Raw genomic sequence first — 144,179 nt, 5'->3', positions numbered from 1 at the left:
GGTAGTGACGGAAGTAGGTAGGTAGGCAGTAATGAAGGAAGATGAGAGTGGATCGGTGATGAGAGTATGGTGAACTGATAGATAAAAATAAGTGAAGAAAGAATTACTTGATAGATACGAGGAACAGGGAGAGGAGGAGAATTGAATAAAGGAAGAGAGATGAGAAGAGGAAAAGAGAGAAATGGAAGGAAAGCAGAAATTGTAATCAGTAAATTGGGGGGGGGGGGGTTCGAGGAAGAGGGAAGGTGGTTGATGGGAAGTGATGTGTGAAGGAGTTTAGGGGGGGGGAGAGAGAGAGAGGAAAGGGAGGGGGGGTGCTAAGTAGTAGAGGAAAATGATGAAGAAAGATTAAAGAGATGGAGAGAGGAAAAGAGGAAAGGTGCAAAGAAAAGTTAGATGAGTAGAATAGAGAAAGACAGGGAGAGAGACGATAGCGAGAAGAGACATCAAAATAAAGAAGAATTAAAATGAATAGTTGTTCTGATTGTAAAGAATGGATCTGACAGCAATCCCTTTCATACGCTTGTCCATCCGCCTGTCTGTTAACCTGTCTGTCTGTCTGTATGAGGATGTGTATTGATGTAGTCCTTCTGTTTGTTGTTGTGTTTGTATTCTCTCTCTCTCTCTCTCTCTCTCTCTCTCTCTCATTCCAAACCGTACTAGCAAAAGTCATTGCTTCTTTCCTGTGTGTGTGTGTGTGTGTGTGCGTGTGTGTGTGTGTGTGTGTTTGTGTTTGTGTGTGTGTGTTTGTGTTTGTGTGTGTGTGTGTGTGTGTATTTTTCTTTACCTTACGGTCCATCTTTCTTCCATGCTTTCCTATTTCTCTCCTCATCTACTTCTTCCCTTCTCTCCTGTCCGTCCACCATAATATTTCTTCTTCATTTTCTTCATAACATCAGTTTTTCTTTCTTTCAACTTTCTTCCTTCCCAACTTCTGCCTTCTACCCTTCATAACCTCTCACCTTTTCCTTTTCCTTCGTCTCTTCTATTCTTCTGGCCCATCCTCCATTTCTTCTGTCATTTATTCGTCCATCCTTCCTTACTTCCATCCATCCATCCATCCATCCATAAATACCGGTACATACATCCTTCCTTTCTTCCCTCCCTCCATCCATCCTCCCTCCCTCCCTCCCTCCCTCCCTTCCTTCCTTCCTTCTTCCTTCTTCCTTCTCCCTCTCCCTCCAATCTTTCTTCCCACCTTCTTGTTTCTCTCCCTCTCACCTTTCTTCCTTATGTTGCTTCTTCCCTCCCTTTTCTACCTTCCTTCACGTTCCTATCCTCCCTTACTCTCCTCTCTCCTTCACTTCCTCCCTTCTTCTCTTCTCTTTTACTTCCTCCCTTCTTCTCTTCTCTTTTACTTCCTCCCTTCCTGTCCTCTCTTTCACTTCCTCCCTCTCTGTCTTCTCTCTTCCACTTTCTCCCTCTCTGTCTTCTCTCTTCCACTTTCTCCCTCTCTGTCTTCTCTCTTCCACTTTCTCCCTCTCTGTCTTCTCTCTTCCACTTCCTCCCCTCTCTCCTTCTCTTTCACTTCAGTCTCTCCTCTCCCGTCCCACCGCCTGTGTGTCTGACCAGTGGCATGAAGAGAGTTGAATGAGGTCGTATGTTTTAAGTGAAGTGACTAACATGTTAATTTTAGGGCCGCCTGGGCTAACTCACTTACACGAGAGAGAGAGAGTGAGAGAGAGAGAGGTCAGGAAGATGAGTGAGTGAATTTAGGGAGAAGAGGAGAGAGAGGGGGGGAGGCCAGGAAGATGAGTGAGTAAATTTGTGTGTGTGTATCGAGAGAGAGAGGGGAGGTCAGGAAGATGAGTGAGTGAATTTGTGTGTGTGTAGGGAGAAGAGGAGAGAGAGGGGGTGAGGCCAGGAAGATAAGTGAGTAAATTTGTGTGTGTATGTATCGAGAGAGAGAGTGTACGCAGCCCTTACGGTTCTCAGTAGGTGTCTGGCTATAATGAAATTGCTTTTCTAATTACGCTACCGTTTGCTTATTAATTACGGGAGAGAGAGAGAAGAAAAATGATAGTGGAGAAAGATCAGAACAGAGTGAGAATCAAAATTAGAATAAGATTAATTGAAAAAGAAAAGAAAAAAAATGGAAGGAGGCCGAAGGAAAAAAAACTGAAAAAAGGCTGTGGAAAAATAAGACAAGGATAGTTTAAAAAATGCCTATTGGAACTTAATATTTAAAAGTAAGAATTATTGGCATTTTGGCGATAATTTTGTACATGTTGAAGTTAGAATTATTGGCTTCTGGTGATAGTTTAACATTTATATAAAGAATAGTTAGAATTATTGGAATATGGGTGATAATTTTATGTATTTTAGAAGCTTGAATTATTGGCCTTTTGGTGATAGTTTTACCTTTGGTGATGATTTTATATACAGTATTTAGAAGTTTGAATTATTGGCATGTTCGTGGGTTTTACATTTTCACTTTTCTGAGACCTACCCGGACCATTTATAGTATTAATAGTAGATTATATTGAGGGTGGTAAATTTGATATGGATTTGAAGTTAACCCTTTCACCTCCAGGGGTTGGTTTTAAGCTGAGTAAAATCGTCTGGCGTTATACCGTCAACCAGTGTATAATTAACAGTAGAAGGATTGATTGAGAAGGGAATTAAAGGAAATATTGTGGGATTTAAGGAGATAAGATAGAAATTAATGAAAAGTTAATAACGGATGAGAGGCAGTAAGAGATAGGAAGGATGAGGGTGAGAGATGGAATGAGAGAGAAGAGAAGAGAAGAGGGGAAGTAAGAGATAGGAAGGATGAGAGGGAGAGATGGAATGAGAGAGAGGAGAATAAAGGAAGGGAAGAGGGGAAATAAGAGATAGGAAGAAGGATGAGAGAGAGATGGAATGAGAGAGAGGAGAAGAGGGGAAGTAAGAGATAAGAAGGATGAAAGGGAGAGATGGAATGAGAGAGAGGAGAATAAGAGACGGGAAGAGGGGAAATAAGAGATAGGAAGGATGAAAGAGAGAGAGAGAATGAAAGAGAGGAGAATAAGAGAAGGGAATAGGGGAAGTAAGAGAGAGGGGGAGATGGAATGAGAGAGAGAAAAGAATAAGGGAAGGGAATAAGGGAAATAAGAGATAGGAAGAATGGTGAGAAATGGAATGAGAGAGAGGAGAATAAGGGAGGGGAAGACTCGAAAGGAAAGAGAAGGAATATAGAAATAAGAATAAGGAAAATGAATAGGGTAAAACTGAGGTGAAGGGAGAGGAAAGGATAGAGAGAGAATTGGAGGAGGGAGGAGGATGAGTAGGGAGGTAATGCAACTTTATGAGGCTGTGGAGGTGGAGTTATATGTGGGTAATAACGGAGGTGAGAGAGAGAGAGAGAAAGGAAGGGAGAGAAGTGTGTGAAAAGGGTAAGAAAAATGCAGAGAAAAATAATGCTATCAAAACCAGGAGACGCGAAGTGTTGAAGAGAGAGAGAGAGAGAGAGAGAGAAGCTTTTAGAATTAGAGAGGGGGAAGGGAGAGAATATGAAGGATGTAAAAAAAAATGAAGAAGGGAAGGAGAGGAGAATAAATGAGAGAGAGAGAGAGCGCCAATTTCCTAGGTATACAGATCACACTCACCTTACGATCCAAGGAAGGTGGTTGGGGCCTAATTTAATGGAGCACTGCAATTTTATGGTGTAATTTCATCGGAGAGAGAGAGAGAATTTGCTTTAATGTATGAGGTGGGGAGAGAGAAGAAGAGAGTGGTAAACGGCGAAGAGAGGGAAGAAGGTAAGGAAGGAATAAAGAAGAGAGAGAGACCCACTCTTACCAATTCATGTATCATCATAACCTAATTTACGCCCTCGTATTTGTTCAGGCAGTTTCCCGCAACATCTCTTTCCCACAAATTCTCAATAGCTGTAAAGAAGTGGAATTTGGTCCATTGAATTACTGGTTATTTTTATTTATCGTTTACTTCGCCGTTTTATTTTTGGTTTTGGATTGTACTCGTGTCGTTTATTTTATTTATTAATCCTATAGGTTTGCGCGGCTTCGTCAGTCCGTTCGCAGTTTCGTGTTCGCTCTGTAACTTCCACATGCATGGACAGATTTTGATATAACTTCACGCAACTGTTCCCTATACCATGACGGTGCATCGCGTGGAACAACCAGTCATGTACTCGCAAGGTTAAGTACATATGTATGGTTATCATCCGGTAGGGGACTTTGTAGTGCATGGTAGTACTTCATTCATTTGTTTTAATTTCTTGTGGGATATACCTGTAGAGTTAGAATGATGGTGATGTTGATAATGATTGATGATGATGGTGGTGATGTTGGTAATGATTGATGATGGTGGTGATGTTGATTGATGATGATGGTGGTGATGTTGGTAATGATTGATGATAGTGGTGGTGATGTTGATAATGATTGATGATGGTGGTGATGTTGATAATGATTGATGATAATGGTGGTGATGTTGATAATGGTGGTGATGTTGAAATGATTGATGATAATGGTGGTGATGTTGAGAATGATTGATGATGGTGATGTTGATAATGATTGATGATGGTGTTGTTGAGAATGATTGATGATGGTGATGTTGAGAATGATTGATGATGGTGATGTTGATAATGATTGATGATAGTGGTGGTGATGCTGATAATGATCGATGATAATGGTGGTGATGTTGATAATGATTGATGATAATGGTGGTGATGTTGATGATGATTGATGATAATGGTGATGATAATGATTGATGATGGTGGTGGTGATGCTGATAGTGATTGATAATGGTGGTGATGTTGATAATGATTGATGATGGTAGCAGCTCTTCCTGTTGCTAGATATACTCACCATATTTTTTGGGGGGGTTTGTGTGTTATGTCTTACCCCCTCCTTGGCCAGTATGATTAAGATGATGATGATGATGGGTATGATGGTAATTAAACTTTTGCTATTTGTGATGATGGTGATGATGATGGGTATGATGGTAATGAAACTTTTGGTGGTGATGGTGATGATGATGATTTATGGTGATAGTGATTTGTGGTGATGCTGACGATGGTGATGATGATTTGATGGTGATGCTGATGCTGATGATGATGATTAATGGTGATGCTGCTGATGATGATGATTTATGGTGCTGTTGCTCATGATGATTTGTGATGGTGGTGGTGATGATTTGTGATGGTGGTGGTGATGATTTATGGTGATGGTGATGATGATTTATGGTGATGGTGATGATTTATGGTGAAGGTGGTGATGATGTTACAAATGATGAGCCTTAGGAGTTGAGTGGGAGGGAAAAAAAATGTATTGGAGGGAGATGTGGAGGGACGAGGAGAAAAAGGAGAGATAGAGAGGGGGAGGGAAGCTGGAAGAGTGACACTTTAATGAGGTTTGGAGATTGAGGACGAGAGAGAGAGAGAGAGAGAGAAGGGAGAGGAGGGGGGGGGGAGGAGTGGAGGTGTTAAGGAGAGGAATGTAAAAGTTTTCCATTCTCATTCTTTATTTACAAAGGTTTGCGGCGTGCTGAGGGGGGGGGGGGAGAAACTAAAAACATTGAGGTGGAGGAAGAGAGCAAAGATGATTAGGAGAGAGAGAGAGAGAGAGAGCAGGAAGGAAGCAGGGGAGTGTCTTGGGAGAGTGAGGGGGCAGCGTGGGAAGGTATGCGCCACCTTGGGAAAATACGACTGTGATCCTTCCCCTGTGGCGGTGGATCCTCAAGTGGCCGTCAGTCCCTCCCCAACGTACACTTTACTCCACTTTTCTCATCCACTATTTTACTATCTTAATTATCTTCCTTTATTGCTGTCTCATTCCACTTCCATCAGCCCTTACTTTATTGCCATCTTATTCCACCTTCATCAGTCCTCCACCTACACTGTTTTGAGTAAATCGTATCAGCTTGTGAAAGTCTGGTACAGTATGAGGGTGGGTTTCGTTGCGTGAGAGAGAGAGAGAGGGGGGTAGGATTTTTAGGCTTGTAATGCCTGAGTTAGAGAGAGAGAGAGAGTATAGTTGTGGGATGTATGCTGTATTTAACCATTTTGTCTTAGGTTTTCTGCTCCTTGTCATATTCATCTTTACTCCCCTTCTTCCTCACTTCCCTTTGCTTGCCTACTTCCCTTTTTTTTTTTTTTCCATCTCTACTTTCTCTTCCACTTTCTTTCCCTCCTCTCATCTCTGTTTTCCCTTGACTTCTTTCTTTCTTTCTTTCTTCCTTTTCATAACCTCTTTCCTTAGCTTTCCTCATTTCTATTTCGTCCTTTCATTTTCCTCTTTTCGCTTCTTCCTTCACGTTTCTTTCCTCATCATTTCTTCTCATCAGTTTCTTTTTCTCTCCTCCCTTGCTTTGTCGTCCTTCACTGTTTCATTCTTCCTCCTTCCCTCCTCCTCTCATATTCTTCCTTCTTTGTCTCTGTTTCCATGCCATGTCTTCCTTTCCTGTTCCTCTTTTTCTCTACTCCCTTGTCTTGTCATCCTTTCCTGTTTCATTCATCCATCTTTCCTTTCTTATTCATTCTTTACCATCCTTTTCTCTCTCCTCCATTGCCTTGCTTTCCTTCCCTACTTCCTTCCGATTTCTCTCCCTCTTCTTCCATTCCTTTGTATTCTTATTTCGTCATTCTTTCTCTTCCCATCCTCTGCCTCTGTGGCTTCATTTTCCGTTCTTTGTCTTTCCTCCCTCGCTTTCTTCCTTTTTTCATTCACCTGTTTCCTGTTATACTCTCTCTCTCTCTCTCTCTCTCTGTTTTAAGCGAATGGAATAAACTCCCTGGGAATGTGATTGAGAGTGGTACCATAAATATGTTTAAAAAGAGACTGGACATGTATCTTGACGCAATTGGTATCGTTTAGTTAGGATGGAGCAATTTGCATATTCGCGTCTGCATTCATGTGTCTATTAGACACAGACAATATTTTAGAATATATATAATAGATAAACATTCTGTTCATCTTCTGATTAAAAAAAAAAAAAAAAAAAAAAAAAAAATGCATGCATAGAGTAAGTATGTGGCTGTATGCCCAAATTTTCCTTTTCCATATTATTCTACTTTCTGCCGATCCTATAAAATTCCTTCAGGTTTTTCATTCCTGCGAGGTATTACTTCCTCTCTTGTTTCCTGTACGGCTAATGCCGGAGGGTCTGGAGGGTGGGGGAGAGAGCCTTCTGCTGTGCTATCCTTTTCTCCTGCTCCTATGCACTATATTAGGATTAAGGCCGGACCACCTCGTAGGGACCGTAAGGTCTGTGTGGTCTGTGTATCTATGTAACTCTATGTAACTCTCCATGTGTTGTTCCTTGATTTCATTTTCAGGTTTTCCACTTTCCCCCATCCTTCTTTTTTTCCCCCTTTGTGATTGTATCGGAGTAAGATGGATGAGAGAGAGAGAGAGAGAGAGAGAGAGAGAGAGACGAGGGGGGGAGGTAAAGTGAGTGTAGAAGGAGAGGGGAGGGAAAGATTTGAAAAGAGAAAGGGGTGGGAAATCTGAGCTGAGCGAGAGAGAGAGTGGGAGGGAGGGAGAAAGAGAGAGAGGGAGGAGGGAGAGAGAGAGAGTATTTTTGTCGTCTGTATGTTGTTTTTTTCCCTCTGTCTCACGCTCTTCTTGTTTCCCTTGTCATTCTCTTCTTTCCTGTCCCTTCAGCCTCACGCCCTTTTGCTTCCTAACCTTTCTTCCTTTCTTGGCCTCTCTTCACTTCCTTCTGTCTTCTTCTTCTTTCCTCTCTGTCGTTTCCCTTGTCCATCCATCCTTTCCTCCTTCCTAATAGGGTGGTTGACACACTCTCTCTCTCTCTCTCTCTCTCTCTCTCTCTCTCTCCATTCTTACCCCCTTTACCCTCCAGAATTCCATCAGTGAACAAGATGGATGAGAGAGAGAGAGAGAGAATGGTGAAGGGAAGTGCTTGTGAATTAGATTAACGGAAAATCAAGCTACGTGTTGAGAAAGAGAGAGAGAGAGAGAGAGAGAGAGCAGAGTAAAGGTGAGGAAAGAGAAAAACAGAGAAAGAGGAAGGTGAGAAAGGTAAAGCGATGGTCAAAAGAGGGGAGGGTGGTGAGAAAGGAGAGAGAGAGAGCAACTGGGTAAATAAAGGGAGATGGAAATGGGAAGAATGTAAACCACAGATGATTTATGACCTTCAAACGTGTGTGTGTGTGTGTGTGAGAGAGAGAGAGAGAGAGAGGGAGATATTCTAGGACGGAAAATTACGAGTGAGAAAAGTGAGAGAGGAGTTAGAGAGAGTGAGAGAGAGAACGGCTGACTTGGCTCTATAAACCCCGTAAATCTTCACTCCGAATGGTTAGGAGGGAGGGAGGAAAGAAGGAGAGTAGGAGACTAAACGATGGATGTGATGAAGGAAAGAAGAAGGAAGGAAGAAAGAAGGACGGATGGAGTGTGTGAGGTAATTAAAAGAAAACCAGAGAAAGAGAGAGAGATGGAAATGTAGTCGGAAGGAAGGAAGGAGGATGGAAGAAAATATGAAGGGAAAGAAGGGAGTTAGGACAGAGGGAAGGAGAGAGGGAGGGAGATAAAAAGGATGGAGGCTGGAAGGGAAGAAGGGACGGAAGGGCGTGAAGGTGAGAGGGAAGAAAGAAAAGGAGGAGGAAGGAGGGAGGGAGAGAAAAGGATGGAGGATGGGAGGGAAGGAATGCAGGGAGGGAGTAATGGGAAGGATGTTGAGGGATAATGAATGAAAGTGGGAAGAAGGAAGGAAGGAAGGGGAGGTAGTGATGAGCCAGAAGAGAATGGAGGAGAGGGATAAGTAACTCTCTCTCTCTCTCTCTCTCTCTCTCTCTCTCCACTAACAAAGCCTCCTACGTGACACCGAATATCCAGACACCTTACACCTTATCTTGCCTCAACCTGCATTTCTTTACCATACCTTACTTCCCCTTATCATGCCTTGCCAATATATTATCTTCCCTTTCTTAATCTTGGCACTGAATTTACCCACACCTTACACTATATTAGTCCTGCATTTCCTAACTTTTCTTTATCTTCCTTTCCCTAACATTATTTTCCCTTGCCCTACCTTAAATTACCTTCCCTTATACTGCCTCATCTTGAATATCATAACACTTTACATCGTATCTTGCCTCATCTTGCTATTCTTTATTTTAGCGTAGTTTATCCTTGGTTTACCTTATTGTTCATTGCCTTCCCTTGCTCTTCCGTATCTTTACTAATATATATAAATAATCTTGAAATGGTTTTTATCCCAGTACATACCCTTATCATAGCCCAGTAAGCCTCCAATGTTCTTAATTATTTATCCTAATCATACGTTATCTTAATTGACTATGCATTATTTTGCCTTACTGTATTTTACCATACTATTCCTTGCTAAACCCAACCTAACCTAGTCTTTCTTAACCTAATCACATCTACTCTTTTTCACCACACCCTTCTTTAGCTTAACCTGACCTGAGATTAATATGTCCTGACCTCACCAAATCTATCCCAGCCTCACCAAATCTATCCCAGCCTCACCAAATCTATCCCAGCCTCACCAAATCTATCCCAGCCTCACCAAATATATCCCAGCCTCACCACATATTTCCTAACTTAACCAGTCTCTTCCTAACCCCATCAAATGTACTCTTTCCCATCGTTAGCCACTTCGACCCAACCTGATGCAATCTAACGTGCGTATTTCTTTGCCCACACAGGCTGGAGTGGGCGGGGATAGTGCCAGTATAGAGTCAGCAGCACCACCAGCACGGGGAGGCCTCAGCAGCTATGACGCACTGAGCCCATCTGTCTGTCTGGCACCAGGTCAGTTGGTATCAGTGTCGGATTTACGTTGTTACTGCTTTTATGGTGTGTGTTATCAGGGTTTTGTATTAGCTCACCGCACGCACACACACACACACACACACACACACACACACACACACACACACACACACACACACACACACACACACACACACACACACACACAACCTCTGTACCTCGAGTTTTCTGTTTTGTTATTATACTAAACTCTGTCTCCCCACTGACCATTGCAGAGTTCCACCAGTTTTGTATTTTATTATCATATGACATTCTTTCCCTCACATGTACTCACTACCCTGTACACCTAGCGTTTTGTACTACATCATATTACACTCTCAGTTCTGTACTCTATGCTCTACATTACCAGTTTTATATTTTATCATTACACTCTTCCACTCATGTACCCATTTTTTGTGTGTGTGTTCTTGAATGAATTATGTTCCTTCATACTTCTCGTAGCATACATATTTTTTCATGTTCTAATTATTATTATTTTGTGTGATGGAATAGGTGCTCTGATTCACCTCTTATAAACAGATGTGTGTTTTTTTCCTTATATATTGTCTGATGGATGAAGTAATCTTAGTGTTTGACAGGATGTTTTTTATTGGTAGTGTATTTTTAATCATGTATCATGACACGATAGGGTAGTATAGATTTAATGTGTATTCATTGTAACAAAGATAATTTTTTTTTAAATCGTGACTGCTTTTCACGTCTTGGATATATATATATATTTTTTTAATAAGGTGGTTTGCGAGTATGATAGCCCAAGGGAAACAATTTTTTATATATATATATATTGTACCGGTAGGTGGAGTAGTGGCCCCACCCCCCTTTTTTTTTTCTTACGATGCTTTGCGAGTATGATGAGCTCAGGGGACGCAGTTTTATATCTTGTAAGTGGAGTAGTGACCCGACTTCACCCAAACCTCCTGCAGTGGGTCCCTTAGACCGTGAATTTGATAGACTGGGCTGGTAATTCTGGCATCTCGTGTTGGAATCCCAGTTTATTCAGAGTGGATCATAGTTCAGGTTTATTTCCCGTTGTAAAAAAAAGATTATTAATTAGTCTTCCCTAAGCCATTTTAATCCAAGACATATTTTCTTATATTTTCTTCCTCTTTCACTTCCGTAGTCTTCTCTAAACCATTTTAAATCAAGACATTTTCTCATCTTTCCTTCCTGTTTTACCTCCGCAGTTTTCCTGAGCCATTTTAATCCAAGATGCATTTCGTTATTTCTTCCTTTTCACTTTCGTAGTCGTCCGTTACCTGTTCAATTCACCGTACTGCATGAGTTTCCATAGTCCCGATAAATTTGTCGAGAGGGGAGAAAAATATTATAAGGGGGGAAAATGAAACAAATCGGACAAATGAAGAGGAAAAAGAAGAAATCTGATACGTGGAAAGGGGTGAAATAAGAGAGAGAGAGAGAGAGAGAGAGAGAGAGAGAGAGAGAGAGAGAGAGAGAGAGAGAGAGAGGTGAAGAAAGAGAAAAGAAAGCATCGAAAAAATCCCCCTGCCCCTTTTTACCGTGTGTGAGGTGTAGTGTTCCGCGGCTGGGTTACCTTTTGTTCCGGTTAATTAAAAGGTAGGTGAACGCCCTGCACCTGATGGCATTAATTCCACGTGGGTTTACGGAAGTGTTATAGGAAGCTGTGTGTGTGTGTGTGTGTGTGTTTCAGGCGAGTATAATCTAGAATTGGCCAGGTAAAATACGTAGGTCGACAGTATTTAAGAAGTTAAGTGAAATTTGATATACAGAAGTACAAATTAAAACTCATCTTACAACATTACCATTTTTTTTTTCATCTGAGGGAGCTGGGTCACTCCATCTTGAATATTGAGTTATACGAAGGAGTACAAAGGAAAGCATGCAGCAAGAAACGTGTTGCTCCATTCGAGGCTGATGCTTGTAGGGAAGATTATACTCACAAAACTATAAACTAAAAACAAGTATCGAAAAGCAGGAAGTTATGATGGTATGTAACGCCTTGATCCTTAGCCATGAGGTAGGAATGAACTTGGTTACTAGCCAGATCTATCTATCTATCTGTCTTTCTGTTGCCAGACGCCTTAATCCCGTAAGGGATGGCCACAGACGAATCGCCTCCATGTCACCCTGTCCCCCGCCATTTCACTGCCGTGCTCCCAACTTACACCCCCCACCCCCTCTCTCATATACCTCTCCATTCCCTCCCTCCATCTCATCCTTGGCCTCCCCATCCTTCTCCCCCCCCCCCTCCATCTCACTCACATACATTCTCCTCGTCTGTCTTTCGCTCTCCGTCCTCTCCAAATGTCCCCCACCCCCCAATCTAATTACATGTAACCGCAAGTTGAAAGGTGTTAGGAATCTACCAGGTTAGAACAATCGTACTTTAGTTCAACCCCATCCTGTGTTACTCAGGTTGCGTAAATCGTACAAAAAAATATGGTAGTGTGTATTTTCGCGAATCCCTCCGCATAAATCGCTGAGGAGGAGGTGTTAACAACGTCTGAAAAAGCCACTTGTAATACGACATTGCGGGTTATTCAAATTCCGCTTCATTGTGGCCCCCCCCCAAAAAAAAAAAAAAAAAAGTTATAGTAATGATATCCAGCGTGAAGCAACTGGTGTGTGTGTGTGTGTGTGTGTGTGTGTGACGCAATGGTCTTGTAAACAACACTGATTTCCGGGCGGGGGATCAGGTGTGTAAGGCTTCGCTCTGATTGGCCGGGCTTAATAGTGAGAGCCCCTCTGATTGGTGGGCTCTGATGTAAGCGCGCCTCTCATTGGGTAAGAGCAAGGGGGTGGAAGAGGGTGTGGGGATGGGGGGGTTCATTAAGGAATTCAAAGGTTGATGGAGGGGGTCTTGGGTAATAAGGAATTGGAGTGGTTAGGGTGATAGTAGTTGTGATAAGGAGCGATAGGGAGTGCGATAGTGGAGTAATAGGGCAAGTTATGGAATTTGTAGTATTTGGTGTGGGTTACGTAGTGTTCAGCATCGTCATCATTCATTGTTATCATCATCTCACTCATCTGTATCTATTGACGGCTCTGATAGATAATTATAGTGAAATAATGTGTGTTGCATTATTATACATCTTTACTCCTTCCCAAAAACGATTGAAACTTTTATTACAGTAATAATAATAATAGTAATAATAATAACAGTCGTTGTAGTAGTAATAATAATAATACGGTAATATCACCACCACCAACAACAATAATAGTGATAATTAATAATAATAGTAGTAGTAGTAATAATAATAATGATAATAATAATAATAATAATAATAATAATACCTTTTTAATACCATAATGTACACCATTTTCACCCGCTCACTAGCAGGGGTCTCAGCCCCTTCAGTACGACGATCTTTATTGCAACGATCAGGCTTTTTTTTTTTTTTTTTTTTTTAAGACGATTTTTGAGCTGGGGGGATTTAGATATTAACCAAAACAATCAGCACGAGAGGCCTTTACAAAATTGAATAAAACAGTCTTGTAGGAGGAAGAAAATAGTTTGGTAGGAGGAAGAGTAAGCTGAAAAGGAATTTATTAGGGATGTAGAAAGGTAAGTTGATGGTTGTGATTTGTGTTGTTATATTTTTTGCAATACGTAATGACAGAAATTTCCCGGTAGATAGTAATAACATATTTCTCCAGCTTATTTCCCATAGCTCTTGATATACCGTACTTATTATTATTATTATGATCATTATTACCGGTATTATTATTATTATTATTATTATTGTGGGAGGGTCTACAGAACGGCAATATTTGTAGTGCTTACCGTTTATATTAAAGGTGTTATGTTATTACCTCAGCTTTCCCCAGCCCTCCTTGTCTCACCTGTTTGATCTCTTCCACAGCCTTACCATCAAATCAGACTCTACATTCAGGCCTTTATCTCCTTTCAGTTCTCCTCTGTACTCTTCTCAGCTTTCCTTTTCTTTCTTCTCCCCTCTCATCTCTTTTGCATTCCCTTCCTTTTTTCTCATGTATTTTTCTCTTCCTTCCCTTCTCCCATTCCCTCCCATCTCTGCCCCCCTCTCCCATCCCTTCTCCCCTCCCCCCATTCCCCTTCTCATCAGCGTTGCAAATCCGGCGTACCAGTGCTGGTGTGATTGTCCTTTGTTATTAAAGTGGTGCTGAGAGAGAGAGAGAGAGAGAGAGAGAGGAGCATGTGAGGGACTGATTGTGTGATTGAGAAAATGTTGTGTGTGTGAGAGAGAGAGAGAGAGAGAGAGAGAGAGAGAGAGAGAGAGAGAGAGAGGAGCACAAAGTAATTGAAAGTAAGGGAAACGAGGTATAAAGAGAATCAATGAAGCAGGGAGAAGGGAAAGAAACTGAGTGAGGAAGGGAGGAGGAGGAGAAGAAGGAAGAGATGAGGAGGAGGATGGAGAGGGAAGGAAGAGGGAAATGCAGGAGAGGGAGAGGGTGCTGGGAAGGGAAATGGAAAAGGAAAATGAAGGAAAATAAGACACTGAAAGGAAGGAAGAGGAATAGGAGGGGATGGCTGTGTATGGGGAAGGAAAGGAGAAAGTGAAGGAAGACTATAAGAGAGGATAAAATCAGAGATAGGAGGGAAGGAATGGGAGAAGAAGAGGATGGCAGTGTAGGGGGAAAGGAGAGGAAGGAAGGGCAGGAAGAGAATTGATTGAAGGAGAGGATGAAGGAAGAATAAAGGAAAGAAGGAAGTGATTGAAACGAAGGAAAGGTGGAGGGAAGTGATAGACACGAAGGAAGGAGGGAAGGAAGTGACAGACAAACGAAGGAAGGAAGAAGTAAGAAAGCGATTGAAATGGAGGGAAGTAAATGATAAAAACAAAATAAGGAAAGAAGGAAGTGATAGAAATAAAATGAGGAAGGAAATGATAGAAACGAAGGAAGGAGGGAAGTGAAGGAAGGAAGAAAGTGATAGAAATGAAGGAAGGAAGGAAGTGATGGAGGAAGGATGTGTGGGTGTGGTGTGCAGTGTGATGCAGGGATGGTGGCGAGGCGCTTGCTCCACTCTCTCTCTTCTCTCTCTCCCTCCCTCCCTCTCTCTCACTCTCTCTACCAGCTGTCTGTGTTGCTGGGTGTGGCTCTTTCTCCCTCCCTCCCTGTCTCTCTCTCTCTCTCACCCACCCACCCAGCCTCCCTCACTCCCCCCCCCCTCTCTCTCTCTCTCTCTCTCTCTCCATTTGATCTGTCTTTGTGTCTTTCTCTCGGAATTATTACTATGGCGTTAGCAACTAGACTACCTCTCAGGACAGAAGGTCACACACACACACACACACACACACACACACACACACACACACACACACACACACACACAAATGCAATATTTAGTCCTCTTCCCCTGTCCCTCGTACTGGCAATCTCTCTCGGTCCAACCCTTCTTCTCCCCTCACCTCTCCCTCTGACATTTTCCATTTCCCCTTGCCTTGTCGCGTCATCTCCCCTTATCCTTTCTCTCCTAACCTCCCTCCCTCTCCCCTCTCTCCCTTTTCCTATTCCTCGTCTCCCCTCCCCCTCCCCCCCGTCTTCCTTCTCTCTCCCCTTTCCATTGTCATCTTCCCTTATCCTTTCTTCTCTGGTTTCCCTTCCTGTCTTCTGCCTTTCTTCGCTTCTTCATTCCCTTCGCCCTCTCCTCCCTTCTTCTTTCCCTTCGCGCTATCCTCCCTTCTTTCATTTCTCCCTCTCTCTTCCTCTTTCCCTTCACTCTCTCCTCTCTTTCACTTTCTCATCTCCCTCTCCTAGCTTCCTCATTCTCTTCTCCCTCTCCTCTCTTCTTCTCCCTTCTTCTTTTTCTGTCTTCTTCCTTCTCTGTTGATGGTCGTTTAACTATTCTAATCCTTTTTTTCCTTCATCTCAATTCTCTTTTCTAGTTTCGATTCTTCCATGCCATTTCATGTTGTCCCATTCCCTTCTCTCACCCTCTGCTTCATTTCCCATCCCTTTCCTTTACCTCCCCTCTCCTTCCCTTTCCCTTCTCGTCCCTTCCCTTCCCTCCCCTCCCCTAACCTTACCTTACTCTCCCTTCTATCACCTCACCTTCCTTTCCCATCCCTCCCACCTCAGTCATATCCCTTCTCACTCTTTCTGTTTACTTGTGTTGTCTTTTTAATTTCTCTGATATTCCCTCCCTTTTTTCTTTCCTCCCTCTTCACCCTCTCCCCCTCACTTTCATTTCCCTTCTCTTCCCATTCTTTTTTTTCCTGACCCCACCCGTCCCTCCCCTTCCCTCCCTTCTCTGACTCACACTGTCTCTCTTTCCTCCCTTCATCCCTCCCTCGTTTCCCCTCTATAACCAATGCAAATCTCAACCCGCTCTCTCTCTCTCTCTCTCTCTCTCTCGTTTGTTTTGATCAGTTATTTTTTCCTGTCATTTCTCTCTCACCCTTTTTGGCCCTTTCATTCTTCTTTTTTGATTCGTAACTCTACATATCTATCAGTGTCTCTGTTTGTATCTATCTCCATCTATCTTTTTCTCTACCTATCTATCCATCCTTCTATGTGTCACTTCCTCTTTATCCATCCTCCCCTCCTTCTCTTCCCTCTTCCCCTCCTTCATTTTCAGTTGTTCATTCGTTTCATCCTTCGTTTCTTTGCTACCTCTCCCCCCGCGTTCTCTCATTCCTCCTGTTCCTTCCTTCCTTCCCTCCCATTCACTTTCTCCCTCCCTCTCCCTTTCCTTCCATTCATCCTTTATTAATTCACCCTCCCTATCCATCTTACGCTTTCCTTTAATTTCATTCCCTTCGCTCCTCGTCTGTTTGCATCTCTCTCTCTCTCTCTCTCTCTCTCTCTCTCTCTCTCTCATTTACTTTTTTTTCTTCCTCTTTTCTCTATGCCTCCATCCCCTTCCACCTCTTCCTCTTTTCTCTTCTTCATTTATTCTTTTCCCCATCTTCCTCCCTCATTTCCTCTCCCGTTCCCTCCTCTCCTCCCTACCTCCCTCCGCCTCTCCCCTTTCCCCCCATCCCTCCCTTCCACACCTGTGTCTTTTTCTTAGTTTTTTTCCTCTCTTCTTTCCTCCATTCGCCTCCTGCCTCTCCCTTTACCTCATACCTCCCCCTTCTCTCTTCCTTCCTGCCCAACATCCTTCCTCCTTACCTCCCTACCTACCTTCCTCCCTCCCTACCTACCTACCTGCCTACCTACCTACCTACCTACCTACCTTCCTCCCTACCTACCTACCTACCTGCCTGCCTGCCTGCCTGCCTGCCTGCCTGCCTGCCTCCCTCCCTACCTACCTACCTTCCACCCTACCTACCTGCCTGCCTGCCTGCCTGCCTACCAACCTACCTACCTACCTACCTTGCAACCTACTTACCTACCTACTATCCTCCCAGCATACCTTCATATCTTCCTACCTACATACTCCCTACCTACATACCTACCTTCCCCTCTTCCTACCTACGTACCTGTGAGTGACGTGTGTATTTTCCGTTGCCTTTGATCAGTGGTGAGTGGCAAGTAGATGTCTGCCCTACCTACGTACCTACCTACCCTTATACCTACTTACCCCTATCTATCTGTCAACCTACCTACCTACCTCGTTTTCTCTGAGTGACATTGATATTTTTTTCTTCTCTTTGATCAGCATTAAGTGGAAGGAAGGTGCCCTGTCTACCTTCCTGTTTATCTATTTCTTCCTGTTTATCTATCTCTACCTATCTACCAGCCTGTCTACCCTCATAACGACCCGCCATTCTACCTGCTTTCCCCCTGCCTACCTACCTACCTACCTACTTACCTGTCCGTGAGTGACGTCTGTACATCCTTCGTGCTGTTGATTAGTAGTGAGATGTAGGTGTCTCCCATCCTACATACATACATATATACCTACACACATAAATACGCACATAGAGACATACACGCGTGCTCACCTGCTTGCTTTCCTACATCCAGTTTCTTCTGACCCAAATTCCTCCCCTTCCTTCTTCCATCCACACACACACACACACACACACACACACACACACACACACACACACACACACACACACACACACACACACACACACACACACACACACACACACTTTTGCTTACTTACATATATTTTACTACTTGCCTGCCTACCCATCTACGTATCCGTCTACCTAATGTCTTGTCAACTAATTTCTCTAGTTAATCAGATTTATACGACTTCAGAAATACCTGCTTGCTTTCTTACCTGTTGCCATTCTCTCTCTCTCTCTCTCTCTCTCTCTCTCTCTCTCACCAGCTGTGTCCAATTGCATGTGTACCCATTCTGATTTCCTATTTATTTTTAAGCGTTCAAATTTAAAGCCGTTTTGTTTTCATTTGTTTATCTTCCTGGCCTAATGTGAACTTTCCAACCTCCTCACCCTTCTTTTTTTCTCCCTGATCTCTCTCCCTTACACACTCCCCCCCCCCCTCCCTTATCCGTCATCGTCCTCTCTCCTATAACCTTCCTTCTCTCTCCCTAGCATCTCTCATCCTCCCTTTCTCCTCCCCACAACTTCATCTTTCCTCCTTCCCTTCCTCTCCACCCTCCCTCACTTCTCATTCCTCATTTTCTTTCACTCCCATCTACCCCTTCTTTTCACTCTTCTTAATTTCTTCCTCACTTGTTCCTCACCTTCCATCCCTGTGATTTCCTCCTCACTTCTTCTTCCTCACCTTCGATTCCTCCTTCCGCCCTTCACATTCCCTCATAATCTTCGCCATCCTCACTTTCATCCTTACCATCCTTCTCCCTCGTACCTCACTCCACACCTTCCCTCCTTTCCTCTTTCACACTCCTCCACTTTTTATTCCTCACCCTCCTTCACCCTCTCACCTTTACATCCTCCCTCCCTCCTCACCTCTCACCCCCCTCACCCTTGACCAAAATTAAGATATGTTTCCTCCCAGATGCCCAGACACATTGTATTGAAAGACTGGAGATCGTAGACTGAGGGAAAGACTGAGGCAAGATCTAGAGAGACTTTTGAAAGAATGGAGGTCGTAGGTAAAGACTGAGGAATTATTTAGAGATACTTTTGAAAGAATGGAGGTCGTAGGTAGTGGGAGACTGAGGGATGATTTAGAGAGATTTATTGATATTGGACTGAGGAAGACTTACGGAGTCCGACTATATTCTGCTCACTTTAACCAGGCGTCCTGAATACTGAGCTGTAACACCTGTGTGTATCAAGTACACACACACACACACACACACACACACACACACACACACACACACACACACACACACACACACACACACACACGGGGCGAATTAGGCAGCTATGCGGAGACAGCAGCTGAGTGGGTTGAAAAACGCACGTAATCAGCGCATCCTCAGCCTCAGCTCACCTCCCCACCCTCTCCCTCACCCCCTTCCCCCTGACCTCTTACTCTCCCTAACCTCCCTCACTCCTCACCCTGCCTCACTTCACACCCCTCTACTCTTTCCCCTCCCATACTTTGCATCCCTTATCTCCTCTCCGTTTGTATCCTTCCCATTTCCTTAACTCACTCCTTACCTTCCTTCACCCTTTCCTTTTCTCCCTCTTCCTCTCCTCCTTTCACCCCTTCCCTCACTCGTCCACCGGCCCCCTCCCCCTTCCCTCACTCCTCCATCGGCCCCCTCCCCCTTCCCTCTCCTCCACCGGCCCCCTCCCCCCTCCCCCCTCCTTCACCCGCCTCCTTCCCCTCCCACACTCCTTCACCCTCCCCTTCCCCTCCCTCACCTCTCACCCCTCACCGTTCCTCATCACCTCTCCTTGACTCCTCTCTCGTCTCCCGTTTCCACTTGCCTCGTCGACCTCTTTTCATCTCTCCCCTCCCCCACCCCTTTTCCCCCCTTACCCTACCCCCATCTCCCCCTCCTCGTACATCCTTCTCCCCACCCTCACATTCCCCACCCCCCTCCTCGTACACTACATTTCTCTCGTCAGTCCTCCCACTCCCACCCATGTTTGTCACCCCCTCTGTCTTCCCTCCCCACTTCTCCTCTCCTCCCTCTCCCTGTTTCTCCCTTTCCCTCTCCCCCTCTCCTAGTTTTCATTCCCCTACCTCTCTTCTCCCCCTCATTCATCTTACCCCCTCCCACTCCTTCATCAACCCCCTATCCCCGTCTGCGCTCTCTCTCTCTCTCTCTCTCTCTCTCTCTCTCTCTCTCTCTCTCTCTCTCTCATTTCCTTCCCCACTTTTCCATCTTTCCCATTTTATTTTTTTTTTTGTCCACCCATTTTTGTTCCCCATTATAGTTTCCTTTAAGCATTATCTCCCTGTTTTGTGTGTGTCGGTCTGTCTGCCATCTGTCTATCATGTATTCTGTGTGTGTGTGTGAGAGAGAGAGAAAGAGAGAGAGAGAGCTAGGCCTGTATCACCTGTTTAAAAAATATAGAGAAATTAGATCCCATTGCTAAGCTATAGTGGTCTGATAAAAAATAAATAGATAAATAAAACTTAGGGTAGTGTAGTGGCCTTGGTCCGTAGTGCCATTGCGTCACCTGTGGCGTCTCAGGTATGCCATGTGCCTACCACGTGACCTTCACCTGGATTGGCGCACTAAACCCACTACACCACCTGTTCTATACACCTCGGTAATGTCCCCTAAGTCCTACCTGTTTATATTACCTTTTGTTATTCTTACCTGTGTCTAATTAAGGTGTGATGATGATGATGGTGTTTATTACTACTACTACTACTACTGCTACTACTACTGCTACTACTACTACTACTACTACTACTACTACTACTACTACCACCTTTTTTATTTGGTATCTCCAGACGATTTTGCTCAGGCTTTGAACTGGAGGGGTTAGATTTACTAGTAAGGAAGAAGTGCAATAAAGCCTTCTTACTCGAGGAAATACGGCATGCTATCTTGATTCTTCACACACACACACACACACACACACACACACACACACACACACACACACAGGCTCTATCTACCTTATATCACTATCTCTCAGTGCAGTCAGATTCTTACATCAGTCATTGAAACGCACATTTTCTCTCTCTCTCTCTCTCTCTCTCTCTCTCTCTCAGCTGTGTGAGGAGGAAAGCTGTACACGACCTGTTGCTCAATGTGTGTGTGTGTGTGCACATTGGAACCTAGTCATAAACATGTGTTTGTGTACGTGTGTAAGTACTGAGGACCAGCCATAAAGGTGTGTATGTTTGAAGGAGTGTAGTGTGTGTGTGTATGTGTACATTTTAGCTTCGTTATAAGAATGTGTTTTTGTGTGTACGTGTGCGTGCATTTGGACCACGCCATAAAGGTGTGTGTGCGTGCGTGCGTGGGCGGGCATCAGAAGTGTGTGTGTGTGTGTGTGTGTGTGTGTGTGTGTGTGTGTGTGTGTGTGTGTGTGTGTGTGTCCGGGTTTCATCATTAACCCGACATTTGTTTTGCTTGTTCTCACTTCAGTATGTACGTCATTCCATGTAGTCTTTGTACGTATTTACCTGTATGTATGTGTTTCCTGTGTACGTGTGCGGCGTCATGTCGTGTGTACATTCCACAGCCCTTATGCCACTTTTGACCCCTTCTCTCTTCTCTCCCTCCATCTCTCCATCTCTCTGTCTCTGCCTACTCTTTGCACATCGTCTCATGACTTTTTGTGCCCTCTCTCTCCCTTCTTACCTTCTTATCTCTTCTCCCTTTCCCTCCCTCTTTATCACCCTATTTCTTTCGTCTTTATACCATCTTCCTTCTCTCCCTCCCTCCAGTCGTATCGCCTCCCTCAGTGTCATCTCCCTGCCTCTCTCCCTCCTCTCCATTCCCTTCTTCCCCCCATCGCATTGTTCTTCCCTCCCTCCCTGTCCTTCCTCCCTCCCTCCCTCCGTCCTTCCTCGTCCTATCTTCCCCTTTCCTATCCACTTTCTTCCTCTCCCTCCATTCGTCCTCCTTTTTTCCCCTTCCCTCCCTGTCTCCTCTTCTCCCTCTCCCCTTAAACTTGTCTTCTCTCTATCCATCTCCTTACCTCTATATTTTCTTCCTCATCCTCTCTCCACATCTTCATCTTTCCCTCTCTCACTCATCCTTCTCCTCCGTACCTTCCTCCCCCTCCTCCTCCGTACCTCTCCTCCTCCTCCGTACCTCTCCTCCCTCCCTCCCTCCTCCTTTACCGCACCCTATCAGAGCAGCCCTTACTCCATATCTTATTTTCTCCATCTTTATTGCTGCTTGCACCGTTTCCTCCTCTTCGTGTCTCGTCAGTTTTACATTACATTTTTTTCTTCCTGTTTCCCCCCTTTCTTTATTCTCTCTTTATTTAATTACCTTGTCTTCATTATCAGTTTAGTTATGTATATTGGAAGTTAATATTTATTCCAATTGTGTCGATATTTAAAGAACTTATCTCCCCCCTCCTCGCCCACACTCTCTTATCATCCCCTTGCTTCCTTCCTTCTTCTCCCCTCCCTCTCCCATGCCTCTCTTCTTCCTGTTCGTCTTTTCTACTTCACCTCCATGCTCGCTCTTCCCTCATCTTTTCATTCCCTCCCCACCCCCCACTCCTCTTCTCTCTCCCCTCCCCTCCCCACTCCTCTTCCCTTCTCCTCTCCTCATTTTCATCCCTCTTTTTCTCTATCCTCCCTCCAATCTCTTTCCTCATTCTCGTATGTCTTCTCCCATCCCTCTTTCCCCTCCTCTTCCTTCCCCAACTCACCCCTCCCCTCCCGTAATGACATCACCTGGGCCAGGTGTATGACGCAGTATTACCTGTTTCTCTCTCTCTCTCTCTCTCTATCTCTCTCACACACACACACACACACACACACACACACACACACACACACACACACACACAGGCCAGGTAACAGCCTACCCTTATCTAATGGGATTCCGCTTTTCGTTGATAATGATTTGATAACTACGATTAGGTAGCGCTCTTGATCTGATTGCCTAGCGATGACTACGCCTGTACCTGATTCCGTGTTTGGAGAGAGAGAGAGAGAGAGAGAGGGAGGGAGGGAGGAATGAGAGAGAATTTTGGTTGATTTGTGTATAGAGATTAGCTATTTCTTTTTTTTTATTAACTTTGCCATGGTCGTCTTTATTATGTCTAGCCGCATTATCCAGTGTGTGTGTGTGTGTGTGTGTGTGTGTGTGTGTGTGTGTGTGTGTGTGTGTGTGTTTTAAATGCTGAATTAAATCGTCTTAATTTCGTCTAGCTTTGGAAAGAGAAAATACGAAGTAGCATTTCGAACTGATGGGATTAATGTTTCTTCCTTCCTAGACCCATCCTCTACTCTCCTTCCTCCTCCTTTCCTTCTCCCTTCTTTCCTTTTCTTCCTCATCTCCCTTCCTCCTGCCTCCTCCCTTCTTTCCTTCTCCATTGCGTCCCTCCTTCCTCTCTTTTTTCTGCCTTCCTTTCTCTTTCTGCATTGCGTCCATCTTTTCTGCATTGCGTCCATCCTGCCTTCCTCCTTGCCCTTCATTCTTCCTGCCTCATTCCTTTCACCCTCCCTCCCTTCCTCTCTCTTCCTTCCCCCTCTCCTCCTGGTCCTTATCACCAAGTCACTCTCTGGTTGATAAGAGATAGGAATAGTTTGTAGATACTGTTAAGATGATTTGACCACACTCAGGGCGATCGTCTCGTTGGCGGTCTTCACCTCTTTCCTACATTTTTTTGTTTTTTTTCCAGATTCCCCACCCTCTCTCACTTTTCCTACTTTCCTTTCTGAGTTCTTGTCCATTGCATAAAAACTCTTCTTTTCTTCCTTTATTTTCGTTATTGTTCCTTTCATCCATCCTGGCCCTCCCCCCTTTTTTTTTTCCTTCCTTCCTTCCTTCCTTCCTCCTCTTCATCCCTCTTCCTCTCTTCCTGGTCCTTGTCCAAAAGCTACTCCTTCGATGATAAGAAGTAAGACATAGTGTGTAGATACTAATCAGGTGACATTCCCACACTCCCTGGCCGGCCCTCCCATTGGCTCTCCCCTCAGCCACTCACAGCCTAGCGATAAGAGATAATGGTGAGAGATAAGAGATAGTGCCTTGAGATAAGAAGATAGTGTCTCGCGGGAAGAATGCGCTGCCTCCTCACTCGATGTATGACCCTCTTATCAGTTAGGTCCTCCCCTTCACTACGATGACATGATTTTGGTCCTGTCTTTTGACTACTGATGAGGATATACTTCTGACTGTGAGAAGGTTGGATATAAACGTAATTCGTGCCTTTAGTGTAATTGGTATATCCTAACATAATTGAAAATCGTGTCAGAATGAATTAATATAGTTCTTGGGTTGAATGAGGCTTATCTACTGCATATTATTGTTGTTGTTATTATTATTATTATTTTTTTTTTTTATTATTTGTTGGTGGTGGTGGTGATCTGACCTACTTCTTTTTCTTCTTCTTCTTCTTCTTCATCATCATCATCATCATCATCATCACCACCACCACCATCATCATCATCTTATTATCATCAATCATCATTATTGTTATTATTATTATTATTTCCTTTGATTTATGCTACCTACCAACTGAGGATGCAATTTCCCGTGATCTTCCCACCTCCATATAATTTTCTTAAGTAATTAAATGAAAGCACATGATGAAGAAGTAGCGAAGTGAAAAAAATTGATGGAAAAATGAAAGAAAATGAATGAAGGTCTTAGTCACATTGGAATATCAGAATAAACATTGGCGCATCCACATCTTTATCACTTTTATCTGAGAGAAAGAGGGAGGGAGAGAGTGAGAGACGAAGTGTGAATCAGTCCTTGCTACTCTTTCTCTCTCACACACACACACACACACACACACACACACACACACACACACACACACACACACACACACACACACACACACACACACACACACACACACACACACGCACGCACACCATTTGTCACTCAAAATTCACACACAGACACAATCTCCATTCATCAGTCACTCCTCCTCTCCCGTTCCTTCACTTCCTCCTCTTCCTCTTCCTCCATTAGTTATTCAGATCACTTCCTTGCTTCTTGCCTCCCTTCATTACTCTTTCTTCACTCGTGTCTTCCCTCTCTTCCTTGTTAGTTTTCCTATTTTCCTTTTATTTTTTACGTTTTACTTTGCTTATTTCAGGATTTTTTTTTATTCGGTCATTGTTTAGGTTACGTTATATTCTTCTTACTGTTTTCTTCCTTGTTTATTATTGTCTTCTTTCCTGCTTCCATATTTCACCTCTGTCTCTGTCTCTCTCTCTCTCTCTCTCTCTCTCTCTCTCTCTCTTACCTGTAATCCATCCATCTCACGTGTATTCCAATCACCCCTTAGCTCCGCCGTCAGTGTTTGTAAACATTGGGTCCCTTAATGTGTGTGTGAGGGAGCTGAGGGGAAGGGAAGAGGGGATGAGATGATTTGGGGAAAGATGAGAGGGAAGGGGAGAGGGTAGGTTGAGTAACGATGAGGGGGAGGAGGGGAAGGGGAATATAGAGTGGTGGAAGGATGAGAGAGGGGGTAGGGATAAGGGAAGGGGGGATAGGTTGATTTGGGAAAAGATGAGAGGAAAAAAGAGTGTGATGGATGAAGGATGGGAAAGGAAAAGTGGATAGGGTAGGGGAAGGATGAGATATAGAGAGAGAAGGTAGGGAAGGGGTAAAAGGGAATATGGAAAGGAAGTTAGGGAGAGGATGAAAATAAGTTAACATTGAATGAAAGGGAAGAGGAAGAAAAGATAAGGTCAAGGGAAAGGGAAATTGGAATGAATGAACACGGGGAGTAAGGAAAGATGGAAGAGAAGGAAGGAAGCGGAGGAATGGAAGAGAAAAGAAGTGGAAGAATGGAGGAAAGAAACGGGGTCGGATGGTGAGAGTGGGAAAGAAAAATTTAGAGGAGGCAGGAGAGGTATGAGAATTAATGGTGATTCCCACTAATACTGACACTTTGATGTTGTGTGTGTGTGGGGAGGGAGAGAGAGAGAGAGAGAATTACGGGAGTGGAAAGGAGGGAGGGAAGATAAAAATTAGGAATGAGGAAGGGAGAGAGGAAGGAAGTGGAAGGGAGAGAGGGGTGGGGAAAGGGCCGTAAAGAATTAAGGGAAAGGGGACGAAAGAAGAGATTGGGTGAAGCGAAAAAGGAAGATGAAAAGAAGGCCATTAGGGAGAAAGGACGTTCAGTAGAGAGATGGTGGGGGATGGGAGGAAGCTTACGTTTACCGCCTTGGTAACCGCGCCGATTGACTGAAGCTCTAACTGCTGCGTGTGTTTGTGTGTGTGTGTGTGTGCGCATTTTACCTATCCAAACCTGATTAACGTTGTGTGGAGCAAGACTTGAGTGCAGTGAAAAAAAAAACTTAGTGATCATTTTCCTTTCAGTATGTTGGGTAATTCTGAGTAACGAAATGGAGAGGAAACATTTTAGTAATTCAGAGTTACTAAATGGAGAGGAAACGTGTGTGAAACTGAGAGAGACTAGGAAATATGGATTCATTTTTTTATTTTATTTTTTCTGAATTGAAAGTAAGAATGTATTTAATGAACGAGTGTAATGGAGGGAGGGGAAATGAGTGAAACTGAGGAAGATTGGGAAATACAATTCTTTACTGCGTCGAAGGAAAAATTATGGTAAGAAATGGTTGAAGTAGAGAGAGGGGAAATTACTGAAGGGAGGAATATTATGCATTTTTAAAATATAACAGAGAAAAACATGAAAAGTAAAATGAAGGGAGGGGAAATAAATGGAACAGAGGGATAGTATTTTTTTTCCTTCTATATTGGGAGTTACAGAGAACGGAATTATAGTTGATTGGGATACATGTGGTATATATGGATTTTTTTTTTGTTCCCCCCCATATTGAGAGTTAAAAATTTGTCTTAATGTTAGATACCTGGCTGGGAGTTTGTGAAGTATTGGAAAGGAATATTGGAATACTAGATTGGATGGGACTGAGGCTGGATTAAGTACCCATCCAGTCCCTCTCCTTACCCCTCTCCTCCTGCTACTCATTCATCCTCCCCTCCTCCTCATCTTCCCCTTTCTCTTCTGTCGTTCCTCCTCCTCCTTTACGTCTCCAATATACCCATCTCCGTCTTTTCTTTACCTGCCTCTCATCCCATCTCCCTCACTCCTCCCCTCATTCTCTCATCACTCCATCCCCAGTGCCCTCAATTCCCCCTCCTCCCCACCCACCTTCTTCCCGCCCCCCTTCCGTCTTCCCCACCACACCCATTCCTCCCTCCCTTCCCCTCCCCTCGCACTCTCACTCTTTCTCACTGTCCCCACTTTGCGAGAGGCACGTGTAAGTAATGCGACCTCGTTCTGACCTCCCCGCTGCTGTGGGTGTGGCCGGGTCAAGGGTCAGGGCGGGGTCACAGGGTCATCAGGGACGGAGGGAAGGTGTGGGAGAGGTGAGGGGAGGGGGGGAGGGGGGTGTGCGTGGGTGGAGGTAGGTAGAAAGAGAGCGAGGAGGGGAAAAAGTGAGGAGAGAGAGAGAGGGGGGAGGGGAAAGGCAGGAGGCAGGTTGAAAGAGAGCGAGGAGGAGAAAGAGTGAGAGAGAGGGATGAAATGAGGGTACAAGAAGAGGATGCAAGGGGAAGTAGAGGGAGGTGTAAGGAGGGGATGGTTTTAGAGGGGAGAAAGAGGGGAAAGTGTGTGTGTGTGTGTGTGTGTGTAAGGGATAGTTTTTTTTTTTTTTTTTTTGGGGGGGGGAGGGGATGCCAGAAAGAGAGGAAGATGTTAAAAGAGAGTGGAGGTGGAGGAGAGTGAGCGAGAGGTGTGCCGGTGATGGGTGAGAGGGATGTGTGAGGGGGAAGAAGGGCAGACTGGGAGAGTGAGGAGGAGAGTGGAAACGCGTGAGGGTGGATGGAATGCCAGAACCAGGCTGAGGAGGTGTGACAGATGAAGATTGGAATGTAATAGCGAGGAAGAAGGGAAACAGGGAGGGGGGGGGAGGTTAGAGGAAGGTGAACGAGAGAGGTGTGAGGGAGGGAGAATTGAGAGAAGACGGATATAGGGAGTGTTGGAGGAATAGCACCATATTGGGAAGTAGGAGAGGAGGATCTTTGTGTTACAGTTTGAAGGAAGACATCTATGAGGAAATGTGAAAGGAAGAGTTAGGAATGTATGAAGGATTGGCTGGCTGGAGGGAGGGAGGAGGAGAGGAAAAGATGGGGGAAGAAAGGGGGAGGAGAAGGTAGAACTGCGAGGGGTGGGAAAGTGTGTACCAGTAAGAACCCCATCACAACGAGAAATACGCTGGAAATAACATCGTTCAAGGGTAGCCAGACTATGCACGGAAATCTCTGCATTGTATTGAAGGGAAAATTCTTTATTCCAATGATAACTTGGATGATATGGAAAATTCGTCCAACCTTTTAGTGAGAAACGTCTGTCCGGTGTTGAATATAATAGCCAGGTTTTAGTTCGAGAAGATTAAAAATATATATCAGGTATCACACCTTGCTTGGTAACTAAATACCCAACAGTTAAATACATTCGTTAGTTGATGGAATAATGATAATAATAATAATGTTGGTGATGTGATGCTGGTGATGATAATAGTAATTACTGTAGTAGTGTTAGTAGTATCAGCAGCAGCAGCAGCAATAATAATCTATCTATCTCTGTCTATCTATTGCCAGACGCCTCAGTCCCGTTTGGGGTGGCCACAAACAAATCGCCTCCAAGTCGCCCTGTCCCCCGCCATTTCACTCCCCTGCTCCCAACTCACACCCCCCTCTCTCATATACCTCTCCACCCCATCCCTCCATCTCATCCTCGGCCTCCCCCTCCCTCTTTCCCCCTCCACCTCACTCACATACACTCTCTTCGTCAGTCTGTCACCCTCCATCCTCTCCACATGGCCAAATAAGCCTAATAATAATAATAATAATAATAATATTTTTATCATTATTATTATTATTTTTATTATTATTATTATTGTTAATATTAAATAAGAGGAAGAGGTGCCGTAAGCAAAATACCTTACCTTCAATAATCCCCGCTATCTAAATACAATCGTCAAAAGCAGCCAGAAGAAAATAAAAGAAAATATGCCGACTGAGAGGGCAAGGTAAACAATAAAATAAAATAAAGAATAATATCCCGAGTGAGTAAGAGGTCGAGATACTGTAAACAATTAAAAAAAAAAAAAAAAAAAAACTGAGTGAGCGAGGAGGGGGAGGTAAACAAAATAAAATGATAAAAAATAATATCCCGAGTGAGTGAGAGGGCATGGTAAACAATGAAATAAAATAAAGAGTAATATCCCGTGTGAGTGAGAGGGCGAGGTAAACAAAACGAGGGCGTAAGAGCAACAAGCCGTCTCACACTGGAAGCCGCTCGTGAGGGGAATGGCACCTGGCGACACCGGAGCGCTTGTCGGTAATGCCCCTTCAGTTTTCACGGTAATACTCCTTTACTTCACCTCCCGGAACGACGCTTTTGCTCTCCCGGATGCTGTACCTGTTGTGTGTGTTGGAGAGAGAGAGAGGCTGTGTGAGTACTTTGAGTGTAATGAGAGTGGGTCGGGGAGTGTATTTCGTGTGGGATTGCGTGTATTTCGTGTGTATGTGTGGGTGTGGGTTTGAGTATTTCGTGTGTGTGTTTGATATTAGTTCGTATATATTTCTGTATTCTGTAGGAAAATCAGGCCACATGAGATTCGCTGCAGAACAAGACACTCTCTCAGAAGCAAGAGAATAATACAAAGCCTCAAGTTAATAGTCTGCCTCACATTAAAGGCAAAATTCAAACTTGGACCATACACGGATTAAGAGACGAACACGCAACCACCAAACCAACGCGGCTCCTTGTTGAATGTGGATATATTGTCGCATGTCGGTGTGCATAAAATTGAAGCACTTGTTGAATGTGGATATAAATGTACGTATAAATTACCTTGAAGCATTTTACCCAGTCTAATTTGTACCCAAGTGTGAAGACCATCCCACACCCCGACTAAGCTAGACAATCTCAGGTGGGGTTTAGGAGTTATTGAGGAAGCGAGGCTAGCATGTGGCCCTGTCCTAGATAGTGGTGGTGGTGGGGAGATGGAGGAGGGAAGGGGAGGGGTGTTGGGAGGGTAAAGACAGGGGTGTGCAGCGGGTTAGAAGGGGAGGGAAAGTTGGGGAGAAGGGGAGGATAGGGGTTTGGAGGGGCAAGAGAGGAAGAGGTACCTTGTGTGGAGGTGGGGAGATGGAGGAAGGAAGAAGAGGTGTGTTGGGAGAGAAAAGGCAGGAGTTTGCAGGGGGACAGAAAGGGGAGGACAGAGAGAGAGAGAGAGGGGGGGGGGAAGAAAATGGAGAAGGACTGGTAGAGGTAGGAGGGGAGGGGTGAGAGGAGGATGTCTCATGAGGAGGAGGGGAAGAGGGAAGGTGTGTGGGGGGAGAGAGAGATGTGGGAGGGAGAGATGGAAAGGGGAGAGAAAGAGGAGGGTGTAGGAAGGCTGAAGGAAAGAGGGTGAAGTGAAGACTGCATAAAGAAGAAAGATAGTGTGAAACGGAGGAAGGATAAGGGAGAGGGGAAGGAGGTGGGTGGAAGGGAAAGATGATAAAAGGTAAAGAAAGAAACGGGGAAGAGGAAGCTGGGGGGAAGGGGATGGAGCAGAGGTTGAGGGAAAGGGGATAGGGAGAGGGAATTATGGGGAAGGAGGAAGCGGAGAGAAGTATTTTAAAGGGAGATGTGAGGAGAGAAGAAGAGGGAGAAGTTATGTGGAGGAGGAGGAGGGGGAGGAAAGAGAGAAATAGAGTGGGGGAGAGAGAGGAGGAGCCTAGGTGAAAAGATAAGGTGTCAGGTATTTGGATGAGAGGATAAGGAGGGGGTCAGGGGGGAGCATTTTTTTTTCCTTACACCTGGAATATTTTTACACCTGATGATGCTCCCCCCCCCCTCTCTCTCTCTGTATGAAGTAGAATTGTGTGTGCGAATATGTAATTGTGGTTTGGCGAGCATGTGAATGTGACGAGAGAGAGAGAGAGAGAGAGGGAGGGAGAGAGAGAGAGAGGGAGAATTATCACTCAAACTTTATGATGCCAACGATGTGATGTGTTTCAGTCTTCATTAATTTCGTTCTATTCACAGGTGTAAAAAAAAAGAGGTTGGGCGTGGGAGTGAGAATGGAAGATTGTGTGTGTGTGTGTGTGTGTGTGTGTGTGTGTGTGTGAGAGAGAGAGAGAGAGAGAGAGAGAGAGAGAGAGAGAGAGAGAGAGAGAGAGAGAGAAAGGAAGTGAGAGACCTCCGCCTCTCACTGTTTTCTCAGACAACATGACCTCTCCCTCCCCCTCACCTCGTCCTCTCCCTCCCTCACACCTCGTCCTCTCCCTCCCTTACACCTTCTCCCTTCCCTCCCCCTCACCTCCTCCCTTCCCTCCCCCTCACCTCCTCCCTTCCCTCCCTCACACCTCCCCCCTTCCCTCCCTTCCCCTCACACCACACCCCTACCCACATTCCTCGCATCTCCCCTCTCTGCTATCACCCCACTTCCTCTCTCTCTCTCTCTCTCACACACACACACACACACACACACACACACACACACACTTCTACCCTTTGGTGGTCTCATCTCCTTGCCCTTTATATCTCCCCTCCCCTTCCCTCCCCTCCCTTGGCTCACATCTTCCCCTCCCTCATCTTCCAGTCCCTTTCATCTTTGCTCTCTTCCATATGCCTTCTCTCTTTCTTCCCCATCCTCCTCTCTTTTACTCTGCTCTCCTCTCTGTCTCAATTATGTATCCAACTCTTACCCTTCTCTTCCTATTCCTTTTCCATTTCCCACCTCTTCTCTCCCTCCCGTCCCTCCTTCGCTTCCCCCTCCCTTCCCCCTTCCCCTCCCCCTCTCTCCCTCCCTCCACCTCATATCTTTCCCTACCTTTTCCGTTTTCTCTCTGATTTTTTGCTGTCTTTTTTTTTTCTCTCATTTTCTCCCTGAATGGATGGATATATTACTTTTTAACGGTCTCTCTCTCTCTCTCTCTCTCTCTCTCTCTCTCTCTCACACACACACACACACACACACACACACACACACACACACACACACACACACACACACACACACACACACACACACACACACACACACACACACACCAAATTATCAGTCACTCAGTGTCACCATTTTCTCCTCCTCTCCCCCTCACCCATCCCTCCCCTCCTCTCCCATCCCTCCCCTTCTCTCCCCTCCTCACCCATCCCTCCCCTCCTCTCCCATCCTTCCCCTCTTTTTCTCTCATCTACGACTGTTTTTCTCTGCTTCTTTATTTCCTTACTGGCGTCAAGGGAGCTGTTGGTAGTTGTGGTTGGGATTGTTGGTAGTTGTGGTTGGGAGTGTTGGTAGTTGTGGTTGGGATTGTTGGTAGTTGTGGTTGGCTTTGTTGGTAGTTGTGGTTGGGAGTGTTGGTAGTTGTGGTTGGGAGTTGTGGTGGTAGGGATTTTGAGAGAATGAAAGAGGTTGGTAGGAAGGTAGGACGGGAGGGTTGGTGTAAGGAAGATAGGATTGTTGATAGGGAAATGGAGAGCATAAGAGGGTGGTAGGTAGGTAAATAGGTAGGTTGGTAGGTAAATAAGTAGGTAGGTAGGTTGGAGGCAGGTAGGTAGATAGGTGAGTGAGGTGGGAAGAATGGTTCAATAAGGAAGATAGACGTGTAAGGATAATCTCCACCTTTTCCGAGTGCATTTACTGCTTATTATATACATTCCCTATTTTGACTTTTAAGGCCAGCTGACATGTAAGGAAAATCACGAGGAAGATGTATCGTAGCTGGCAAGGAAAATAACCTGCAGAATGTATCGTAGGAAAAATTACTTACAAATTATATCGTAGCCAAAACTGCATACGAAGAAGGAAAATTATAAACTACATAGTGAGCACAGAATTTTCCTTACGTGACACCCAAATTATAAGAATGTATATCAGATTTATTGTTTTCATATTCAGCTTGGTTATACCTGACAGATTTGCGTCCCCTTTTTAATCGATTACCAGGTATTTAATGGTAAAATAATATAATACTACGTCTATACATCATTTATTATCATAGCCAGCAATATATTTTACTTAGGGTGTATGATGATGTAAGAATCAATATGGAGAGGTAGCAATTTTCTGTCAGGTGAGAGTACACGAGATAGAGTATTAATAGGAATGGAGGTGAAGGTAAACGAGGTGTAGTATTAATAGGAATGGAGGTGAAGGTAAACGAGGTGTAGTATTAATAGGAATGGAGGTGAAGGTAAACGAGGTGTAGTATTAATAGGAATGGAGGTGAAGGTAAACGAGGTGTAGTATTAATAGGAATGGAGGTGAAGGTAAACGAGGTGTAGTATTAATAGGAATGGAGGTGAAAGTAAACGAGGTGTAGTATTAATAGGAATGGAGGTGAAGGTAAACGAGGTGTAGTATTAATAGGAATGGAGGTGAAGGTAAATGAGGTGTACTATTAATAGGAATGGAGGTGAAGGTAAACGAGGTGTACTATTAATAGGAATGGAGGTGAAGGTAAACGAGGTGTAGTATTAATAGGAATGGTGTTGTATTGACTATTAATACCCCAGCGCCTGTGGTGGTGGTCCTGTCAGAGAAGATTGGCATGTAAGGATTCGGTGGTGGTTGGAGGGAGGGAAGAGGCAGGTAGGGAGAGGATGACAGATAGGGAGGTAGGGAGATTAAGAGGGAGAGGATAAGGAGGGAAGTATGGGGAGATGGGGGGGAGGGAGGAATGCAGGAAGAGGGCGCTGGGGAGAGGAGAGGGGGGGAGGTGGGAGAAAAGTAGGGAGAGGGAGGGAAGTAGGGGGGAATGGGGAGAGGGATGGAAGCAAGGGTATAGGGGTAGGAATGTAGGGAGAGGATGACAAATAGGGAGAAAGGTTGGGTGGCTAGAAGGGTGAAGGTGAGAGATGCCAGCTAGAGTGGGAAGAGGGAGGGTAGCAGGTAGGTAGGGAGGGAAGAGGGAGGGTAGCAGGTAGGTAGGGAGGGAAGAGGGAGGGTAGCAGGTAGGTAGGGAGGGAAGAAGAGAGGGAGGAAGCCAGGGGGAGGAGGAGAGATGAGTGGATTATAAGATGAAGACAGAGGCCTTGTGTAGGTTGGAAGGTAGGTGGAGAAAAAGTGGAGGCAGGATGGTAGATTTGAAGAAAGGTATATGGCAGGGAGGCAGGTAGATTAGGTAGGTAAAAAACGGATAAATGTAGATATGTGTAGGGAGGCAGAGTGGTACGGTAGAGAATGAAAGGGTGGGAAGTAGGTAGGTGGGGAGTGAGGAAGAGGAGTAGAGGTGGGTTGTTGGAAGGGGGGGTGGCAGGGAGGTACGTAGGGCGAGGCAGGGTGGCATGACAGAAGCTGATGGAAGGTGGAGAGAGAGAGAGAGAGAGAGGTGGGAAGATGATGTGGGAGAGGAGAAAGAAGTAGAGAACCTGAGAGAGGAAAAGAATGGTGAGTCAGGGTGAATGGAGAGAGAGAGAGGGGGGGGGGAGTTGAGGGAGGGAGGGAGAGGGAGAGAGGAATCAGAGGTAGGAGAGGGAGTTTAAGGGACAACAGGGGAGAAGGTAAGGGAGGTTAAGGGAGAGAGGAGGGAAGTTGGCAGGTAGGGGAGGAGGAGTACAAAGGAAAACAAACATTAAGAGACTTATTAATCCTTTGGCAGCTGTTTAGGAAAGATTATGGCTGACAAAAGTATTCAGTGAGCTAGGACAAGGATAGGAAACCAGGAAGAGAAGGAGGAAGAGGAAGTGGTTCAGGAAAATAATAATCAACTATACTAGGAAGAAGAGAGACAAGGAGATGGAAAGGATGGGGGTAGGGTTTTAGGGAGAGAGGAAAGTGAGAGAGATAGAGGAAGGTCAGGGCCTAAAGAGGATAGGGAATGGAGGAAGACAAAGAGGATAAATCAGAGGAGTAGACGGAGAGAGAGACAGGAAGAGAAGAGAGGTGGAAAATAGTGTAGGGAGGATTGGAGGAATGAAGAGGGAGTAGTACAAATGGAGAGAGAGAGAGAGAATGATAGTATTAAGGGACAGAAAGTGTAAGAACTGGAGGGAGGAATGTAGGGGTGCTGTGGTGGAGGGGATGAGGGAGCATTACTTACTATGCACGGCACGACCTTACTCCGGCGTGGGAGTGTCACCCTGCTGATCCCCCCCCCCTCTCTCTCTCTCACACACACACACACACACACACACACACACACACACACACACACACACCAGTAGAGCCCCCCTCCCCCCCAAAAAAAAAAAAAAAAAAAAAAAACTGGACGAAACGTTTGAAAACATCATCCTGTTTGTCCCGTATATTGCTGACTAGGCCCCTCTCTCTCTCTCTCTCTCTCTCTCTCTCTCTCTCTCTCTCTCTCTCTCTCTCTCTCTCTCTAAAACACCGAGTTTAAATGAAAGTGAGCAGTGTTTATATTTGTGTGTGTGTGGTCACGTAGTACCGTAGCCATTGTGTGCTAAACCAGTGTACACCTTAACCCTTTATACCTTGTTATAGTCCTTCCTTTTCGTGTGTGTGTGTGTGTGTGTGTGTGTGTGTGTGTGTGTGTGTGTGTGTGTGTGTGTGTGTTTACCACCTCCGTTGTTTTCGTCTCTTACCTTTAACTGTTAGACCCCCCCCCCTCTCTCTCTCTCTCGTGTTTATATCATATTACTAACGCCCATTTTTAACAGTAGGGGTGAAAAACGAGGAGAGTATAAGAACTGAGAAAAGTAAGGAAGTGTGTGTGTTTGAGAGAGAGAGAGAGAGAGAGAGAGAGAGAGAGAGGGGGGGGATAGAATAAGGGAAAATGAAAAAAAGAAAATGGGAATGCTTGGAAAGAAAAGGAAGGGAGGAAGAAGTGGAATGAGAGAAGAATGAAAAGTAGAATTGTGATGAAAAAAGAGGTGCAAGGGAAGATGAAGAAAGGGCAGTGAAAGACATGTAGAAAAGAACAAGAGAAGGCGAAAATCATAGAGGAGGAGGAGGAGGAGGAGAAGGAAAAGAAGAAGAATAGGGATGCATGAAAGGATGGAAAGAAAGGAAGGAAATGGAGAGGCGTATAATAGGGAAAAAAGGAAAGAGGAGAGGAATAGAATGGGTATATAAAGGAAAAATATATAAAAAAGGAAGAAGGAAGGAGATAGAAAGACGGAGGGCGGGGAGTAAGTCAAAAAGAGAAGGAAGAGGAAGAAAATGTTGAACAAGAACAGTAAATAGTGAAGAATATCGGTGATCGTTGAAAGAAGAACGATGAAAATAATAGAGGAAGGAAGAAGAATACGAGTAGATGGTAGGAGAGTGTGACAAATAGTGTTGATGACTTGTAACACCCTCATTAGCATCATTAACACATTTACCATTAATACAGTGCCATTCAGGGAGGTGGTTGTGACACAGTTGGTGGGCTGGTACTGGATTAAAGTCCTTGAGAGGCATGATAATGTGTTGAATAGACAGTGGTTACTATACGTTGTTTTATTGACACTCAGTGGTTTTCCTGTAGTGATGATACTCGTTCGACGACAAGGAAGAAGAAAAAATGGGTCTCAGTGTCGCATACATTCTTTGCCCCTCCCTTCAGTTGCATTTCCTCTGCGTCATATATATATTTTTCCTTGTGCAGGTACGCCATTTCCTGAATGGTTTTTTATTTTGCATGTTGTTGGGTATGTTGATGTACATCTAAACCTGCATTCCTCAGTTAGCTGCGTTGTTTTTATTCTCAGTGAGTAATATACACTATGTATATATATATATATATATATATATATATAATTTTGAGTTCAGTATTGTGATGTACAGTTTGCTTGCCATCCACACCGCCTGACCTTCCTGCTACCCGCATAGCCTGTCAGTTCCTGCTTGTGTAAGTGCCCTACACTATTTTCGCTGTGGTTTGTGGTGAAAATTATTTGTTGGGTCTTGACTCCCGTTTTATAAATATGTAAAATCGTACGGCGGTAGGAAGAGGTCTATCTTTATTGTAGTTAGCCCCTTCATTACGGTCTTGCAGTGATGAAAAGTCATTGTAATGAAATTTATTGTTGATAATGACAGAGTGTTTTTAACCCGACAGAGCCATCTTACGGTTGCAAGAATGAAACAAAGAAATGACATGGCATTTAGGTGTTGATGTAATTTGGCAGTCGCTTAATAGCGGCGCGTGTTGTGTAACCATGGTGACATAACGCTGTACCTTCTTACCAGCCCCGTCACTCGTATCATCTCGCTTCCCCTTACTCTTAGTATCTCGCCTCTCCCCTCACTTCCGTCAGGGTACAACAAGCATGGAATAGGAGGAAGAGGTGTGGTGACATGGGTGGGAGTGTGGAGTGATGGTGGTAATATCCGTAACGTAACACTAACGAAGATGATAACACTGTTCCACCCTTCACCATCGGCACCGTCAACCCAATCATCTCATCCCCCTCACTCACCTCACTTCCTCCTGCCTTCCCTCTCTCTCATTTCACTTACTTCACATTTTCCCCTCACTTCCTTTTCTTTCATTTCACTTTCCTCACATTCTCCCCTCACTTCCCTGTCTTTCATTTCACTTCTCACTTTACGCTCTATCCTCACTTCCCTGTCTCTCATTTCACACTCCCCTCTCTCCTTACTTTCCAGTTTTTCATTCACTTTCCTGTCTTTCATGTCACTTCCCTCACTTCCCCCTCTCTCCCCTCACTTTCATATCACTTCTCTTACTTTCCCCTCACTTCCCAGTCTTTCATTTCTCTTCGTTCACTTCACCCTCCTTCACCGGATTCCCCCCAAAACATACCTATCTCTCACATCCTCTTGTTATCTGTCTGGCGTCGCTGCTTCCACGTGTCTTACTACTTCTTCCTCCGTAGTGGCAACCTGACGAGAGAGAGAGAGATTCCTTGGTTATTATTGTTCTTGCTGTTATTGTTTTTGCTGCTATTGTTTGTTCTTCTTTATCTCAACGTTGAGCGCATTTGATTTTATTTTTATTATTATTACGATATTATTTTCTTGGTAATTGCACATATTCCTGGTTAATTGAGGCAAAGGAAACACTGGTGTCGCTTGAAGGGTTAATGTGAAAGGAAGGAAATTAGACCCATTGCATTATTATTATTATTATTATTATTCCTGCTACTGCTACTACTACTACTACTGCCATTATTATTATTATTATTATTATTATTATTATTTTCAACATTTGTGCTGGAGAAAATATAAAAGATGTGGTATAAAGCTGAATTCCATGTAATTTAAACTGTCATAATTTTAATCGAGCAGTTGTGAAGGTAGGCACTGGCATCATTGTTTGCTTCTAATGCTTTTTGTGTGTGTGTGTGTGTGTGTGTGTGTGTGTGTGTGTGTGTGTGTGTCAGAGCTCCCCAGTAGACTTAGAAGAGAGAGAAAGAAAGAGAGAAAAATAGGGTAAAATAGTCTTTCTGCTTAGATTATTTTTTCATAACCGATTTATATTGCATGTAGTGTTACTCCTGAGGTATTTTCATTTTATATATATACACTGTTATATATGGTACTATTGACATTATCTATCGACCTATCTATGTTCCATCCATCTACCAAGCTACCTACCTGCCTGTCTATCTATCTATCTATGTACAGTATCTATCTATCGAACAAGGGAATATAACATACCATAGACATACACTGTTAAGCGAGAGATGCAAGGTGTCTTAAAAACCCAGGATATGCTCTTTTCCAATCTAAGAAAGACGATTTTACTCTCTCTCTCTCTCTCCAGACGGTTTTTCTCAGCATACAAAAAAAAGTACTTATATTGAAAGGGGTTGAACTCCTTTAACACACTGTCGGGGCTTACCACAACACTCCTAATCCTCTTTGATGGTGGTAGCTGTGGTAGAAGGGATTGTGGTACGTGTGGTTGGTGAAAGAGTAGTGGTTAGGGAAGGTGTAGCTGTGGTGGTGGTGGTGGTGGTAGAAAGTAGTTCTTTGGAGGGGTAGGTACGTGTGGTGGTTGTCGTAGATGGTATATAATTGTAGTTGTGCCTGAGGAAGATATTGGTAGGGTAATAGTGGTAGATATGGTAGCATTTGTGATAGATATATTAGGTGGCATGTATGGTAGTTGTAGATTAGATTGGTAGAAGGGTAATTGTGGTAGTTACAGTAGTTGGTAATGATGGTACTTGTGTTAGAGGAAGATAGTGGTAGGGTAGTTGCGCTAGTAGTAGATGGTAATGGTGGAAGTTACAGTAGATGGTAGTGGTGGTAGTTGTGGAAGATGGGGTGGTGATGATGGTAGTGAGAATAATGTAATTTGCCACCTGGGGGGGGGGGGATGGGCTGTAACGTTGGCAATGCCCGGTAAGGATGTGGGGTTAATTTAGGTAATGGAACCCCTTCAGTACGAGGCGGTGTATTCCCCATCTGAGTAAAATCGTCTGCTAGCTATATTGATGCATCCTTTCTTTGCTTCCTTCCTTCCTTCCTTCCTTTCGTCCCAATCCACCCATCTTCCTTCCTGCCTGCTTGCCTTCCTTTCCTCCTAATCCATCCATCCTTCTTTCCTTCCTTCCTTCCTTACTTACGTATGTACATTTTCCTTCCTTCCTTATCCCATCCATCCTGCCTTCCTTTCCTCCTGATCCTTCCATCCTTCTTCTTTCCTTCTTTTTACTGTCTTGTCATTATTACCATTCTCTCTCTCTCTCTCTCTCTCTCTCTCTCTCTCTCCTGGACCTGTGCCAGGTGTCTCACTTTTGTCGTGAAAGACCGGAAAATGGAACAGGTCAGAGAGAGAGAGAGAGAGAGAGAGAGAAAGTGAAGGGGGGAGAGGAAGAAGAGAGGAGGTACGAAGGCGAAGGGAGGAAGAAAGCGAGAGAGAGAGAGAAAGCAAGAACAGCAGAGGAAAAGTATATGAACAAAGGGAAGGAGAGAGAGAGAGAGAGAGAGAGAGAGAGAAATGTTAGCGAAGGGTTGATCAGAATGAACGGAGGGGAAAGTGACGTCGATTGGACAGGGAAGGAGGAAAGATGAGAGAGAGAGAGAGACTTGAGATTAATAAAATTCGAGACAGAGCTACGGCAAAATGTGAAATTTACGAGAGAGAGAGAGATCGCAATTGCCTCTCTCTCTCTCTCTCTCTTACACACACACACACACACACACACACACACACACACACACACACACACACACACACACACTTTTATTTTAAAGGAGAACTGCGGAAAACAGAATCAGACATCCACCTTGCTTCCCTCACGGCCAGACCAGAAATCCATGAAGGAATAGTGGGTATGGTTAACAGGAGGACCCCACCCAGGAAGACACACACACACACACACACACACACACACACACACACACACACACACACACACACACACACACACACACACACACACACACACACACACACACACACACACACACACACACACACACACACACACACACACACACACACACACACACACACTAGTGCCTAACATTCACTGACTCGAGAATTTTCGTAAACTTTTTTGAAAATGTGATTGGGAAGTGTGTGTTGGGTTGAAGTTTTCGGCACTGTAGACAATTATTATTATTATTATTATTATTATTGTTATTGTTTTTATTATTATTATTATTATTATTATTATTTACTGGCTTAACGTGGACTTCTCGAGCTTCTGTAGAGGGGTTAGAGAATAGGCTAGTGTTCTTGTTGGAAAAGGGTTCCCTTGCGTCTCTTCCTTAGCGATTTACTCTCGGATATGGCTGCTTAATATCCTTTTGTACGTTATATATGCAGAGTATGGCAATGGCAGGGGGAATTACGTAACACAGAACAGGCCATTAGAGTGTAATAAAGTAAATTTCAGTGTAGAGTGTAATAAGTAAAATAAATCGCTTAGGAAAAGGTGCTAGGGAACTTCCTTAACCGAGGAGAATACAGGTCACAGTCTTCATTAACTCACTGCTAGACGTCAGTAGGGTTGAAGAAAGTTGTCTTTAATTAGCGAGAGTAAAGGAAGAAAATAAGTGAGGCGAAGGAACAAAAGTTTTATGTTTTGAGTTTAACAGAGATTGTGTAGCGGTAGTGAGAATGAAGTATATCGTTTGTAATGTTCGTAAATGTTAAATATACCGATAGTTACGGGGAAAGAGATTTATTATATTTACCAAACGCTTGCGTGTATTTACGTGTGTGTGTGTGTGTGCCGTGTCATATCTATCTGTATATATTTATCTATCTATCTATTCCCTGGTGTTGGTGGAGCTCAGAATACCAGCTAAATATGTCTGCCTTTCCCGCTAGTTCGAGGGTGTGTTGTGGGTGGGTCGGGTCCCGGGCGATGTTTAGGCTAACGGAGCTTTTGCCAGGTGTGGGCGTAAAGATAAGATAGGAGATAGGTTTGTTTTGACTTCAGTTTATTGTTGTTTTTTGCACTGTTTTCCGTCTGGAGTGTTTTCTTGAGGGTTGAATGAGGGAGAGACAGAGAGATTCCCTTTCCCATACCTTTCTCTTTATTCTTCATTCCATCTCCTTCCCGTCTCTCCCGCTCGTCTTCTTCATCTTTTCTTTCCATTTCAGCACCTTCATTCTCCTTTTCCCCACCATTCCTTTCCCATCTCTTCTCTGCCCACTTCTAAATTACCCGTTTCTTACTCTCCCTCTCTTGTCCCTCTCCCTTCATCTTCTCCTTGTTCCTCCATTCCTCGTCTTCTCTCCCTTCGTTGTCTCTTCATTCCTCTTCTTTTTCTCTCCATCTTACTCCCTTTATCCTCTTTTTCCTTCTTCTCTCCCCTTCCTTCAGTTTTTCTCTTACCCTTCTTTTGTTTCTCCTCAACTCTCTCCTCCTCCTGTTATCTTCCTCTCTCTCTCACTGTTTCCTCCTCTCCTTCTTCCATTCCTTACACCACTTCTTTTATCTTCCTCTATCCTTCTTTTTTCCTCCCCTCTCCTTCCATTCCCTACCCCTCTCATCTTCCCCTCTCCCTCTGTTTCTCCTCTCCTCCGTTCATTCCCCATCCCTCTTCTTTTATCTTCGTCCCTCCCCGTGTCTGTTCCCTTCCTCTCCTTTCTCCTCCTCTCCTCTCTTTGGGAATTCTTCTCTGGTTCCTTCCACATTCTCATCTTCCCCCCCTTCCTCTCAGCCTCCTCGGCGCAGACTGTTGATAAGAATGAGGACAATAGACAATTCTTAGCCGTTGTTAGGACCCCCCTCTCAATCAGCTCACTCTCTTCCGGGATGTTGATTGTTTATATATTGCTTTGCTGTTTACATGTTTACCTTTTTCTTTTTTACTGTTCATGTATGTGTTTGTGTCGTTTTTGCCTGTGTTTTTATCTCCTTATTCATTTTTGCTTTCTTTAGTTGCTTATATTTTTTTACCTGTTCTTGGTTACCTGTTTACATCTTAATTAAATTTTACCTTGTCCGCATTTGTTTACAGGTAGCCATATTTCGTCTTTTTTTTTTTTACCTTTGTGTGTGTGTGTGTGTGTGTGTGTGTTTTTATACTTACCTGTTTGCGCCTGCCTTTTTTCTCGTTTCTCCACACCTTGTTTATTTGTTTTTCTTTACGTGCCTTTTGAGTACCTTTTTCTGTTTTGCTTTTCCTGTTTGTCCGGACTTGTATTGTTTGTTTATTGGTTGCCTGTGTGTAGCTTGGTGTTCCTGGTTACATATATTCGCACTTTTTTTTCCCCTCTCTCTCTCTTTCTCTCTCTCTACCGTCCTGTTTGTTTTGTTATTTATTTATTTGTACACCTTTGTTTACCTCCAGATGTTTATTAATTTACATGTCTACCTGATAACCCGCAAAAAAATAATTATGTCGGCTAGCTGGGAAATGGGGATTGGATGATGATGATGATGATGGTGATACTTTGTTCTGCCTGTGTATGTCCGTTTATGGTTTCTTTGGTTTTGGATTGATATATAATTTTGTGTGTGTGTGTGTGTGTGTGTGAGAGAGAGAGAGAGAGGGGGGGATTTTGTGTGTGTGTGTGTGTGTGTGTGTGTGTGTGTGTGTGAGTGAGAAGGGGGGGATTTTGTGTGTGTGTGTGTGTGTGTGTGAGAGAGAGAGAGAAAGAGAGAGCGGGGGGATTTTGTGTGTGTGTGTGTGTGTGTGTGTGAGAGAGAGAGAGAGAGAGAGGGGGGGGGATTTGTGTGTGTGTGTGTGTACATTTCTCGTAGTCGTACGTCATTGCCATTATAGGTCCATTCCCAGGTGCTTGCAGGGTTCTAAATGGCTGATCATCAAAGCATGTTCATATATAATTTAAAATAAAATGAACGTTGCCAATAAAGCAATATAATTCAATACGTAAACACACACACACACACACACACACACACACACACACACACACACACACACACACACACACACACACACCAGGAAGAAAAACAGGTTCCACAGCTGCAAGAAGTGACAAATAACCACAGCATCAAACAGCACAGTCATCAGTAGTAACAAACACCAGAAAGCAGCATAATACAACCTTCATCTGTAGTAAATCTAAACAAGACAGCAGTACTAATAAAAACAACAGCAAAAACCCAGTACAGATAACAGCAAAACATTAGAGGGGGGGGGGGAGAAGCAGATAAAAACAATGCAGCAGTGATAAGACAACCATTAAGGAAAAATAAAACTAAGGAATGTAAATTACTTGGAGATAAAGAAATAAAAATAACAAACATTAAATACAACAGGAATAACAGCTACAGAATAACAGGATATAAACTGCAATAACAACAGATTGAGATGGAAATTAACAGGAACAGACAAGGGTAAGAAACAGTGTCAGCAGTAAAGTAGGCAAACAGGGATAGGAATGTGGGTCAGATTTCTCCTTTTTGCGTTATCTCTCAAGGACACACACACACACACACACACACACACACACACACACACACACACACACACACACACACACACACACACACACACACACACACACACACACACACACACACACACACACACACACACACACACACACACACTGCCTTCCTCCATCCCCACCCCCCACTCCCGCTCCTCTCACTCTACCTGGCCTTCCTTTCTTCGCTACCCCCTTCTCCGTTTCTCAGTTTTCTTATACCTCTTGTACTTCTTTTCACCTTTTTTTATTTAATCTCCCAAGGACACAAACACACTGCCTTCTTCCATCTCTCTCTCTCTCTCTCTCTCTCTCTCTCTCTCTCTCTCTCTCTCTCTCTCTCTCACATTCTTCGCCCTTCTTTTCTCCTTTTGTGGCTTGTGATCACATTGAGAACACAAACCTCTTCCTTTCCCTCTTTCCACCTTGACTCAATCCTCTTCTCTCCATTCATTTTCATTCCACTCCACTGCTCCCCCGTTTTGTTTTAATGTCATAATTTTTCTTCCCTCTCCTCTCTCTTCATTTCTATTTTCTCAATCCCTTCCTCTCTCCTCTCCACTCTTATATTTCTTACCACACGCTCACCATTCTGTTTGTCGTGTAATCAGCCGTCCATCATTCCCCCATCTTTATCCGTCTCATCACAGACTCACTCACTCTCTCTCTCTCTCTCTCTCTCTCTCTCAGCATTTTTTCTCCGGCTCATCTTTTTTTTTTTTTCCCCCTCTCTGTCACCTTAGCCTTGTCCCCCTCTTCATTTCACCCAGCGGCGTCCAAGTCCCCCCGCCCTACTTCATTGTACACCCTTCTGTATTCTTTTAAATATCTTCTCCCCACTCTTTCTTATATCCTGCCTTTTTCCAAGTCTAGCAAAGTCGCTTCTCTCTTCTGTCGGCGTCCTCTCCTCTCTTCTCATCTTCTCGTCTCTCCTCTCCTCTCCCCTCCCGTCTCTTCACTCCTCTCCTCTTTTAGCCTCCTTTTTTTTCTGTCATCACAAATCTCTTTCTTTTCTGTCACCGTCTTAGCCTTGTCCGCCTCTCCATTTCACCCAGTGTATTTGTGTCACCCGCCTCACTCCCATTTCATCACCTCACCTTGGATTTCTCTGGATATCCACTATTTAGCCACTTCATCATTTCTTCATCTTTTTATTTTATCTTTATCTCTCACCTCTTGAACTTATCTTTCTGACTAAGCTCATGTCATCTCGCCACTCGTCTCATCTTGTCTCTTTTCTCGTCTTCTCTCTTCTCCAGGCTTCTCTTCTCATCTCTTCTCTTCTCTCTTGTCTTTTCTTTTCGTCTTACCACACCTGTTTCTTTTTTGCATCACCATATTAGCCGTACCCGCCTCTTCCATTTCACTGTCTTCAAGTTACCTTCACTACATCACATTACCTGGCTCAACCCCCTCTCCACCTTTTTTTAGTTTCATAATTTCACTTTTTTAATACTTCCTCGCGTTTAATGTTTACCTGTGTTAATTTCTCATCTCGCCTCACTTCTCTTGTCTTCACTATTTTTTTTTTTTTTCATAGTAAAGTATTTTTTTTGCTCAGTTTCTTTTTCCTTTTCTTTCCATCAGTCACATATTTGGTGTCATTCCTTTAAGTCTGCACTAGTTCTTCAGGTCTGATAGATGTGTGTGTGTGTGTGTGTGTGTGTGTGTGTGTTTCAGGAATTTATGAGGTCAAAGGTCAAACACTACACGCATGCTCACGTTTTCTGAAAAGTTGCTACAGGAATCCATAGAGTTTACCAATCTTTGCGAGGAGGAATGGGAACAATATCGTCTTTAAGGGCTAGATATTTTATTATTATTATTATTAGTATTATTTATTTTTTGAGACCATCCTGCAGCCTTGGATTTTTTTTTTTTCATTCATCATTGCAACTTTCCTCTTCATTACCCCACCTCACTTCAAGTCACATCATTCACCCACCTTATCTCTGTCATCCTCCTCCTCCTGTTCATCATCATAACCACCTTACTCCAAAGCAGGGGTTTTGTTGTTTTCTGGAGAGAGAGAGAGTTGGGATATGTTAAGAAATAGGTGTGCGGCATTCCAGAGCATAATCCCGGGCATTATTGTTAAATCTTATCTATCGGTGACGTGAAAAAAGGATTTAAGGGCAAGTGATATCAGAGAGGGGGGCGGGGGGGGTAAAGGGAACTGGAAGATAAGAATGAATGGTTAAATGTAAGGAAGGAAGAGGAAATGGATTAAAAAAAAAAAGGGGGGGGGATATGATTAAGAAGCGAAAGTAAAAAGTTAAATGGGTGGAGGAAAAATAATAACTATGTAAATTAGACAAGTGATGAGAACGATATGTTAATAGACACGAAAACGAGTACAGAGTTGAAAGATAAAAAGAAGAATAAGGGAAAATGAATGAAGGAAAGTAGGATGAGAGGAAGGGGAATATGGATATTAGCGTACAGTATAGGTCTTTTGAAACATAAGTAAGATGTGTAGAGAGACGTTGAAAAATAAGGGAAAAGAGGAAGGGAAAAAAATGAATGGAGGAAGATAATAAAAGAAGAAGCGTAGGGCAGAGGGGATCATGTGGGTGTAAGGAGTTCTTGAGAGAAACATTTTATGGTGAGATAAGGTGGAGGAATGTGGAGTGTTGAAGAGGGACGGGGGTAAGTGGGGTCAGGGAGATAAGGGAGGGAGAGAGGAGGGTGGGTTAAGGGAGGGGGGAAGGGAAGAGGAAAATTTCAAGGAAGAAGAAAGCAGAGAGAGGAATATGTACAAAATTTATGGAGAACAAAAAAGAGGGAATGGAAAGGAAGGGAAGAGAGATTTAAATGGGAGACAGATGGAGAGGGATTTAAGTGGGAGACAGATGGAGAGGGATTTAAGTGGGAGACAGATGGAGAGGGATTTAAATGGGAGGCAGATGGAGAGGGATTTAAATGGGAGGCAAATGGAGAGGGATTTAAATGGGAGGCAGATGGAGAGGGATTTAAATGAGAGGCAGATGGAGAGGGATTTAAATAAGAGGCAGGTATAGAGGAACTTCAGGGGATGGTAAAGGGAGAGGGTAGGACTAGAGATGGACAGGAAGGCAATGGAATCCAGAGGGGAGGGAGGAGAATCCAGAGGTGAGTGCATGATAAGGGAGGGATGATAAGAGAGAGGTTCAGTGATAAGGTGCGCGTTTTGCGTTCCTCAGGTGTGGAAGCCAAGAAGTGGAATTGTGTGGAGATTAGGTGGAATGAATGTGTGTGTGGATATGAATGGTTATGAGAGAGAGAGAGTAGTGGTTGCATCCTGTCTCCCTCACTTTCCCTCTCATCTCCCCTTGTACTCTTAGCTCTCCTTCCCACACCTCCCATCCCCCCACCCTCATCCCCTCGCCTCTCCCCACCCTTTTAATCCCACTCCCCTCCCCACCCCCTACTTAGTCCCCCTCCCCTCCTCCACTCACATTTGAAGGGATTAAAGATTACAAGATTGATTGGCCTGTGTCTCCGTTAGATTTGGGTACATTTGGGTTGGAATTTTTTTTTTCCAACCTCTCCCTTCCTCCTTCCCACTTTTCTTGTCTTCCTTGCTTGCTTCTTTCTTATCCTTTCCTTAGCTCCTTCCTTCCCTTAATCTTTCTTTTCTTCCATCCATTCTCATTCTTTTCTTCCCTCCCTCCCTTCCTGGCTTTCATCCTTTCATTCTTTCCTTCCTCCCTCCCTCCCTGCTACTAGTCGTTTAGTTCAATTTTATAAAACGTTTCTTCTGCCATCTGAGCTGTTTGTCTGTCTATTTAATTATCTTTTTTCCTCAACGTGCCAATATTATTATTATTATTATTATTATTAATATTATTATTGTTGTTGTTGTTGTTGCTATGATTTTTTTTTTTTTGCTATTATATCTTCTTCTTCTTCTTCTTCTTCTTCTTCTTATTATTATTATTATTGGTATATTGTTGGGCTTATGGATATTTATTAAAAGTACACCATACTCACTGCAAACGTAAAATAGCCGTTTCTTCATCTTGAATGACTGGAAATTGACAAGGAGTATAGAGCTAGTCACGAAGAAGTGCCAAGGAAAGAACACAGGACCGCAGTATTGTATTATTTTGCCATTTAGATGTGGGGGAGAGAGAGAGAGAGAGAGAGAGAGAGAGAGAGAGAGAGAGATTGTCCCTAAGTAGCAAGAATGAAGTGGAAAATATATCACCTCACTGAATGGGTTAAATCTCAGTTATTACCCTCTATCGCCTATTGATAAACGGAAATCTACCTTACGTTATCAGAAATACCAGCTCAGTATTGTTACCACGGCGTCCACACTTCCGATATCAGTTGGCTCTGTCCTTACCGGTGTGTCTGTTCGCATTCTTTCATTCATTTTCTTAATCGTACATTCTTTCCTCTCACTTTCGATCGTGTAGCTTATTTTCCATATCCAATTCTCTCGATAGCAAGAAAATAGATTAATAGATTTGTGTTTCTGTGCAGTAGTATTTCGAACCATATACTCACCAAAATTTCTCACCCGTCTTGCTCCATAAATAATCCATTCACTCATTCATTTCCACTTTTCCTTCGTCGTTGGTGGCGGTGCTCTGCCTCCTTATCAGTGGGTGGATCCTTGATAAGATAATCTGGACTGCCTGCCAATGGTCCCGGGCTCGAACAGACACTAGTGCACACCTAACTCTCGGTGCTAATCGGTCGGAGTGGAGAAGGTTTTATGTGAGCCTTGTGGGTGTTCAGAGTGAAGGTTTTTGAGGGGTGGCTGGTGAAGGATTGTGTGTGTTTGTGTGTGTGTGTGTGTGTGTGTGTGTAGGAGGGGACTCGTTTACATGTGCGGAGACCTGTGTGTGTGTGTGTGTATGCATGCATGAGGGGAGTCGTTTGCATATATGTAGAGACGTCTGTGTGTGTGTGTAATTCACCGGGTCGGTCAGGATCACTTTGATGGTCGTGATCGTCAGCTTTTACCCTCCCGGAAGGGAGCTGAGAGCTCATATAGTCCGATCTAAGGGCAAGGCTGTGACCTTCACACACGCACACACCCGTCCCCTTGCTCAAGGGGGACAGTAACCACCCACTTCGTCAGTGAAACTTTTTGCAACCTGAGCGATGCGCGAACTTCCGTCCACCAGTTGGCAAGCGAGAGCGTTACCACTGCACCAGTGTGTGTGTGAGAGAGAGAGAGAGAGAGAGAGAGAGAGAGAGACCGCTGATACAGATTTACAGTACAGTACAGAAACCCTTGAAAGCTGTAATGCCTTTCCCATCACTGTACCAAGACTGAAAAATTGCAGAGTGTTGTGATTTAACTATTATAAAGAGCTGTGGTTGGTGGTGGTATTTTGAAGTTGCCGCCGTGAATATTTCTTAACACAATCGCGAAATTGCCAAAAAAAAAAAAAACGTGCCAGTCCCCATTGTTTTTTTTTTTTTTTTTTTTTTTTTTTTTTTTTTTTAATACAAAACCCGTCCACTGCCAGAAACTGAACACTGTACTCTGTTGACACTACTGTACCATGGCCTAAAATTGTCAATCCCTCCATCATGAAGGTTCAGTCATAACAATAGATTAACACTAGAAAATGATGCTGGTCTCAAATATGTGCAACAGAAAGGATTAGAGTCACAATATTGTCTTTTTCTCCCACAGAGCTATGTGAAATGAGCTGCAAAAGGATGAAAATTTGAACATCCTGTAACAATCACGTGGTTGGAAAGTCACGCTTCATTGTTTCAGAACCCACAGAAATTTAAAAGATACGAAAACCGTGAATTGCCGGTCAACATTATTCAAATTGGTTTCATTTTCACTTGTTTCAAAACCCAGGAATGCGTGGAAAGGAATTTATTGATTTTATCTGTTCATGCCCCCACAGAAAAATCCCATTAATGTGGTTGATTGCATGCCCCCTTATCCAGGAAGCCAATAGTGAAAGAATTTTATGAAAAGAATTTTATCCATTTTGCCCATTTTACTGAACATTGATCCCAAATACTGTATCGAAAACTCAAGTTGCCTTAAGCATCTCACCAACCATTTGCTTTCTCGATGTGCCCAGTATAACATACCTGATCCATTTTTTTTCTTTATTTCAGATGCAATTATATTACTTTTATATGCATTGATATTTAGTTTTCCTCCTGTGCATAGGCCTACCCTTTGAGGCTTACTCATAACCTCTTGCAGCCCAATAAAACTGCATCCTCAGCTTACAGACTGGTTAATGGTTTGTATATGTTACCTTCTACCTCATGTTCTGCACCTATAACAACTATCCTAACTTTTATCATCTTCATTACTCTCTCTTTATCTATCAGTCTGTCTTTTCGTTGATCAGTCCACTCATTTGTCTGTCTGTATGTCTACCTATCTCTATTGAACAACCAGGGTAACAGCACTTTTCTGCCCTGCACCTGTGTATATTGACTGTATAAGGTATCACTAAGTTCTTCCCCACCTTTACCCACACCTTTTTACCCTCATAAAAAGATGTTACCAAGCCCAACAAAGTCCTTGCATCACTAAATATGCCAGGCATCCTTCCCAAACCCTGTTAAACCACCCTGTCATAAGTGTTTACTAAATCCATGAATGCAACAGATTACCCTTTTTATAGCTCTTGAGCAAGATTATAAAGGAGCCATTGACCTTGACTTTTGAAGGTGTTCTTGCTTGCCATGGTACACACATGCATACAGACATACAGTACACACATACATTCTCACATATACACATACTGACACATACATATGTGCATACATACTGTACTTAATGATTGACAGAAATACAGTAAAAAGTAACATGCACAACAGCAGTGGTATTTGTTTTATCATTGCAGAATTAATTGAAATGGATTTTGTGATGTTATGTTTCTGGAGTGTCAGTGTTATATGACAAGGTACGGATAAGGAATTGCTTTCCAAGTTATGAGTATTGTGTGGAAAAAATATGTCACAAGTATTTAACAGGAAATCCTTCAAAATCTGCCATAGCTTAGTGAAAACCTTAACAGTTGTGAAGTATTTGGTTACTCTACAGGATGGTTTAGGTGAAAATATTATACTTTTTCAATACTGTTGTCCATACTAATGCATATAATTGAATACCGTACCAATTTTGTACACAGGCTGTGAATTTGCCGTCAGGATACCAACTACAGCTTAACACATTTATCTCAATAATTTATGTTTTATTCTTCCTATCGCTAGCTTTAGATATAGCCTTCATTAATCCTGTCACTGCAAGGGAACTCTTAGTATTCTCTTGTATGTTAATGATGGAAACTATGTTGATATTAAAACAATATAAATAACGTAGAATAGGAGTTTAGTGGGTTATGCTGTTTGTAAAATAAGTTCCTGAGCAAGAAGCTCTCTGAGAAATCCAGTGCCACATGCAGTGCAACTTCTAAGCTCTTCTGTGCTTTCCTCCCACCACCCACCAGATTCATCCTGTGTAGCCAGATGCCGTACTCTCCAATCATTATAAAGAAGTCACATAAAATTTTACCTTTGCTTTGTAGGAGCATGTGTATGTGTGAACAGCATTAGAAGGATGATGTATGAGTAGGAGATAAGCTCTTTCTTATGCTTCCCTCTAACCCCTAATGCAATTAGTCACATTGGATTATATTTTTATGTTGCAGGTGAGTGTTTATGTGATCATTACAAGGAGAAGTGTGTAAGTCTATGTAGCCCAAAACATTAGAAAAATGAAAACTCCTTCCTTTGTTTCCTATCAGTCATTTATTTAATTTTGTCATTATACGGTAAAACTATTGTTTACCAGTGTCTTTCCTTTACAGGAGAGTGCAGTAGTGTGATCAGCATAAGAAGGTGGTGCGTGGTGCGAGGGCGGAGTGAGGCAGGAGGCAGCCACCATGTCGCACCACAGCGATGAAAATGCCATCTACGCCTCCACAGACTCCTTCTGGGAGGTAGGTCACTTATGATACCTCAGTACAGAAACTCTTGACATGCCGCCCTTTTTTTCCCCATATCATTTTTATGCCGTAAAGTCATGTGTAATGTACAGAAAAAATGTCTGTTCCATTGCTGTCTGTAAACCTGATCTGACAGTTTCCCTTGATTACAGTACCAGTTGTGTGGAAAAAGTTTTATTTTGGAACACAGCACCTGCATTTAACCAGAACTTAATTGTATTTAATTCCGTTTGTACAGTCATTCCAACATAATTTATACATGCATTTCCTACCTTACATGCCAGAAGCCCTCCACACCTGTACCCTTGCAAAAAGCATTGGGTGGGAACATGACACTTCTCCAATGATCAAAATTTGTGTTTGTCCACTTTGCAGATCAGTAACCCCCTAGGCATGTGCAAGGCAGTCACTGCAGTATAATTATGTTCAGTAATGTAGTTGTTGAATCTGGATGACCACTACAGTACAGGTATAGCATTTAAAAGCTCCTGGCCAAGTGTTATAGAGTGTATTACGTAGCATGAGTCTGCAGGTTTAGAGTATTATTATCCCTAAGATCACGGAAGGCAAGCCCCCTAATATTTTACCATGGTATTGTAACACATTGTGGAAAATACAGTTGACCCCTGCTTTATGGTTGGTACCCTGCTAGACCAGATGACACATGTAATGAACACTTTGGGGGCCCCTGGAAAGACCATTGTACATATCGGGCATCATCTGGTATTGTAAATGGGATAAGCCTTGTGTTTTTACTAGACAACTCTGGGCCCACCAGACACTTTTTTTTTTTCTTTTTTCCCATATAGTGTGCTGTCCATGACATGGGGCATATTATACAGGCTTACCAGATTGCATCCCACGAGTGGGGGGACTCGGAACTCAGTTACCAATGCTGGTGGCAGTTTTTCCCACCCACTTGGGCTAGTCATGAAAAGTACTGTGGCAAAGTTGTGAAATTATGGGCCAAGTTAGTATAAAATGGATGAAGTTTTCATTTATAGTTCTAGAATATGCTATTTTATTTGTTTATTTTCCATTACTTGCTTGAAATCTCACTTCATGGCGGGAACATCAGTTGTACCAGACTATTGACTTCATCGGATCATGCTTCCCCCCAATTGATCTGGTGTAGAGAGGTTCTGCTGTACTGTTAAAGAGCTGGATCTGCGTCATTGCTAATTCTGTGTACAGTGGAATGCAATCTAACCATTTCCTCTTGGCACAGGTATATTTTAAATTGACCCATAAATAAAGGACTTCCTTACACCTCCCATGTTTGATAATACAAGCTTCTGTCTTTAGTATAATAGACTTCTTTTTATCTGTATAGTACATGCAACCCATGCAGTTGCATTATATACTTTAACTTACTGGAGTTGAGGAACTTTGACCTCTAGTTCTGTACAGTTTTGTATAAAATATCACCACTTGGTGGTTTAGTGTTTAGAATGCTCCATTGGGATTGATAGCCTTGCATAGGTTCAGTACTCAAGAGGTGAATGAAGTATTTTTTTTTGTGATGCCACCTGGGACAGTTTTATCCACTCATAAATGTGCAAGACTAAACTAGCTTAGCTTTAGGCCCCTACACTTTTAAGAGAGTAAAAAGATTAGCTGTTACCATATTCCTGCTTCTGCATCTGTGTGTGTAATAAATTAAATTAGTTCATTTGCTCAGTATAGGAAGCAACCCTGTGTACAGTATTAGGTGGGAAATAGGATGACAAAGGTGTGCTTAGTTGTTAGAAATGTTTCATGTACTGTAGTGCCATAACTATAATAACTAATTCCATAACTTAAAAGCATGTCACTGTGGTTCTAAGCACTAAGCACACCCTCCACAAACCCACACCATCCACTACACTACATGGCAGCACATCCATACACACCAAAGAACGTCAAAACAACACCCAGCACCCAATATCATACACTAATACTGTTATCTCTCCCCCCTCTCCCACCTCAGACCAGCTTCCAGAAGCATATCCATGCTCAGATCACTTGGTGCTCCATTCAGTCACTCAAAGACAACACACAGCTGCATGCACGGCCTCCTGATATCCACCCTTCTGAATCCCACCTCCCTCGTGAAGACAGGGTCCACCTGGCCAGGCTGAAATGTGGGCATCATCCAGCCCTCTTGAGTCATCTAAAGGGGGTGGATGACTCCAGTGCTGATATCTGTCCAGGATGCAACACAGCACCCCATTCTGTTAAGCACATCATGGAAGACTGCATTGCACACATTCACCTGTGCCAACAACACAACATACACTACTTGAGAGCTCTGTGGGAAAGCCCTGTCTCGGCCATGGTCTTCCTTAGGGACTCGGGGCTGTTCGGCCAGACTGCCTAGCGAACAACAACTGTACTACTACTATCCTTATTACTTTGTCCAACAGGTGGGGAATTACAAACGTACAACAAAGCGTGTGGAAGATGGGAACCGGCTGTGTGATGACCTGATGAAGCTTATCTCAGAGAGGGCGGAGATTGAAAAGATGTATGCCAAGAGCCTTAAGGAGTGGGCAAAGAAGTGGACCAATATCATTGAGAAAGGTTGGTTGAAGCTGCCACAATAAAAGAAAAACAATGTAGGTATTTGCAAAATTGTTCTGGTATAAATGGTAGTTAAGGTGCAGGTGGTGGTTTATCGTATTGGTGGTCCTCTGTCTGTCTGTCCATCTATTGCCAGATGCCTTAATCCTGTAAGGAGTGGCAAAAAACAAATTGCCTCCATGTCACCCAGTCCCCCGCAATTTCACTGCCCTGCTCCCAGCTCACACCTCCCTTTCTCATATACCTCTCCACACCATCCCTCCATCTCATCCTTGGCCTCCCTCTCCCTCTACCCCCCTCCACCTCACTTGCATACACTATCCTTGTCAGTCTCTCGCTCTCCATTGGTGGTCTTGATTGTACTAAATGCAGTACTGTATGTTTTAAAGTATTATATGATGATGATGTGGCTGTTATTGAGAAAAAAATTGATTAAGTATATTTCTAATCTGTACAGCATAATGCACTGAATGTATTTATATGATGAGAGAAGGAAGAGGTGAAACTAGTGTGATTCTGATCTAATTTATGTCTGTGAACTATGAAACCACCATATTTATGCATGGAATGAAAACCCATTATTGTCTGGGAAGACCTATTATTTTGCCCTTTAGATCTTGATGCTCTGTCTTATCTCAGTTATGATGTGTAACCTTTTCTTGCATCCAGTCTTCCTTTCCTCTGCTGTACCTTTCACATCACTTCCCCATTACCACTCCACCACCTTCCTCAGGTCCAGAATATGGTACAACAGAGGCAGCGTGGAAAGGAGTGCTAATAGAAGCAGAGCAACGATGTGAGCTGCATACACACGTCAAGGAAAACCTCATCAACAATGTACACTGCAGTATCAAACAGTGGCAGCGTGACAACTACCACAAGGTTAGCCATTAGGGTGATCTGTAGTGCAAATGCCATAACCTGATCCCAAATCCCTTTCAGCTCAGTTGATGGGTAAGTGTAGTCAGATTGAAGGGTCAGTTTTACTAGTAGCCAAGGTGACTCATTCCCGCTTCATAACTGTGGCACATAAAATTTCATGCAACTAAGATTTAATGTTCAAGTTGTGGGAATAATCAGTTCTCTCCAGTAGAAACAAGCTGGCAGGGATGTGAGCAGAGGGAGATGATGGAAGGGAGAAAGAATATTTTATATGAAAGGTAATGTATAAATACAGTAACGAAGAAAAGGATAATGTATTTGAGATGGTAAGAAGGAAAATGATAATGTATAGAGGGTATTGAGTGTGACTATACTCAGTTTTTTTAATGGGGCAAAGATTCACTTGGCAAGTTGATGATGATTGGCTGAATGCAACATGTCTGAATAACATTTACTAACCCAAGTTTCCCCCTCAGATATATGTTGTCAGTTAATAATGCTAACGAGTAAAGTGATTATGAGGTTATTTTGCATTCAGCTAATCATCATCATCATCATGCATCTTCGCATTTAAAAAAAAAAAAAAAGAGAGAGAGAGAGAGAGAGAGAGAGTATAGTATAATCATTGGAAAGAAATCCAGAAAAGTAAGAGTGGAATTCATAGAAAAGGGGCTAATGAAGAGTTTTAAAAATGAATGTAACTGGAAGACAGGAGAGAATTAAACAGAACAGCAGGGAAGCAAGAATGTAAAAAAAGAGAATTAACAAAACGAGGAGTAAGAAAAGGCAGTAGGGAGGGAGTGAAAAAGAATAAAATAGGAAAGCAGGGAAGCAAGAAGGAATCAACAATATGCAGAAAGAAAAGGTAAGCAGCAGAAGAGAAAGGGTAAGAGTAATGAAACAAGAACACCTGGTAATGGAGGCTGCAGATATGAAAGCAAGAAAGTAAAAAAAGAGGAATACAGTATACAGAATGAGCAAAAATGGAAGTAACTAGAGAAGGGGAATAATGAAAGATAGAAATGTAGAGTGATTTAAGTCAGTAAAAAAGGACACAGGAGAATGGTAGACATAGTAAATGTGTAAAATTCCTCATATTCTTTCAGCCATTAGTTTGCCAAATTTAACATATGTCTGACTTTAATTTGAGGCACAATAATCCATTCCATGCAATCTTATACATATATATATACATACATACAAATATACATATACCTTCTCATGTTATATTGTGTGCAGTCTTGTGTTTGTTATTCGTATGTGGTGAAACAAGTTCTAGTTTGCTGAAAAAGAAATTTTAAACTAAATGCGGATGGAGGAAGTCCCTGTCTTATGTCAGTTATGTGTTCCAAAATGTAACAACTTTTTCCTTACAATTGGTAATGTTAATTTAGGGAAATTGGAAAATCAGATTTTTATTGGTAGCATTATAAATATGCAATTTTTCTGTAAGTTGTCCTTGACAGAATAACATAGATGACCGGGGGGGGGGGGGGATTGCAGAAGTTAACTGTAAAGGATAGAAGGAGAAAAACAGGATAATATACTGTACAGATCCCCCCCCCCCAGAGTCCATGATGAGGCAGCTAAAAGATAGTAGAGGACATTTTCACAAAGGCACAGCAATAAGAGTGTAAAAGATAGTTGATTCATAGTGAGAATTTACTGTATAGGGTAGAGAGAGAAAGCAGGATGAACTACAGATTGCCTATATCTTTCCCAATAGTCCATGATGGGCCAACTAAAAGAGAAGAGAGACATAGAGGAGATGTTCAAGAAGGCACAGAAACCCTGGGCCAAGATGTTCGAGAGAGTCAACAAATGCCGCGCCGATTACCACAATGCTTGCAAGAGTGAACGATCGGCACAGAACCAGGAAAGGAATGCCGGAGGTGACTCGTCTCTTTCTCCCGACCAGGTGAGCAGATGAGGAATTATGGGGAAGGAAATTTGGGAAGTGGAAGTGGAATATTGGAAAATCTCAGTGGAATGGGAAAGAGCGGGGTGGGGGGATTACTGTAATGAGAAATCTTAGTGGAATGAGGAGGGAAATTGTGGGAATTCTGAGTGAAATTGTGGGAGATCTTAGTAGAATGAGAATAGGAGAATTAATGGGAAATCTTTAGGGAATGAGATGGAGATGAGTTTGTGAGAAAGCTTTAAAGAATGCAAAATAGGGGAATTGTGAGAACTAGTAATGGACTGAGATGGAGGGATACTGTGGTAAATCTTGGTGTAATGAGTGAAAGTAATTGTGAGAAATCTCACACTAATGAGAATGATGGTACTTGTGGAAAACCATGCAGTGAGAATGATGGGAAGAGTGGAAAATCTTAATGGATTGAAATGACTACAGTAGGAGTTGTGAGAAATCTTAGTGGAATGAAAATGAGAGGAGTTATGAGGAATGTTTGTGGGATGAAAATGAGGAGAGGTATGAGAAAGTGAGGAGAATTAAGAAATCTGTGTGGAAAGAAAATGAGGGAAGTAACGAAAGTCTTAAAGGAATTACGAGATTAATCCCTTCAGTATGATATCTTTTACTGGTATATTCTTGCTGCCATCAGATGATATTATTTGAGCCTAGGGAAGACTTCTTGTAGTGAAGAGCTTTAAAAGGCCAGTAACTAAGGTATAGGGGGTTGCTGCTGTTGTAGTAACTCCAAGCTCATCTGTAACTTGAACCCGGTGAACAGCCGACTTAAGTTATCCTCACCAGCAGTCCACCATTCTCCTTTTTGGGGGATAGGGAAGTGGTTGAGTGATGTTTGTATAATCGGGCACTAGATCCACTCAGTTATATCAGTGCCACCACTTGATGGCATCCCTCTCCAACACAGGGGGATAGTACAGATATGCAGAGATCACCTGCGTAAAGAAGGTTTAACGTACACTTTACATGATGAAATAGATGAGGAAGAAACTGCGAGAGGAGGAAGCAGAGAAATTGTATGGAGAGAGTGAGAGTGGTGTTTATTTGCCTGTTTTCTCTCTCATACCTATTCTCAGGTCTGCCAGCTGTAATGAGAGGGAGGGACGTATGGAGGTAGAAAAAAGGCATGAAGGGCAACTAACATTGAAGATGGGATAGGAAGAGATTATAAAGAAAATAGGACACAGGGAAAACAACAACAACAGCAACAACAAAAAAAGAATTGAAGGAGCTTAGTCCCTTCAACTACAGTACAGGATTTTTTTTTTTTTTTTTTTTTTTTTTTTTTTTTTCCCCACCAGAGTGGGCTAGTAACGATAGGGTTATGGAAGGCTTAATCTAATCCCTGCGGTGTATATAGTCTCCCCAGAAGTGAATAAAATTGCCCAGAGATAGCAAGAATAAAAATGCTGGCAACTCGTTATTAATGGAGAGCTTTCATAGGTCGAATAAAATCGACTGGCATTGGCAAGTGTAAAATCTAAGTATCGTATATTTTTGTGTTGAAGAGGGTAATGATTTAAAAATAACCCATAATTCAAGTGTGTGGATTGATTGTATGGCTGTTATTTATTTATTATTAGTATTATTACTATTTATTTTTAGACTGCTTTCTCACACATTATATACAGCCCCCCCCCCCCTCCCTTTGACACACACAAGGTAAAAGCAAATTAATTAACCCAACAAGATCCCCCCCCATTATTTTTACCTCTGAGCTCCAGAGTGACTTTTCAGACTGGAAAAGCTGGATGTAACCTTCATTTACTAGAGTGCTCTCTGAACCTCCTTAGTCCAGTGATGTATTTGTATTCTAATATTTGCTCAGCTTTAGGGACTTTTTATAGTGGAGAAGTAAGATAGAACATCCATTAATTCCATCAGTACTGAAGGTCTAAGTTGAATAAAATCACCTGGTAGCAGCAAGAATAAACAACAAAACTAGGTCATGGGAGTGGAGTGCAGTGGATCAAAATAATATGATGATAGTAAGAAACTAAGAATATTGTCCCCAGGCTGAAGGGATTATCTCAACAAGCACCTTTTCCTTTATGTTGTGGTTTTGCCTTCCTGTCTTATACTTTATTATAAGCTTGTGTCCACTGTGCAAGCCTGGCCATTTTTATAAAGTTTTCTGGAATACTTTTGAGTTTTTTCTCACTTTCAGAATTTTCTTTTGCATTTGAATAGGGTCATTAATAGTGCGTTCATCCAAAGATATTTCATTCTTCATTTGCTGTATTGTATTTTTAGATAGTAAGTTAGTGATTTCTGAATAATTAAGTCATTTGTAGACAGTAGTTGTTTGTATATTAATGTTTTCACTATGTTTGTCCATGGGCTGTGACACCTCTTTAAGAAGTGCAACTGGAGACCTGCAGTATCCTCTTACAAGTGAGATTTTCAACCTCATACCACAAAGTTTCTAGAGGGAGCAGTACCACACAGCTTTTATGGCATATTAGGTTAACTGTTATCTCTTATCCCCATCCTGAAGGTTGAGCCCAGAAACAAAGGAACAGTTGCTACTGGGAATGAAATTAATGCACATCCTGACCCATCGACCATGGCATTAGCATCCAAGGAAGGCTCATACAATACCTGTTGAGAAAAAACAGTTCATGATGCTAAAATCAAATGCAAGGCTGAAAGTCATTATGGGAATGGCATGAGGGATGAAATTAAATGATAAAAAGTAGCACATCATTCACAAATAAGGGCATATTGGACCAATTGGCAACTCACTCAGTCTTGTACAGTACTCAGTCATGCTTAGGTCATTGCCGGTGTCCCGCTACCTGGGAAACTTCTGACCACAGTACCTTACTCTTGTGTATGAGTAAATATTTCATAGCAAGATCTATTAGACCCTTTCCAAGATGTTGATGCACATTTGAAGGCATTTCATAAGGATCATTAAATTTGCCAGAAATTCCACAGCTGCCCTTTGCTGCAGTCTACTGGTTAATAATTACATCCAGAAGCATTTCTTCTGTTGGTACTGTATATTGTATGTTCATTGACACAGAGCTCAGTAGTAGCTGGATAATTTGATCATAATGGTAATCCTTTTCTTATTCATTCTTCATCATGTGTAATGTGGACAGTCTCCTGTGTATTCATTTTTTTCTCTGTAGGCCTATAATGTTTCTGTCATTGAGCTTTTTTTCTGACACTGCTGTTCCCCTCTCTTGATCTCTCACAGGAAGTTAAGAAGAGCAGCATAGTTGTCATGGTAGGCTCTTGCATTGCTTGATCTCACTCAGTCACCCTGGCTAATGCTTTATTTTGGTGCATACTCATTATCCTGTTTTCCCTCTCCTTATGTCTGTGTTAGTTTTTTTTTTTTTTCCCCCCCCCTAGTCATGATATGTGACATTTTCTAAAACTCAGCCTGTATATACTCACTACCTCTGACATCTCTCTCCTTACATATGTGTGATTTTGCTCTTTTACCTAATTTTTTTCTTCTAGTCAAAGAATCTCTCTCTCTCTCTCTCTTTCTCTCTCTAATATTCTTAATCATTCCCCATTATGCCTCCCCATATATCTGTGTTAGGTTTCTTTGCGTCCTTTCAGTTGTGTGGTTTTATTCTCTTATAATTTTTACTTCAAGTTATGGGTTGCAGTATCTGTTTAACGCAGCTCAGGCATTCCTTTCATATCCATATCCTTGTATGTGTGTGTGTGAGTTTTCTTTGTTTTTGTCTCATTTTGGAATTCATTTTAAGTGGGGTTTTAACTTCAAAAAATGTCTTTTAGTTGTAGAGTATCTCTTTTACCTCAATGAATCATTTCTTTGTTTCTCTGTCCTTAGTTCTGTGAGTTTTCTTTGCCCTTTCTTTGTTAAGTTTATATTTGCAGATGCTTTTTATCTTGCCTGATTTTTTCTTTAAGTATTGGAGGTCTTTTGTTCAGCTATTCAGTATTTTGACTCAAATCCTGGTTCCTTCTCTCATGTAGTATTCTGCATTCCAATGCAGTACAGTATGTCTTCCCTTTTTCCTCATCATTTGGTGGCATTGCTTTTTAAATCATAGTTTGCTATTTAAACATATCACGGCAGATTGTGAGGTCAGTGAGAGGTCATTCTATGGAGGAGGTGTACTTAGTGAATTTAATGGGATTTCCGGGTGGATGGTTGGTACTATAGAGACTCTCAGATCCGAAATGCTTGGTTTCAAAGGATTTATGAAAAAAGGAATATTTTGGAAGTAGGATCATTATGATAACATGAGAAAATAATGCAAAATGCAGCCTATAGTACCTTGAACAGTAAATGCAGTGCAGTAACTTATATTAGTAGTATTCCATGTTTGTATGCTTGACTCCAAATGAACTTTGTCTTCATGTGTGTGTCAATTCTGAGGGAACACATATCAACTTCCCTCTACTACATAAGAAAACTATTTTGGGAAGTGGAAGTTTTTGATGTTCAGATTTGGGAGATTGTACTGTATGGATATGAAGAAGACTCTACATGAATGTTTGCTGCTGCCGACACATACGTGGAAATGATTAGAGAAGTATGGACATTAATGAGAGAGGACTTTGTAGATTATAGGCTGTATATATGTGTGTGTGTGTGTGTGTGTGTATGTTTTCCTGAACATCTGCAAGCATAAACAGGATGGATGATGCCTGTAATAGAGAAATTTATAAGTATTTGGTAATAGTAGGTTGGAGCAAGATGAGGAATTACTGATTGAGTAAAATGAAATTCATTGAGATGGCATGGAGTGGATAAATATTGGGTGGAAAGGAAGGTCTGTTAAAAGCGAGACCATATGTGACATGGAAAAAGGAAAAATGTGCACTAAATTGGTGAAGGAGAAGTTTGTAAGAGATTGTGAGTGGTATGGAAAAAGGAAAAATGTGCACTGTATTGGTGAAGAAGTTTGTAAGAGATTATGAGTGGTATGTGTGGACAGATGATCCTGGAGGTGGTTCTGTCGTGGCTATTCAGTCGGTGGTTCCCAAGAAGGTAGGACAGTGTTGGAGACAATGATGGGGATTTTCAGGTTTCTCTCTCTCTTTTTTTCTCTCTTTCCATTTGTATATATTTCCTTTGATTCTGTTTACTTACCCACCTTTATTTCACATTGTTCATTCCCCTTTACTTGTCCTCTTACACCTGTTGTATATATAATGATCCCAGTGCCACTTATCTCTTACCCTATGCACTCCTCCATATCAAGTCCCTTCTGTCTCTCACTCCCACACCTCCCCTTCAGCACACAATCAACAGCAGTGATGCGTGTTCTGTCTATTGTCCGGGTGTGAATAATCAGTAATAGAAGATAACTTTGATTTTAACTCCTTCAGCTACAGGACGTTGTTTTTGTTTAATTCTTGCTGCCACTCAGCTGTTAAATTTGGCTTCTGAGATAAAGTTGGTTACTGAGGGAGGTGACTCCCAGTGTGACGTGAGAGACCTGAATTGGTGAAAGAATTTAAGTACCTGGAACAGTGATAGAAAAGGGGAAAATTTGCAAGAGAAGTGAACAGCAGCATGGCACAGGTAAAGTAAGTGGCTGGTGCCATGAAGGCCTTGATACTAAGCAGAGGTCATAAGTGTGGTTGCTGTAAGAGGATTGCATGGAGTTATAGTACAAGATGCCCACATTAACATATGGGTGTGAGATTGGTGTGGCTTGGCACTGAGGAGTCAGGAGTCAGAAGAGTGAATATGAAATTCTAGAGAAATGTGAATGGAGTTCAGAGAGTGGTTAGGATAAGAAATAATGGGATTTGTCAAAGATGTGAAGTAAGGAAGTCCATGAACAACAGAACTGAAAGGAGCGTGCCTGAGTGGTATGGTCATATGGAAAAATGATTGTAAATAGGGTGGTTAAGAGGATGTATGTGAGTAGAAGGTGGGAAGTGTGGTAGACCAAGAAGGTGGGATATATTTGTTGAATGAGTGTGTATGAGAAAGAGAGGTGTGGAGGCTGAAAAGGCTGGGGAACTGACAAAGGATTGGCCTGCTTGGAAGAATTTTGCTCAGAGGACTGAGTGATGGGTTTGACATCCCTTTTTAAGATGAAAATTGTTGGAGTGACTCAGTCTGATCGGTAATTATAAAGCTCAGTGGAACCAAGATTCCCGGGGCATGAATGGTACCGGTAAATGAATTGTCTATTTCATGGGGAAAAGTAGGTGAGATGATGATGATGATTCCTATCATAGTGAAGGAGTTTAATGGAGATTGTTTATAACCCTTTTATTATGAGGTTTCCTTAGACTTTCAAAATCATCTGGAGGTGACAAAGATAAAAATGTATAATATCTGTTTACTTTATTTGTGCTGTCTCCAGACAGTTTTACTTGGCATAGGTTGAAACTTCCTGAATTGGAGGGGTTAGATATCATTCATTCATTCATCATCTAATCCAGTGTTGCCTCATGAGGAGTGTAGCAGCCAGGGGCTAGGCAAGTTGGTCCTGACATTGAAGATGAAAGTGTCCAGCCTCACTCAAGTTGGTCCTGACATTGAAGATGAAAGTGTCCAGCCTCACTCATCCCTGAGCGGCATTACATGAGCAGTAAACTCTAACCACCCCTTGGATATGAACCTGCACTGGTGTCATCCGATTGGAGCGCCTTAGTTACCCACTAAACCTCTAGGTGCCAGAATTTGGTTATGTGGTTACCACCCAGCTTAGTAAATGGTTTCCTGGTGTATAGGAAACCATTTGGTTTGTCACTCAGTGTAGAGTCACCTGTAGACAGAAGGAAAATTAAAGAATGAAGGAAAGAAGAGAGGAAAGAGCAGACACCCTAGAGCAGCACTACATTCAGTGAGTGGATGGTGAGCTCCCCCACCAACCACCAGGGGTTCGATACAACTTTAGTAAATTCCTTCAGTACTAGAGGGCTCACTGACACTGAGTAAATCAGTTGGTAGCAATAAGAATGAAATAGAATGATGTTTGAGACTGGAAGAGGTTAAGAAAGGTTTGTATGTTCCACTACAACATGAGGGAATGATTAAGTGCGCACAACCCCCCCCCCCCCCCCCCTTTTTTTTTTTTTTTTTTTTTTTTTTTAAAGTGCAGATCAGTACATCATTTCAAATTACACTAGTTTAAAGAATATATTAGTGTGATTTAACAAAAAATTTTGCTAAGTCATCTGAAAATGCACTTTAAGCAAGTAGATTCTGATATCTGGTGATGCTTTGGAGCATTACGTGGGGTTTTTAGACACTTACATAGCCCGTGTATGGCTGTGGAGGCCCATTTGCATCGATTTTCATTACTTCCAAATTTTCGCTACCTGAGGTTGCATCTGTTCCCCAACACCTGCAAAAAACGAGGGATGACAGTACATGATGCTAGATATCAGTTTTTTATTTGGTTAAAAGAATTTGACAGCCTTCTTTACTTCTGAAGTACACAAAAACATTAACTACAAAATGCTGTGGAGGTTTCTCATTAAGTTGTTTTACTCTATTTCCTGAGATTCACCTTGGACATGAGACAGCCAGTTTGAAAAATGATAATTACATTTTAAGCATCTTTGTTTATCTCTGATCTTACAGTATTTTCCTTTTAATTTAACTCCTTCACTATGAGTTTGTGGTTTCTTACTTTATTCTTCCTGTTTTCAGAAGATCTGGCTACTCAGTTTAAGTGAGACTTGTTGAACTGAGATATTGGATAGTGCCTTCATTATTAGAGGTTTACCTCTAGATGGGTGCTGGAGAGGGACGCCCTCACTTGGTTGCACCAATATGTTGTAACTGAGTAGCTCCACTGCCTGGTTATACAAATGTCCACAGTTCCCTCCCTGTTCTTCAAAAGAAGGAAAATGGACTGCAGGATGAGGACAGATTCAGTCTGGAGTCCATTGGGCTCATGTTTGAGATGAACCTTTGGCTGCTACTGCTACTATCAGTAGTAACCATAGTCAAGTAAAATCATCTGGAGGTAGCAAGAATAAGTTAAACTAATATGTCATAGTGAAGGGATTCAGTATTTTGTGACGATTTTTAGATGAGTTGCCTGACCAGTATATTTATTTCTTAGTGTTTCTCACATCACAGATTACAGTGTTATGGTATATATTATCCTCCACTTTACCTTTATGCATTTTTTTTTTATTTTTTCACCATTTTTCCTTATTATTCTTTCTGTTGACATTGTGATTGCATGTGTTCAGTTTTAATAATTTTTCTTTTTTGGTTCGTGTCACAGAGATTCCAGATGGTAAGTGATGATTCAGATGTAAAGTAATATACATAATGGTAGCCAGTAACTAGGTACTGGTATATAAGCTTACACTATGATTGAGAACATTTATAGTTTTATTGAGTACAAATTATATCTTAATTTTATTGCTATAATACAGTAAGCAGTATAAAGAGAATTAGTTGCAGGATATATTAATTGCTTTAGATATCTGCTTTCCCCTTGTACTTTATTGATGTAAATATTTAGAGAAGTATTCACATGATTTACAAACTGCTTTTGATATCAGCTTAGCCTTGTACTATATTTACATAAAGATATCTGTAGCAAGTGTTGCACCAAGTGGGGTCAGTGTGCACACAGGTCTCATCAATAGTTAATGGGCCATATCTTTGTGGGCTTGTGAGGTTTTTTAATGTCTTTTCCTTTGCAGTATAGTTTGGATGCTGCACTGTAATATTCTTTTTCATGTTGTATATGAGCAGCTCCGTGGAGGAACCGAATGCTCCATTATTGAATCCATCCATCATCCAATCCCGTGTCACCCCATGAGGAGCGTAGGAAATCAAGGAAGTAAAGGATAGAATATGGAATTTTGGACATGCGGTGCCTTGGGAGTTTACTCTGGAGTGCCTAATTACTTTTTTGATGATTCAAAGTAGAGGAACTCTGAGGGGGTCATGGGAAAAAAAAAAAAAGTTGTCTAAGCTCCATTTTCTTTGTTTCTGAGTTTGTCGCATTCCCGGTTACTCCACGGAGTTCCCTTTGTCTTTGCAATACCAACATAAATAACAAAGAAAGAAATATTGACATCTTTATATGATACTTTGGCCAAGTGGTTTGATTGCACACTTTTGACTGACAGGCTGAGTGTACAGTTCCACCTAAATGCCATTGGTTGATGAGAGGAGTGGCAACCAGCCACAATTTCTTACACAGTTAAACAAAGTTTTCTGATTTTGGGTAATTCCAGAGCCTTTTAAAAGAGTTATAGTATAAATCTACATATCCCAGAAATAAATTGGTAAGGAGTAGATGCAGATAAATGTGAGCCAATGACTGGTGTAGCCCAGGTCAAGAGATCCACCCCACCCTACCCCACTTTCAGACAGTACTGTATTAGTAAGCATAGACACATGTCTTGCAATGAAAAGGTTACAAGCACTCTCCAGTCTAACAGAGTCAGTCTTTTGTCATGATAAAAGGAGGTGCCAAACCCTGATCTTACACTCCTCACGAATCTTGACCTGAGCAAAATTTTGGACCAGATTTAATCCAGTGTACCATACAATGTGGCTAGTTCACAGATGGCTGACCACACAGTTGAATATTGTTTGAAGTTTGAATGGGCATTTCAGGATGTTCACAGTTACTGTGTATTCCTGTTGCTGAACTTTCACTAAAGTTGTTTTATTAGGACCCACCTTACCAATTTATTTCTGCATAGGGGACATAAATGTTCTTTTGTCAGTTACTTGTACAGACTTCGTTGTGTTAGTCAAGACTTGAGTAGCTTACAGGAGAACATTTTAAAGTGCCATGATGCTGTACAACACAATGCATTCCCCTTTGTGAGAGGCTAAGGTTTTGCCCTTTTTCAGCGTTCTTTTAATGAAACATGTCACGCTTTGTGTCCGGTTCCCTTTCCTGACATTGACCAGTGGAGTGGCCATTGGGTGAGATCAAGCACTCAACCTCATAGTTAATAGTGTGTGCTCAAATCCACACTACAGCATCTTCATTATGCAAACTAAATTGCCATTGAAAAGTTGCTAAGGAACCTCTCAGGGTCCACAAAAGCATGGTTCTTGATTCTTGAAGTAGGTATGGTAAGAGCAGAATGCAATGGAGTACCTTTGGCGTGGATTGAGACTTCCCGAATTGGAGGGGTTAGATATATACAAGGGAGCTTTCAGTTAGAATTGTATAGTACAGCAGTCTGCCCATGTCAGGTGTGTGCAAGCCAGCTGCTGCGGTATTCAGAGTCAAGAGCAAGCAAAAGTTCTCCGATATTCCCCAACCATAATTTGTCTTGCATTCCAAATTTTTAATCATCTTCAGATGTTGGGAGTACCCTTCCATCATATAGTCTTCATATTATCACATAATTATTGTGTAACATCTTCCTTCTCCACAGCGAGTAGGGAAGTTTCTGCAACTTTAGATTGTGTCAGTACAGTACGTTCGTGTCCCCTGACTTTTCAGATTGATTTTGTATAATGTATGAGTATAAATGGATTTTCTATTACTCCTTCAATATCCAGCTCTATATTTCATCCAGAGTGGTCACAGCAGCAGAGGAAAACTACAGTAAAATTTTTGTGACCTCACTTCATCCTTAGGTGGGAAGAAAATGTCATGATGATGGTGATCCATTCTATACCCTGCTCTTACCATCCATGGGAAACTTGTAAAGATATATATATATATATCTATCAGCACATTAAAAAGAGGCTGTCACTCCTCGCTCTCACTGTTGCATTCCTTTCCTTCCTCAATTCACCATTATTTCTTTTTTTTTCCTTTGCCTCCCCCCTCCTCCCCCTGTGGTTCGTCAGCACAACAACATGAAGGTATGAGTGACCGTGAGTGGATGGCAATACACTTCACTTCCTGCCTGCACTGGTTTCTAACTATTGCCTCGTTTATCCTCAGTCGTTTCTTTAACCCCTTGAATCCGGGAACTTCTTTTAAAGTTTTGTTATGGCTACTTAGAGAGTATATATACAATTTAGGGGAGATTTCTGGTAGTGCAGGGGTTAATAGGGCTTTGTCTCTCCCCACTTGTTCAAAAAGTCAAACCCAAGCTGAAGATGATGATATTGCAAGAATAAAATGAAGACACTGTCACTGGGTTGTGGGTTAACCCATTAAGCCTGGGGATGCCTTTTTCATTTTCTTCATGCTGTCTCTTCATGATTTTATTGAACTTTGACTTTTTGAACATGGAGGGGTTTAACCCCTCTTCCATACAAGAGGCCTTTCCTAAGTTGAATAAAATTGTCTGGTAGCAGCAGCAGAAACTAAGAGGAATGTCACCCCGATTCAGAGGAGTAACTATCGGTTTTCTTTTATTTGTCTCACCCTGCCTGGATTGGTTCTAACTCCACAAATTCAGTTCCAGATTTGGTTCCATGTTCATTTGTTTAATCATTGGTTTAAATTCTCACCCACACTCACTTTCTAATCTTCTATTTGTGGGCAAAACTTGAGGCTGGGATGTTCTTTCCAAAGGAAAGATTATGATGTTTTATTTATTTATTTATTTTTTTAATGTAAATATCTTTTCTGTCTTTTATCATGAAATTTTCGTGTTGCATGAAAAAAAAAAAAAAAAAAAATGAGAAGCACTATATTGGTTGTTGCAAGACCAGATTATGACATCTGAGGAATGGCCATACATTGTGGTTTGTTTTTACTCCTCCCTAGCCTTGGGCTTTACTACTTTCTGAATTACAGGTGTATATTCTTCCTTTAAAATGACAATTTTTATAGTTGCATAATATCCAGTAATACTCTCTCTTCCCTGAATTGCCCCCCCCCCCTCTCCTTTGCTCTTTAATAGCATATGTTAAACTTTTGGGTGTATTTCACATTTGGTTGTATTTTAGTCATGTTTGTATGTGATAATGAAATTTACCCTGAAAGTATACATTTCAGGATTCTAAGAATGTATATCAAGTACGAAAAGCTAGCATTCCACGGTCAGAATAATATTACATGCTTCTTGTACTTTGGCTGTTCTTTGACCCACCAGCCCAAATAGGTATTACTGTCTAACCTGAAGGAAAAATATAAACCAAATTCACTAAAGAAAAATTCACTCTTGTTACAGAGGTAGTACACATTCCTTCCCAACTTTTGTGACGAGAGGATGAATCAATACTAAACACTTGTTTCCGCATATGTGCCTGACCCTCATCTTTGAACTACAGTTTAAACTAATACTGTTTTAAACCTTAACCCTTTCAGACCAAGAATGTATTTTCTGTTCTCTTGCTACCTTTAGATGATTTTATTCAACCAAGGAAGAGAAGTCAGAATGTGAAGGGTTGGCAAAGACCCAACCACTACACATGGTTTCTCCATTGGTAACAGAATCATCTGGGGGCAGGAAGAATAAACAAATAAATATGTCATTGAATAGAAGGGGTTAATATTATAAATGGTTCAAAGAATAAACCGACTTTTGAAACGGGATGCTGTGTTTCATGATGATTTTGCAGTATTACAGATGCAGTGGTGGACCATCATTTCATTTCATTTTGTGGATAGGAAAATCCCTTAAGACCAGCTGTTGAAATTACAGTAGCTGTCTTGTGGTTGAAACCAAGTCCTTGAAGGGTATGACTGCTGTATTGATTTGTTGTCAGTTGCAGAGAGCAGTTTTAAACAAATTTCTAGTGGTCCAGTGTCCTCTACTCCTGATACAGCAGTACAAGATTATATGATTGGATGATAGATGGGTTGATTGAAATTGTAGAGTGATACTACTTCTGTACTGTGTTATACTACATGAATTAATGTTATACCTTTCAGTGACTTGGGTGTTCTCTATTCTGTCATTTTCTTTCTTTTTTCTTTCTGCATGAAGGAGGACTGAGTGATTGTAAGGGATATATTGCATTTTTTTTTCTAATATGGGAAAAATATGGCTTTTGTACAACTAAAGCCCTTGCAAATCAGTTTAAATTACCCTTTTTAACTTGGTGGCAGCTTGGAAGCTTAAAACTTGTAGTGTAGACCAGATTATAGATCCCTGGGAGCATTATAGTTCTTGTGGAAACTGTAGGGGGTATGTCTTGGTGCAGATTCATAGCAGTCATACGGTGCTTTGAGATGAGAAATATACCTTGCATATTGTGATGAGAGAGAACTTAGAAGGTCTCATCTCATTGATGCCCAGGGATCTCCTCTAACATCAGTAGAAATTGTTAAACCAACATTGCTGAAGTATTGTTGTGTAGGTTGGTTACAATAACTTTTTTTTTTTTTAAGCCCTTTTTGTACCATTATTACTAGTTTTAGTCTTGTAATATTCAGATGTTATTAAGACCTTAAAGTGAAGAGAGTAATGGAGAATGTGTTTCGCTGAATTACAGGAAGAGGGTGCTATTAACATTTTTAGGATCATCCAGGGGTAATAAAAGCTTCTTTAAAAAAGTCCTTGTATTAAAAAGTTAAGACAGATATGAAAAAGTTATATACTGTATGTGGAAATAATATATTAGCTTAATATTTTGCATAGTATGCAGTCAGCCAACTACCATATATGACAGAGTCAAACGTTTAGTGTTCATTGTTTTTATAGCATTGAATGAATCAGGATGAACAACTTGTATCTCCAGTTATCTCCTATGTGTACTGCTTATAGTCTAAACTTGTCTGGTATTAACTTGGCTTAAGGTATTTTGTACCTCATCATGTTACATCACCTGCTTTTGGTTACTAGTTTTGATTGTAGGAGCTGATTGGAGGTAAGCCCACCAAGGTATAACTGGACTTTGTATTCTTTGAGTATGTCTTTAATTCTCTCTGTTTATTTTTTCTTGCTCTCTCTTCATTTTTAATCATTTCCAGCCCAAGTTCTTGTGCAGTCAAAGTTTTCTCATGACAGAACCTCTTGAGATCAGGCCCTAGCACCTCTTCTCTGTCAGCTTATTTATCAATATTGCATTTTATGATTGTATTTTATTCACTGCTACTTTTTCAACATATGTGGGGTGTAGAGTCAGGCGCAAGATTTCACCTGCTATTCCACACTGTCTGATTCATACTCTGGGCTTGTCCATCACTTTCCTCCCTAAGTGATCCATCATATCAGAGAGAATAATCTGTGAGCAGAGAATTATACCAAGCCACTCTTACTATAAGTATATTAGCCAGCAGAGGAAAGTGATAAGTAGAAGTGGAATATTAGGCAGATGTTTGTCCCTGACTGTACACTGAGTGTTGGAAGTGATACATCTCTTTGTTTAAGAAATGACATATTTATGCCATTTATCTGTTTTTGAGAAAGATTTGCTCCCCCCCCCCCTCCCAGTGAATTAAATGTTATTTGAATTTTATGGAGTGGCTTCACAGTTGTTGAAACTAGTATCTGTGGCAGTCAGGCTCCTACTGCACAAGAAGCTAATAATTAAGTGAAAAGTGGTTGATTAAAGTTTCCATTATCAGATCCATAGTTAATTTTGCAAATGTACAGGTAATTGAGAAGGTGTAGTTTGTGTTGAATTTTCATGGATTGCAGACATGCACTTGTCTGATATCGTGGACATTTTCATGAGATAATGCATAGGCGGTCTACAATTTTTTTCTCTTAGACACTTCCTGGTTCCTTAAATTGGTGGTGCCTGACATGTATTGAGATGCTGTACCAGAAGATGGCTTTCAATGGCATGCAGAGATAAATTTTCTTTAGACCCAAGTAACAGACGTAGTTTCACAAAAGCAGTCTTCTCACTGCAACTTTCTGTAGTGTTACTGTAACTGAAAGAGACACCTGGTGTGGTCTGCCTAAGCTTGACTGCTAGATTTAATGGCAACTAGGCAGCAGTGCAAAATTTTAATACTTTCAGTCTAAAACGTAAAAACCAGTACACGTTTTATTGAGGCTGCAACCTCTGGTACTGTGTATGTACACTCGTGCAGTATGTCAGTACTAGAAATATATGTTCTGTACTGTATAACAACTTTGCTTCAGTCAAACTGTATACATTTTATTCTTGCTGTTGCCTGGTAGTAATATTAATTTTAGGAGAGTTTCCAGACTGGAGGCCTTTGTTACAGCCTTCATCAGCTCCTCCAAAGGGAGCCCCCCCCAGCTAGTAGCCAGTGTAATATATGGATGATATTCTGCTGAAAGGGTGAATCTCTTCACTGTGATATCATATTTATTTTATTTCTGCTACTATTAAGTGATTTTATTATTAATCTTTGGAGAACCATCTACTAGTGAAGCCTATATTATTATCCCTTCAGTTTTAAATCCTCTTGTAGGCAGAATAAAATTGTTTGTTGCTGTATTAGCAAGGATAAAATGCAAAAGATATCACTGTACTGAAAGAGTTGAAAGAAAATGCTGAGGTGAAGGAAGAGGTGCTTAAAAAAAAAAAAAAAAAAAAAAAGTTTAGCACAGTGACACTAGTTTTTATTGTTTCCTCCACCGTACCATTTTACCCTGCCCAGCATGGAATCATTTTAGTGAAGAGACTGAAAACCTATACCATGTGCTTCTTTAGGTATTAGAGATGTCTCAAAATATGAATAATATGGTGGCAGTGAGAATAAAATACAAAAAGTTATCCACATATTGAAGAGATAACACAAACTACTGTACTTCTGCTGGTCACTCATTACATTCATCCCCTTCAGTATGATGTCAGTTTTATTTCATTCTTGCTATCTCCAGGTGACTTATTCAATTGAGGAGAGACTTTTCAAATTGGATGTACTATACTGTATATAAATACAGCTTTCAATACCCACATTCAGTATGAGAAGTCCATCCAAAATGAATGAGATTCCCAGGAAATAACAAGAATGAAATTATGTATATTGCTTGATAAGTTTTGTTGTTTCCAGCGTACTTGGTGTATAAAACATCAGTGTATATGGTTTAATTTTATTTATTTTTTTCTTTTTTTGTTAGGTAGCTTTGATAATACAGTACTGATGGATGGTTGTCTGTGGAGTGCTTGTAATTTAATTCTTATGCTTAAGTTCTTTTAAAGTGGGAGCTTGGTAATAAACGTGCTTTAGCTCAAAATGTAATAACCTAACCAATGATTGACCTGAGCAAGTACATTGATAAAATCTGGTACAAGGTTAATATGGTAGTATTATAGTTACATTTAAACAAGATTTAAAATTCTTGAAGTTTTGCATTTTTTGCAAGAGTTCAAGTTTTTTATTGTTATTTGGAGAGTGTAGTGTTATGCACTGTATATTTAAAATCAGAATGAGACACTGTGTGATTTGTTTTTTGCATATTTGTTTAATTTGTTTTGCAAAAACCATTAACCAGTTCATTCATACTTTTATGATTGTTTCCCAGTCATATGGGAATCATAGGGCCCAGGCCATTAGTTATCACAGTCACTCATTTTTAAAAATATTCTTTAGGCTTTTCCTTTGTCCTTATGTAAAGTGTGTACTGTTAACATATCTTTTGACAATGACAGTCAGACATCTACTGTATAGCCAGTCAGGAACCCTGGTCATAGCCATTAATAATAATACTTATACATTAATTTACTACTTCATAGTGGTTGTGGAATGAAAAATTTTCATGGGAAATTTATGCCAGCAAACTCTTGTTTCCATCCTGCAGGTGAAGAAATTGCAAGACAGAGTTACAAAAGCCAAGGAGGAGGTTGCAAAGGGGAAGGAAAAGTATGAACACAGCTTGCGGGAGATATCTGATTACAACCCTAAATATATCGAGGTGAGTAGTTTAGGATCTCTTCACGCAGTCTGTTTGCACGTAGAATGAACAGGAACCTGGATCTCTGAGGCAGAGCTTGTGTCGTAGTCTGAGAGAATGTTTGTTGGGTGCTTCCCTTGTCAGTTACACGTAGCTGATGTTATTTTGCAGTCTGATTTTGAAGCACGATATGTAAATACTACTTGGATGATGGATGGAAAAAATGGATGTGTTTTCCAGTTATTTGATAGTACTTTTGCTTTTTTAGTCTCCTCATATTTCAAGATCCCCCCCCCCCATTTTTTTATCTCTCGGTCTGTCAGATCCCTTACTTGTTTAAGGGGTGGCCACAAGCAACTCACCTCCATATCATATTGTTCCCTGCCATTTGGCTGCATTCCCTCCAAGTCATATCCTCCTCTCATATGTCTACTCCATCCCTCCATCTTCTCCTTGGCCTCCCCCTCCACCTCACATACACTACTCTAGTCAGTCTCATTATCCATGCTGTCCACATTGCCAAATCATCTCATATTGTATCTCTTAACACTTTCAGTTGCATCCACATCAAACACCACAACACTCCTGTACTTCCTCGTGTGTCTGTCTGTGTGTCTTTCCATGTAACTTGACATGCTTCTCTCAAATAGCTCTTTTCCATTGCTCTTTCTCTTTTGTCCTTCCAACAGGGTCCACGCTTCACTTCCATATGTTGGAGTAGGCCTCACAGTACTGTCATGCAGCAATTTTTTTCCACCCCCATGTTCACTTCCCTGTTCCTTACCACTGCTTTGAATGAACCAGCAACTTTTCTACCCTGCTGTACCCTTTCAAGCACTTCTTCCTGTAAATGTCCATCCTTACTTATCACACTGCATAAATACTTGAATACACTCTCATTCTCCATTTCCTCACCATCCAACCTCACGGTGCATGCTTTGACTTCATTTCTCTTGAAGACCATTACTGTTATATGCAGTTGCTTTCAGATTCTTTTTCCTACGACACGAAAACTCATCCACCAAGCCTTGCTGCTCACATTCATATTGACATAACAATACAGTATTGTGAGCAAACAATAGTACAGGAAGTGTCCACACCCTGCCCTTCCTCATTAGAAATACTCCAGCATCTGCTCCCCTACCTTGTATCTCAATAACTCCATCCCCATACAAATTTAACAACCACAGAGCCATGACACACCCATGCTTCAGTCCAACACATGAATCAGAGAACTCACCCCATTCATTATCCACATGCACTATTGCCCCAGCACCCTCACACATATTCTTCACTGTGTTCAACAATTTCCCGTCTACTGTATGCCACACATTTTCAGTACCTTCCACATTCCCTGTCTACCCATAGTGTCACATACTTACTTCAGATCCTTGAAGGCATTATACAATTTCTTTCCCTTCTCTAGTTATTTTTCCACTAATCATCTTAGAACATACATCTGATCTGGACAGCCTCTTCCCTTCCTAACACCACCTTATTTTTCTCCAACTAATTCCTTGAATATTACCCTAGCTCTATCAATAAGTATTGTACCATATATTTTCCTATTACATGAGAAGACAAATACACCCATGATTGGCACACACTTCTCTTCCCCATTTCCTCTGTTTAAAGGAATAATTATATCTGACTTTTAATCCTCCCTACCTTCCTCCCAGGCCAGTTTGCACAACTTGCATATCCATTCCATCACAAACTCTCCCCTGTACTTCAGCATTTTTGCCACACACTCCTTCATATCCTTGGGCTTTCCCCATTTTGATTTTCTTCATTGTGTCTGATACTCCCATCATATTGGTCCCTACTTCCCTTCTTACCACTCTTCTTCCAGCAAGTCCCCGGCCACTTAAACTTTCACTCATGTCAGCCATTCTTTAAGACGTTCCCTCCATCAGCTAACTTTTTTTTTCCCTTCTCCACCAACATTCTGCCATTCTTATCATTCACTCCTTTATTGCATCTCTTATCACCTGTCTCACCTTCATGACCTCCTTCCAAAACAGTCAAGTACATTCCTTCCACTTTACACTCAGATTTATTCCAAACTCCTCATCCATTCTTTACATAGTCTCTGATACTGGTCTTTTCACCTCTCTCCTCTTTTCTTCTTAGAGTATAACCAAACTCTCTTTTCTGTCTCCCCACATCGTCCATTCCAGACCTCCCCATCCAGCCATTAAATGATTTCTTCTCTGCCCTGGCTTATTTCACCACATCAGTTTACCATGGTGATTCATACACCTCCTTATGCCTCCTCTTCACCTCACATGCTGCCCAAATTTCTTCTGTGAATTTTTTACATATGCTTTCCACCTCCTTCATGTACTCAAAATATTTACCCAGTCTCTCTCTCTCTCTCTCTCTCTCTCTCTCTCTCTCTCTCTCTCTCTCTCTGCCCTTTTTCTGCAGCCTTTCTGCCCTTGTGGAGAAACTGCTTCCTCCTGTCTTTCTCTTCTTCTGTTCACCCAATCTTTTGCAGCTCTGTCTTGGACACTGCCGTGTAATGAGCAGATAGTCCACTCCTTCAATTTTTATGCACTGTTGTATCCAACACATATCTTCTCATTTGTTTATCTATACACACATAATCAGTCACTGCCTTTCTATCCAGCTTACCACCAATCCTCCATATCACATGCCAGTTATACCTGTGGATCATTTTGTGACTAGAGTAGGTACTGTATTGGTTATTGCTAAGCCTTTTCCCATACAAAGGTCCACCAGAACATCACCATTCCCATGCATTTTAACAGGTACATTGCACTCGCTCAGTCACCCTATCTACCCTGACATTCCTCACTCTTCCATTCACATCTCCAGTCAAAAACACTGTCTCACCATCCATATCATATCCCTTCCTCAGTCCTCACTCATTGACTGTACGTCCATCCGGGTCTGAAGCTTCTTTGTTGTATTATTTGTTAGCTAATATTACAGGGCAAAACACTAGCCCTTTGCCAACACACTTTATTGTCAGATAGGGAATATGCATGGTTTGATATTATGGTTACCACCCAGCGTAGTAAATGATTTTGCTGGCTTACATCACTTGACTGGTCACTCAGTGGAGTAATCTAAGGGTAGCCCTACATTGAGCGAGTGGATAATATGATACTGAATTTGTTATTCATGCCTGGAAGTCAATACTGTACCATCCTCCAGCTTATCTAGTTGTCAGATAACTGAGTGATGTGATGTAACTGAGCTTGACATATCTTTCCAGGAAATGACCTATGTCTTCGATAAAGCTCAGGAATCCGAGTCAAAACGGTTGGTGTTCTTCAAGGAGATGCTTTTTGCTACCCACAAATGCCTCAATATCTCTAATGACCCCAGGTAAGGCTACCCAAATAAGATATTGTTTCCTTTAGTATGCAGTAGTGTGTATATGTTACAGTTTTGATAGTGATGATGGTAATGGTGTTGTGCCTCTGGTTTAGCTTGATGTGAAGCTGGTGGACTGCAGCCAGAGTTGCCTATTTAGAGGAAGTTGAAGGAATTTGTTTGAATGAATAGTAGAGCTGCATGATTATATCAGTGCCAGCAGTCGAGGGCACCCCACTCCCACATTGATTTATTATTGTAATACGACTGTTTATCCTAGACATGTGCCCCTATACCTTGAATGAGGCAGTATGAGATTGGCTGTTACCATTATCATTTTACTGTTTTGCAGTACATTAGCCCTTCAATACAGTGATGCCACTTCAGTCAAATCTTGCACTTTTCAAAGATTTCGGTCTGCTTGGAATTTTTTGAACTAGAGATGTTAGATGCACAGGAGCCACTGTAAACTGTGTCACCACCGTACTAGGATACTCTTTTGAGCTGAAGAAAGTCATATGATAGCAGCAGGAAAACATTCTTTTGCTGGAGGGATTAAGAGTGTAATATTTTGTTAAGAAGTGAGCATAGTGATGGCATCATTTGATATGCTTCAGTTTATGCAGTTTGCCATCTTTTGAAAATTTTGTCATGTCATCCACATCTTGCTATTTCTGGGGAAAAGATTGTGATCATATTGCTTAGAATCTGTCTTTTTGTGTTGTGAATTTATTGAAGTCCTTCAGTTTCACTGGGCAAAGTGCTTGTGCTTTCACACTTGTTGTTTCTGGATCCTGTGTCACCTCAGCTGTAGGTAGGAATAAGAGTCTGAGTGATGTTGATGTTACAGGAAGAGTACTACCTACTTGTCAACACAGTTTCAGTAAAATCATCATCCTGACCTTTTTTACCACTTACCAATGGAGTGAGGTGGAATCCAGAAACTACGAAAGAGAGAACACAAAAGACAGAGCTAATCAACAGCATGCTTAGTGAAAGGGGTCACACTCCTTTACATTTACAAGCCCTTGAAATCTTACCTACATCCCCACCCCCCACCCCCCCACATGCATTTTGCCTGCTTGCCAGATAGAGAATTCATTCCACATATAAATGTCATTTTAGCAAGTGGATATAAAGCTTTTATGTAAACAATATATGGCACTGAATTGAGAACAAGGTATAGCATGTTAAGTTTGTTCATGGTGGTATTAATGATAATGTGCTTGACATTGGTAATCTGTTTTTCCCTGACAGTTTACCAAGAATCTACGAGGAATTCCATCACACAGTGGCCAATGCAGACTATGAGAAGGACTTAAAGTGGTGGAGCAACAACCATGGGGTTAACATGCCTATGAACTGGCCGGCCTTTGAGGTAGGTCCCCTAAGGTTGAGTTGGTTCAGGTTGGGTTGAGTTGCGTTATCAGGTTGGTCAGATTTCAGCTATTTTATAACTATTTTAGCTCCTTCTCTCCAAGGAGGCTTTTTATGATTAATCCTTGGTGCCTGCAGATGACTTTTGTTCAGTTTACGAAAGCCCTATTTGAAGGGATTGATGAAGGTAGTGTTCAACCCTTCAGATTCAGAAAATATTTCCTAAGCTCAATGAATTTGTCTGAAGGTAGCAAGAATTAGTTGGGGGGGGGGGAAGTAAAACATTATCTTATTGGAGTCAGAGTATTTGTTAATGTAGGTTTTCATGAAGGCAAGCCAGATTTGGTTAAGGCAGAGGTGCCACGGGCTGCAAGATGTTAGGGTATATTGAAGTAAGTGAGGTTGTGTTAAGTGTGTGGTGGTTGTAAAGTGATGATGATTAAAAAAACTGCATGAATGAAACAAGCATATGTTGTTGTTTTGTGATTTGAGATACTTTACAGTATCTTGTACCTAGCAGAATTAGCCCTGGACCCCAACACCTGTGATGGGGCAAAAAGGATTGGTTGATAGATGAAGTGGTTGAGTGAAGTAAAGGGATCTGATGCTGCTTCATAATGGGTAATATTTTTTTTTCATATAAAGACCTGCTTGAATGGAAACACAGGAGCTAATTTAATTTGGTAACTTATTTCCTGTTAAAAAAAAAAAAAAAAAAAAAAAAAGAGAAGAAGAAGAAGAAGCAGGAGTTAAATTTATTTGGTAACATTTCTTGTAAAAAAAAAAAAAAAAAAATTAAAAATTAAAAATTAAAACATGGTGTATTTTTCATTATACAATAGATTTTCATATTTACAAGAAAATCAGTTTACAGAGTACACAGTCTTAATGACCTGGTCAAGAATGTTTCTGGAATTTTAACATTAGTTGTATATTTTTGCCATTTTGGATCTGTTCAGTGATTCTTATTTATAATCTGTATTTTAAAAAATAAAATATTTTTATTTATCTTGATGATCCTACGCTCTTCATGGGGCAACATGGGACTGGATGATGGAAGGATGGATGGATAATCATCATCGCTTTAAGCCATCACACCCCAAATACAGTATATTCATTAACAAGTCGAGAATGGAACTGGAATCATTAATAGCAATGAAAAGTCTGTATGTCAAAATTAACATTAAATTTAGTTTACAGGATTTAAATTGAAAAAGATAATCTCTCTCTCTCTCTCTCTCTCTCTCTTTTCTTATGACTACATTTTTTTTCTTTTTCTTTAGTGCAAGATGTTTCTGAATTGCATAAGTATTTCCATTTCCATTCTGGACCATACCAAGTTGTAATTTGCTTTCATTAGGCATAGAAATACTCATTGTCTGCTTATTTTTTTTTCTTGCACTGCCCTCCACATCCCAACACCAGGCAGCGTCAGTTGCATGCATTCCTATGTGCTGTCACAAGCAAAAAGTTCTGCGACAATCCTCTGCCAGCATCTTGTCATGTCTTCCATATTTTTCATTCCTTCCAGAATAACACTGTATCCTTCCTTCCACTTTTATATATATATATATATATATTTATATATATTATATATATATATATATATTTATCTATATAGGTATTAATATATGGCCTAATATTGCATTTCATCATATATACTGTATAGCACTGATTTTTTTTTTTCCCCCCCTTCTTTCTCTCCATGCAACACATGCTATTGCCACAGTATGCAGGGAATTGTCGACAGACTTTTGATTGTGATAGTTCAGTCAGTCCTCACCTAAAGGCCAGGATATGTGCAGACAAAAGACTACTGTAAGAGAAACAGCTTTGAGGGAGACATGCTTTTAGTTCACCATTGAGGGATTAAGATAAAAGACATACATCAAACTTCAAATTCATGAGCAACTCAATACAAAAATGAATGTCTTTAATTGAGGATTGTAATTAATGCAGAAATCAGAACACAAGTACTTTATGTGGAATATTGCATGAGTAGCTGATGTAGTGGTCATGCATTGTTCGCAGTTTAGTTGTCAGATTGATTATCTGTAGTGTTGTCCCAAACTAACATCGTGTGGTAGGAAATTTGTGAGCTTGTCAAATCAGTTGTAATGGTTATCCAATGGTAGTTTTATGTATGATTATTTTTTAGTACTGTTTGTTCATTTGGCTGGTAATCAGTGCAGTAACAAATAACTGTAAACTTTTCTTTCTTTCAGAATGTAATTAATGACTTCATTCCAAATAATATTTTTGAAAATAAGTGAATTTTCTGTTTTAGTTAAATGTGTTTAAAAATTATTAAGAGAGATATCTTTTCTCTTTAATAAATGCAGATACAGTAGTTTTAAAGTACTCAACAATTTCCCACTGTACATAAACTGCTTTAAAGGGAGTACCCATTGGCTGTCTTAACTCCTGTGTTGTTTTTGTGTGTTAACTAACCCTGGAAATGCTTGTCAGAATTGTTACAGTCGTAGATACCACTGTAATTGCTTTTGCAGCTTTGCCCAAACACTTGCCTTGTTCAACATAGACACAGAAAGTTGGATTTGGTTTTTGTTGCCATATTTACTTCAGAGTTTAGGAATTTTTTAATGCCTTTGTACTGGCTTATTTTTTTTTTTTTTTTTTTTTTTTTTTTTTTTTTTTTTTTTAAATAGTGTATTATGATGTTTTTTCTTGTTTTCTATTTTGTTATTTTGTTTTTTCTCCTGCTGCGTGGCCACCCCCGTGCATGGTGTGTGTGTATGTTTGTGTGTGTGTGTCATGATGTGCATGGCTAATATTTCCTCATAACTGTGTATGTGGGCTGGTCTGATTGTATGATTGACTGGATGATGTGATAATGTATGTTTTGTATGTGACCTTCGTGACTTGTGTATACATTACTTCCACATATTTGTGTATATGTTTACATGATATTTGTGTGTGTGTGTGTGTGTGTGTGCATATTTGCACTGTATATGTGTTTGTATATTTGCATGTGTACCTTGTAAACTTGTCCTGCATGTGTGTGTGCGTGTGTGTATGTGCGGGGACAGGAGTACTCTGAAGAATTCCGGGACATCAGCAGCAAGGGTCGTCGGCTGGCAGGTGGACAGATCCCAGAGGGGGCCATCACACTCCTCAACCAGCGCACCGTCGGGGAGGACCTGCCTGTATGACCCCACACTACACTTAATACCTTAGGCTCACATCCTGCCTTTACAAACCTCTCAACTAACATGCTTTTGTTTCCTTTGGACTGTGGTTGAAATAGAGTCTCGTCTTTCCTTTACAGACCTCTCTCACTGACCTGCTTATTATTTCCTTTTATCTGGACAGTGGCCTGAATATTTTAGAAACATTCTTTACAAACTTCTCAATTGATTTGCCTTCCTTTCCTTTCCTCTGGAGTATGGTTGAAATAGAGCAGTCTTGCCTTTATAAACCACTCCGTATGCTTTTGTTTCCTGTACTGTGGATTGTGGTTGAAGTATCTTAGGATCACATATCTACTTTGCAGACCTCTCCACTAACATGCATTTATTTTCTTTACTGTGGATTGTGGTTGAAATCCTAAGGCTAGATCCTGCCATTACAAATCTCTTGAAAAATGTACCATTGCTGCCTTTCCCCTGGACCATGATTGAGATATTGTTGGCTCACATTCTGTCATTACAAATCCATTCATTAACTCTGCATTTCAGTAATGTTCCTGAATCTGTTCTTGCAATCCTCATTGAAGTTTATTTGGCTAACGAGAGACCTTTCAAACTGGAGGGATTAGATATAGCCTTCATTAACCCCATCACCATAAGATGTTTCCCATTCAGGTGAATAAAATGACTAGGAGGTAACAAGAATAGAATTAGAACTGCTGTAAGTCACTCTACTAAAAAGATCACTATGCTTCTTGTATATTTCCTTTACCTGGACTATTTTAGCCTTTACAGTACTCTCAACTAACATGTTTTATCCTTCCTACTCAGAACTTTGGTAGCATTATATCTCCTTTACAAACTTTTCCACTAACTTGCTTCTGCTTTCTTTGTTGGTGATAGTTCCCTCTGTCACTCTCATGCTTCCACTTTCCTTGTTTTCTGGACTCTTCCTATGGTGGATAAATTGGTCAGGGTGATGATGATGGTGACAGTAATGCTTTCTACCTAGCCTCAGAGCCCTACTCTTCATAGAGGGGAAATCTGGAATGTTCTGTTAGTGTTTTACTTTCTTTCCAACATTTCGGATCTTAGTTACGTTATGTCTATTTTCACACCCACGTTATGCTCTCGTCATTAATTTTCACTCGACAGGCACATATTTAAAACTTTTAGCATGAAGGTTTGAACAAAGGTCTAATTTATTTATGGCCATTTGTGGAACACCAGTAATTTATATGTGTGGTCAGTCAGCATTCCACAGTATGAAGTGTAGTCAGCAATGATACAGAATGGTTAGACATTATCATCACATGTGCATTAAATAAAAAGCACGCCATGCCTACTCATAAAGAATCCCTGTACTGAGGCCAGCCATGATACAGCTGATGTTGTCTGTGGCATGGAAGCTAAATCAGGTGCCAAAATCAACTAATTACTTACAACAGTTGCTGGAAGCTGTTTGGAAAAAAAAAAAAAAGGTAATTGTGATGTGTAAAAAGATCTGTAACACTGTGAGTCTTTGCTTGAACTACAGGGAGAGGGGTGGCTAAGTGGTAAAGTGTGTAACTCGAGATCACGAGGTAATTTGTGCCGTGCCCAGGTAGCTTCCTTTGCTGGGAGGAGTAGTGCTCTCCTGTAACCCTAGCAGGACTATATGATCTGTCTGAGTCTAGTACGGGGGAATAATCCCGCTGCTTGAACTTGGGCTCTATGTACAGTCACAGAAAAAGGATCACAAAATGACTGTACCTGTGGTTGAATGTTTCCTGCTTGAGAGTAATGATTATGTGTGTGATTACCAAGCTTGTAGTCACACTTCCTGCTCATGATGGTACCTCCCATGGTCAGTGATAGCCACTCATTTACTACCATCCATCCATTCATCCATCATCCAATCCTATGTTGCCCCATGAGGAGTGGAGGAGTCCGGGGTTAGTAAGTTGGTCCTGACATTTAAGATGAGAGTCACCAGCCTCACTCATCCCTGAGTGGCATTATGTGAGCAATAAACCCCAGCCATTCCTTGGATATAAACCTACACAGGCTCAATCCGATTGGACCGCCTTAATTACCCACTGAACCACCAGGCGCAATAATTTGGTTATATGGTTACGATCCAGCATAGTGAATGGTTTCCTGGCATATAGGAAACCATTTGGCTTGTCACTTAGTGTAGAGTCACCCATAGGCAGAAGGAAGGGGAAAGAATGAAGGAAAGAAATAGAGAAGAGGGAGTGTAAAGTCACCCTTTGGCAGAAGGAAGGGGAAAGAATGAAGGAAAGACAGAAGAGGAAGGAAGGATGAGAGGAAAGGGAAGACACCCAAAGCAGCACTACATCGAGTGAGTGGATGGTGAGCACTGCCAAAAAGAAACATCGTCATCAAATGCTTTGGAAATTATTGTAAAAAATTTGGGGTCTGTCCACACCTTAGTGCTTTCAGTCTGATAATACAACCAGAAAGTCATTACTGTACTTGGTTCTCTAAGGTACTGGTCTTTTAAAACTTTTAATATTTATAGCTAACTACTTCACTTATCTGTATGTATCTCCTACCTGTTATGCCTCATATTTTTAGTGAGACCTGCACACTTTTTTGTTCCCATCTCTTTTCCGCACACCTTTTCGTTTCCTTCTCTTTTATCATCATGCATAGTCAGGGACAAAAACACACCTACTTTTGCACTGTATCTATCTATCTATCTATTGCCAGACGCCATAATCCCGTAAGGGGTGGCCATTTGACTTTGAGTTATTTGTTTTATGAGAAGGGGCACTAACCCTCCACCAACCCACTTGCTGACACGTAGGGAGCACATATGGTTTGGTAATATGGTTACCACCCAGCGTTGTAAATGGTTTCTTGGCTTACAGGAAACCATTTGGCTTGTCACTCAGTGTAAAGCCACCTATAAAGGAAAGAAAAGCAATAAGAAGTGACAGGAAAGATGGGAGAAATAGGAAGAAAGGATGGCAGGCACAGAAAAAGAATGATAAAGGCTAAGGAAGAAGTAGACAGCACTACATCAAGTGAGTGGATGTTCTCGTTATTTAGCATGTACAGTAGCAGGTGCCACTGTTCTGACATGGTACTGTTAATGGATCAATAGCCATGTTGTTTTGAGGTTTTGGGTACTAGTTTTGGTTCATTTGAGAAACAAAAGAACAACCACTATTACTGTATTTATTATTATTATAATTTCATTATTATTATTATTATGTTCATATTGTACTTTTCTAAAGCCACACACTAAAGAGACTCATCTGTGGACAGAGAAACATACCAATCATCTCCCAGCCTAGGAATATTTGTCAGCAGATAAAGTGTGATGTAGAAGACGCGAAATATTAGGCACACTTGTGTTCCTAACTGTGCCCAACTATCACACTCCGAATACCTTGTTCTTTAACTCGTATATGCCGTTCACTGTAGAATAGCCATCATCATAACCTCTCTTCTGTTACTGTTTTGCCATCACTGTATATTTTTTATTATATATTCCTCTGCCTGTTTTTAAGTCCTGTACAATGTGATGTTGTGCAGTTTGTAGTCACAGCAGAATCCTATTTTGATCCCTGTACAGTACTACAGTATTTTGGGGTAGGTGGGGGGCACACACCATCCACTCACTCAGTGTAGTGCTGCTCTTGGGTGACTGCCCTTTCCTCTTGTCCTTCCTTTTTTCCATCCGTTCTTCTCTGTCTTTCTTTCCTCTTCCACATGCCTACGGGTGACTCTACACTCCCCCCCCCCTTCTGCCGATGGGTACCTCTGCACTGAGTGACAAGCTAAATGTTTTCCTGTACACTAGGAAACCATTCACTATGTTGGGTGGTAACCATATAACCAAATTATGGCGCCTGGTGGTTTAGTGAGTAATAAAGGCGTTCCAGTTGGATTGAGCTCGTACAGGTGTATATCCAAGGGATGGTTGGGGTTTATTGCTCACATAATGCCACTCAGGGATAAGTGAAGCTGGTCACTCTCATCTTAAATGTCAGGACCAACTTGCCCAACCCCGGGCTTCTATGCTCCTCATGGGGCAACGTAGGATTAGATGATGACGAAGGTGATGATATTACAGTATTGTTCGTATTGTTTATATATGCTCCAACATGCTTGCTTGCATCAGTCTTGATCACCTAATGGCAGCTTTCCATTCTGCTCGATTGTTGGCAGCCTCCCTATTCAGTCCCTTACTCCTGAGGTCACACACTATAACCTCATCCCACGTCTTTGGTCTGCCCCTCGCAACCCTACCCTTGGTGTTCACACCTCCCACCCTCCCTACCCAATTATCATGAATTTTGCCTCCTCCAGGCGATTGTATTAAACTGTTGAAAGTCTCCACATATTGAAGGAATTTATGAAGATGCAGCCCACACAGTTGAGAAATATATAGAGCTGTATAGATTTATCTGCAGTTAGCAAGAGTAAAATGTGGAAGCTAGCAATGTGTCAGCGGGGTTAATGAAAACCTCGTGTAAGCAAAAAGCATAGGAGAAAATAATTTTGAGAGCCACAATATACAGCATCTCATGTACAGAAAATCACAAAGTTGCATATCAGTATGATTAATAGGTGTGTGTTATGGATGTTTGTTCTTTTTATCCCTTCATCTTTCCGATGCCATATTCTTAATTTCCAGTGTTAATTTCTTCCTGTACAATTTCCCATCTTTATAGGCTGCCCCTTCCTATGATAATTTATCATGACTTGTAATCATTTCTATTATTTCTCCGCAGCAAAATAATTTTTTCTCACAGTAACAGGAGTAAGTGTCAGATTTGCCATAGTACTGGATTTTTAAAAATCATCAACACTTATATCCTTGATGATTCTTTGCTTTTCTAACTTTTCATCCAGGTTTTGTTAGTCATTTCATTCCTCTTGTAAGTGTATCATTTTTTAATTCTCAGCCCTTTTCCTCATTTGTAAATATTATTAGCTTTTCCTCTTTCTTATTGTTCCTTGAGTTTTCTCCCTACATAATTTCACCACTATCTCAATTCACACACACATTCTCGCTCTTCCTTTTCTCATCAGCAGTCATTCTATTCTTCCTCCAATTCTTCCCTATTGTACAGTGTACCCTCAACAACATTATATAACAAATGTAAATACCAGAGCTATACAACTTTGGCAGCCATTGCACACTTTGAACACACTACAGGCAGTCCTCATTTTTAAGTCAGGGAGGTATTCAGATTATATTGATTTACTCCGTGCAGACTGTACTGTAATTCAAATTATCATAGTTTACTCCATGCAGTCTATACTGTAATTCAAATTATCATGATTTACTCCATGCATTCTATACTTTAATTCAAATTATCATTACTTACTCCATGCAGTCTGTACTGCAAATTAGAGAAACTGACCAGTCAACTAGTGTATACAGGTAGTATTAAAGTGTAGGAAGTTACTTATTCTTTAAAAAAAATAGTGTTGGAAGTCTTGATTTCTAGGCCTATGATGTGTTCAAATGGAAGAATTATACCTTCATAATAATTATTATTATTATTATAATTATTATTATTTCATTCATTGCCAGATGCCATGTATCCCAAACGGGGTGGCCAAGAGCTTAGAGTTAATTGTTTTTACAGGGAGGGGCACTAATTCTCCACCAACCCCACTTGACACGTAGGGAGAAATTATTATTATAATCAGTGTTATTAAGTTATTAGTTTTACCCCAGATTGGACTGTAGTTTTACCCCAAATTGGACCTGCAGTAAAATTCTTCTACATAACAATATGTGACTTAAAACGAGGACGTACTATGCTTGGCTTTGCATGTGCATCCAAAATTGCTTCTGCTTTCAATATTGCTTCTGCTTTAAACATTGCATCTGCTGCAAGTAATGTAAACTGCTGGAAGGGTGAAAAGGTGAAGATGAGTGTAATTTTATCCTACTGCCATTCCTGAGCATTGCAGGAACATTTAGACAAAGAGTGCATGAAGGAAAATGTGAGTTTTGTTTTGGATAATTTTCAGTCATGTGTTATCAGTCCTACCTTGATTTTGCAGGAATTTGGGGAAGCTGAGTGCATGCCATGAGAGAAGGGTCATGTTGTGGCTTCTTCATCTGTTTTTCATGAGAGTCATAGGGTATTTTAGATAAGACATGCATGTTTTAGGCTAAGGGATTCATATGCTTGGTATTTTTCCGAGGACGAGGATTGGTGTCTTTAAGGTATAGTTAAGTGCTCAAACTAACATTTTCTCCTTTTCAGCTTTGAGAGAAGTACAGTACAGTACTTTGTTATGAATTAGATATGTTGTTGATTCAGGTAGGAGTAAAGGCTTATGTTGTAAGAGAAGTAACCATTGTCTCACAAAGGCCCAGATTTAATTATAGCCTGATTGTTTATATATATTGCTACTGTCTAGTGGTATAGTGATTAGAATACCCCATTTGGATTAACAGCACTGCCAAACATAAGTTAAAGACCAAAGGAGGTGATACAAATATGTATTTTATAAAACTACATTAGTAAGCAGGCAATCCATCCTTAGCCCCTCAGTGGCCATGGGTTCAGAAATGTGCGAGCTCACCTGGCCAGCTCTGGGACGATTTTTTCAGAGTTCTAAAATCGATTTCTTTTTCTTATGTACGTGAAGAGAATCATCTTGAGCACCCAGCAGTGTGTTCTTTTAGCGTCCTAAACCCATCCTGTGACTCACCATGATTCGTGGAAGATATAAAATTCACTGCGCATGTGCCATTAACATGAAAACATCCAAGAAAAGATGACCACCTAAGTGCCTGGGATGGTAGAGTAGAGTTGGGTAAACATGCCAGAGATCTTCATTCCCCTTCCATAATTGTTCGCAGTTTTCTATAGCTCGTGCAAACTTGACATCACCAGCACGTTTATGGTAAAGCGTTACTCAATGCTGGCAGCCATTTAGGGGTTATTTGTACTGAACTGTGTTATCCAGGATTCACTCCATTGTCCTGAAAGGGTATTGTGGGAATACAGTATCTCTCTCTCTCTCTCTCTCTCTCTCTCTCTCTCTCAGCTTACATAGAATATGATGTCTGTTGATTTATGGCAGGATTATATATACAGTATGACAGTCTCTGCTTAGATCTGTACTTCCAAAATTGTGAATGGAAGGCATATGGGATTTACAATTTAATTTAGAAAAATGGAAAGGCCAGTTTCATTAAAGAAATACTTGGATCCTATAATTGTTAGATTTGCACATAGAAATAGTGTATCCATAAAATGCTATCCCAGCACCACCCACCGATATAAAGAATATACTGTACTGTATTTGAGATTTGGATAATGTAAGGTTGTAGCAGAGGTCTAGCAATACTTAATGACATTCATACATTGCAGTTACTTGATTGTTTCAGCTAATAAGTAGCATCCTTTTCACTCGTGTTAATGGCACCAACAGACATCTGAATATATCAAGGTTATCACATGGTACACCTGCCAGACCATTGGTATACCCTAATGCTCCCCTGAGTTCAGATGGGGTCAGCTGTACATGGTTACTTTCAGGTGACATGCATAAATGCAGTAAAACTTCCCTATGACAAACTAATAAGGGGTACGCTTGATATGATAAAGCCAGAAATCTGTTATGTCCGATGACCCTCCTGAGGTGAGATTTTAAGCACGTTTGAAAATAAATGAATATGATAGCATATTCTAGTTTTGAAAATGAAAAATGTACCCATTTTGCATTAACTTCACCGATAATTTTGTCCTTTTGGAGTTGTTTTCACATCCTTGTCGTTGCACTACGTGGAACACATATTGCGCCCTGTTTAGCGGACATTGTTTGTTAGAGCAGACGGAAGTCCAGTGGCTTTGTAGTGTCTGTTAAACTCGATGTCTGGTCTATTGAGTTCCATTAAAACGAGGTGTTATTCTTCTCACTCATGTTCCAAGCAAATACTCTTTTCATTAATAATATTGATATATATACTGTACAAATCTAATGTTTATAGGTAACCTAGCCATTACAGTAAGATGTTACAGTAGAGATGATACAGTACAGTATTACATTATGATTTACTATGCATTAACTTTTCAGAGACAAGATAAACCCCACTAACAAGTCACAGGCTAGGCATATTTCAGGTTATGAACAATATAGTATACATTCCTTGGTGTTTAATAAAAGTACAATATACTGGTAATATGCTTGCACGGTGGTATTGCCTGTGCATCATTAAAAAAAGAAGGAAAAAAAAAACTATGTTTGTGCAGTGCAAACTTATAGCTATGGTTGTAAGTGCTTGTAAATTTTTCTCCTATATAGTACTATGACTGAGTATCATCATCATGTATTTCCACTGTAATAATCTGTTAATGTGAAAATTGGAAATGCTCGTTTAAAGTGAAAAATATCCCTCGTATTGTTATTTCTCAGACCTTCGATCACATCATCACTTAAAGTTAGTGGTGCAGTTGTTGATAAGCATTTTCACTTCCTTCCTGTGTAATGCAGAGTTGTCAGTGGTCAGCTTGGCTTGGTAATTATGGATATGCTGTCTACACATGAATGTTTATAGCTATCAGAGACTCTACATATCTACATATGAAATATAACCAGATTGCTGACGCATAGATTTGCCTGACACATTCCCCATACAGTCTTCCATCTTCAGAGCACCTGTGCATGGGAAAGATGTCTTTGGAAGGGTTCATGAAGACTACATCTGACCCCTCCAGCTTTAGGCCTGTACATCAAACTTTCTGGTCATATAGCAACTGCCTTATGACACCTTTACTCTGGTGATGTAGTTATCCCCCCCCCACACACACACACACACACACACCTTTTTTTTTTTTTTTCCCCACAGACAGCATTAATCACCTTAGGACAGACTTTAAACTAGATGGGTGAGATATAGCTTTTATTAACACCTCTGCTGATAATGTGTCTTAACCAATAAAATTATCAGGTGGTAGCAAGAATAGACAACAAAATTACCGTGTGCTAAAGTTCAGGTAATACATGGGATTCACTGTTAGTATTTACTGTTGTGTGAGCACCTTGTAGGTTTTGGATAATTGGGAAATATTACTTAATAATGGCATGTCAGATAATCATAATACTGTACTGTACTTCATCTCACCTCGATTTAGTGTGTGATATGGTGGCAGTACACTTTATTCTCACCTGACTTTAGAGATCACCGAGTCTCAATAATGCTTCATCTAACTACTTGTATATCTAATTTTTCATCCATTTATATAATGCCTCCAGCAGTTGTTACCTAACCCATTCAGTTTATACTGAATGAAATCATGTGGTAACACGAGAATGGAATAAGAAATGTCATCCTGAAGGGGTTGACAAAGAGATTGTTACTAACTCCATGAGCAAAAGATGCCTCTGCTGAAAAAACTTGATTTGGTGGTAATCAGAATGAAGTTGACCTCCTGAAGAGGTTCATGAAAATGTATACTTTGTTGTTCAAAAAGATATTATGAAATAAGCTGATTTTACTGGAATATTAAGACTTCTTGCCATTTTATAATTTATCAGCCTTCATTACCCATTTTTCATCATGGTTAGTATGTGATGTAATGAGACTGATTTTTTAGCATTCACAAGCTATACTGTACATACCTTGTATGAAATTATTGCACCATATAGCTCAGCATTATGTTCTGTAGATCTGTATGTACATTTTAGTAAAATACCAGCATTTACCAATTGATCACTATCATGTGGTAAGCTGTAAACTATTTAATAATATTAACTCTCTCTTCACATTTTAACACTGCACGTAGACTTAATTGATTTATGGTACAGATTCAAAATACAAACTATGGCCACATAAATTTCTGAAAAACCAGAGTATAGGTCACTAACTTGTTTTTTTTTTAGGCTATGGAAATTAGTTTAGGTTAAGTCAGTAGTAATTCAACAGTGAGACTAATGGATACAGTTAACTTTTATTCCCATCATATTAGTCTCATTAGAAAATCAGTCCTGCTGTCACACACCTGATCCATAAGACTCTATTGATAATTACTATAGTTAACTGCTTCATCGAAATATACAGCCTCGCCTGGACCCAGACTGAATTAATTTTATAACCAATGTAGCCATCATTCCCCTCCTCCAGCACACCACATTATATAGCCTTATTAATTCCCCTGCCTACCTACAGGAGTTCAGGCCAGACATGAATTGTTTCAGCAAAATTGGTGGGAAGGGTTCATTGAGAGTGAGAGTGGTGACATGACTAATAGGGTTTGAGAGGTGGGCAGCCAGTTTAGTTCTCTCATGCCTTAAAGACCAATTACAACCTTCCACTAATTCTTTTGATATCCAGTTATTTAGCTCCTCATAGCACATCACAGTTGCAACCCTGCTAGACCAATTTGATTGTGAGCTTGCTCCTTTACCACAAAATCAGATCTCATTTGGGCCCATACTATACTCGTCTGATAACCAATGTAGCTTCTTCACCACAACGTAGAGCCACATTTGAAACCATACCACACCAGTTTGGTAACCAGTTTAACTTCTGCTACCTACAGGAGTACACGCCTGATTTGCACCGAATCAGCAAGAAGGGTGTTAAGGGTGCAGTGAGTGGGGGTGGCGATGTCACTCTAACGGGGGTCAAGGGAGGGCCAGCCAACCACACCACAACGTCAGCACAGCCAGCGTCTAAATCCGCGGACAATAACAGGCACTCGGCCATCAGGTGAGCACTGGGAAGGGCTCATGCATTTTTGTCATCATTGTCATATCAGCCTAGTGTTCTTTTATCACTTATCATCTGAGATCTCTTTTGTCTTTCATTTTTTTTAAGCATTGTCATCTTTTTACCGTCATCTTAACCTTATTTCATCATCATCATCTCTATCATCTTGTCCTTATTTCATTGTCATCATCCAAGACCTTTGCCATTAATGGCAGTATAATCATCATCTAGCCTTCTCATTATTATCATCATTATAACCCATTTAATTTTCATAATCACTCTAATGATATTTCATCATCATCCTAATATTTTTTAGTAGTAAATGGATTGCATGGTAGTACTGAATGTAAAAATAGGAAAATGAAGGACAAAAGCAGGAGGTGCCACACCTAATGTAATACTGTACGAGTTAGTAGGATTTTAATATTTCTGTACTAGCAGGTATGTCAGGTTTGATTTGAATGAAGAAGTACAGTAAGGTCAGTAGTTGGTGTTTACATAAATACGAACATTAAGACACTTTCAAGTGTTGAGCATAAAGGTTTAAGTATTCGGTACAGTGTAGATGTTATGAATGAGTTTATACAGATGTATTTGTCATAGCAGACACTTCACACAGAAAGCCTGTGAGCAGTGTAAGTATTTAAAGGCTGTCAGTAAGGACTACTGAAAAATTAATATTAATATTGGTTCTTTACTGATAACTTTATTGACTTTAGGTTCTTTACTGATGACACTATAGACTTTACATTTGCTCTACTACATTGAAGGATGAGATTTGGAGGGCTTTTCCTGTACAGTATTAATTCATAAAATCGTAAAAGTGCAGTTGGTATCAAGGACCTCAGTTACAGTTTGGACCTGAGATTGAAATCAGATTATTTTTTCCACATTATTATGATACAGTATTTTAGGCAAGGTTTCACATTTTAGATAATGAACAGTTTAGTATACACTTTTTGATGTTTAATAAAAGTATACTGGTAACATGTTTGCTCATGGTATTTTCTGTGCATCTTCATCATCATCTGGATCTCCTTTCCCTGCATTAGAGCAGGATGAGGAATAGCAATTTCCAGACAGCTCAAATTTGTCCAGTCCAATGGGCCATGCTTGCATTTGCTCACCATTCAAGCCCCTGGAATCCTGGCACTATCTGATACACCAAAAACATTTACAACGTTCTATAGCTTCTCATAAACGTATGTGATAGAGTCAGTCATTAGCTGAATGCTGTGCAATATTTATAGGAAATCCTCATGAACACTGACTTTTTTTTTTTTTTTTTTTTTTTTTTTTTTTTTTTGTGCTAATGATGGTGGCAGCTTGACTTCACATGTGTTGGGTGAATTGTTAGCAACTTTGATGTGGGTTTGTTTTGCATATAGTTGCTCCCAGGCTTTGCCGTAGTAACACATATTAAAAGGTTTATTATTCCCTTCAATATTATGAAGTGGCAGTGTTGTTTAAGCTTGATTTACATTTACTGATGATAATTAGCCTCCCAAGTCTTCCATATCTGTATTTTTTAGGTAATTTCACCTTCTAAGCATATGTGGTGAAAGGAGTGCTGCTCAGCCTTAGATATAAATTGGTGTTTTGGTAGTCGTCCAAAAGTAAGTTAATTATATGGCATCTCTTGACATCTTGGCAACCATTGCCAAGTATGACAGACACAGCATGTATGAGATTTTTTTGTGTCCATATTAGCAGGAGTACTTAGTAATGTATACTGTATACTGGTGATAAACTATAATTTTGAAAGTGAACTTAATAAATGCACACAAAGTAGAGTAATATGGTGTAACAGAATGAAATAAGAAATATTATTCTCAGCTAAGTTCGCTAATCATTAAAACTTACTCTTTGAATTTGTATAGTTAGTGCTGCTGATGCAAAATGACAAAAGGGTAATTATTCAGTTTAAATTCAGTGTTATTTGTGAATAGTACACACACACACACACACACACACACACACACACACACACACATAAAGGGATCTGGAGAGCTATGCCTTCATGTGGTTGCTGATTTAACAGAGCAGCCCTCCCACTCTGTTATAAAAATGTCTCTCAGCTCCCTCATTATTCCCCCCAAAGTGGAATGGTCAGTTCAATTTCCAGTTCACCAGGTTCACATTTCAGATTAACCTGCAGCTGCCACCACTGCTACTAGTACATAAATTGAGTCCAAAAAGACACCTAACTGTGAAAACCATATATTTATTGTGCCCTTCTTTGCCCAGGTTGGTACCGAAGCATGAGGTTCTCATGGCTAGGTTAGGTCTTGTTAGGTCTGTTTTAAGTAATGTCATAAATAAGACTGCACAGCTAAACATGATAATTACCAACAAAAGCTTCTCGAAGTGCTACAGTTCTCCTGGTTAGTTGCACAAGGTGGAGCAAGGGTTTGTTATTACCCCCTATATTGATTGACCCCCTCCTCCCTCTCTCTCTCTCCCCAAACCTTCTCAGCGACCCACAGGACTCACAGGAGGCGGGTAATCCTTTTGACGAGGAGGAGGAACCACAGAGTCAAAAGTGAGCGTGAGAGGACATAATGAAAGTATAGGGGCATTGGTGGTATCTGATGATGGCTTGTTTGCCTGGGCAAAAGAAAGCTAAACAGCTTAATTTATTGCTGCAAGGTCATATCAATAGTGTCTGCTTGTGCTTTAGTAACAGTGCTATGAAGAGAAGCTGGTTAACACAGCTCATAGGTTCTCAAGCCCCCAACTGTACATGTTTATATGCATTTCTTTTATAAGAGCTAAGTTGTACCTTCGTCAAAGTATAGTTGACAACATGGCCGGAAAAGTAACAGCTGTTTTAACACATTTTGTAAATTGCAATATTGGCCCAAATCAGAGAGAGCTTTCTAATAATAGGAATGGCTTTAAAGAAGTACTGTACCATATAGCAAACTATTTATGAACAGTTCTGACTATATGATCATGCCCTGGTAAAGAAATCTTGCAAAATTCTCACTTGTGAATAGGCTGCTCAGTTTCTTTAATGAAGTACACCTCAGTTGTCAGTAAGTAAACAGAAAAATTTTGTCATAGATAACTCAGTTTAGCAAGTGACCTTCATTAATTGTAGGATGGAGAAAAAGTTTGATAACTGGGACTTCCTCTCATCCTAAATGTCAGGACCAACTGCCTAGCCCCGGGCTCCTACGCTCCTCATGGGGCAACATAGGATTGGATGATGGATGGATGGATGGACTTCCCTATAAATTGGGTAGATAAGTTCCAGTCTCAGTGTATAGTCCTTGATGTACTGTTGTCAGACATATTATAATTACATTTCAATTTTATGAGAATTTGGTGCTAAGAAGCCTTATCATTATACGGAATTTAGATGATGGATTTATAGGGTTTATGTCTCAGTTTTGATATAATGTTGTTATTGGGTGTTTGCAGGTAGAGTTAATTTTTTCAACTGCAGGATGACTGTAATTACATTTGGCAGGTGGTATAAATATATTGAGAAGCCAAGTAGCTCATTCACCTTAACTTGGCAAAGTTGTGTATTCTTTTGCAGCTCACATTACTCTCACATTCTGTATTAATTTCTTGTTACAACTTAACATTTGAGAGAGAGATGGAAGTACAGTGTTGGGCCAGGTTAATAGACAGTACTGTATAGTGTCAGAACTTGATGTGAAACTAGTTGTTGGAAAGAAAATGAACAGTTGTAATTTAACAAGCAAGCCTACACCAGGCACCACCAACCCACACCCCAACCAGCTGTGACAAGAACCATACTGGAATGCCAGTTAATTTTGTTCTTTTTTATATTCATTTTTTTTTTTTTTTATTTAGGACCTAGTTATTGGTACTGGATGGATCCTTCTGCATACAAGCTGCCATACTTTTATTTGTAATGATACTTCATCTCATTTCATAGTCATTTTTTTATATATTTCTAAATGCAAAGTGTTTTACAGAATATAAAGCTTCCATATAATATGCTGAGTAGTAGTAACATCATTAACCTCTTAAGTACAATGATTTTTTTTTTTTTCCCTTGACCCATTATAGTGAAGGGTTAATGGAGATTGTATTAAATCTCTCCTTTGTCAGAGATTTCTCCTAACCTGACTAAAAGTGCCAGTCTGTACCAGAAATAAAATACAGTACCTTTGTGAGGTTTACTTTTTGCTCACACTTCACTCTCACCACTGGCAGGAGGAAAGTCATAGCCCGGGTTTCATACTGAATGAAAACCTGTTGGTAGTTTGGAGCTTTACCAGACACTATGGCCTATTTCATGTCAAGGAGGCTTTGTTGCACATCTTCCCTAATGATAATATTTTTTTTGTTATGGCTGGCTAATGGTCTTTTTGTACATTACTTATGCAGGGTATGGTGATATTAGAAGAAATTATATAACAGTAAGATGTAATAAGAAAACTGACTCGCCTAGGAAAAGATGTTAGGGAGCTTTCTTAACCTGCTACGTCCTGTTGACGTATATATACATCCACACTTTTTGTCAGTGTCAGTCCCATTGACGTTTATAAACACGCATCAATTGCAAGTACCCTAATTTGCACAATTTTCAATTTTCGCGCTTGATTTTTGGTACGTATACACCGGACACCTTCCTCAACAAGATGCCAGGCAGGGACAATGCATTACCCAACATGATCCCCCTCCCCCGGGCCATTTTCTCGGCATTTCACCTGTTACCAGTGACCTGTCCAGTAAAGACATGTCGTGCCACGGTACGAAATTCAGGGCCAGAGTGATTTCCTAATCGATGACAGCGTATTTACATAGCATTAGAGGAAGAAACAGTCAGAAATGATGATCAGGTAATGTCGCCAAAAAAGACCAGGTATGTTGATGTGTTTGGTGTGTGAAACAATGCTTATATTGCCTATAGTACTGTGTGAAAACCAGTATACTCTCATACTACATATAAATTCGTACCACATAAATAAATAAATACCGTTTATGAGTGGTGTGGAATAGTTACCTTCCCATAGAACTCGTTTTCTTTGGAGCCAGCCTGATAGAAAATCCAGTAAGGTAAGGGGTACTGCTACCTCTATTGAGTATTTCAAGCATCAGGTGAGCGATTTCTCTTTGAATTTTCGATGTTTCTCACCAAATGCGGAGGTTTGAGCCAAAAAAAAAAAAATCCAAAATTGGTCGGGATTGGGGGGAGTCAGTGGTGGAAAAGCAGTCAGGACGGGGCTGTTTAACCAACAAGAATGTGGGCTTATGAGTAACATGCATCGTGAACAGTTTTTCACACTATATATCAAAGCTTCAAACTACTGTACTATCTTAACACAGGGCACAGGCCTTCATTTTATATGAAACCCTGGCAATGCTTCTCTCCAGTCAAGGGTGGAAGATGAGGCTGAGCAGGAACTGTGGATTGAATTCCTGTCAGCTTTGGAGACTGGCATTTCTTCCTTGGCAGTTTATTTTGTACATTGCACTTCGGTATTATTGTGTACATTAGTGTTTTCAGTATGTTTGAGTGTCTATCACCATTGTTCAGACAAGTACCATTGACAAATCATAATGTTCCAAATGTACAATTAAGCTCGTAAGGAGAAGGTGGTGGAAAACTTCCTGTAAGAATACTGTACTATTTTTGTAGTCTTTGGATTGTTTTTTGGCACCTCTTCCTTACCATTTTATTTTTGTACAGCGTTTGTTATTTTTCTGTATTGTTGTATGCCATTTAAGCAATCTGTGTTTTCGAAAGATGTAAATAACTTAAAAGAGAATAATAAGAAATAGTAAGATGTAATAAGCATAGTAAATTGTTAAGGAAGAGATGCCACAGTATTTATAATGAGGCTACAGCATTAAGAAGAAGAAAAAGCAAAAATCATTGTACAGAGAAGGTATATACTCATTCAAGCTTTTCCAAGGAATTGTTTGCATTATAGTATGGTATAATCTTGTTGCCTGTTGATGTTTGTCTGCCTGATTTTTTTTTTCCTGCTTGCTAACTGCTTGAATTCCTTCACTGTGAGAGTTGAATGGGTTAGTAGGGACAATTTCTAGCCTCATTAGCATGAGGAGTTCTTTGTTTTGATTTCTTTATAAAGACTCCAGCATTCTTGCATGCGTCAGCCTTGGTCACCTGATGATGGCATTCCATTTTGCTTGATCTCTGGCAGCCTCTCTATTCATTCCTTTTTCTCCAAGGTCACACTGTGACCTTTTCCCACGTCTTTTTCGGTTTGTCTCATGCAACCCTTCCCCCAGTGTTCACATTTCTCATTTTCTGAACCCAGTTGACATCCATGTGCCCAAACCACCTCAACCTACCTCTCCTCATCACAGCACCAATACACTCTAGTCATCCTTCCTCTTAACTCTTCCATCGTAATCCTAGCCTCCCCCTCCCCTCTAGATCTTGCATTCAAGGACGTACTGCACATCCACCTAATCATTGTCATTTCTGTACGTTTCAGCCTGCAAATATGCAGTAATTACTTTACAAAAAGAAAATCATAGGATGGCCAACATAGATACAGAAATTATCTTAGTAAAAGGGTTAATAGAGAGTTTGTGACCCCTTCACATCATGAGAGACCTGCCAACACTGAATAAAATCATGTGGAAGTACCATAACAAGAATAAATGAAAAATTGTTACCATTATAGTGAAAATGGCCAGTGCTTGATTTGTTATGAGAGTATTTTAACCCCAACAGCACTGGGGTCTCTCCTAAACTGAAGAAAATTTGATGTTAAAAAGAATGAAACAGAAAGCAAATAAATCTTACCAAAAGATGTGCTGATGTACAGTAACTTAGAAAATAATTTGATGGCAGTGTGATTAAGGTATTAATAAGGTCTCATTGCACTGAAGGAATTAGTGAAATAGCTAATTATCTCGTAAATGTGAAAGTTCATAGCCCACCATTTTGAGTACTAATGAATAGACAATAATTTGCATTTGATTGTAATAGAGCACATTTTAATTCAAGTAGGTAAACCTTCTGTGGTACTGAATATTTGTAAATGCAGTTGTGGCAATGTACGTTTACTGAAAACTTGCATTGTTGGATTTACTTGGTGGTAACAAGGAGACCTTCAGGAGGCGGTGGCTCAATCGGTAGAGAGGTGGCTTGCAGTCCTAATGGACCCAGGTTCAAATCCCCACTGGGGCAGGGAACAGTTTTAGGATTTGAATTTCATTAAATCAGGCTTTACTGATCTATCAGAAGCCCTGCCGACATGTCGTAAAAATACCCCCTCTAATACCAATACACCAGTCCTGTATGAGACAGCCCTAGCATGTATTCAATATGGACGGTGGGTGTCAGCTCCAAAGTGGTGACATGTAGAGGCGTATGATGTAGGAGGACTGCTGGGCCTTGATAGCAGGCTGTCTTTACCATAAAATCTCTTGTGCAAGTGTGTTGTTTGTGTTTCTCATGAAGATTGTGCATAAAATTATCGTGTTCATTTCTGTTTGATCATGTTGCTTGCTCAGACTATCTACGAAACTGCGGTGATTTTATTTTATCGCTTTGTTGCTCTCCGATATTATGTCTGAAATTGACCTTTTTTTTTTTTTCTTTTCTTTTTTTTCTCATCTGTGTTGCTTGCTGAGCCTCTGTATGAAATTTATCATGTTTTTTTGTTCCTCTGTGTTTGTGTTGTTGTGTTGCTTGTGGCATTTTCACAGTTTATTAACCATGTCTATATGATAAAGCCTCTTCCATTTTGTATATGCTACCGTCTAGTGTTTTTATTCAGCTGAGTTTCCAGTACATTAGGTCTGTCTTAAGCTGAGTGAAACATTCTGGAAGTACAGTAGTTAAAATAACACAAACATTACCATGTGTCATTTTGTTCAAGGTGTCTCAGTTTTATATACAAGTATTTTAAAAATCGCCTTACTAGGGTCACATAATTTCAGATGGCAGTTCGAAATTATGACCCTAGTGTGTGATTTTTAATTATTCTGATGCAGTTTTATTTGAATGTTAGAAGTTTTATTTACTTTATTTTTCTCTTTCTTGCTTTTGCACAGCTCTTACTAATTCCTGTATATTTTTTTTTGTATAAATATTTCATGTTTATTTAGTTTTATGTATTTCTTTGCAAGTTCTGACAGCTGCAGCTCATCAGATACCCTACATGTTACTAGATGATTATTTAGTGGCTGGTGTCGTCTCATTCAGCTTTTCACCTTCTCATTATGGTGATGCCTTATTTAGTTTATTCTTGCTACCTGTGGTTTTATTCAGTGTAGGAGAAACCTGTCATACTGAAGGCATTAAACAAAGCTAAATCTAACACCTCAAGTTTGATCAGTCTTTCCTTCACTGAATAAAATTTTGTAGCTAGCAGGAATGGAGAAATCATTATTATAGTGAAGGGTTTATTTATTCTGTTTTCTGTGCTTGTTTTTATCCGTTATTCCTACTCTTTTCCTATGATGATGCTCAAATGCCCATCTAATATTCTGCTCTGCCTCCTTTGGTGAATAATGCTCTTCCGCTCACATCTTATTCTTCAGATGGTTTTATTTGAATTAGGAAGGACCTCTCCGTGTGAAGGAGGTAAGGGAGACCTTCCTTATCCCCCAGGTGCAAGTGGTTCTTTCTAATTAAAATAGATCATTATGTGATAGGGCACATACACACTAGGTTTTAACTGTCAGTCCAACTGCATTATGTGGTGCGAATGTGCTGGTTTGAGTGTGTGGATGCACGGTTCCTGAGCATCCACATGCTTCAACTGGCAGATTCTAAGCATCCACATGCTCAGACTTCCATGTTCAAAACACCTTGCACAGTTGGACTGACAGTTACTGTAAAACTGTGCATGTATATGTGCCCATAGCCTGAATAAAAATAATAATAATAAAAATAATAACAAAAATAAAATTTCTCCATTATCTTTCGTCCCTTTACTCCATTTCTTTTCTATCCTTATTTTCCTCTCATACTTTTCTTCATTTCTGTTTTCCCTTCATCTCTCTCTCTCTCTCTCTCTCTCATGCTTTTTTTCCCATTCTTCATTTTCAAATCATCTATATCTCCTTCCTCCATGCTGCTTGTACTTTTTTCCATTTTTCCTCATTAGACTCCCCCTGCCTCCCTCCATTTATTCTCTTACTGTTTGCCATTTTTCTCTCTGCAGCTGTTTCCCCAAATCTTTCATATCATTCCCCATGACCCTACATTCTTTTCTGTCCTTTTTTCATATTCTTTCTACTCCTTTCTATGATTGTTCCATGTTCACTGCTTTTTGCCATGTACCTTCATCTCTTCCAGTTTATTTGATGCCTGGTGCTAAGGAGGGATGCCTTTATGTGGTGATACTACTGTAACCAGGTTGCTCAGCTGTCTGGTTTTACAAGTGTTCCTCAACTCCTTTTCCCAAAAAATGAAGATGGTGAACTGCAGATCAGCTTAAGCCTGCATTCCACTGTGTTCACATTTCAAATGAACCTGGCCATAACTACTTCTGCTATCTGGCATCTTCTTCCCAGCTTATGCATACACTTTTTAACATGAACCCCATTCATCAACCCTGCAGTGGTACTAGTGTAGACAATGATGATGAAAGGGACTGCAGCACCCATACTTTACACCTTTCTCCCTATCTTTGATTTTTCCCTTTCACTTTGCGTATCATTCTTAATTTTTTATTTGTCATCTTCTATTCCTTCTGTGTTTGTTTTAAGTCATTTCTTCCTCCTCTGTTTTCTTGTGCCTTGTTCACTTCCTGTTTACGATGTACTTTCTTCCTTTCTCTCGTTTCTCCATGTCCCTCATTCTTCTTCCCATTTTTTTATGTACTTTATACCTGTTCCTCGCACTGTAAAGCACCGTCATTTGTGTGGGACTTGAACCCACCTTGCCACTGTAGGTCTAAAAGATGCATGACTCGCATAATTATGACTTTTTCTCCATCATGTCTACACAATCCGACCCATATGCAGTGTCAGTGGTAGTGAATTTCAGCTCTGCCAGTCAGGATGGTTGTATTGTACAGTACATTATTTATTAACAAGCTTTAATAACATCGTACTGTACTGTAGTGCATCTTCATTTGTTTGGGGCTTGAACTCACCTCACCACTGCAGGTCTAAAACCAGCAGTGGTGAGGTGGGTTCAAGCCCCACACAGATGAGGGTGCATTACTGTGTGATGTTATTACAACCTGTCATTAACACACACACACACACACACACACACACACACACACACACACACACACTCTCTCTCTCTCTCTCTCTCTCTCTCTCTCTCTCTCTCTCTCTCTCTCTCTCTCTTTCCTTGTGGATGTTCATCTTGACTCCTTTCTTGAGCACCTGTTGTGAGCAGACTGTATATCTCCCTCACATTCATTAATTTTTCTCCTTGACTTAGCTCCTCTACCTCCATTTTTAATTCCCGATTATACTGTACATTCATTCCTTCTTTTTTTTCCCATATCTTAATCAGTTTTCCTTCCCCTTCTAGTTTTTTTTTTTTTTTTTTTTTTTTTTTTTCTTTTTTTTTTAAATAAATCCTGATTCTCTTCATTTGAAGTCTTTTCTCAATTTTATTTCCCCTGTTGCTGCTTCATTAATTTGTGATCCGCTCCCCCCTCCCTCCCCTGCAGTAGTTATGGCATTGATGGTGAATGTTTTGGCTATGCTGAGTGGATCTCATGTTTTTCTCACATTCATCCATTTCCCTAATACCTTCTGATCCCTCCTGCCATTTTCTGTCATTGCTTTCTTACCTTTTTTCATAGCTTTCCTCCCTTCCTTCATTTTCTCTCACAGTGTACTTCCAGCATTCTATATTTTAATTCTTATCTTTCTGCATTTTCCCCATTTTATCATTATTTTCTCCTACCACATTTTCTCTCATACTTTACTTAATTTCTCCCATTTATATTCTCTTAACCTGGACTCCACTCATCCCCCCTGCAGTAGTAATGGTGTTAGCGGTGATGATGATGAATGGGACTACGTTGAGCGGACTTACGACCCCAACAAGCCTGGCGTTCCTGTTCGGGCATTGTATGATTATGAAGGGGTGGAAGCTGATGAATTATCCTTCAAAGTTGGTAAGTTGGATGGCAGAATTTTAAAGTTGGTTTAGTGTAGTTGCTGTGGGTTTGAATGATATCAGTCTAGAGGAAAAGCAGTTATTGTAGTTGTTTCCTAATGTTTTTCACAGTTTGCATTGTGTGGAGAGATCAGTTAAACAGTATAGCCTGGCTCATTGATCTCTTTCAGGAGTGGAGAAGAAAGCCTTATTATAGCAGGGATTGTAATGCTGTCTGTACAAATGGTTCTGTAATCTTTGCTGTTTGAGTATTAGGGAAATATTAAGCAGCCTTAATGAGTCTTGATTGCTCAAGATGTTGTAGTTACATTTTGTTTGACATTACAGTCATTACTGCACTTTTGTCTTCATGTTTCAGGTGATGTGTTTGACAAGCTTGAAGATGAAGATGAACAGGGGTGGTGTATGGGCAGAAAAGACGGCCATGTTGGACTCTACCCGGCCAATTACGTCGAGTTTGCATAAAGAAGAATTGTATAGAAGGTGCCCTTCTTTCCCTCTCTGCTTTTCCCTCTTTCCCTCTCCACTTTTTTCCTCTGTCTTTATTTCCTGCCTAAAATTCTCCATAGTACTGTCAGTTGCTTCAGTCCACAATTTTAATTCCTGTTCTAAAAACATCCATTTATCCCACACACACACTTTTTTTTTTCCACCCGACTGATCCTAAGAGGGAGAGGAGGACAGTTAAGCAGGTGTTAACCCTTCATGATGATGATGGATTTTTATCATTGTTCTTGCTGTTGCCCCCCTCCCCCCCCCACTTTTTTTTCCCCAGTGTAGGAAAGGATTACTTGTATTGAAGGGATTAATGAAGGCTTTATCTACTCCCTCCAGTTTGGAAAATAACTGCATCATAAGCTGAATAAAATCATCAGGAAATAGTAAGGATAAATCAAAAATATGTATTTTTATACTGTATTTTATTCATGCTAGTCCCGGATGATTTTGCCCATCTTAGGAAGGATCATTAGTATGAAGGGTGTATGTAATGAAGGCTTTATCCAACCCCTTCATTTAGAAAAGTAACCAACTGCTCAGCTGAATTTAGTCATCTAGAAACTGTAAGAGGTTTTATTTAACCTCTCCAGTTCAAAAAGTGTCTCTTCACTTGGAGAGAAGAATATAATTACTTATAATTCAATTCATACTTCTGCCAGATGATATTTTTCAGCATGGGGAAAGACCACTCATATTGAAGGGATTGATAGAGGCTTCATCTAGCCACTGTACAGTAGGTTGAAAAGTAGCTCCTCAGCTGAATAAAATAATTTGCAGGTTGTAGGAATATACTGTAGTAGGCTTTATCTAACTCCTCCAGTTCAGAAGGTAGCTCCACAGGTCACCTGAAATTGGTAAGAATAAGATGAAAAATACAGCATCATTGTAACCAGGTCAACCTCTTCAGTCTGGTGACTGTGTTTGTGTGTGTAAAAAGAGCAGTTGGCCAATGGAGGTTTTAAATATGTATCTCTCTGCACCAGGTAATCCCCTCCATTAGTGGCCTGTGGCATATACATACAGTACTGTACAGTCTGTCAGCCAAATTTTCACATTCAGTCTGGTGACATGTTTTCTATTTTTGAAGGAGGTTAATTTTTTCATTTCGGGAGAAATTTTTAAAACTCTTGGTTGGATGTAGCCATCAGTAATCCTTTCATTACTAGATGTCCTTGTGAAGCAAAGTAATATCATCTGGTGGTTTGCAAAAGTAATAAATGAGATACATCATCAGATTGAAGAGGTCGAGTCATCTTAGAACTGAAGTAACAAGGGTTTAAATGCTGAACAGAGTAATTATCCAATAAATGGAGGCTGTTGAGAGATCATCAAATACATTTCCAATGCGAGTTAATGGGCAGCAGAAACCCCCACATTCTACGATTTCACATTGTGTGAACCAAAGAACTTATAGGATAAATGGTATATGGTGGACAGCCCACCCAGGGCTTGGTCGTCTCCTTCCAGCCTACTCTGCCCTGCTAATACTTTGCCTAATAGTACTTCCAGTTGGACCAACAAATAGAACTCCATGTACCTTTAAATGACTTCTGGGCTAGTTAAGAATGGAGGTGGGTGGGTATCCAAGGCTTTGTGCATCTACTCTTGCCCTGCGGGGTGGGGCGCTCCATTGTCACTTTCACTGTCATTGCTGAGGTTTCCTGGAGGTGCCGTAAAGCCTTCACAGTCAATGGCTGAGACTATGATGAACAGGTGGGAACTGCTATGATGCTAAAACGGACACAGGATGTAAGGTACAACGTGTGTTCTCACAGCAGTATGGAGGAGAAGTGTCTGTTTACCCAGGAAAGTCAGTAGATGGCATGCAGATAGCTGTCCAGCTGCCTGCCATTTTGAATCTGGCTTGTTGCCAGCCACCTGCCTTCGTGTGACTGACTCACATTGTCCAGCCCGGCACCTGTAGTAATGGCGGGAAGTCCATTTTTGCCTTGGAATCATGCAGCCGATTCACGTTGCGAAGTTCGATTCGCAGATTTCGCGTATGATAAAAATAAGCATTTTCTGGGTTGACCTTGCATTGCAGGTGATTCGCACCGTGTGAGTTCGCATTGTGTGGGGGTGCACTGTATGTTATTTTACTCATACTGGAATTTTTACAGTAGGTAGAGTGCAGTTACAGGTACCAGTAGAACACTGAAACTTACAAATTATGCTAACTGATCAAATTCATGGAGGAGTAACGTAGGAAATAGCTTAAGTTTTTCTTTTCTCCAGCCCATTCATGAGAAGGAATGTGGGCTGTGTGTAGTCACAAGTATTAGAGGAATAGAGTACTTAAGCTCTTTCCAGTTGCCCTGCCAACCAGGTTATGCTGACTTGATGGCAACTAATAGGTAAGTGAGATGTAATATAGAAGTATTTGTTTCTGAGATAGCCTGTATTCACAACTTCTCCCTTGGCCTGTTCAGAAAGTCCTCATAACATAATACTGTGTGTATATATATATATATATATATATATATATATATATATATATATATATATATATATATAATATATATATATATATATATATATATATATATATATATATATATATATATATATATATATATATATATATATATATATATATATATATATATATATATATATATATATATATATATATATATATATATATATATATATATATATATATATATATATATATAAATATATATATATATATATATATATATATATATATATATATATATATATATATATAAAATTTCCATAGTAAACTAGAGTTAAAAGTTTCATTGATACTTCTAAAGCAGATGTACCAGTCCCCTATTTTGTGGCACCAAATGTACAGGGGGAGGGGGAAATTAAAAAAAAATGTATATGTACAGGGGGGAGGGGGAAATTAAAAAAAAAATATGCACAGGGCAGAAGAGGAAATTAAAAAAAAAAAAAAAATGGAACACCTGCCTGACATAATGACAACTTGTAAACCTTATTTGGAGAGAGAAATGTAGAAAGCAAGAAAATAAAATAGAGACCCATGGAATCGAGAGAAGTTTTTTTTATTATTATTATTATTATTATTTTTAAATAGGATGATGCAGGTCTTCAGATTAGAGTATAATATTAAAGACTTTTTTAATGAGGTAACTAATATTTTTTGTTGATTTAATTAAAGCTCACTTTTAATTTCTTGGTGAAAATGGTTATATCTTTATTTCTTAAAGATGTAAGATTATGTATTTTTAAGTAGCAACTTTCATAATCATGTAAGGTTATCTTGTATTTTCAGTAACAGTAATTTTAAGCTATAGATTTACCTGAATGTATATTTGAATGATAACATTTGCCAGGCATTACCAAGAGTGTCCAATCTGAAAAACAATCCCACTGCTACAGCCAAACCAGCCATCAGTGTATATAGCTAATGTTGAAAAAGCAAGTGCCCATTTTGAGTCTCTGGTCACAACCAAGGCAAAAAAAATAACTGAAGTTAGGCCTTATTTAAAGTTATTTCACTTAAATTTGTTACATTATGAAGTTGCTGACAAATTAACACATCATGTAAAAGATTTTTGTGGTTCATTAGAAGTTTGTGGTAGTCCAAAATAAGTGTGCTTTTAAAAGCATTTATAACTGAATATTGTTTAATGGAAAGTGGCATCTTTATGCACACATCCTAGACTACTACAATGAATTTTGATGTTACGCTGTCATGATTAGTCACTGTAACTCTTGTAGTGTGGTGACATGTGTTTTTGTTCACTCATGCTGTCTTCAAACAAGTTTATTCAGATTAGGGGAACCTGTCAAACTGGGGGGCTTAACTTGGCCATGAGGTCTTAACTATAGCCTTAATCAATCCCTTTGTTGGTACAAATCCTTCGTAAGTTGAGTAAAACATCTGCAAACAGAAAGTATATAATACAAAATATTTCATCAGTTGTAGTCTTTAAGTGAGGTCTGTCTGTAAGTTAAAATGGGTCTTTACAGTACAGTGGGATTTGGTTTTCAGGCTGTGTGAATAATTCCGGTTTAAAGTCATCTGTGGCTTGTGGTAGTGTAAGCTTGTAATTGGGGTTGTATTCTGAGTGGCTTTCGAGTTTTTGCAACACCTCTTCATTAGCAATTTATAGTACAGCATATTGCACATTACATGTCAGTATCCTCATGTATGCTGTTAATACAAACTTTATCAGTGTTAAAGAGATATTAATAACTTACAAGAGAATCTTAAGATGCAGTTTGCAAAACACATTGGTAAGGAAGAGGGACTGTGAAGCCTTTCCATGCTACCATGACTATGGCTCTTGAGAATGGCATCAAGGTTCAGATCCAAAGGAAATGATAACCCTTGAGCCTGAGTACGTCCCTTTGAAATTATGTTCTTGTGCCTGAGGACATACCTTTGTAATAATATTCATGCTGTATCCAGACAGTTTCATTCAGCATATGAGACTCATTGGAACTGTTGGGGTTAGAACCTTCATTAATCCTTTAACCATGGTAGATTTTCCGTAAGCTAAATAAAATCCTCTGAAGGTAGCAAGAATGATCTCCCAAAGTTTTTAATTCAGCTCAGAAGACTTATTCAGACCAGAAGGATTTGGTAGAACCTTCATTAATCTCTTCAGTATAAGTAGTCTTCCCAAAGCCAAATATGATTTGCATGTGTACCGCATGCTCATACTATCACAACACAGACAGTCCTTCACTGTTGCAATATATATCTGTAAGTACCCAATTGAAGTGAGGACTTCCTGCAGTCTACTGTGTTCTGTTTGCTATGAGTTTGGGGCAACAGCAATAAAGATAAAAAACATTATCAACAACAGCAACATAATCAGTAACATAGGTATTGTATGAGGTAAACGTAATGGACTGGCAGAAGAGGTTAGAAGTTGAATATGTACATATTCCTTGACTGCATTAAAAGTGGAATATGGTACAGTATATCAGTTTAGTAAGTCCTTGTTACCTGTTGTCATTTTCAGTGTTGCTTTTTGCATTTGTTAAGTCTGGGTGACATCCCATTTTCTTATTCTTGCTACTACCAGACTTTAATTCGACTTAGAAAAGAGCTCCCCTATTGATCAAGTTTATTAAGGCTGTATTTAATGTCTGTTAAATTTGAAGGATCTGTTCTGAGCAGAATGTAATAATCAGAACAAGGCAAGAATTTAATGAAAAAGATATCCTTAGGCTCAGTGGCTGAAGTCCACAGTGAAGTACAGAAAAACTGCCTGTTAAGTTCCATTGATATATGTAAAGCTCATTTGCCAGTTTCCCCCCATTTATAGTAACAGCTGAATTTCTCCCCCCCCCCCTTCATCATTGATATATAACAAGGACTTACAGCACTGCGGATGTAGCTTTAGTGGTGATGCTGAATGTTTATAGTGTCTAAGAATAGTTCCAGAGGTAACTGTATAATGTAACTAGCAACTTTTTGTTATAGAGGTAGAGATGGTACTGGATAATATCAATAAATATTCCTGAATGGAGTTTGTGTCATGCAGACAGTAGGATAGACTATGAGTGGGTTACTCTAATGGTAACACTCTTAAAACTCAGGCTCTGGCAACTCACTCTCAGATGAATAAAATCATCTTGCATTCACTGAAGTTCAAGTTGCCCTAATAAGGAAAATTATCAGTAATATATTTTAATATATCAGACAGTTGGAGCTATTGGAAAATTGATTCAAATGTATTAGCTCTAAGCGCTAAAATGAGAATGAATTTTGAAAAGGAGTAATGTGTAAAGGAGGGACAGTAGTAGTAGATCTATGTAAAATGAAGTGTCAAATGATATATGGAAAAGTAACAATATTTAAACAAAAAATAACCTTTGGGAGTAAATTTACAGATAGGGAGATGTTTAGAGGAAGAGAGAAGAAATATATATCTTGAGGTATCAGGTACAAAGAATATGGTTAGAGGAAAAAAAAAAGTGGGAGATTGTGGTTAGAGAGAGGGAATGAGTGGATACTTGAAAAGGGACAATATGGTTAAAGCATGGAAGAGAGAGAGAGAGAAGCCTGGTTTTTGTCCTTAGTGAGGCTGCCACATTTTGATGCAGTGTCTTTCCCAGTGGTGAGAATGGCCTGGTAATGATGCATATATAACGAATGTACATAGCACTTGTTTTAATTCCATTAACTAACATGTAAATAATGTTGTTAGTATGGTGTAGGCTCCTCCCTCCCTTCTCCCCCACCCCCTTCATACCCTCACTGTTATGTAATTACTAAGACATTTCAGGAACCTTCCCCTTAAGTATTTATTTTGGTAGGACACATCAATCATTGACTACGAATTGTTTCCTCTTGCTGTAAATTTTTGAGTAAGCCTTCAACTTCCTTATTTTATTTCCAGCGTTGTCCAAATAAACATGGTGGGCCTGTACTTGTAATCACTTGTTTGTAATGTAGTGAAAGAAAGGTGATATTTCTGTGTAAAGTAAGTGTTAACTGGGCTGACCCAGACTCCCAACATACATGTGAAGCAGAGAACATACCCTAAGTAGGTTTCCAGATCTTATTTTAATACTTAGCTTAAGTTGAATGGTTAAAACGTCATGTCATTTAAGATCACTCGTGCGTGAATATTTTATTTTTGTTAAGCACCAATAAAGGGACAGAAAGAACGCATTATGGGACTGATAGCTCCGACAACTAATCATAATGTTCAGTGTACAGATCACAGTAACCCAATGTTATGGATGTTCAGCTTGTGTGCTTTATCATTCACTCTCCCCACCCTGTGCTTGAGAACATACATGATTGCTTGGCTCATATTCATACACCTTTCAGTATGATTTTTTATGGTAGTCCAGAGGTGCCTGTTGGTCTTGTGATTAGGACACTCCAGTTGGAGTGATGGCCATACAAAGGTTCTGTTGCCATGAGGTGATGGAAGGTTATTAGACAATGTAATGCCATCAGAGGGGAGTAGGCTGGTACCTACCCTGAAGTATGGTAGCTTTGCCTTGTGCTCCTACACCTCTGAGGAGGTAATTGGGAGTAGCAGTTACCATAGTTTTTTCTTCATATAGGCTTGACATCAGTGCATGCAAGATATCAAGGTTCAGCAGCAGTCCACCAAAGACTTGGAATCAAAATGTCGCTCCGATCAGCCAGGGTCTTACCTTAAGGAAGCATCTGTGTGTAATTACCTCCACCCGTATTGTGATGACAGTTCATTCTTCAGTGACCAACATCCATCATATGTGGAGTAGTTTCTTTTTTTATGGTATTGCAGAACCATACAAGCACCTGTGTTTGAGATTAGTTTTCGTGTCTTCTGAAACTGTCAAACAGTGACTTGGTCCTCATTGAGGAGCTGAGAGTAACACAGTCCTGTTGCATTCAAACAAAATGATTGTGTTTGGCCAGTGAAGTCTCGATGCCAGACATAACCACTGAATATGGCTTGACCAGTGAATTCTTAATGCCTGATAAATCCATTGAACATAGGTATGACTAAATCTTCCATATTATTGTAACTATAATTTTTCCAGACTTATTTTTGTAATAAAGTTATTGCTCTGATACAGTTAATGCAGTAGATGCCGACTTGTATTTTTCATCTACATTCTGCATACATAATAATCAGCTTAAATAAAATCAACCCTTTCGGATCTTGGATAGGATATATATATATATATAATGCTGATTTTATCAAGGTTTGGAGAGAATGAACTTAAAAAAAAAAAAAAATAGATGTAGCCTTGATTAACCCTTTCAACATGAGTTATTTCCTGCATTGCATAAAGTCTTCTGGAAGCAGCAAGAGTAAACTAATGTGTCAACAGATTGAATGGATTAAATCAAGGTGTGATTAATGATGTGTTATTACATGCATTGTGTTTTGCATATGGTTTGTGAGAAATGGGGCCACAGATTATATTATGAGTGGAAAAAAATCAGGATGATGACGACAATGACTCTGAAGCCCTTCTTGATAATTTTACTTGTGATTTGTATTAAGCCCTTCGGTACAGTGATATATTTTTCAGTTTAATTGTTCTTCATCAGACACTTTTATTCATCTCGGAAATCTCTTGTAGTGAAGTGACTATTGAAAGCTGTAGTCAGAGTGGTTGATGAAGTCTGTATCTTATTTATCTACTTGGAAAGTCTCTTTTAAGCTAAATAAAATTTTCTCATGGTAGCAAGAATGAGATAAAAATGACACCATATTAATGGCGTTACTGTTGAGAATTATCTTGTATATTTTTTGACTCCATTATTAAATAGTATTTTGTTGACTAATCAGGAGCAGTAGAAGATATGACTGTAATGTATACTACTTAAAAGTTTTCTGTTTTCTAATGTAAGGATTTTTACCCTTGTTGCCATCATCAGCCTTGTTACATTAAGGACATTTGTATACATATTCATTTTACCAGCTTGGGAATAAGCAGGACAATACTCTTAATCCTTATGCAAACAATAATAGTGGTCTAGTGGTTAGAATTCCTCAGTGAGAATGACAACCTTTCTTAGGTTTGAATCCCAGGAGGTGACTAGAGGTTATTTGATCATGCACTGCTACTGGGGAAGTAGGCCGGTTATTTACCCCTAAATGTACACTGTACTGGTCCACGGCATACTGGCTTCAGGCTCTTACACGTTGAAAGGGTAATATGAGATTGGCACATCAGTATAGTTCTTTTGAAAGTATTGAGTTGGTCAGCATATAAGTACTGTATTTTTTTTTTTTTTCCCCTCCCAGATTCTCTTCCTGGGATTTGTATTTGAATACAGTCTAGGATCAAAGGTTACCTGTTTAGCCTCCCACACCACGACTTACACCTAAGCCTATGGAACCACCATTATTGTGTAGAGAGGATTTAGGTTATCTGGTTTTTGTTTGGTGCAAAGTGTTGTATTTTGAGTGGCTTTGGAGATTTTGTAATACCTCTTTCATATTGATTTACAGTATTCTGCACATTACACATCAGTATCCTCTTGTATGTTATTATGCACCTAATTATACTGTTGCATGTTATTGATGCAAACTGCTATACAGTATGTCAGTATTAACAGTGTAAATGGTTTACAATAGAATATTAAGATGTAACATGCAAAATAAATCTTAAAGTAAGAGGTGCTACAAAGCCTCTTATACCACCTAGAATATGATACAGAGTATGATGTTGTGCTGTCTGGCCCAAGCTATTTTTGTTTCCTGTTTATCTCTGTAAATAATACTGAATATATCGTTTCGAAATGGGAAACGGCCAAGCCTCACACACAGCCATTACGATAATAGGATTGACCGACTGACAGTTAACTCATGATAGCTTTCTTGTTTCTCTTGATTTAGTGAGCATTATGTACAGTTTGTATCTTGGGATTGGTAGCACTGTAAGTTTCTGTTCCCCTGTGCTATGTGCTGTGTAAGAATGATGTAGCAATAAGTACTGATGTATAGTACACAACTCACAAGTGCTTCATATGAGTGTAGCAGAGTGTGAACAGAGTGATAAAGGCCCAGTTCTAAGTGAATTTCTAACAACTGTAACATAGTTTATTTTGTTTTGTTACATGTTTTGTGGCACTGAAATGAATGATTGTCGTGAAGGTTGTACTGTATTTCTGTTTGTCCTGAGGGCTGTATTTCTAGTTGGATTCATAAATTTTTTAATGCCTTTTCCTATTTAATTTATTTTGCACATCACACCTTAATCCTTCTCTTGTGTGATGCTGGTGCAAGCTGTCATTCTCAATCAGGTATAAATAAACTACAAGGAAAATAAGATGTAAAGTGGAAAATAAGCCTGTAAGGAGGAAGCATTGTGAAATCTGCTATGCTAATGAGGGTACAGCCATGAGAGCTGACCATTACTTCCATCACTGTTTGAGCTATATGATGTGCTTTCTTTTGCTAATAGTAACTTCCTTCAGCTTTCAGAATTGTATGACTCTCTTTCTTGCAGTCATATGCTTTTAAGACATTCAAACCACAGAAGATCAGTGTCATTCATCCTTATGACTTGGGTTCATCACTTTGCAAAGAATTATTCAGGGAAAGATTATCTTTTTTTTCCCCAAAGGAGAAAATTATTGGTACAGTACAGTACTGTACATTAAAATCCAAGTTGGGATAGCCTACTTTGACAGTTGTATTTCTCTAGGACGAAAACTATCACTTCACTTAGTTTTAATCTGCTCAATAACAGACTACAAGAAACACTTACATAAGAATATTGTCATCTCATGATAAATAAATAAATGTACTACAGGCTGTTCTTTTATTCCTGGCCTTGTAAGGCAAGATGATTGCTTGCTTTGGCAGTGCCACAGATACTGTGAGCTTGAGTTGGAATGGCTGTAATTTTAGCATTGTGCTGTAACTGAGTATGGCAAAATATATGTTTTTTTGATTAAAGAACTTGTTTCCTCACTCCTGGAAAGTTGCTTTGGTTCATTGTTAAGAACTTAACAAATAGCAAATCAAGAGATGCAGTATTGTTAAGATGGTTCATGTATACTGCCAATGAAACAAGTCTCTTGAGGGTTCAGATTCTGATAGGTTGTTGTACTTTGCTGTCTGTCCCATAATTGTATGGAGGGACTGGTTGGCCCACAAGTCTCTCATTTATGCTTTTATATTTTGTGATACATGTTCCTTAGGAAAGCTACCTGTAAAGAATCCTTATGGGCTGCCATGGTATTTGGTAACATCTGTAGCTGCATTTATGAAAGATCCTTTCCAGTTTTTGATACATTATTTTCCATAACAGTTAACTATTATTGCTGATTCCCCCCCACTCTGTGTATATTGTCATTTTATTACATAGTGGTAGGTGGTGGCGACCATCATCCACTCACTTGGTGTAGTGCTGCCTACTTCTTCCTTCACTGTTGTCATTCTTTTTCTGTGTCTCCCCCCCTCCCCCCTTCCTATATTTCCGTCTTCCCTTTCACTTTTTATTAAGCTTCTTTCCTATTCAGGTGGCTTTACATTGAGTGACAAGCCTAGTGGTTTCCTGTAAGCCGGGAAACCACTTACAACGCTGGGTGGTAACCTTATAACCAACCCATGTGTGTTCCCTACATGTCAGCAAGTGGGTTGATGGAGGCTTAGCGCCCCTCCCTGTAAAACAGCTAGCTCAGAGTCAAACAGCCACCCCTTACAGGATTATGGCTTCTGGCTATAGATAGATAGATCGAATGTCCCTAGTTCCATTGTCAGTTGTTGGTATGTGTGACGAGGTTGTTTTTTTCAGTGATGTGATAGTCATCGAATTGACTTGAGCTGATGGGAAATGTAAAGCGAGTAATTGTGGATGCTTATACTTGTGAGATAATATCAGGATTCCTGAGGCATGAATAGTGAGTGAATGATTGTGGCTTATTTAACTGAGCTTACTTTTAATAGTCCTCTGTCTGTTATTATTTTATTTATGCATGTATTTATTCAATTTTATCCTGTGCTGTCCAAAACTATATAACCTCTTTTTTTGTGTGTGGAAAAGAGGTTGAAATGATGATAATGATGGTTATGATGATTGGTAAATATATGTACTGCACAGGCAGTCATAGATGCAGCTTAAATCATGACCCTGTATGAGAACACAAATTGCTTGTTCTTAACTCCTCAAGTCTGGTGGTGCAGAATGTTTTTTATTCATCCTGCCACCAGACAAAACTGATCCCTTGGTTATAGCAATGTTCTTTATCACTGTGAGATGAAAATCTGCATTCCTGCCATTATAGTGTATTTTTGGGCACAAAAACATCGTTATTGTGTGCCTGAGCTGTATTTTTCAGTACAAAAACATCATTATCGTGTTTCTGAGCTGGTTTCTTATGACAATGATGATGCTGTGTTAGTGGTTTCTGATGGCTTTGAGAAATTCAAAGATGAAACTCTACTCAAGGAGTTAATCCCAGGTAGTGGAGACCCCTAACACTCCACCCTGTAGTCTTGAAACTTCTTACCTCCAGCCCATCTAAAGTATCTCTTTGGTAGCCTACATGTCTCATCCCTTTTGTCCCCTTTTCATCACTTTCTATTAACCATACCTACTGTATATGTGTTTCCGGTACTTACCATAACAGGATGTATGAATTTGTTGGGTCATTTCATATAATATTGTTTATAAAGGCTCCAACATGCTTGCATGTGTTCCCCTTGGCCACCTAATGGCAACTTTCCATGCTGCTCAGTTTCTGGCAGCCTGTCATAAAAGGCAAAATTGGGCTTGCACTTCAGGTGCTAGCTGGTACCATTTATGATAAATTTAGGCTCTGTCTTTGTTATTACGCAACGTGCCGTGTTCGGTACCAGTTATGTGTGATAACCAAGAGATCAGTGTACTCATGAATTTTACTTAGGAAGGCCTTACTGAAGATATTATTGGAAAGTGTATGTAACCTGTTCAGTCTGAAAAATGTGTGAAAGAGGTTAGGAATCTTTGTCAGGTTAAGGTAAACACACACTACCCTGGATGGAACAGAAAGCGTATGTTATGTGTATCAAGTTCTCTACATCAGTTTTGGGTCAGTGAAGCAGGTAGTTTTTATCATACCCGATTTTCATCCATAGATTACAGCTCAACAGTTCATATTAAAACCAGGCCCCCATTTGTACTGCTGGGTAAACATGATCATCATCCAAGAATCTGATAAGCCTGAGAAACAAATCCAGGGTCCTAAGAGTTGTTAACCGGACTTGGGTAAGATTGAAAGTAGGATTACAAATGTGGGCAATTGTTTGTGTGTATGCACCAACGCAAGATCGTACAAGCAGAGTGAAAGAAGAGTTCTGGGAAAATGTGGAATGTACATGGAAAAGCTTGAAAGGAATGAGAGTGTTTTTGATTGGAGAAATGAATGGAAAAGTAGGGAATGTGAAGGTGGATGGGGTAGTTGTTGAGTGGGGTGTGCCTGCATAAGTGCATGAGAATGACAGTGCGCTAGTGGACATTTGTGCTGGGAGGGGGTTGGCGATAGCCAATACCCTCTTTAGGCACAAAATGGTACACAGGTGTACTTGGTGATTGATGAGAATTGTGGGTGGTGAACTTAATGAACGGACGGCAATAACTGAATACTCATATGTGTGTGTGGATGACAGAATGAGAAGGTATGTAATGGATGCAAGAGCATACAGAGGTCGGGGGAGTGGACTTTTGAGTGGTGGTGGAAGTCAGGGTTCAAATGCAATGGAGGAATGAAAGGAGGGAAGGACAGGAGAAGTAGTCCATACAAGGAGGGTAGATAGTTTGCAAGAGGATGGAAAAAAGGCAGAATATAAGAGGGAGATGGAGGAGCGATTGGGTAAATGTGATTTGGAGCAGATGCAGGTGTGTGCAAGATATAGAAGATATCTGCAACATGTGAGGTGGTGTGTTGGGTGAAGACGAAAGGGGTTGCAAGGAACAGCATGGTGGAATGAAGAGGTGAGACGAGCTGTGGCACAAAAGAAATCATACAGAGAGTGGATGGGAAGCATGGACATGGAGGAAGTTGAGAGAGTTATAGAGAGAGAGAGAGGTGAAAAGATTTGTATGAGAGAATAAGAATGGATGAGGAATTTCAGTGAAAAGGATAGGGAATATAAGAAAATGTTCTGGAAAGAGGTCAATAGAGAGATGGAGGGAGGTAGGGGGAGGCCGAGGATGAGGTGGAGGGATGGAGTGGAGAGGTATATGAGAGGAGGCTGTGAGCTGGGGGGAGGGCAGTGAACTGGCGGGGGACAGGGCGACATGGAGGCGATTTGCTTGTGGCCACCTCCATAGGCGCCTCAATTGATGCCCAGGCTTATTAAGATTGAAAGGTAAATTTGAGTAACCAAGGAGATTCGTTCCTACTTCGTAACAAAGACTCGCTAGATTTCATGCAACCACATATTAGTGTTCAATTAAGCAACAGGTACAACCACAACTTATGCAAAACAGTTTTCCCATATGCAGTCGCTTGCTGGAACCATCCCGAGGAACAGGGACTGATGTCTACTAGGTATACACAAAATGAGCAACTGCCTACCCGGCCACGGCCTGTCACACGACATCCAGACTTCCAGAGCGGAATAAATATACGCTTTGGGCGTCCAAATCAGGGCTATCACCCATCAGGCCATCAAAAATGGCCATTATAGGTCATGCCAAAATTTCACTGGAAATGACGGGAAAAAAAAAAAAAAGAGATCTATATTTTGCAGGCTAACCATCTGCGTTACCTACCAGGCCACAGTAGGGTTAATCCGGTGTACGGCCCTACCCAGGAACTGAAATCGCATGGGTGAATCCCCCGAGCAAGGACTAATGGACCATATAGCTCTCCAAGGCAAGGAGAGAGCCCTGAAGAGACCGATACCTTTGCGATCACTGGTATCCCAGGCTGAGAGCACAAGGCTTAGGATGAGGTTAATGCATCTCGACTACACGAGGATAAATTAAGACTATAGTAAAAAAATTTTTTTATTAAGTCCCAGTTTCCCCTCAACAGCAACCCGTATTAAATTTAGGATTGATGTAACGGAGTTTTAATGTCGAAGAGTCCTATGTAAGGTTAGCAAAGTCTTTGAGGGAAATATAAAGGCTCAAAGCAACTGAATCTAAATGTAAAAACGCCGTAACCGAGGAGGGATAGTTCTGTACAGTCATCGTTACCGTCAAATATGCTATTACATAGACTGTTCCCCCTGGGGAGGGGGGGAGAAAGAATACTTCTCCAGTATCCCTGCTTGTCGTAAGAGGCGACTAAAAGGGGCCTTTTTGTTTACTGTCCTCTCCTACTCTGCTGTCGTACCTCTTATCTCGATATTTCCGTTTCTTTTGCCTCTATTTTCCCTCTCCCACAGTGCCATGTGTCCATAGTATGGCTTGGTGCTACTTCGTTTTTTCTGCTTTCATACGTGTACTGTAGGCTGCATGATAAACATGTTTAAGAACAGTAAAGTTATGTAAAAATCTTCCCTTTCCAGTTTTCTGTGGACCAACACTGCCGCCATGCGGTTGTGGGATAAATTACAAGCGTCTCATCTGGGAAAGTTTAAATTTGCCGCCAGAACTCAGTGCCCGCCGGACCTTGGGAAGGAGCGGTTGTTGTGGCGATGCTTCTGCCCCAGTCTCCTTCAGCGCTTGGTAATGTGCTTTTATTTTTCAATATTACTTGAGTATGTGACTTGCAGTTGTATGTAGGTTATTTGGTTGAGATTTTGTGAGCTTGTGGTGTGCTGGAGGGAAGGAATTTGAGTTGTCAGGGATGCTCATGCTTCAAGAGGAAAGAGACGACGCCATTTCAGGTTTGATCCGTATATTGTTGGACTAGAGCTTGGATATATTTTCGCGGTATGTGTTGTATAAGTGATAGATTGAAAGTCATTCGTTATGAAGGATACGGCAGTTCACACTCAAAATGAATCTGCGACATCATCTGTTGATTTATATATCTTTCCTCACCCCTTGTATATCTTTCCTCACCCCCTCCCCTTCCTTCAGTTTCCTCTCCTCCCTTTCCTCCGTTTCCTCCTCTTCCCACCCACTACTTTCCCCGTTCCATATCCTCTTTCATCTTCCTCTCCTTCCTTCGCCTCTTTCTCCCACTACCTTCTTTTTTTCCAGTTTCGATCTTCATCTCATCATTCATCTCGCGCTCTTCTTCCTACCGCCTTCCTTCCCTCCATTACCACTTCATCTACACACACACACACACACACACACACTGTGTCTATATATATATATATATATATATATATATATATATATATATATATATGTAAATATATATATATATATATATATATATATATATACATATATATATATATATATATTTTTTACATATATATATATAATATATATATATATATATATATATATATATATATATATATATTTACATATATATCTATATCTATATATATTTACATATATATCTATATATATATATATATATAGGTGTGTGGGTGTGTGGGTGTGTGTGTGTGTGGGTGTGTGTGTGTGAATTGGCCTACCATCTCAAGGTATTTCAAACTTTCCTCTCAGGGTTGTGAGTGTACTTTATGAATTTCATTTTAACTGAAGACATTTACCGTAATATTTATCAATCCTTTTTGATTTAGATTCTGTTGTTACCCGGTGTGTCAAGCAGGGTTCTTGCTTAGGTGTTTTTGGTGCAGTTATATTGGCAGTGTGATCCGGGACTCTGGTGGGGTAGACATTACCCACATGTGATTGGTCTGGCTTATGGTGGTAGGAACTTTCGTAGAGTATTTGGCATTGGCGTTATTTACGCAGATGGACAAGATTTGCTTCCTCGAGAAATTGGCGCTTTCTTAATATGTGGCTTTGAAACGACAGGATCCAGTGTTTTGAAGTGGCAGAAAAATATCTGTGGTACTATGTACCCTTTCATGATCAGAGTATATTTGGTAAAACTGAGTGTTAACTGTGGCCATGAGTGCATAAAATCTCCATGAAGTTTGATTTGCGTATAGTCTTTTATTAAAGGTATTTTTATTTTTGTCTTCAAATCGGGGAAGTAAAGGAGCGTTGTGGTGTGGATGTGGTAGAAAGCATTAGGAGAAATATATGGTGGTTTGGCCATGTGGAATAGGATGGAGAGTGAGAGACTAACGAGGGGTATGCGAGTTAGATGGAGAGAGGGAGACCGAAGATGAGGTGGAGGGTTGGGGTGGAGAGGTTGCTCTATGAGTCGGTGGTAAGTTGGGGGGGGGGGTGAGCATAGGCTTGGTTAATTGCTGGGGGACAGGGCGACTCGAGGCGATTTGTTTGTGGCCACCCCGTACCAGACTAAGATGTCTGGCAGTTGGTAGACAGATAAACCTCAGGGCATAGGCTTAACATGTGCCTGGCAGGTCAGATTGTTTACTTGATGCCTTGTGGTCGCCATCGAACATTAATTAAGCGCGCAAACTGGATGTGGCCCCTAACGGTTTAGTACAGTATAATAGCCTACCGTTCAGGGGCGAGCAGCTGATAACTTGCCTTAAATGTGATGCTTGTGATTTGGCGGTAGAAAAGTGGATGATAGATACAAATAGATGGATTACTTTGTTGTAATAATAATTTGTGAAGAATTCTGTCTTTACAGCCATAAACTGTTCTTGTTTATTTTATACATTATTGTCATCTCCGCCAGCATCACCTGTATATTGATCTTTCTTCGCTACCTGCTAAAATGTTTTGATAATTGTGATAAACAGAGGTGTACATAAGACATCAATAGCGAAGGTACTGTACTGTATACATAACGTCTCGCTTTGTGCCAGAGGATGGGGGTCAGATTGATGGTGTTAAATGCGTTATTATTATTATTGTTATTATTATTATTATTACTAAAGTAGTTATCTTGCTTGCTGAACCCAACTGCATCGAATCCTTGGGCGAAAAAGATAGGATGTGATGATAACACTATTCTTATCATATTAGACTGAATTGCATGCTGGTTTACTGAGTCAGGGTATTTTGTAGTTCATTGAGGCAGTTAATAGTGTCCTCGTGTTACCTGTTTTATTGTGATTTTGTTTGCTATGAAGCTCATGGTAAATGACATAGAGTTTGTGAGTATTGCAGTAAATCCCTGTCTGTGAGCCCTAGAAGAATGTAGCACTCGTTGTTGCTACTTGTGCCATCACCCATGTATCCTTGGGTGACATGATCCTCTCTTCAGAGAAAAGACTGATGAATTATGGGCATCCAGGCACTAACCAGTGTGAAACTCCTCTTGCTGTCACTTGAGAGCTCTCCACATTTGGTGCTGTTTAGTGTTAGTGCACTCATTTATTGTCAAGTGATGACATAATTTGAACAGCAGGTTGACGAGGACACGCTGGATATGGCAACGGAGTTTCGCTTTTGGTTTTTCTGCCTGTATGTGCCTTGGTAGACCTCTCTCTCATGCTGCATGTCCAGACTGCCAGGAGTTGCTTTTCTTGTTCTCTTTTCCCTTATTGTGGTGTCCATTTTTAGGCACTCTTCCCCATGTTGCATGGTCTTGTTTTTTCTGCCGTCTACTTCTTATTTCCCCCCTATGCTTGTTCCTGTTGTGTTCCCCCATTTTTCTGGGCCCCCTTCTCCTCTTCAAGACCATATTTTTCATGTGCCTCGTTTGGGGGTTTTCTTGTTTAGTGGTTTTTCTGCTGGCTTATATGCACATGCACAGTGGGTAGGCCTACCATTCGTATTGGCTGCCCTCAGTTACATACCTTGCTGCTCAGCTTGGGAGAGTTTTTACTTGGGGATGGGTGTTCTGCTGTGGCCTTCATTTACTGCAAAAGAGTTCGTAAGAGTTGAATACAGTTGCATAGAGGTGGGAAAAATTTCAGTAAATAATGGATTTACTATTTCTAGTGTCCTGCATAACACCGCCACCACTGTGCTGCCGCTGCCACAGCACAGCCACATGCCTGAGCCACGGCCACCCCACCATCACCCACCCACACACCTTCTCATGATCCAGCACTTTATTTTAAGGTTTGGCTTCAGATATTTTTCCTTGTATTGTCTATTGACGAGAGTCATACATTTGAAAAATAAGTGTGAGGCGTTGAGAAAAGCAAGGGCAAGCTAGCTAAAATCATACTGAGAGTGTTTTGAAATCTGTGTCCTTAAACCCCACGAGTTTTTGAGCCTTTAGTTCAGTATATATTCACAGTAAGGTAAAGGCTAACTAAAAATAATGCCCTGTCATTAAATGCGCATGTCATAAGAAAAAATGATACTGAAATTGCATTGTTTCAGTGGCAAGTGCCTTGCCTTTGCCAGTGCCTTGTATGTTGTACATACTATAGCACATGTTTAGTACAGTACATATGAATGGATTAGATACAGTAATCCTCCATTTATCCATCATAATTCAGCCAAGGCTGTCAGATAATGCCTTTTTTTGTAAGGTGCTACCCACCCAACCCCTCTACATGGGATATAGGTAACCCATATAATACCCAGTGCAGGTCTCCCGTGTTACCAACGGATTGTGTTCCTAAGATGATTGTCAGTAAGCACAGCCTGTGTCTGATGGCCACCATTATAATATTCAAAATATAATTTGTATACAGTCACCCATGTATTAATACGATTTTGATGGCTAGAAATAAGTTTCCTTTATATGTATTCCACCATTGGCCTATTATTTCATTTGTGCTGAATGCATGTTCAGTGACAGCACTAGGAATATTGTTAGTGAGATACGTTGATGGAAATGAGCAGTTTTTTTTTTTTTTTTTTTTTTTCCGACTCTGGGCAAAGGCTTCAGGGCCTATATCTCGGGGGCAGTAGCCTATCCCAGGGCCCAGTAGTTAAAACGCGGCGACTAGTATGTAATTTGCATAACATTTTTGACACCTCGTGCTTAACAGGCAAGATTTAAAGATAATTTAGAGTGGGAAAAAAATACTGTACTTTGCACCACCCTCAAAGCACCGCTTTGTCATCTGAAGCCAGGTTGAGATCATTGCCCACAGGATCATCTGTGCATTAAAAATATTGATGATAAACGAGTACTTTAGTGTGGCAGAAGTTGAGTAATGAATGAGAAAAATACATGATAAAACTCTGAGTATCTACTGACTGAATGCTTGCTTAGCCAAAGCAAAACTAGAGCCCTCATCTTGAGTCAGAGGGTGACAAATATCCTTAGTTTGTTCTGTGCATTATAATTTAGAACAATACACTATTTCTTTTTTAAGCTCAAACAGTCGTTGAGTGATGTGTGAAGAGTGCAGTATCAACCAAGCCTTTTGGGCATTCAGCATAATGACAGACAGTTCATCTGGATTTGGTTATTGTCTTTTTATGTATGTTCTGGCTCGGTAATCTGTTTGCAGTTGGTTGAATTGGCACAATGTTGCTTTAGGTGGTTATGAACATTGTTTATGCTGCTTTCAGATGTGTTAGACATAGTTGTTCCCCCTAAGTGCCACTCTGGGATGTATGTTAACGTACTCATTGAACCCGCTATAACAGACTTATTCAACAGTAATCAGAAATGATGTGGCTTTTTGTAGTGCATCCCACTCATTAAGTGAGGCATTGTTATGGAGTCTGTATAAGCCTGTGTTTCCAGAGGTAATGTGGGGATCCTCCTTGGCTGAAGTGTAACAAGTACAGTACTTCTGGTGAACATGTGGGCCTGAGTACACATCGTAGCTGGTATGATCATTACCCTGATTTAGTAAGTTTTATACACTGTTTACAGTTTACCTGTATTAAGGCATGTACAGTATTATCATTTTATTTTACACAAAACCAAAATCTTCAACAATCTTCAGATTCATGTGATGAACAATTTTCAAACATGTGTATGCATTTTCCATTAATACAGATATTTCTTGCAGGAAATAAAAATACCACACAAAAAACCAGGAAGGAGATATGGGATTCTATACTTTCAGGACCCCACCTGGATCTGCCGTTGTTTTCCAGCAGTACAAAGAACAGCCACCGTACTCAGCAGCAGCAGCAGCTTAGGACATTGGAAAGGGGTCACAGTTTACAGAAGACCCAGAACTTCCTCCCACATTGATTCGACCCATACCTTACAGGATGATGGGAAAAGCTTATTACTCACAAGACCACCAAGCTGTTTGCATGCAGTATATCATCTGCAGCAATACCAGTCCTTTGCAGTTACTTTCTCTTAAGACTTCCTCCAGTGTAGGTAATTTCTGCAGTATAGTTGATAATACCTAGATAGATTTTATGAGGGAAGCAACCCCTCTAATGAAAATGCCTGTTTAACTCCCACCATAGTGTTTTAATATTGACCATAATTTAAATCGTTTGGAAGGACGAGATACATTCAACATAGTGCTTCACTGCAGTGGTGGTTTTATTTGAGAGCATCTTAGTGTGTCCCTGTTCACATCCCCCCACTGATATTTTCGGATGTGAAGTGCCTTACTACTGGTACTCACTTTAATGATGTACCTTATTTCAGCCCTGATGGTCTCACATCAGTCTTGTACTTATGTGTTTGTTCTTTGATTCTGGCGACACGTGACAGCTTTTTCATTCATTTCAAAAAGGGTATTGAGTGAAATAGGTAAAAAAACATTCTTCATTAACCCCTTCTTAACCCCTACATGCCGGTTGATGTTTATAGCCGTCACAGTTCTGGGCACGGAGCAACGCCAATTGATGTGTATAGTAGCAATCGTCTTTCTGCCACCCTTTGAATTTCAACTTATCCATACTCATCGACAGGACCAGCTGGAGACTTGGGGATACTTTCATTTGAAAGAGGAAGAGTTGTTGAGTTGTATGTATTGTTAATTTTTTCTTTAGCTGTTATAGTTTGGCAGATATTAGGGTCTGAAGTAAGGATATTTTTTCCCTCACGGATATCCCCCGTAGGGAGGAGCATGCGACATAGGAAAAACCCTTACGTGTAGGGATTAATAATTATTCTACCTCGTCAGTTTCCAGTATACAGTATTCAGTTTATGAAGGCATCTTATATACAATAGACAAGCCTAATTTTCAGTACACTGCTTTTTGTGAGTGACTCCCCCCCCCCCTGTTATATATCGTATGAGTGGTACTCCATGTATTCCTTTACTAGTATCTTTTGTACCATTATTTTTTAGAGTATCCCAGTTCCTTCTGGTGGAAACAAACCAAGTAGTGTAGTAATGTAACGTGTTAGTGTAGCTCTGGTTGATGGTTAAAGGTCCCAGTGTGAGAACTTTGTAGGATAATGTTAGTGTAGTATTGTAGTGTCACGTTTTGTAGGTGTCTTCCATATACCGGTATTTACTAAACTATTTTCCTTTTTGATTCTATAGGATATTTTTGTGCTATTTCAGAATAGAAGGCTGCCACCATCTTGCCACCACCACCACCACCACTGCTGCTTCCTTGCCACTACCACCACCACTGCTGCTTCCTTGCCACTACCACCACCACCACTGCTGCCTTGCCACTGCCACCACCACTGCTGATTCCTTGCCTCCACCACCACCACCGCTGCTGCTGCCTTGCCACCACCACCACCACTGCTGCTTCCTTGCCACCACCACCACTGCTGCTTCCTTGCCACCACCACCACCACTGCTGCTTCCTTGCCACCACCACCACCACTGCTGCTTCCTTGCCACCACCACCACCACTGCTGCTTCCTTGCCACCACCACCACCACTGCTGCTTCCTTGCCACCACCACCACCACTGCTGCTTCCTTGCCACCACCACCACCACCACTGCTGCTGTGTTGCCACCACCACCACCACCACTGCTGCTTCCTTGCCACCACCACCACCACCACTGCTGCTTCCTTGCCACCACCACCGCCACTGCTGCTTCCTTGCCGCCGCCACCACCACCACTGCTGCTGCCTTGCCACCACCACCACTACTGCTGCCTTGCCGCCATCCATGTCACGTGCCACCAACACTCTCAGAGATAAGTTGCTGTCATTTTCTTGTTTGAGAGAGAGAGGTGTGTGTATGTAGTAGTTTGTCTGTTTTCACCTGACAGATCCCAGACCTTTACCAGTTCATCCAGTATAATGCAACCATGACTTTGTATTGCAAGTTGAGAGTAGCTCAGTTGTCAGGTGAAAACAGACTATTATATTGATGTACTGTATAATGTAGTGTTAGTGTTAGTACCATGGACCATAATGATTCGATGATCTTAGCTTCCATAGCTTTGCTCGAGAGTCAGAGGTCCTAGATTGAGAACTGTAGGGTAGTGCTAGGTAGGATTTGTAGTACTGTGTGTGTGTATTGTGTGATTGTTTTTATTTTTCTGTGTATGTAAAGTTTTTTCCCTTTCAGATTCTAACTTTTGCTTTTCAGAGTCATTCATACCTATTGCATTTTCTGATCTTTTTATCCTCTGTTCCCACAGTTCTTGATGCCCCCCTCCCCCACTGCGCCTCTGCCCACATCAACATAGCTTTAAATTTAACTTTCCCTAAATATGCAATAGAATTTTTGCAGAGAAATAGTTAAATTTTTAACTTGAAAAACATCTTGCAAACTGTACAGTAATATATCTTTGTATTCAGATCTAGATAATTGATAAATTGTTGCTCTAATAGTAATGCGCAGCCTAAAATAATTGCACTGAGATACTTAAAGCTACTATTTGCATTCGTTTGTATTCATTTTGAACACACATACTTTGTATCCATATTTGGAGATTGTAATAAAATACAGAATTGTACCAAAACTTTTATTTGCTACTGGCACATGGGTAGCCACTAAAAAATACCGAACCACACCAAGTGTAAACATAAGGCAAAGTATTTGATACAATAGTGAGAACAAATTGAAGGTCTAATAGTGTTTTGAGATTACTAACAAGATTAAAGTTGAAGGAAACCCATTCGTGCGAATGAAAAACATTATAAAGACAATCGTGCTTAGAAAATTTATGGAACTTTTTAGTATTTTAGAACCTGAGGCAAGGGTACTTAGAAAAGTATTCAACTTTTGAAGTTGAAACCTGGGTTGTAAGCCCATAGACTTTATCGGGGAAAGCCTATGGAATAACTCAAGCAGGGTTGTAGATCCATAGACTTTCTTGGACAACCTTCACAGAAACAAAAGTTGAAACCTCGGTTGTGGATCCATAGTCTTTATTGGAGAAAGTCTATGGAGTGACAACCCAACCTGGGTTGTAGTCCCATAGATTTTAGTGGAGAAACTCTATAGAGTGACAACCCAACCTGGGTTGTGGGTCCATAGACTTTATTGGACAGCCTCCACAGAAACAAAGTTGAAATCTGGGTTGTGGGTCCATAGACTTTATTGGAGAAAGTCTATGGAGTGACAACCCAACCTGGGTTGTAGTCCCATAGACTTTATTGAAAAAAAAAAAAAAAAGTCTGAGTGACAACCCAACATGGGTTGTGGGTCCATAGACTTTATTGGGCAATCTCCACATAAACAAAGTTGAAACCTGGGTTGTAGCCCCATAGATTTTATTGGAGAAAGTCTACGGATTGACAACCCAACCTGGGTTGTGGGACCATAGAGTTTATTGGACAGGCTCCACAGAAACGGAGTTGAAGCTAGGGTTGTGAGTCCATAGACTTTATTGGAGAACCTTCACAGAAACTAAGTTGAAGTCTGGGTTGTGGGTCCGTAGACTTTATTGCAGAACTACAGGAAATAGTTGAAACTAGGGTTGTGAGTCCATAGACTTTATTGGAGAACATGCACAGAAAACAATGTTGAAACCTGGGTTGTGGGTCCGTAGACTTTATTGGAAAAAATAGACAGACTTGCAACCCAACCTGGGCTGTTGGTCCATAGACTTTATTGGACTTCTACGAGAAAAAAAAAAATTGACACCAGGGTTTGGGGTCCATAGACTTTATTGGAGAATCTTCACATTAAGTTGAACACAGGATTGCAGTTCCTTAGACTTTGAGAGACTAGTCGAAACCTGTTTGACATTTAAGGGTCATGTAGATAATGGTAGTACTGTATTAATGTTTGGTACTTTATGGTTGACTTACAGTAACCTTCATACATGTAAGAGTCTATCAGCTGATACGTTAGTGGTTCATTAAGTACCAATCAGCTGTTAATTCTTGTTCATTTGCACTGGTGTTCTTTATGTATTGCAACAATTGTTAATGTTCTACGCTTACACATTTGATCAATTTGTGCATCAGTTCATTTGTTCAGCAACATAGCCCATCAAATTGAGATATCAGCTGTTTATATATTTAGTAAATGCCTCAGAGTACTTACAATATTTTTGGTGGTTATCCATGTTCAAAGTTTTTGTATTCTCTGCATTCACTGTTATCTCCAGTTTATATTCCGTATCGGTACTGATTTTCACTATCATTGACCTTTCCTCACCCAGGACAGGACCGATAGTTTGGATGTTGTGTATATGGCCTATGTCATTGGCTGTGCTGTAGTAGTAGTAGGATAATAGTATAGTACTACTATAGTATAGTGTAGTGTAGTATACAGTAGTAGTATACTATGGTATAGCACTGCAGTATAGTACGGGTATAGTAGTAGTATAGTGTATGTAGTAAAGTACAAGTAGTACTGTAGTGTAGTATTGTAAGTATAGAAATATAGTATAGTACAGTATGTTATATAATTGCATAGTATAGTTTAGTACAGCATATAGTATAGAATAGTATAGTATAGAATAGTATAGTACTGTATAGTATGTAGTGGCATGGTATAGTGTATATAGTATACTATAGCATAGCATAGTAGTGTAGTATAATAGTATGTACAGAATAGCATTATAGTATGTACAGTATAGTCTAGTATAATATGTACACTATGGTAAGTAGAGTACTATATAGTATAGTAGTAGTATAGTACAGTATGTATAGTGTAGTATAGTATAGTTAGTATAATGTAGTATAGTATAGTTAGTATAGTCTAGTATAGTATGTATAGTATTGTGTGTGTAGTATGTATAGTATTGTGTGTGTAGTATAGTGTAGTATGTATAATATAGTATGTATAGTATAGTATGTATAATATGTATAGTATAGTATGTATAATATAGTATGTATAATATAGTATGTATAATATAGTATGTATAGTATAGTATGTATAGTATAGTATGTATAATATAGTATGTACAGTATAATAGTATAGTATATGTATAGCATGTATACTATAGTAGCATAGTATGTATAGTGTAGTATATTATGTATAGTCTAATATAGTAGTATAGTACCGTATGTATAGTCTATTATAGTATGTAGTGTAGTATATTATAGTCGTACAGTATAGCATGTATAGTTTAGTATAGTATGTTTAGTATAGTATATTTAGTATAGTATGTATACTATAGTATGTATTCATAGTATAGTATATTGTCTAGTGTTAGTTGTAGGATCAGTTTATGTATAGTATAGTTGTAGCAGCAGTGTATGTATAGTATAGTTGTAGCAGCAGTGTATGTATAGTATAGTTGTAGCAGCAGTGTATGTATAGTATAGTTGTAGCAGCAGTGTATGTATAGTATAGTTGTAGCAGCAGTGTATGTATAGTATAGTTGTAGCAGCAGTGTATGTATAATATAGCTGTAGTAGCAGTGTATGTATAGTATAGTTGTAGTAGCAGTGTATGTATAGTATAGTTGTAGTAGCAGTGTATGTATAGTATAGTTGTAGTAGCAGTGTATGTATAGTATAGTTGTAGTAGCAGTGTATGTATAGTATAGTTGTAGTAGCAGTGTATGTATAGTATAGTTGTAGTAGCAGTGTATGTATAGTATAGTTGTAGTAGCAGTGTATGTATAGTATAGTTGTAGTAGCAGTGTATGTATAGTATAGTTGTAGTAGCAGTGTATGTATAGTATAGTTGTAGTAGCAGTGTATGTATAATATAGTTGTAGTAGCAGTGTATGTATAATATAGTTGTAGTAGCAGTGTATGTATAATATAGTTGTAGTAGCAGTGTATGTATAATATAGTTGTAGTAGCAGTGTATGTATAGTATAGTTGTAGTAGCAGTGTATGTATAGTATAGTTGTAGCAGCAGTGTATGTATAGTATAGTTGTAGCAGCAGTGTATGTATAGTATAGTTGTAGTAGCAGTGTATGTATAGTATAGTTGTAGCAGTGTATGTATAGTATAGTTGTAGCAGCAGTGTATGTATAATATAGTTGTAGCAGCAGTGTATGTATAGTATAGTTGTAGTAGCAGTGTATGTATAATATAGTTGTAGTAGCAGTGTATGTATAGTATAGTTGTAGTAGCAGTGTATGTATAGTATAGTTGTAGCAGTATGTATGTATGTATCTTTCCAACCCCATCAAGTTTAAATTAGAGTTGGTATGTACTGTAGGCAGAGGTATTTGGAAGAAAAAAATACTGATGGAAAGTAAACCACTTCACTACGATGACTTTTTTTTTTTTTTTTTTTTTTGATAAAGTATAGGAAACTAAGCTGGCTTGTTCCTACTCCCATACCTTTTTTATTCAGCTTTAGACCTATTATATAAGGGTTGGAATTTATTTACCATATCACATTCCTTTTTAGGTTGCTGGATCAGGTTTGGGGAGATTTCTGGTGTAGGAGTTAAAAGACCAAAGTGAACAGAACGGTATAGTGATGGACACATTGTGTTTGGGTTAATGGATCTATATTGTTGCTTACTACTGCTACTATTACTACTACTACTACTACTGTTACTGTTGCAATTGTTTTGTTAGTTTGGTGAAAGGCTATGTTCTATTTTTCTTATTCAGAACACCATAATATTCCTATTTCACCTTGAAGCTCTGGTAAGTTATGCATTGTCTATTACATAATTAGATATAAGGTGAGAGTACTAACTGAAGAATCTTATGTGAGAAATTTAGAGTAGCTATATCTGAACCCTCCTGTTTCAGTCTAAGTAGCTGAATAAAATAGGGGCAACAGTAATGAAAGATGTCATCACAGTGAAGAGGTTAATGAAGGTTAAACTCAGGTCTTGTACTATTTATTGGTAGTTTTACTGCACATTATATCTTTTAGACTGAAGGTTTTCAGGCTTGGATGATTGACTTAAATGAGTTTATCCATCTGATTTTGAACTTAGGTTTCTAGGTGTGCAGTTGAGGTTGTGGCTCCAGCTAGATGTGGAAGTCTGGTCTTATGGTGAAAGGTTTTGATTAACATTGGGGACGGTATCTGTTTTATTTCTTCATCAACAGGGTGGTGGTGGCGGCGGCGGCAGCAGCGGCAGTACCAGTATGTGATTTCATTTCTCTTGCTTTGATAGGCAGACTTTCCAAGTGTGGTGGCAGCAGCAGTTTTTTTTTTTTTTTTTTTTTTTTTTTTTTTTTCCAACTGACAGGTTCTCTCTCTTCCTTATAGGTGGTGGACGGTGTGTTAACAGTGACAGCACTGGACCTGGTAGCAGCGACGATGGTGGTGGTGGTGGTTGACGTCAGCGAAGATCCACTCACTCTGGAAGGTATGGTGACTAAGTTAGGTATGTTAAGGGACATTTTGTGACCATTATAGATTTAGAGTTCTCATTTTAATATAGAAGTGTTCTAAAACTTTTCCATGCAACTACAGTAATTCTATAAATTGGGGGAAATTGGCAAATCAGCTCAAAGGGTAACTGTGGAAGTTTTTGTTATTGGACTTGTGAGAACTAAGTGTAATATGTAATATACTGTACAGGGTGGTTCATATATCACATCCCAGTTTATGTTGCAGGGACAGCTTCATATGTTACGTTATAGTGTCAGCATACATCGACTGATTGCATGGTTAATTAGATTTTTGACAATTAGCCCAAAATAAATTCAATTCTCACAGTAGGCTGAGATTCTGTATGAGCCACCTGGTACATATGGTATATACCCAGTGCTGTATGTGTTTGTAGATATGTTAGCATAAATTAGAGCTAATAAGTTATGAAAGACCACTATTTGACAAGATAAACATTGGCTGCAGCTGATTATGCAAGTTTCTGACACTGAGTAACAGTTCCAGCCCTTCAGTAAATACTAAGCATTGTAACTGATGTGCCATTATTATACAATCCCCCCCCCCCAGGGATTGCAATATACTTGTCATCCCTCCAAGAAAAAGAAAAAAAAAAAAGGCCATCCAACAAAAATGACACTAAAAATACACTCAGGTGTATGCATTATGAAAATGTGTATACAAAATGCTTTCCTGACAGATCACAGTAATGTTACCAAGCCCTCCACAAACCTTCCCACTGTACATCACAAACCTGAAACCCCACACAGTGTCAAAATAATACACAACCTCACTGACCAACCCCTTCACAAACTTTACCACTCACAAACCCCAACAATACGTCAGACTGCTCCACAAACCCACCTACAGTACAGGCTATAAAAAAATATTCGGCACCCTTACGGCACAATACATCATGCCACACCACACGAGGCATTCTGAAACAACTCCTGAATTACGGTGTGTGGTTGGTATCGCTGGCCCTGTGTTGCTGGTGTGTGTTAATTTGTCTGCTAATGATGATATCCAGTGGGAGAGGGAGAGAGGTACAGGGGTACCAACCACACCACGTAATCTCGCGGTCTGTAACAGTGATTGTTGCGAAGGGTATCAGAGCAAGGGGTGCCCAAAAATTTTTTGAGAGGGTGTACATCACATCCTTCCACAAACCTCCCACAGTACGTCACAAACCCCCCACAGTACGTCACAAACCCCCCACAGTACGTCACAAACCCCCCACAGTACGTCACAAACCCCCCACAGTACGTCACGTACCTTTCCACAAACCCCCCCCCATAATACATCACAACCCCCCCATAATACATCACAAACCCCCCCACAATACATCACAAACCCCCCCACAATACATCACAAACCCCCCCACAATACATCACAAACCCCCCCACAATACATCACAAACCCCCCACAATACATCACAAACCACCCACACAATACAAACCCTTCCACAACTCCTCCCCACCTAGTACACCCCACCTTTTGCTCCCTCATATAGGCCTCTATAGTTTGCCACTACTTCACCTCTTCCCCATTTTTGGTCCAGCTCTCCCAACGCAACTTTCGTATTTTGTTTTCCGTTTTTGCGATTTTCTGCTTTTGCGATTTCCCGCTTTTGCCGTTTCCCGCTTTTGCAATTTTCCATTTTCAGTACAGTATATTTTGTGTCATTCATGTGTTCCGACGGGTTGTATGCTCGGCTGCTTGTGTACGATATTTTTAAATATTTTTCCATTATATTCTGATTCACCGGTTTTGATATAACCCGTTTAGTCCTCTTACAAGAATTCGTTTCTGTAATTATTTTGTTTCCCTTATCCTTGTTTTTTCCTTCGATTGTATGCATTTGATTACTTCACCGAGTAAGTTTTTCCATTTTGTGATTTCGCTTATGGGTATATGTATATTCGGTTTGCGTTTTTCTTTTTTCCCTTTTTTTCCATCGATTCAGTGGATTTTACTTTTTCTTCCTATGTTGAGAATTTTAATGAGGTTAGGAATTGCCATACGATGAAATAAGTGGAACAGTTTTTATTTATTGATGAGGTACAGTGATGGTGGAGAGATGAACTGAAGTCAAGTCAGGTCAGTGTAGGCCAAGTCAAGTTTAGGTCAGGTCATGTTAGCTTGTCAAAGTTGTGTCATGTTACATAAAAACTGTCAGTCTTAAGTAGTCACTGTCCTTTGATAGCTGCTAAGCAAGCAGCCAGACATGGTGCAGGAGGTAATGTTGATACAGGCAGAGAGGCAGGCAGCAACAGTGGGGCAGGCAGATAGGCAGCTCACAGACAAGTGTACCAGACTGGTTCGAAAACGCAGTATGGTCACTGCACTGTTGTACGAGATTCCTGTATTATCTAGTTCTGTATCCTGTAAGGGGTTAGTCACAAGTAAAGGACCTCCTGGCAGATGCTCCCTCTGTAATGACTTCCTCTCCCAAGACACAACTATCCCACATATAGCCCATCTTGTTACTAGTCAGTTGCATATTACTACAATATACATCCACTTCACTCATTCATTTTCAGTACTTCTCATGTATCAGCATATTACTCATTTCTCTTTATCACTCACTCTCTCTCATCTCCCAGTTCCCAATATTTCATCTTTCCATAAGGCTTAGTCATTTCCAGTTATCCATTTCCCTGAATAATCTCCACATTTAGTAACATTTATCCACCTATCCCTCAAACACTCCATGTACACTTCTGAGGTAGCTTTCAACTCTCCTTTCAACTGTGTCCCTCCTCGACTTCCATACTTTGAAGTATTTTTGCTGTTGTTTGTCCACCTTAACTGATTTTTTGTTTTTTATTTTTTTAGCTCGTGTCAAAAAACTCTGTAGCAGAAAAGTGTAATACTGCATAAAGGCTTTACATCTTTTTCACAACTCCATTCTCACTTGTAATCATAATTTTATAGCTTTGTGGCAGAGAAGACAATACTGTACTGTACTGCATCATTGCATCCTTTCCATTGCACTTTGGCCATCACTCTCATTTTAATCTGTTAACAGATTGACATTCAGAATTGATATTTTAGGCCAAGTTAAAGTGGGCAGTGTAGTATCCTATAGCACTGTTTATACTTTTATGCAATCCTTTTCCTGTGTTTGGACCTATCCATGCCAGTTATTAGTGGAATTAGCATTTATTATCACTTATGCACATATTATGCCATTGCTCTCAAAACCCTTGCAATTTTCCTTTGTTACATTGATTAGTTCAGTCATCCTCTTTGAACTGGTGTACCATTCGTTTCTCCCACACCTATTTCTCGTCACTTAACATGTTCTCCAAGGATTACCCACATTTAACTGCTGTGCCTCATTGTTGTAACCAGTATGGTCATACACTTCATATATACAGTATCTATTCCTTTCTGCTTTGTATCAGCTCGTGATGTCCATCTTAATTCTTGTTCATCATCCTGTTTCACTTTTTCTTCTTAAATAGTATAGTCATACAGCATATATATATATATATATATATATATATTTTTACCCCCTAACCTTTATCCCTCTCATTATCTGCTACACTGAAGTGCAGTACATTTTGATAAACTAGTGTAAGACGTTTCTGTATTTGCCTCCACACATTCGTGTTTCCTTTCATGTCTCAGTTTTTCTCTAGCATCGTTCAGGATTCACTGCTGTACAGTGTTGCAGTTTATGAACTGTCATCTAACATTTCCTAGATACCTACATATACAGTATGTTTCGCATCACTAAGACCCCATGCCACTTCCCTCATCTCACTTTTTCCTCAGCATTAGACTTTGTACTGTACATTGTCATGTACTACTTTGTTCACTCACACTGTTTCATGTCATTTGACTCATCGCCCATTCTACTTTCTCATCCTTGTTCATACTATTTTAATACTAATCTTATTTCATCAGCTTGCCATTAATTGGTCTGCCTATATAACCATTACTTTGCTTTTCATGTATTTTGTGAATTCAAGTATTCTAACCTATTTTCCACTAATAAACTGGAATGGGGGAAGCCCACAATAAAAGGCATAAAGACAACATTGTCAAGTCAAATGAGCCACACATCTTTTGAATCATTCAATTCTCTCATCCACCTCACAGGCAGATAGATTTTCAAGCAGACATTTTCCTTTACAGACTAACCTACATTCATCTTTACATTTTCATCTTCAGAACCACTCCCTCCCAGCATTTTGTCTTTCACTTTCACCACTACATCCACCACCACTTTCTTCTTTCAAACTCTATTCTCTGCCAGTGGTTCTTACCAAATCACACACACTTTCACTACCACCACACACTCTCACATTACAAACTAGCATATGCTTTTTCTCCCACTTCATTACCTCATCCCCAGCATGCATATCCAACTTTATGGCTATCATGTGATACAATAACTTGTTCATGAAGATAAAAAAAAAAATCTCCAAATCATAATGCTAATGTTTATATCCTAGTAGTACATAGTGCATGCCACCCAAAATGCAGTTTGTTAGTTTATAATGACTGCAGTTTAAATTGATCAGCTTTTGAGACCAAGATAATTCATAAAATGAAAAGATAAGACATTTATGACAGCACATGATAATCTGATTCATTATTATTCAGTTACAGAAACCATTGCTAAAATTTCTCAGTTACTTGTTTATAAACTTCCATTAAATTACTTTCAAACTGCATATGGGGTGGTAAGTGCTTTATCTGACTGAAAAGCTAGGAACATAAGACTACAGGGAGTTAACTCCTTCAAAGCTCAAGGTATTCTCTTACTTCTAGCAAACTCCACATATATCAAGCATTGGAAAAAATTACTTTAGCTGAAGGGGCTAAAACCTTGCGAGAATTTAAAACTATCACTGTACAGGGTGATCAAAAGTCAGGACAAGGCTTTGATGGTTTTGGACTATTGCCTCTTACTGGAGGTAGGTGCAGTGTAGATTTTTTTTTTTTTTTTTTTATACGATTATCCTGTTCTATCCAACACGTGATGGAAAGACTAAATCATTGTCAGTCTTGCAAACACTTTCAGTATGAATGCTATCCACCAAACAAACCATCTTATGTTCCAGTGAATGTAGGTTAAAATTTTGTTCAAGTATATGCCAAGAACACTCAATGGGCAAAATCAGATTGAGCAAAAATGTCAAAGACAATCAAGGTTTCAAATGCAAGGTTGGTGCTTGATTGAGTTTCTTGCTTTTAGAACTTTCAAAAATTATTGCAGTGGTTTTATTTCCGTACTCATTGTGAAGATAGACCAGTAATAATAAAGTTACACCAAGAATGTTAAAGTACATTACCTTGATTAAATGAATACAGCATGAAATAATTGTCCTGACTTTTGGTTAACTCTGTAGCTGTGCCAAAATAAGATTGACAAACACAGTGTACATCACCGGATATAAATGCAGGGTGTAGATAATTGTCCACTCATCGCTGGAGGCAGGCATGCTGGGTGATGTGTATTTTATCTGTAATAGGTGGCAGTAGTACTTAATTTATTGTAGTCATTAATGGCAGTTTTATGAATCATCAGTATCGCAGTCAAGTAGCAGATATAATTTGCATAATTTCAGTTACGTACTGCTATTAAAAATACTTGTGTTATAGTGCCATGAATTGCCCAGTTGGAAGAATAATAACCACATACTGATACTTATGTCATATCCAAACTATATTTACTCAAATTTCACTGAATCCTAATTGCCATCTTTGCAACAAAACCCATTGTTTGAATATTCCTGCATTCCAAATTCCTGTTATAAAAATACCCCAATGAAATATTGAACTACATGAACTGCTAGACAAAATGCCCAGCCAACCTCCAAGAGCAGTGGTTCCCAGACTTTGTGATCATTGTGCATTGTCAGGTGGTCCATGGTGCAGTCTATTGAAGTCACAGGTGATATAATTTATTTTTCTGGGGCAATACTGTAGTTGTGAATCTTCCTGAAGCAATTTTTTTTTTTTCAGCAGTCTTATGCAAAGCATACCTACAGGTAATGCAAGATCTGTTACTCAAACGTACAGATACTTTTCGTAATAAAGAGCATGACTGAGTTTGGGGCAAAAATGAGATGCTTTACCAGTATCAGCAGCATTGCCGTCTGGGTGTTTCAACTTTGCTTTTCTTTGAAAGTTTTATCTAACCTGTTGAGCATTCAGTTGAAAAAGTATAATAATCAATTTCAGTTGAATAATTCTCTTCTTTACCCATTTCTGTGTCAACTGATACTGGTACCCCACTTTGAAGAAAAAATGATGTTTCAACTGTTTATTCAGAATGTGTAGGCACATCATTTAATTTTTATCACTTTTACTCGACATGCACATTACAGTGATTCCTCTTTATGGAGATGTAGATGGAGCACCCTAGTTATTGTATTTTGTCAAGGGGAGCCACAAAATGACTGTTTGGGAACCACTGTCCTAGAAGGTCTATTTTTTGCACAAAATCCCATTAACTAAATCAGTAGTCAGTCGATCTGAGTAACCCTTTATGGACATAACCAAACCCCAAATATCCTAAGTGGTATAGAGTTTTCTTAATTCTGTTTTACTATTGCTGGATATAGGATGTACTCTGAGGGAGGGTGACTGTCATACAGGTAACTCTCTGTGGCTACTAGACAACCTCACAACCCATGTTATGAGTTTTATCGTAATTCTGTTGCAGGCGTTGTGCTGCTTTAAGCATAGTGAGTGTATTATGACGGGATATTTGCACTGGAGTAGGTAACAACTCTTAGAGGTGTTAGCCTGTATGATTACTTAACCTCACATAATCCATGTTTTTGAGACAGAATAATGGGGGTAAAAGCCATGCCTAACAGGCAGCTGTTCAAATGATCAACAGATGACTAAGTTAGGGAAGTTGTCATACCATTAAATGTTGTCGAGATAGATCACTAGTGGAGGAGGGTATGCAGTTTGCCTGAGAGGCCATGGTTTAAACCGATTTTTTTTTATAGTGTGCACTATGGAAATAGTTTGTCCCATAATGTTAAATGATCTGAACTGGTACGTAGCCTCAGGTTCTTACTCTAACAAGGTAGTATGGGATTGGCATCAGTGTCAGTATGTAGGGTAATAATGTTCCATGGCTGTTAACTGTACCGATACTTTCACAGGAAACAACCTCATCTGATGTCAACTCACTTTGCTCAAATCAGTGTTGTACTTCAGCATCAACACCCAGACCTGTCACATCCTCACATCAGCTGATGGCCTTTATCATGCCATCAGCAGCAGCACACGCACCCTCATTTCTCCTCATCACCTGCAAAGATACTACAGGTAAGTGGCTGGAGTGAAGTAATTAAGCCAATGATTTCAAAACTATACACATTTCCAGGCTGTTATTTAAACCCCCTTTTTTAAAACTCTGGCCTCATTGAGTCAACAAAATTATCTTATGCTAGAATACAATACTATGTCCTTTATTCGTAGGAAAAATATATACTGTACAGAAATTCTGAAAAATTTCTCAAGCTTTGTAAAACCATCTAAAGTTCACAAAATCAAAAGCCCAAGAAATATGCAACCAGATAATTAAGCAATAAGCAGTCTAAATTTGTGAGGGTGTGAATATATGGACCATGTCACTGGCCATACTGTTAATATTCTTCCACTTCCACTTTGTTTCTGGATTCTGCCTCACCCCACCCTTAGGCAGTGTAAATGATATAGATATTAGTCTGAAGCTGCAATAGTTCTAAGTTGTTTTTATGTTATTTTCAAGTTTCATTAATTATTAACAGTAACCAGCCAATGTTTATATATTTTTATCAGGAGCTATTAGCCAGTACAGTATTAAGATTTAATCAGTAGGGTAAAGTGTCGAGTTTAAACTTTTTGAAGTTGCGGCAAAAAAATGATGAGCATATAGTAAAGCCATATTGAAGCTATATACTTTTGTCAGATATTTGTCCAAAAATAAAGTACTCTTAAGTAAAGTTACCCTTTCACATACACCCAGGGATGAGTCATTTCCTTCGTCAGCTTTTGTCGTTAATAGCGGCTTCTCATGTCTGCATCTGTGCAGTGGTTAACAACCAGCCATCTTTCCTTCCTGTGTCAGCATTGAATCCTCCCTTGACCCCATGTGGCAGCATCTGCAATAGTCCATGTTATTAGGTTTTTTAAAATCCATGCATGACTATTCTGGTACATTTTAAGCTTTCTGATTAAGGAGGTAAAACTATATAGCAACAAAACAGGCATTTTTTTTTTTTTTTCCATATAGAAAACTTAAATCAGGATTTGATTAGAGATAATTGCCTTATCTACAGCAGCTGAAGTTGGCATGTTAACATCTCTGAATCAGCAGTCTGCATCTTTGCATCATCATCCATAGCCAGCATCCTAAATTTTCATCCCGAAGCCATCCTTCCTCCATGGCATTAGCAGCTTTAGTAAGGTAAATTATATTCGCATTTTGGAGGCACTTCCAATTCACTGACTTGTCATGAATTTTATCCCTGCTATCTTCAGTTATGTGGACTTTCAGGTTAAAATTTTCAAACTGGACAAGTCAGTTATAGCTTTCATTAACCCCTTCACATCTAGAGTGCTTTTGCACATAAAACTGATACTGGCAAGAATAGCTTACATTAACCATATAACCAAATTTTGGCACCTGGTGGTTTAGTGGGTAATTATTGCGCTCCAGTCGGATTGAGCTGGTGAAGGTTTATATCCAAGGGATGATTGGGGTTGATTGCTCATGTAATGCTACTCAGGGATGAGTGAGGCTGGTCACTCATCTTAAATGTCGAGACCAACTGCCTAGCCCTGGGCTCCTATGCACCTCTTGGAGCAATGTAGGATTGGATGATGGATGGATAAAAACCCATGGTAGTGAAGTTAACAGCTAAAAGGCTTCAGCCATGCAGATTGTGACAAGGACTTATTTTACTGTTAAGTTATTCAGGTAATTACCCGATTCACTGCAGCGGTGGAGTCTGCGTTGGTACTGTATAATCACTGGGATCTGTTGCCATCAGCCTGTCATAGTCCCCCTTTCTCCATCAGTGTGGAGCAGTCCCCCTCCCATCTCTGCCAGCCTGGAGCAGTCCCCTTGTTGCCATCATCTGGGAGCCATCCTCTCTTGTAAGCTGTGATAAGGTTACTACATATTTAACTCATACTAGTATCATAAGCTTAAACTGATACATTCATAGCATATGTATTATAGCCAAGAATATAATAACTTTATTTTAGTTTAGAAATTAAACTGCATTATTAAAATGTTTTCTTAAGTTTATTATGTGGTAGTTGCAGGAATGTACTGGAAATTAAGTACTCTGATGCAAAGTACTAATTTAGATGTGATTTATCACCTGAGCTGCATCAGTTAAGTCAGCAGTGGTGGAAGTGGTCAGTGTGGATGTTGCCCTCGCTGTTATCAGTAGTGCCCATCACCGGTAGTATCCATCTGTGGTAGAGGTTCATGTATATGACCAATATATACTGATTTTTATATTGAGAAATATATAATGTCCAATTTTGTTAATACAGTACAGTATTTGAACAATGGATATACATTAAATTTGTATATAGAAACCTCAGTTGCAGCAGCAAGTCAGTATCCATAATCAGCTCAAAGCCGTCCTCCATCCATCTTGTCCACCCCAGAGCCATCCTCCATCTATTGTGACCACCCGGGAGCAGTCGTCCATCCATCGCATCTACCCGGGAGTAGTCGTCCATCCATCGCATCCACCCGGGAGCAGTCGTCCATCCATCGCATCCACCCGGGAGCAGTCGTCCATCCATCGCATCTACCCGGGAGTAGTCGTCCATCCATCGCATCTACCCGGGAGTAGTCGTCCATCCATCGCATCCACCTGGGAGCAGCCATCCATCCATCGCGTCAGCAGCTGTGAAGGTAAATGCTGGATTATTGACTTGTTGGTGTAAAGCACATGGTAAGGGAAACTCATTTTGTCCCCTTGCAGTGTAGGGACCTGACTCTGGGTAGGTTGCTGTACTTCAGGATATTTAAGAGCAGGTGACATTCCTGCTTTCCTTATTGGTAGATTGAAAACCTGTTTGCTCTTGGGGATCAGATATAAGGAAGGCTGTCACTACATCAGGAATTCCAACTAGTACACCACCAGGCACAAGGTAATGATTTATCATCCATCCATTGTAGTCTCTTCAGGAGCATAGAGGTTGGGAGAGGGGCAGCAAGGCCTCAGTCCAGGTACAGTATTTATACAAGTGACCAGTTGCTTTTCCCCCCACTGGTACTCAGCCAGCCTTGAATAAACCTTTTGAACAACTGGTTGGAGTACCTTAAACCATTAGACCACACAACTGATCTGTTAATCACTCTGGTCTGGTGTAAATATAATCATGCCTTCAGAAACATGTTCAAAATGTAGTTCTGAATGGCACAAAGATGTGATGGATAATAGACAGTTGTCAGGGTGATGAACCTTGCCCTTTTTTAACATCTTGATGTTACTAGCCATTAGTTTAAGTACTTTTATTTTAATATATTTTGATTCTTCTGGACTGGACTGAATTCATTTTACCTCCAGATTTAGTTCAGCTTAGGACATCCCTGTCCTAACAGAGATGAAAAAGCTCTATCTGACTTCAGTTCTGACAGTCAAATGCTACACAGACCAGCTTGGTGGTTGAAGGATTAAACGTGCATTGTGTTGTGGAGTAAAGTCAATAATAAATTAATGTATTGGAGAATTATGTATTACGGTTTCATTGTTGCCTTTGATTCAATTTCTGGAAATTTTTTGGTATATAAGCCATACTTATAATGACAGCCACTTTAAACAAACTGTGTTAATGTGATGTAAATACTGACCTCAGCAGTGATGTCCTGTTAGTCAGCCTGGATGTAGACTGTCCTTCCATCAGCATCCCCATCTCGGCTGCATTCCTTCCATCCTTCCTGCCACGTCAGCCTGGATGTAGCCCGTCGTCCAGTCTCAGCCGCTGCCCATCCATCCATCCATCCTTCCCGTATGTCAGCATCTGTGGTATGGGTTTATAGTTTTTGTACGCTGATAATTTACTTTTCTTTAACCCCTTGAATCTGGGTGACATCCTTTTTTGTGTATTGTTGCTCTTGTCATGTTATCTTGGAAAAGGCCCCATGTCTTAAAGGGGTATATTAATGCTGCATCAGACACTGTTTGAAAAGTCAGTCCAAACTTCTATAAAATTGCTGGCAAGCATAAAAAACTGTCCCCATACTCAGTGGGTTAGCGTAAATCATTACGGTATAAGTATTATTGCAGTAGGAAACTAGGATAGTAGAACTAGTACTACTGTGTAAGCCATGATTACCAGTCAGTCAGTCCAGTTTTACCCCCACTGAGATGTAAGGGCCCTAGGCTAGGCTACCATAGTACGGTACATGTAAGAAAAGTGTACACCCCTTAATAGCATTATATTGAAATACCTGGAGTCACCTGTTGATTGAACCTATGTAAGGTAATCACTGCCACTAGCATGCTATGACCATTGTATTCACATGGTGATCAGGAGAGTGCACATGGTAAGTTTGTTACACCTGACAACTGGCCCACATTCAACTTGAATACCTAGTCTGTCTTCCTATTGCCAGATGCCTTAAACCTGTAAGGGGTGGCCAAAAACAAATCTCCAAGTCGCCTTTCCCCCCATCATTTCACTGCCCTGCTCCCAGCTCACACCCCTCTTTCATATACCTCTCCACTCCCCTCCATCTCATCCTTGGCCTCCCCCTCCCTCTCCCCACCTTCACCTCATTCACATACACTCTTCTAGTCAGTCTCTTGCTCTCCATATAGCCAAACCACCTCAGTGTATTTCTCCTAACACATTATATCTCATCCACATCCACACCACAATGCTCCTTCACTTTCTCATTTGTCAGTCTCTCCATGTGACTCCACATGCTCCTTTCAGATAACTCATTTCCACCGCTCTCACTCTTGACTTGTGTCCCTCCAATAAGGTCCAAGCTTCACCTCCACACGTTAGAGTTGGCATCACAATACTGTCATTGCATACCAAGCCATTGCTTAAAATTTGATGAGCCTAAATTATAAGAAATCTGTTACTAGTCAGATTAGTGTAACAACTATGTACCTGATGACATGAGGTGAAAGGGGTTAGGGACCCATGCTAGGTAAAGACATGTTGAAATAAGACAGGATTAATATTGCTGAACAATATATCTCTGCAGATACTGACCTCAGCAGCATCAGGTGCGTGTCAGCAGTGGTGTCTGGCTGTCAGGCCTAATGTAGCCTGTCCTGTCCCGTCAGGATCCCCTCATCTTGGCCGCTCTCCTTCCGTCCTTCCTCCGCATCAGCCCAGATGTGGCCCGTCCTTCCGTCAGCATCCCCGTCTCGGCTGCAGCCCTTTCATCCTTCCCTCCTCTGGGTCAGCGTCTGTGGTAGGGGTTAGCAGAAAATTTGTTTTTGTACTTAGTCATCCTGACCCTCTTTCTCCATCGGTTTCTTTTACATTTTGTTTTTTGTTTATATTTTGTAAAGTAGCAGTATGCAAGTACATTACTGGACAAGATACACTAATGGCCTATCACAGATTTCCCATTACAAAGAGTTGTGACCAGAGGTTGGGGGTACTCTGGTCCAGTGCATTAAAGTTTAGACAACCTGCCCTTTTCCCCTCAGTGGCATTACCTGTACGTTATTGATAATCCTAGTCATGCCTAGGACTGTTTAGAATTTCAACTGGGGTATTTTAACTAGTATTCTTAGGGTGATAGGAATAATGCACTTGAATAGTATCAGTACAGTATATAGTTTTCGCATAATGGTACTGGGCCA

General features: G+C 40.4%; 1 protein-coding gene across 1 annotated transcript; it reads left to right on the top strand.

Annotated features, from left to right (window-relative positions):
• The first annotated feature begins 51,279 nt into the window (after positions 1-51,279).
• Synd (protein kinase C and casein kinase substrate in neurons protein Synd) lies at positions 51,280-103,515 on the top strand. The gene is made up of 14 exons (XM_080268251.1): positions 51,280-51,356; positions 53,768-53,924; positions 54,658-54,806; positions 56,533-56,724; positions 59,945-59,974; positions 67,490-67,504; positions 73,264-73,377; positions 76,601-76,713; positions 77,959-78,079; positions 81,129-81,245; positions 91,757-91,926; positions 94,403-94,468; positions 102,850-102,983; positions 103,344-103,515. Exons 1-14 carry the CDS (start codon positions 51,300-51,302, stop codon positions 103,448-103,450), a joined length of 1,542 nt encoding a protein of 513 aa, XP_080124377.1. The 5' UTR covers positions 51,280-51,299; the 3' UTR covers positions 103,451-103,515.
• The last annotated feature ends 40,664 nt before the right edge of the window (positions 103,516-144,179 follow it).

This window comes from Coenobita brevimanus, chromosome 27 (genome assembly GCF_032717465.1).
Source record: "Coenobita brevimanus isolate Jiangsu-jjx chromosome 27, ASM3271746v2, whole genome shotgun sequence".
NCBI lineage: Eukaryota > Metazoa > Arthropoda > Malacostraca > Decapoda > Coenobitidae > Coenobita > Coenobita brevimanus.
Note: the sequence above shows the minus strand (reverse complement) of the source record. Positions and strands in the feature narration are given on the sequence as shown.

Coding starts and splice junctions, on each gene's coding strand:
- Synd (XM_080268251.1), top strand. CDS start 51,300: ATGTCGCACCACAGCGATGAAAATGCCATCTACGCCTCCACAGACTCC. Junction 56,725..59,944: donor CGTCTCTTTCTCCCGACCAG/GTGAGCAGATGA, acceptor GATCTCTCACAG/GAAGTTAAGAAGAGCAGCAT. Junction 73,378..76,600: donor ACAACCCTAAATATATCGAG/GTGAGTAGTTTA, acceptor ATATCTTTCCAG/GAAATGACCTATGTCTTCGA.